This window comes from Arachis hypogaea, chromosome 12 (assembly GCF_003086295.3).
Source record: "Arachis hypogaea cultivar Tifrunner chromosome 12, arahy.Tifrunner.gnm2.J5K5, whole genome shotgun sequence".
NCBI lineage: Eukaryota > Viridiplantae > Streptophyta > Magnoliopsida > Fabales > Fabaceae > Arachis > Arachis hypogaea.
The window spans coordinates 114,657,905-114,793,744 of record NC_092047.1 but is presented as its reverse complement, the minus strand read 5'-3'; the positions used below and the strand labels follow the sequence as shown (position 1 = coordinate 114,793,744).

The 135,840-nt window shown below is 32.2% G+C and overlaps 9 protein-coding genes and 2 long non-coding RNA genes across 18 annotated transcripts; 3 read left to right on the top strand and 8 right to left on the bottom strand.

The window, feature by feature from the left end:
• The first annotated feature begins 2,617 nt into the window (after positions 1–2,617).
• On the top strand, positions 2,618–5,361 carry LOC112728473 (uncharacterized). The gene is made up of 4 exons (XR_003166259.3): positions 2,618–3,170; positions 3,860–4,718; positions 4,795–4,941; positions 5,032–5,361. It is a non-coding gene; the product is annotated as an uncharacterized lncRNA (long non-coding RNA).
• A 16,291-nt stretch (positions 5,362–21,652) lies between these two features.
• Positions 21,653–24,651, top strand: LOC112728472 (gibberellin receptor GID1B). Its single transcript, XM_025778609.3, has 2 exons — positions 21,653–22,333; positions 23,070–24,651. The coding sequence occupies exons 1-2, from the start codon at positions 22,295–22,297 to the stop codon at positions 24,063–24,065; spliced, it is 1,035 nt and encodes a 344-aa protein (XP_025634394.1). The 5' UTR covers positions 21,653–22,294; the 3' UTR covers positions 24,066–24,651.
• Positions 24,652–41,215: 16,564 nt separating this feature from the next.
• On the bottom strand, positions 41,216–43,680 carry LOC112728470 (uncharacterized). The gene is made up of 2 exons (XM_025778608.3): positions 42,531–43,680; positions 41,216–41,937 (listed from the first exon to the last, which is right to left on the bottom strand). Exons 1-2 carry the CDS (start codon positions 43,392–43,394, stop codon positions 41,596–41,598), a joined length of 1,206 nt encoding a protein of 401 aa, XP_025634393.1. The 5' UTR covers positions 43,395–43,680; the 3' UTR covers positions 41,216–41,595.
• Positions 43,681–49,293: 5,613 nt separating this feature from the next.
• LOC112728469 (uncharacterized) lies at positions 49,294–52,577 on the bottom strand. 5 transcript variants are annotated; one of them, XR_003166254.3, is made up of 9 exons: positions 52,111–52,570; positions 51,735–51,974; positions 51,578–51,606; positions 51,337–51,439; positions 51,161–51,247; positions 50,910–50,998; positions 50,130–50,214; positions 49,789–49,875; positions 49,294–49,492 (listed from the first exon to the last, which is right to left on the bottom strand). It is a non-coding gene; the product is annotated as an uncharacterized lncRNA (long non-coding RNA). The 5 variants fall into 5 exon arrangements; XR_003166257.3 differs by having other exon boundaries at positions 51,739–51,974; XR_003166256.3 differs by lacking the exon at positions 51,578–51,606 and having other exon boundaries at positions 51,739–51,974; positions 52,111–52,577.
• Positions 52,578–63,911: 11,334 nt separating this feature from the next.
• LOC112728468 (histidine-containing phosphotransfer protein 1) lies at positions 63,912–67,004 on the bottom strand. 2 transcript variants are annotated; one of them, XM_025778606.3, is made up of 6 exons: positions 66,557–67,004; positions 65,898–66,028; positions 65,632–65,700; positions 65,241–65,312; positions 64,340–64,412; positions 63,912–64,209 (listed from the first exon to the last, which is right to left on the bottom strand). In XM_025778606.3, exons 1-6 carry the CDS (start codon positions 66,614–66,616, stop codon positions 64,159–64,161), a joined length of 456 nt encoding a protein of 151 aa, XP_025634391.1. In that variant the 5' UTR covers positions 66,617–67,004; the 3' UTR covers positions 63,912–64,158. The 2 variants fall into 2 exon arrangements, with proteins under 2 accessions (XP_025634391.1, XP_025634392.1); XM_025778607.2 differs by lacking the exons at positions 63,912–64,209; positions 64,340–64,412 and having other exon boundaries at positions 65,237–65,312; positions 66,557–66,981.
• Positions 67,005–69,550: 2,546 nt separating this feature from the next.
• LOC112728467 (autophagy-related protein 18g) lies at positions 69,551–75,461 on the bottom strand. The gene is made up of 8 exons (XM_025778605.3): positions 74,720–75,461; positions 73,373–73,828; positions 72,822–73,226; positions 72,458–72,703; positions 71,536–72,363; positions 71,308–71,465; positions 70,590–70,726; positions 69,551–70,422 (listed from the first exon to the last, which is right to left on the bottom strand). Exons 1-8 carry the CDS (start codon positions 74,897–74,899, stop codon positions 69,959–69,961), a joined length of 2,874 nt encoding a protein of 957 aa, XP_025634390.1. The 5' UTR covers positions 74,900–75,461; the 3' UTR covers positions 69,551–69,958.
• Positions 75,462–85,781: 10,320 nt separating this feature from the next.
• LOC140176886 (protein FAR-RED IMPAIRED RESPONSE 1-like) lies at positions 85,782–87,281 on the top strand. Its single transcript, XM_072208446.1, has 3 exons — positions 85,782–86,055; positions 86,144–87,078; positions 87,165–87,281. The coding sequence occupies exons 1-3, from the start codon at positions 85,782–85,784 to the stop codon at positions 87,279–87,281; spliced, it is 1,326 nt and encodes a 441-aa protein (XP_072064547.1).
• Positions 87,282–87,643: 362 nt separating this feature from the next.
• Positions 87,644–93,527, bottom strand: LOC112729448 (uncharacterized). Of its 2 annotated transcripts, XM_072209848.1 has the most exons (21): positions 93,217–93,527; positions 92,206–92,481; positions 91,590–92,092; positions 91,294–91,517; positions 91,110–91,187; positions 90,957–91,022; positions 90,810–90,878; positions 90,660–90,734; positions 90,533–90,586; positions 90,290–90,376; positions 90,141–90,209; positions 89,994–90,059; positions 89,816–89,911; positions 89,627–89,692; positions 89,059–89,542; positions 88,885–88,971; positions 88,642–88,770; positions 88,417–88,551; positions 88,169–88,281; positions 88,005–88,098; positions 87,644–87,919 (listed from the first exon to the last, which is right to left on the bottom strand). In XM_072209848.1, exons 1-21 carry the CDS (start codon positions 93,401–93,403, stop codon positions 87,746–87,748), a joined length of 3,132 nt encoding a protein of 1,043 aa, XP_072065949.1. In that variant the 5' UTR covers positions 93,404–93,527; the 3' UTR covers positions 87,644–87,745. The 2 variants fall into 2 exon arrangements, with proteins under 2 accessions (XP_072065949.1, XP_025635425.2); XM_025779640.3 differs by lacking the exon at positions 90,141–90,209.
• A 1,107-nt stretch (positions 93,528–94,634) lies between these two features.
• LOC112728465 (receptor-like cytosolic serine/threonine-protein kinase RBK2) lies at positions 94,635–100,734 on the bottom strand. 2 transcript variants are annotated; one of them, XR_011868950.1, is made up of 8 exons: positions 100,633–100,734; positions 99,523–99,909; positions 98,905–99,156; positions 97,925–98,079; positions 97,522–97,601; positions 96,249–96,380; positions 96,008–96,157; positions 94,635–95,322 (listed from the first exon to the last, which is right to left on the bottom strand). XR_011868950.1 is itself a non-coding variant. In XM_072209847.1 (8 exons), exons 1-8 carry the CDS (start codon positions 100,637–100,639, stop codon positions 95,215–95,217), a joined length of 1,275 nt encoding a protein of 424 aa, XP_072065948.1. In that variant the 5' UTR covers positions 100,640–100,725; the 3' UTR covers positions 94,635–95,214. The 2 variants fall into 2 exon arrangements, 1 of the variants encoding a protein (XP_072065948.1); XM_072209847.1 differs by having other exon boundaries at positions 96,245–96,380; positions 100,633–100,725.
• Positions 100,735–107,501: 6,767 nt separating this feature from the next.
• LOC140177379 (uncharacterized) lies at positions 107,502–109,466 on the bottom strand. The gene is made up of 2 exons (XM_072210474.1): positions 108,505–109,466; positions 107,502–108,220 (listed from the first exon to the last, which is right to left on the bottom strand). Exons 1-2 carry the CDS (start codon positions 108,602–108,604, stop codon positions 107,688–107,690), a joined length of 633 nt encoding a protein of 210 aa, XP_072066575.1. The 5' UTR covers positions 108,605–109,466; the 3' UTR covers positions 107,502–107,687.
• A 5,865-nt stretch (positions 109,467–115,331) lies between these two features.
• LOC112728464 (uncharacterized) lies at positions 115,332–117,226 on the bottom strand. Its single transcript, XM_025778602.3, has 2 exons — positions 116,244–117,226; positions 115,332–116,017 (listed from the first exon to the last, which is right to left on the bottom strand). Exons 1-2 carry the CDS (start codon positions 117,109–117,111, stop codon positions 115,485–115,487), a joined length of 1,401 nt encoding a protein of 466 aa, XP_025634387.1. The 5' UTR covers positions 117,112–117,226; the 3' UTR covers positions 115,332–115,484.
• Positions 117,227–135,840: the final 18,614 nt, after the last annotated feature.

Genomic DNA, 135,840 nt, shown 5'->3' with positions numbered 1-135,840 from the left:
ATTATTTAATAATTCTTAACTATTAATTTTATATAAAAATAACTGTACGTAAATTTTTACTGTTTGACTTTTATTATTATAACACGTCGTTTTGTTGTAATTTACATGGAATTTGACAATCTACATCAATAAAGTTAATTAAAAGATGTGAAAATAAAAGGTGGACTAGAAACTAATTTGATTCAATAAAAATTTTAAAAAATTAATCTGGCTTACAAGTGAACTTTAAAAGACCAATTTAAAGTTTCCTTGTTCTGAAATAAAAAATAGTTAGTGATTGCTAGAAATTTATTATTACATGATAATAAAGCTCTGTATTTACATATTTACTTTTTTTTTCATCACCTTATTTTTAGCATGCACGTAGTATATAAATATGTTGCACGGAGAATTATCGTGTTAAATTTATACGCTCGCAAATATGATAAAATTTGAATTAAAAACATATAAAATTGTCTAAGTAAGATTTGGTGGAATTTAAATCTTATCAAACTTTATTCATTGTCAGTCCTAAATGACAATGTCAATCTGGTCGAAATTTAGACTAGTACAATTTGTATAAATTTTTTATTTAATATAAAAATTTAATTAAATTTTTTAAAATTATAAAAATATAGTAAAATTATAGCACTGGTATTTTTAAAGCAACGTAAAAAAAAGTTACTAATTATTTTTTATATAATGAATAAAATTATGTAATATGTTGATATGAATTTAAATTAGTGTATTTCATAAGTGTAATGTATAACACAAATCAGTATTCACTATTTATATAACAAAAAAATTGTTCTTTGCGATTTTATAAATTATAATTTTTTTTCATAACTCACGATTTTTTTTTGTCCAATTTAAAACCGTGATTCACGATTTCTTAGTTTTTATTTTTTGTGTTATTTAAAATCGTTACTCACGATTTTTTTTTTTTTATCCTACAATCTCCTATATCACTGTATTATACTAAAAACATCATAATATTAATGAAAATCACGGATAATAATCCAATATAAAAAAATATTAGCAGGGAAAAGTCACTAATAATCTCGTCACTTACATGCTTAGCATGACTTCTTCCTTATGCATGGCCTAATTAGCCTTCTCTATATTATGCTACTAATAGGGTAATTAATTAAACTAATTTTCCATACATTATTGCATGTGTCATCATCAATATTTGAAGGGTTAAATTGTCACCCTATATTAATTTTTAAAAGACTATATCGATGATTTACTCTTTAATTTGACATCGCTAATTTCATTTCTTGTACTTTAATTTAGCATATTGCATTGCATTGGTATGCTATGTTATTTTTATTTATCATCTATGTTTGCCTAATTACCTACCATAATCTCCAATGAACCATGGTTGCTTAGTTTATAGGTAATAGTTATCATCATCATGAACCATATTCACTCTCTTAATTAGTATGCCAATTGCATCTATTAAACAAAGTGATGAAGTGATGTTCATTATGGTATAAAACCCGAAAGTTTTTAATATTAATAATAAAGGTTAGTTTTAATATAACAGCAGTTTAAAATAGGAATAAATACTTAAATTAGATTTTAAAAAATTTTATTTTGGTTATTGGATACTTTAGGGTTTTTTGTCGTTTTAAAAGGAATAGTTTTCTTATAATGTTTTTTTTTAATCTAATTCTTTAATAAAAAAATTGTTAGAAATTTATTTATCCAAAATGTATATTAATTGTCTGACAAAATAATTTTTGAATATTTTAAATAATAAAGATTTGTTAGACACTAAAATATTGAGAAAATTTCGCCGCTCTCCTCCTTTCAGAGATGCTAAAATAACACTCATCTCATTTCTATTTGTAAAATGCACATTTCCATTCTTTATCATTTTTAAAAAACCTCATCTTTAATTTATTTTAAATTTTTTATGTTAACTAATGTTAACTTTATCTATTTTTCAAGAAAAAATAAATTATTTTTTACAAAAATATCCCTTAACAAAAATTTTATTTTTTGTCATTAAATTTTGCTTAACAAAATATCCTTTAATAAATTATTTTTTATTAATTAAATTGTATTTTACCAAAATATTTTTTTAAAAATTTAATAATGAAAATATTTTTTAAGATATTCTTTAATAATTTTTTAATTATTAAATTATAATTTTATCAAAATTTTCGTTAATAATTATTTCTATATTTTACTATTAATTTTTCGATATCAATATATATTATTTTGACATTAAATAAAAAAATCTTGGTAAAATTATTTTTCGATATCAATATATATTAATTGTTATACATATTAACAGTGGTAAGATTTTTTTTATTTAATGTTAAAATAATATATATTGTTATCGAAAAATTAATAGTAAAATATAAAAATAATTATTAACAAAAATTTTAATAAAATCAAAATTTAATAATTAAAAAATTATTGAAGAGTATCTTAGAAAAAAATAATTTAATTATTAGATTTTGTTTAAAAAAATTTGGTAAAATATAATTTAATCAATAAAAAATAATTTATTAAAGGGTATTTTGGTAAGCAAAATTTAATGACAAAAAATAAATTTTTGCTAAAGGGTATTTTTGTAAAAAATAATTTATTTTTTCTTGAAAAATGGATAAAGTTGACATTAGTTAACACAAAAAATATAAAATGGATTAAACACTACAAGAGACGTTGAGCATAGCGGCCAAAAATTGCCAGCCGCTCAGCTTATCGCCGCAAAACATGTCTCCAGAAAAATCAACCCTTCATGTGCCACACCATCGACGGCGACTGCATCAAGAAATCCCGCTAATTCGGACTTTATTATAATTCAATTTTTATTTTGCCTTTTTTTTATCTTTTAACCAATAATTTATTCCAATATTGCAGAAACCTGCAAAGTGAGATTGGTAGCGCACGAAACCCTGGCACTGCTGCTCCACCGTGCGTCGCTGATCCATCCTCCTCTCTTCGGCGTTGAGTTTTCGACTCTCCTGCATAGTGCTTGAAATCCATACTCCCTCATCCACGCGTGAAATTCCTAATCTCTGATCCATCCTGCGCCTCTGTGTGGTTGTGAAGTCGCTGGCTGCCCTCCATCCTTCTCTCACCGATGTCAAAGTTTTCCATCTCCTCGATCGTGCGTGAAACCCTTACATCTTCCTCCCCCGTGCTGAGCTATCGCAGTCTCTCCCCTGTCACTGGTTCGTTCTTCCACATTGATCTTTCTTTCTTGTTTTCATTCTCTGTTTAGAATTTTGATTCAAGTTATTTTGATTCAAAATTTGTCTATATCTTCTATTAATTGGGGTTAATTGTTGCTATGTAGAGTTAGGGATTTGAAGGTACTACTTTTTTTTATTGTGTGCTTTGTATTGAAATTAAGTTAGAGTAAATAAATGAAAAAAGTTATTTGATTGATTCAGTTTCAATAATGTTTGATTCCGTTTTTGACATAATATTAACATAATAATCCAAAGAAGGAAATCGCAGATGTACTTCAACTTAGTTTTGATGGATTGGAACCCTCGAAAAGGAAATATTTTTGGATATTGCTTGTTTCTTTAACCACAAAAAGAATTCGCTTGTGCAAGGCATGTTGTACTACCGTGGTCTTCATCCAAAGATTGGAATAAGTGTACTCATCGATAAATCATTAATAACAATTGATAAATGCTATGTTAGAATGCATGACCTGTTGCAAGAGTTAGGCATGAGAATAATTCCGTAAAGTAATCCAAATGAACCATGGAAGTGGAGTAGGATATGGTGCAAAGAGGTTTTTCAATGTATTATGTTTGAAAATACAGTATGCAGTTTTAAAATTTTCAATTTTATAGAGTTAATAGGTAATTGAAGTAATCTAATATTTTTGTGGCTTTCTTGTATTAAGGTCATTGATGATGTTAAGGCCGTGCAATTGATTGAATCATATGAAGAAAGAAATATGACATTACATCTTTTATGGAATCGATCCCCCTTTGACTGTACAAGAATATGTGGAGCTCAACATGTCTGGAAGCACCGGAGAACGTTCTTTTGCTGATATTCTTGGTTCAGTTCTCTACCTTAATGACAGAAAAAAGGATTGATCAAATTCTATTGAGTTCGGTTATCTACCTTACTGAGAATTGGTGGATTTGGATGTTTCGCCTCTTCCTCGGAGAAAGACGATCAAAAAATTTCCAATCATGGTCCTTGCGGATCGGATCATCCATATAATATACAAAAAGAAACTCCAGATATTTGATATCTTTCTCATTACATTATCAAGAATGAGACTAGTTGAATTTCTCAATAAAAAGTGATAGTTTTTCTGGAAGTTTTAATAGTATTTCTAGCGAATTGCTATATCTTGAGTGGGAAGATTATCCATTTACGTATTTTTCATCATGTTGTAAGCTATTCAAGCTTTTGAAATTAGTCGTGCAAAGGAGCAACATCAAGCAACTATGGGATGGCACAATAGTACTACTAATAAATAAAACAAACTTCAATTATTTTGAAGTTATCAAACAAATAAGTCAAAGTGTAATTGATGGTGTTTGTTTTTTCTAATTGTGCAACAGTGTCTGCACAATTTGAAGGAATTGAATCTCTCTGACTCCAAAAATCTTGTGAAGATTCCAAACCTTAGCCAGGCTCCAAATCTTGAGATGCTATTCCTTAGAAGATGTAGAAAGCTTAAGCACATACATCCATCAACTGGAAACCTAAGAAAACTTGTTCAAAACTTGTTCAGTTAGATTTGAGTGAGTGCACAAGTTTAATGAGTTTTTCCATCACTGTATTCGGTATATCTTAACTAAAGTATGTTGTTCTGAGCAGGTGCTTAAGATTATTTGGTGGGAAAGAGTTGGAAAATGGAAGCGAGAGTGGTATCTGATGTCAATCGACAGTATCGTCCACTTTTAAAAGACTTAATAAGCTTAGGTTACCAACTCTCACTTGGAAAATGGAAGTGAGAGTTAATAGGTGCGTGTGTATTGTTGTTCCTATTATTCTTGCTCTTGTTTACAGGGTGTGCATCTAATAATTAAGGTTGTTTGTGTTTTGTGGTTACAGGTACACAATGAATCCACTAATAGACTTGCTATTGTAATTCCAGGGAGTGGAGTTCCAATTTCAAGGTGGTTTAAGCATCAGAATAAGGGGGTAGATAATTCAATGTGGATAGAATCATTTCCAAATTGTATTTTTCAGTTAATTTTGTTGTTTTTGCCACAAGTTTATATTCAATAGATGAAAAATATTAAGATGAGTAAAGTATCATTTTTGTCCCCAACGTTTGGAGTAAGTCCTATTTGTGTCCCTAACATTTAAATCGTCCTATTTGTATCCTTAACGTTTATAAAAGTGATTCAATGTTATCCTACTATCAATTATACTAACAAATTAGATTATATTTTTCAATTATTCTCACTTGGATATATTCATTCTCAATTAGGTCTCACTTGGATGTGTTCGATTTTAATATTATACCCACTATTTGTGTTTAGATTCAATTATGTCCCAAGAAAAGTGAATTATGTAAATGTTGTAGGAATTAGCTTCAACATTTGATTAGCTATTTTTTGGAGTAGATCATCGATTCTATCCCAGACATTTGTATTCTAACTTCAAGAAGAGATTTTTAAAACTCAAACTAAAGCGCTCATGATGTGTAATTGACGGCAAGATAACATTGAATCACTTTTACAAACGTTAGGGATACAAATAGGACGATTTAACCGTTAGAGATACAAATAGGATTTACCTCAAACGTTGGGGACAAAAACGATACTTTACTCTATTAAGATTTATAGCATTAAAAAAATTCAAAAAAGGCCAAAAATTTTATCTTTAAAATTAAACAAAAAAAATCAGCATTTTTTGAAAGGATCTTTTTTTTTTTTAAATTTCTATTGAAAATAGCAGCAGTTTTATAACTGCCGCAAACAGTCATAATAAAAAACATAATAACATTGCGGCGGTTCTTAACCGCTGGTAAAAGATGGTCTAAATCCTAATAATTGTATATCACGGCGGTTTAAAACCGCTGCTAAATTAGTTGTCGCAAAATACTAATTTAGCGGTGGTTATACCAGCGGTTGTTGGAAACCGCCACAAAACCTAATCCCCGCGCCCATAACCAGGGTGGTCCACTGAACCGTCGGCCTTTGATTTTGCTTAAACCGCCGCTAATTGGAAAAAAAATCGCTGCTAAGCGGCGCCTCTGTTGCAGTGAAAGAGGAGGTTTTTTAAAAATTATAAGGGAAAAAAATATATATTTTAAAAATAAAGGAGAGAGGAGTGTCATTTTAGCATCTTTTAGAAAAGGAAAATGGAATTTTTTCTAAAATATTTTATTTAGAACTTTTTAAGGATTAATTTGGATATTTACTCTTAAAATATTTATATAATAAATATAAAAATATATATAGGTTTTTTTATTATGTATAAAGCATCTTTACACCTACTTTAGAATAAAAAAATTAAATCCTTAATAATGTAGTTGTGGTACAAAGATTTTCCTTTAAGAAATGCATGGCTTTGAAGTCTAACAGGCTTCACCTTTGCATCAATCAAGTACATATCAAAGACAAAGGAAGCAGCATATGCAATAATGAATATGTCATGGTTGTTGTTTGGTAGAGTAATTAGTTCCCTACTTATGAAATTGATTATAAAATAATCAAACCCACCGAACTTGGTACAATGCATTTGTGTCAACATCTGCTGATTAATCTCAAAGATTCTTCCTTGACCAAACAAATGTTGAAAAATAAGTTATTTTCGTTGTTGAAAAGGATGAAAAATCTCCTTAAAAAATATTTGTTGAGTTATTATACTTTATATACTCTTACTAAAAAAATAATTACAATAGTAAGTCTATGATTGATAAAGAAATAATCTAAGTAATATATAGAACATAGAATTCAGAGAGGGAGAGAAATAAGTTTTCTCATTATTGAAAAGGATAAAAAATTCCCTTAAAAAATATTTGTTGAGTTATTACACCTTATATACTATGTACTCTTTATGTACTCTCATTAAAAAAATAATTATAATAATAAATCTATTATTGATAAAGAAATAATCTAAGTAACATATAGAACATAAAATTATGGAGTTAAAATAAACGAACTAATATGTAGTTAGCAATTTCATCAATAATGAAATTATTCCTTGAAATTTTAAAATTTGAGAGTCATGGTTAAATGGGAAAATAAGAACGGCAAAGCAAACGACACACTCATTCCATCTCTCTCTTCCTTTTTTATTGACTAAAGAAAATTAATTTGCTATAACTGTAGCGTTAATTTACGGATGAGGTTGGATAGATTAATAAGTAATTTTTTTTAATTTTTAATTTATAAAAAGTTATAATATTAATATTTATATAATTTTTAAAATTAAAGTATAACTTTTTTAAAAATTATTTAAGTGTTTATAAAAAAATTAAAAAAATAACTTCTTTTATAATAAAAAATTTTTTATTATAAAAGAAGTTATAATGTACTTATTAGATAATTTTTGTTTAACATTTTGATTGGAAAATTTCTTTATCTTGACATAATGTACTCCAAGAAAACATAATGTACTCCAAGTATAAAGTTTTTTTATACAATAAAAATATATATATTTTAAAAAAAAGTTTTTTTTATCATTTTTTTAAATAAATTTTTTTAAAATTAAAAAATTAAATATAAAATAATTTATATTTTATAAATTATTTTTAATATAAATATTTATTATTTAATTTTTTTAAAAAATTTAATTAAATTATTTACTCAAACTAAACCTTAATACTTCATAATAAAAGATATTATGAAAATTAGTCTTACAAAAATAAAAATAAAAAACTCTCATCAATTTAAATTAAAAAAATCTCATTAATGCAACAAAGCGTACTTTACTTAAAAGGATAACAATCTTTGAATCAATCAAATATTAATGAAAAGATATTTATATCACATGTGAATAAAATTCATTGAGAACTAACTTTATTGCAATTTACCTAATATAAAATGAACATGATGCATGCATCTTGCATGGTATATACATCAATACAATATATAGCACCATCATTGTCGAGTTGAATATAGGATTGTATACAACTACATTTGCCTAATTTCCGTAAGATATTTTATGTGTTGTAATTTGGGTTGGTTGAGTGAATAATTTATTCGTCTGGTTAAATAAGTATTAAGAATTTAATTATATTAAATCTATTAATTAGTAATAATTTTTTTAAATGAGATTTTAATCTATGAAAATTAGTCTTTAACATAGTTATTAAAAATCAGTTAAACGAATTGATTTGACTAAATAACCCATAAACTAAATTTTAAACCAATTCAATTCATCATTCTGACCATTTAAAAAAGAAACGATTAAAACTAATCAAAATCGATACAAATTGATTAGGAGTGCAAATCAACAATTAACAAAAAAAACTGCTCTTTAGATCTTTTTGCATTAGGCCAAGCTGTTTTTTGTTATATTTATTTTTTGTATATAATATATAAAAAAATTATATTTTTAAAGTTTATATTTATTAATTATAATTTAAACCGTTTAACTAATAATTTATTGACTAAATCAATAATTTAATTAGTTTGATTATTAATTTAGTTATGATAACTATGATCTTTAGTCTATCAAACTAAACAATATCACAAAAAAAAAAAAAAACTATTCATCAAGAAATAGTAAAATACAATTCAGACCCAATCATGTTTCAGAGATTGAATCATTACAATTAAAAGAAGGTCTGACTTTTTCCTCTTAGGGAAGTTTGTTTTGCTATTAAGGTTGCTTGGGGAAAATCTTGTTCGGAGGACTATCCAAATCTCTGATCTTCAGAGTGAATATGTTTCACTCTTATGGGAAGAAATAATTAGACTTAACTTGATATAAATTATGCTTAATTTGGTATTAAATACGTTTTACTTTCATTATATGTAATGACTAATCTATTTATTTGCGTGTTGCATTGGAGAAAAAGTTTATATACATCAAATTATTAATATTTAAAAGTTTTTAAGATTAGTTTTGTTCATACCCTAACCCAACGCTAAGACTCAGGTTCAAACGAAAGGCCCAATCCAAAGGATTGAGCCTCACCCTAACGCCGACCTTTGTCATGCAAAGTCGGTTCTTGCCACGACTTGTTCTAAAGAAGTCGAGAACGGAGATTAGCTGGCAGATAAGCACTCACTCAAATGAGTAACTGACCCTAAAATCTCTCTACCCACTTCCAGGAGCCATATCCCAACTTCCCTAAGATAAATGGGCGGTTATTCCTCCTTAAATGGTGGAACTACTCCAACGGTGGTTATGGGTTCACCACTATAAATATACTGACACTCCTCAGGTATCACTAAGCCCAATACTCTCTAGACCTGTTTTACTCCTTTGCTGACTTAGGCATCAGAGTGTTCTTGTAGGTACCACCCCCCATTCTCTCACACACAAGTCGGACGGAGGCCTTGGATCGCAAACCTGCTCAAAGGCTTCCTTCTTCAGACGATTGGGCCAACCCAACTAATCCAATCCAATAATCTCCGGTTACCCATCGTAACATTGGCGCCGTTGCCGGGGACCCGAGAGATCAGCCAGTAATGGCGGATATGTCACATGAAGACGATCATGTAGCGTCAGATTACGAACAAGAGAATCTAGATACCGGAAACAATGACGCAGATCTAACTCATCACCAGGGAACCAATGACCAACATAGGAAAGGCACCTCCGGATTAAAAAATCCGAAGATGAACTCCTCGGAGGGGCGTGAATCGGGAAAGGATAGACCACCCCATGCGACTGAACTAATGGGACTAGTCCATGGCCACCAAGGTCGTTTGGAACAGCTGGAACAGGAGCTGGAACGACAAAGGGAGGCAGAGAAGAACCTAAGGGAGGAGATGGCGTGACGAAAAGAGTTAGAGGAAAAACTCTTAAGATTAAAATCTTCCCTCCGAGGTCGGAACTCCCGTAGCGATCGAGAAGAGTCGCCCCTGGGAGGAGAGGACCCATTCAGTGAGAACATAATGAGGGCAAAAGTTCCAAGAAACTTCAAAAGCCCTGATATGAACCTCTATGATGGAACCACGAACCCGAAGCATCATTTAAGCAATTTCAAAAGTCGGATGTATCTGGCTGACGCTTCTGATGCAACGCGCTGCAAGGCTTTCTCGACCACCCTATCAAAAGCGGCAATGAAGTGGTTCGATAGCCTCCCTCCAAGGTCGGTCACCAACTTTGAGGACCTCTCAAGAAAGTTCTTAATGAGGTTCTCCATCCAGAAGGATAAAGTAAAGCATGCACCGAGCCTCCTGGGAATAAAGCAGGAGGTCGGAGAACCTCTACGGGACTATATGGAAAGGTTCAACAAAGCATGCTTGGAGATTCAAGACCTACCCACTGAGGCAGTCATTATGGGGCTAGTAAATGGGCTTAGAGAAGGTCCCTTCTCGCAATCCATATCAAAAAGGCACCCCACCTCCTTAAGTGATGTACAAGAGAGAGCTGAAAAGTACATCAACATGGAGGAGAATGCCAGACTACGAGAGCCGAGTTGGCGACCCGGGCACCCCCACTTGATAAAAGAGAAAGAAAGAGAGCCCAAGAAAAAAGAAGAGCTCGGTCTCGACAGACCGAGAAAATATCACTCTTATACTCCTCTAAAGGTTTCTATAGTGGATGTATACAGAGAAATCTGCAATACTGAAAGACTGCCACCTCCCAGGCCCATTAAAAATAAAAGGGGAGGAAGTCGCAGCGATTACTGTGAGTACCATAAGATTTATGGTCACTCAACAAATGATTGCTACGACCTAAAATATGTCATAGAAAAGCTGGCCAGAGAAGGCCGACTTGACAGATATCTCATGGAAAGGTCGGACAATCATGGGAAGAGAAAGCGAGATGACGGGGACAGAATAGACCCACCACCACAAACCCCCGAGAGACACATACATATGATCTCGGGAGAATTTGCGGGAGGAGGACTCACCAAGTCATCTCGCAAGAGACACCTCAAAAGCGAGTCTACCAGGTCGGGAGCGAATCACCCGACCTCCCTACTATCTCATTTACAAAGGAGGATGGGCAAGGAGTAATCCCTGGACACGATGATCCAGTAGTGATAACCATGATCCTAGTCAATGCCGATCTCCACAGAACTCTAGTAGATCAAGGAAGTTCAGCAGACATCCTTTTCAAGCCCGTGTTCAACAAACTAGGGTTGAATGAAAGGGTGTTAAGAGCCTACCCCGATACCCTGTACGGGCTAGGCGACACGCCGATAAAACCACTAGAATTCCTACCCCTCCACACTACCTTTGGAAAAGGGGGAAAAATCCAAAACTCTGAGCATAGACTTTATAGTCATCGACATGGGGTCAGCATATAATGCCCTAATCGGCAGAGCTACCCTAAATCGACTCGGAGCGGTGGTGTCTACCCCTCATCTTTGCATGAAATTTTCGACATCTGCGGGATAACAACGGTACAGGGAGATCAGAAATTGGCAAGAAAATGCTACAATGAAAGCCTGAACTTGAGGGAAAAAGGCAAAGAAGTCCACACCATATAGCTCGGTGGTGCAAGAGCCAAAGAAGAGCTGCGACCACAGCCAGGAGGAAAAACTGAGAAAATACAGGTCGGCAAAGAGGAAGGGAAAAATACCAACATAAGGGCCAACCTAGAGGAAGTCTTAAAGCAAAGGTTGACCAAGCTCTTAAGAGACAATTCTGACCTCTTTGCCTGGAAAGCCTTCGACATGCCAGGGATAGACCCCGAGCTTATGTCCCACAGGCTCTCAATATATCCAGGGTCCCGACCTGTACAACAACGAAGGCGTAAGCTCGGCCCGGAATGAACCCAAGCGGTGGAGGAGCAGGTACAAGCATTCCTAGAAGCCGGCTTCATCAGAGAAGTTAAATATTCAACATGGCTAGCGAATGTAGTGCTAGTCAAGAAGCAAAACGGCAAGTGGAGGATGTGCGTTGACTACACCGACCTGAATAATGCATGTCTCAAAGACCTTTTTCCACTCCCAAGCATTGATGCTCTAGTGGACTCTAGCTCGGGATATCAATACTTGTCGTTCATGGATGCCTACTCGGGATACAACCAAATCCCGATGTACAAGCCGGACTAAGAGAAAACATCATTCATCACGCCCAGAGCAAATTACTACAACATGATCATGCCATTCGGATTAAAAAACGCAGGGGCCACATACCAAAGGCTGATGAACAAGGTGTTCGCTCCCCACCTCGGGAACTTAATGGAAGTCTACGTAGACGACATGCTAGTAAAAACCAAGGAAGAAGCCGACCTCTTGACAGACCTCTCGCAAGTCTTCGACACCATAAGGTTACACGGGATGAGGCTAAATCCCGCAAAGTGTGCCTTTGCGGTTGAGGCTGGAAAATTTCTAGGGTTTATGCTGACGCAAAAGGGAATCGAAGCAAACCCAGACAAGTGTAAAGCTATCCTGGAAATGAAAAGCCCAACTTGCTTAAGAGAGGTTCAACAACTGAATGGCCGACTTGCAGCCCTCTCCAGGTTCTTGGCAGGGTCAGCATTAAAATCCATTCCACTGTTCTCTCTACTAAGAAAGGGATGCCAGTTCGAATGGACTCCAGAATGCGAAGAAGCGTTCCAGGAGTTCAAAAGGTTCTTGAGCCAACCTCCAATCCTAACCTGACCTCTAGTTGGGGAAGTCCTCGTCCTATATTTGTCTGTACAGACAAAGCTGTCGCATCAGCCCTGATAAGAGAGGACGAGGTCGGACAGCACCCAGTGTACTTCATCAGCAGAGTTCTACAGGGCACCGAACTAAGGTACCACAAACTAGAGAAGTTTGCTTACTCCTTAGTAATAGCCTCACGGAGGTTACGACCTTACTTCCAAGCCCACACAATAAGAATCCAAACGAACCAACCCATGAAGCAAATCCTCCAAAAAACGGATGTTGCAGGGAGAATGGTTCAGTGGGCGATAGAGCTCTCCGAGTTCGACTTAAAGTACGAAAATCGGACTGCAATCAAAGCCCAATGCCTCACCGACTTCATAGCGGAGTACGCGGGAGACCAAGAGAAAAAGCCAACTATGTGGGAACTATACGTAGATGGATCCTCAAACAAGACAGGAAGCGGTGCAGGCATAATACTGGTTAATGAAAGGGGAACCCAAATAGAGGTCTCCCTTAAATTTGAATTCCCAGCTTCAAATAACCAGGCAAAATATGAAGCCCTGATTGCAGGATTGAAACTGGCAGAAGAAGTTGGCGCAACAAAAGTGATGATATTCAGTGACTTTCAAGTGGTGACCTCCCAGATAAATGGAGAGTATCAGGCTAAAGACCCAAATATGAAGAGATACTTGGAAAAAACTTTGGAACACCTTGGGCACTTTGCAGAAACCGAGGTCAGGCATATAACTCGGGATCTTAATAGCAGAGCAGACGCCCTCTCCAAGTTAGCAAGTACTAAACCAGGGGGGAATAATAGAAGCCTGATCCAGGAAACTCTCCGAGAATCCTCTGTGGTGAAAGCAGAGGACAAACAAGATGTCCTTGAAGTAACCGGGCTAAACCTCGGATGGATGAATCCCTTGGTCGAATACCTAAAATTCGACATCCTCCCCAAAGAGGAAAAAGAGGCCAAGAAAATCCGGAGGGAAGCACAATACTACACTCTGGTGAAAATTATCCTCTATAAAAGAGGAATATCAACGCCATTGCTGAAGTGCGTACCGACCTCAAGGACAACTGAAGTACTAGAAGAGGTTCATAATGGGATCTGTGGAAACCATCTCGGAGCTAGGTCGCTAGCCAGAAAAGTAATCCGAGCTGGGTTCTATTGGCCAACCTTGCAGAAAGATGCCACAAAATTTGTGAAAAAGTGCCAACCATGCCAAATGCATGCAAACTTCCACGTGGCTCCCCCCAAGGAGCTCATCAGTATAACTTCTCCATGGCCCTTCACAAAATGGGGAATGGATCTGTTAGGTCCTTTTTCCCAGGCCCCAGGACAAGTCAAATACTTAATTGTGAGAATAGACTACTTCACAAAGTGGATAGAAGCAGAACCATTAGCCACCATCACAGCCCAGAGAAGTCGGAGGTTCCTCTACAAAAATATCATCACAAGGTATGGGATACCCTATTCCATTACTACGGATAATGGAACCCAGTTCACCGACTCTACCTTTAGAAGCCTAGTGGCCAGTATGAAGATCAAACACCAGTTCACCTCGGTGGAACATCCACAAGCAAATGGACAAGCCAAGGCAGCTAACAAAGTCATACTGGCAGGACTAAAGAAAAGACTACAAGATGCAAAAGGAGCTTAGGCTGAGGAGCTCCCACAAGTGTTATGGGCTTATCGGACGACGCCACAATCTGCCACAGGAGAAACACCCTTCCGACTTGTCAATGGCGTAGAAGCCATGATACCAGTAGAAATCAGCGAACAAAGTCCAAGGGTGATCCTCCATGATGAGATTGGAAACATACAGGGGCACAAAGAGGAGCTTGAATTGCTCCCCGAAGTCCGAGAGCAAGCCCAGATAAGAGAAGCATCATTGAAACAAAGGATGACTACTAGGTACAACAAAAAAGTCATTCAAAGGAGTTTCACCCCAAACAATTTGGTTTTGATCAGAAACGACATTGGAGTCAACAAATCGGGGGAAGAAAAGCTCGCTGCCAATTGGAAGGGACCATACAAAATTAGTGAAGTCTTAGAAAAAGGTTATTATAAGGTGACCGACCTAAACGACACCGAGTTACCAAGGTCGTGACATCCTTGTAACATGAAAATGTACTATAGTTAAAAGCGAACTTTACTCCCTGATGTACTCTTTTCCCAACTTCATGATTTTTTTCCCAAAAGAAAAGGGTTTTTTCTGAAGGAGGGGGGTTTTAACGAGGCATCACAGTAGAGACTAAGGGAAAATAGACTATCGAAAACCCTTAGTAGCAGTAAAGTACATTCCCAAATAAATAAAGATCTTTTACGATATCTCTTATAAATTTCTTCTTGCTTTTTTTTCCTTCTACGAAACGCGCCGACTTAAGCTCGACAAAGCGTGAAAATCCCATGAACCGACCTAGATGGTCGTCAGGATAAAACGACGAGGTACAAGTCGGTGTAAAGAGGTTATAAAAATCGATCATGATAAAGTCGGAAAGTATCTAACTTACAAGTCGGAAAAATCGAGAAACAACGAAATGCATCGCGAAAATAACCTAAGTCATAAAGGCTCAATAAATCTAAAAATTGGGTATAAAGAATACAAAAAATAGACCAGAAAACCTATCGAAAGCACTAAGGCAAAAGCTGTCCCAAAGAAAAACTTAAGAGAAGGGGCAGTCAGCCAAGGAAAAGGGTTTTAAACGCAAAGATCAAAAAAAGTTTTTTTCTCTCGAAGCCTAAGACAGAAAAAGCATGCACACAACAGACAAGAGGTAACTTAAACCCTTATCCAAAAAAGGGTATTTTTTGTTAAACTTAAACACTTATCCAAAGAATGGTATTTTTTGTTAATGGCCATAAAAGGCCGAGGAAATGTCAGCAGAATACCACAAAGCCAGGAAAATAAATAGTTTAAAAAATAGGGGACCCACAGGTCGGGCACCCATATAGCCACAATCAATTTTTTGTTCAAAGAACATCACCACCAGAGCCGATGGGAGTAGTCCGAGCAGCACCAGAGTCAGGAAGAGTAGTCGGAGCGCCATCAGGACCAGGGAAAGAAGTATCCATAGGAGACAGAGAGGAGGTTCCGGGAGCCTTCGAGAAACTCGGAGCATCCTTTGGTCGGGGAGGAGACTCCATTATCCTCTGCCCCCGAGTCTTTAAATCTGACTCGGTGACATATTGGGGAGAAAGAGGAGAGACTATAGCCCCGTCAATGACGACCTTGTCCGGATCCAAGGGAGAGAGATCCAGGTCGAGAGCAAGAACTCTGACCTGTTCCTTAAAGATCCTCCATGCTTCCTCGGCCACGTCAGCAATGGAGTCCTCCAACTCGGTATAGGCATTACGAGCCGCCAACAAATCCTTCTTCACCGACACGAGGTCCTCAAACAAGCTCGAATAACTCTCCTGCGCCTTCAACCTCAGGCCCTCCTCCATGTTGCACTGGGCCTGCAACTTACTTTTCCTCTCCCGGAGACCATCCCTCTCCTCCTTCAATTTGGCGACCTCCTCCCTCAACCCCCTCTCCTGCTCCTGATATAAGAGAAGCCTCCCCTCCAACTCTTCAACTCTAGAGGATAAACCCAGAGAGCTAAGAGGAGTCTTCTCAAAAATATCAAGGAGCTTCGTGCACACCCCTACCGCCCTGATACTCTCCTGAGCCAGAATAATAAGGTGGTTCCGAACGGAAACATCGTCCATACCTATACGGGTATGAGGATAGATGTATTTCCAAATGAATTGAGGCGCATCCACCTTGGCATCACCCTCAAAAGAAGAGCTAGACTCTAAAGTCTTGCGCTTCTTCTTTTCTGGCTCAGGGGAGGATCGGGGAGGAGGAGACGGCAGAGAAGAGGCTGAGGAAGAAATGACAATGGGTTGGGTAGGGGTCCCCAAATTGCGAGAAGAGAGGGGAGGGGAAGGAAGGGAAGAACCAGCCGCCCTAGCGCCGCCGACCCTGGCGCGGGACCTCGCCTTGGTCTCCTGAACTCGCTGGTAAGACTCTCTGGAATTCTTCTTCGCCATCTCTGTAAAAAACAAATGAGGTAGTTAAAATCGGAAAAACAAGTCAGTAAAAATAAGTCGGAAATAAGGCTAAATAAAAGGCTACCTAGTTGTGTCTGGACAAAGGTCGGCGACCTCTGGAGAAATTTTTTGGTATCCGGATAGGGGGCCCTCCCCCATACTTCTCGGAGGAACCCCACAGCGGCCGCCTCCACCTCATCCAAATATTCCAAACTATATTTCTCACAGGGGGAGGCCTCTAACCAATACAGAGGGAAGCGAGGGGAAAGATTCTCATCCAGGAAAAAGGGGTGGTGACCCTCTACGGCTTGAACTTTGAAAAAATAATTTTTGAAGTCATGAAAGGATTCATCGAAAAGGGTGAAACTCTCTGACCTTGTATAGCTCGGAAAGACACCCACTGCTGCTTGTTATTTTGCCCACTAAAGGGCTTGGTTATGTGGAAAAGGAAAAAGAAAATCCTTAAAGCAGTTGGAAAGTCTAAAGCATGGCTGACAAACTGGTAAATTTTCAGAAAACCCCAGGAATTAGGGTGAAGCTGGGTAGGAGCAACACGACAATGACGTAAAACAGCAATCTCAAAATCAGAAAAAGGGAGAAAAACGCCCAGGCGAGTGATCATACTCTCATACATATAGAAAAAATGAGGGGTTGCCTCAGAAGCCCTCCCGAAACAAACCCGGTCTTCCGGACCCGGGGCAAGCAGTTCATACTTTAGCTCATTCTCATCAGAGGTACAGAGCTTATGATGAGTGCGAAGGTTGATGATAAAATCGGTATCAACAGAAGGTACTGAGTAAGAATTTCTATAGAAGACATTTTTTCCTAAAAAGGATTAGTGAAACCTACAAAGGGAAAAAAGAAAAAGAATAAAAAACAGGGTTTCTAAGGGGCCTGGAGTCAAATAGAAGCCTACAAGCCAACTCCTCTCTCTAAAATAAAAGCATGCAAATAGAAGCACTTTATAAAAAGAGAAGAGAGAAAAACTAACCTTCGCCTGAAAAAAGGTAGGGGCAGAGAAAGATGAATTCCTCCAAGTAAGAATTTCTTCCTAACAGAGGAGAAAAAGTTTGAAAATTTGCAGAAACGAAACAACGAAAGAGAGGAAAAGTATTTATAAACACGTTAGGGGCATAATGGTAAAAGTAGAAGCGGTCATTAATGGGTGCACCGTTACCAAGGTAATTAATCCCTACGTATAGATACACAAACCTCTAACGGACGCGACGTTTGATTAGACGCGACTGTGAAAATTCAAAAGTCACGAAAAGTCACGTCGGTTCCAAACGATCACATCGGTTCCTCTACAGGTCGGCTACGATCTCGAGTAGAATACTCGAACCCAAGTCTTGAAAGAAATTGGGCTCGAGTAGGGGCACTGTTCATACCCTGACCCAACGCTAAGGCCCAGGTTCAAACGAAAGGCCCAATCCAAAGGATTGAGCCTCACCCTAACGCCGACCTTTGTCCTGCAAAGTCGGTTCTTGCCACGACTTGCTCTAAAGAAGTCGGGAACGGAAATTAGCTGGCAGATAAGCACTCACTCAAATGAGTAACTGACCCTAAAATCTCTCCACCCACTTCTAGGAGCCATATCCCAACTTCCCTAAGATAAATGGGCGGTTATTCCTCCTTAAATGGTGGAACTACTCCAACGGTGGTTATAGGTTCATCACTATAAATACACTGACACTCCTTAGGTATCACTAAGCCCAATACTCTCTAGACCTGTTTTACTCCTTTGCTGACTTAGACATCGGAGTGTTCTTGCAGGTACCACCTCCCATTCTCTCACACACAAGTCGGACGGAGGCCCTGGATCGCAAACCTGCTCAAAGCCTTCCTTCTTCAGACGATTGGGCCAACCCAACTAATTCAATCCAATAATCTCCGGTTACCCATGTTACAAGTTTAATTATTTTAAAATACATTAACATTAGTTAAGTACGTAAAAGTCTTTTCATATTATTTAACCTAAAGTTGCATATAATTTATTCTAAAAATATGTTATTTTAGAATTTTGTTACATTCAAAACTCAATTTATTTGCATCTAGATATAATGACTTTTTTATGTATACCACACTTTCATAATCATAATATTTTAGGATAAAAGAAGTATTTTAGCGGCTAGAAATTAAAACTTTGTTACTTTGATTACTTTTGGATTTTACTTAAAAAACCCTACTATTGGTCAACATTCCAAGTTTACTTATAAAATATATTCCAATTCACGCATACTTTCCAATATTTAAAAATATCCGTTCCTTTATTTTCTATTATACATTAGAGTATGACAATTGTGATCAATTCCATTTAAAAAGTTTTTTATTTTTTATTTTTCATCTTTGGTTTGAATAGGTTTGGTTGTGTGATTTGTAGTACCTGATTGTTCCTTAATTAAAGGGACTGGTAACTTCACCTTCAAGAACTGAGCTTAGGATTAAGAAACATGTTATTCTTAATCGATTAATCGATTATGTTAGGTATACACTAATAATTTATTAAAATTAATTATTAATATAAAATATATATTAAAATATAAATATATTTGTAATTATTTTAATACGAATAATATTTTTTATTCTTAATTTGTGTAGAGCGGTTATTGTTGCTTTGCCTTTGTTGAGTTTAATTTTTCTTTATTTGTGTTTGTGTTCTCATCATGAAAGGTTGACCAAATTTTGATTTTTTTTTTATATATTTAGTGTAAAAAAATATGAAAGGTATTTTTTTAATCATTCTTAGTAAAACTTATTTTTCTTTGGAATTCTTAACTAGTATATTTGGAATACATATTAGCAAACACACAAATAAGAAAAAAGTGTTGGTAAATAGATTAAGAGTGCAAAAAAAAAAAATATTATTGATAGTAATAGACTAATTATCTTCATCATAATTTAAACGTACAAACATAATCTAATGATGTAGATCTAATAAGAGTAATGATGAAAATTATATATTAAAATTTTTTATTAATTAAACTTAATTACTAGCTAAAATAATTTGATGATGTAGTATATTTGTTAAATTTTTTTAGTAAGTAAAGTGTTAAATTTATTTTGATTCATCATAATCATAACACAACATCGAGTGAATCTACTAGAGTTTACTATTCATACACCCGTTAATATAAAACTAATCTTATACTAAAATCTAGCTAGATATGGGCACAAAAGTAATTAACTTTTAATTTTATTATAAAATAGCTTTTATATCTTTATAATATTATTACATGTTAGAGCTAGTGTACATAAAAATTAAAATGATTATCTCTATAATATATAATATATAAAAAATTGCAAAAATTACAAAGTGAGAATTTACAAATGTATATTTATAATAAGAATTTATTTTTTAGAATTTTGTGAAATATATTTATCATAAAAGATTTCAATTTTTTGATTTAATAAATAAATTTAATTTTCATCCATTTATAGTATAAAAGAGTTTTATGATAAAGTCATCTAATCATTATCACATCAACAAAAATAAGTTGATAATTTTGTACATGGTAAATATATTTAGATTAACAAAAATATTTGGGAACAAAAAATATTAATAAAAAATGATTAAAATTTATTTATTATTTTTGATTTTATTTAATATATTTTTTAATAATTAAATATTAAATAAGATAAGTGTAATAAATTGTTTAATGTTTTGTCTCTTTAAGTATTATTGTTAATAAATATATATTAAAATGAAATGTTAACAAATAGGAGTAAAATCCAAGAAACAATTAATAAAGAATAAAAGGGCAATTAAGAGTGGTGAAGTTGGGAGAAGGTAGTAGTAATTAATGAGAAATGAATGGGGAGTACTAAAATAAGAAAATTACCTTCCCGTTTGAATGGGAAAGGAGTAATCCCAAAAATGGAATAAAAGAAAGCTGTTTTGGACAACACAGAATGTAAAAGAGAGTGAATTTTCTCAATTTTTTTAAATTATTTTATAAAGTATGAGTTTTTATTATTTAATATTTTTTATATATTATTTTATTTTATTTAAAAAATATAAAATATAAAATTATATTAGGTTATGCTAAGTAACCAATAATTTTCTTGAACAACATGAATAATCACCAATCAAATTAAAACACACTGCACCTCTAAATTATCCACCTAAATCTTAATAGTAGAATAACTATCCGTACACCTAATCAAATGAACATCTAATATATCTATTATTCACATTATTTAATTCATTGTCTACTTATACCTTTTGAATTATATTTTATCAAATAATTTAAAAAATTGAGAAGTTCCATTGTGAAGTAAAACGGAGATTGTGAATTGCCATCAAGAAAGAAAGGCTTCTGCCACACACTAACGCACAAAACGCAACACTCCTACGTCACACATGTCTTTTCAATTCAAAATTTCTCTCCTTCTCTCTCTCTCTCTCCACACACCAACAACCATACAAAACAAAAACTTATCAAACATCCCACCAAAAATTCTAAGTTATTGGATCCGGGTTGCTATACTTTACTCATAGATTTCATCTTAGTTAACTATTAAATAATTATAACTTAATTGAAATACAAATATTAATGTTAATATTTTCTTTTGTTTTGCTTTTTATAGAGAAGGTGCTTTATTATCAATAATAGTGATTTTTTTTTCAAGACAATAAAACTGATTATAATTTTTTTTAACACATTCTTCTCTCAACCAATTAAAATTGTTGATCAATACAACTGTGTATCTTTTAAATATTACTTTTATTTAGTTTTTAAAAGAGAAAAAAAATAAAAAACAAATAATTTTCTTAATTTTTTAAATAATTAATACATAAAAATAAATATTTAAATTAATTAAATAATAATAAATAGCCGTTTTCACATTTAAAAGACGTAGCTAACTATTCCATTTTAGTTAGATTTAAAAGTTAAAGTTAATTAAAATATATTAAAATTATAAACACATATTAAACCAAAAATGTACCCGAATAGATACCTGCGGATACGAGTAGTCCTATGAATTTTATTAAATAAAAAAAAATATAAGAATAAAAATATTAAAACAAAAAAAAAGGGAGGGTGGGACCCATATAAATAGTTTAATTCGGCCGCCAGCTTTGTCGCCTCTGTCGTCTCCGTTCATCTCCGTCGTTTCTCTTTGCGTTTGACTCTCTCTCTCTCTCTCTCTCTCTCTCTCTCTCTCCCTTCTTTATCCTTCTCTTCCTTCTCACTCACCCCTCTAACTCTCATCTCTCTCTCTCTCTCTCCACCTTCTTCCTTCATTCCACACACACTCACAACAAACTCTGTCCCTTCCTTTGTTCCTTTTCCTCTCTCTCTAACACAAACACACACAGACATACATATATATACACACACACCAAGCACTTCTCTGATTCCTCTTTCTACCCCCACCCCCATCACCAAAGGAACCCTTTTTATCATCTCTTGTTACCATTCTCATAAAGGGTCCGTGTTACTTATTACTGTGAGAAGATCATCATTCATCACTGTTGCTTTTTCCTTAGCCCTCTCTCTCTCTCTCTCTCTCTGGATTTGTTTTTTTGAAAGTCTCTTTGGCTATTGAGATAAGACAGAGAGAGAGAAAAAAAAAAAAAGAGAAGAAGGAACAAACAAGACATGACTGGCAGCAATGAAGTCAACCTTAATGAATCTAAGGTAATAACATAAACATAGACTTTTTTTTTTAAAACATTTTTGTTCTTAAATTTCTTTTTTAATGAGGCTGGCATTATGTTGTGGTGCATTTCTTTGGGTTTTTGTGTTCTGATTAAGTGATTGGAGGTGTTTTTGGTGATGGGTTTTGGTGTTTGAGGTGGAAATTTCCAATCTTTAGCTTCAATTGCACATAACATGTCTGAGTTGCAGAGTAAATGTTGTTCTTTTGTTTTTGGGTGCAAAGGGGGATTTTATTTTCTAACTATAGGGGTGTTAATGATGATGAAGTTCCTATTAGGATGATTTTTTGTTTTATTGGGGGATGGGGTGTTTGATTTTCTCTCTCTTTCTCTCTCTCCCTCTCTCTCTCTCTTGTACTTTCCATTTCTTCCATGTAGGCCTCTTGTTTCTTGTTCTGGTAAGTGCAAAAATTGAGATTTTGATTTGTTGCCCCAAGTTGAAAACTTTTGTTTTTTCCTTAAGATTTGTGAGTAATATCATTCTGGTGCACCCTCCTTTTACCCCCCCCCCTCTCCCCTTTTCTTTAGTGCTATGATATTTTGATATTTGCAACCCTCTTTTGATGATAATCCCTTGCTTTTGTTTGGGGGGGAGTGTTAAGAGAGTGATCATTGTGAAGTACTGGAGTTCATCTTAGAATTAGTACTTAGTGAAATGGAATATTAAGTTCATACCTAACACTCTTTCAAATTTTTGTGCTGCCTTGATTTTACAGAGGGTTGTTCCACTCAATACATGGGTGCTTATCTCCAATTTCAAGCTGGCTTATAATCTACTAAGGCGTGCAGATGGAACATTCAATCGAGAATTGGACGATTTTCTCGATCGCAAGGTACCTGCCAATACAATTCCTGTTGATGGGGTGTTCTCTTTTGATCATGTTGATAAGAAAACTGGTCTCTTCAACCGGGTTTATCAGCCGGCACCGGAGAATGATGCTAGGTGGGGCATGATAGAGTTGGAGAAGCCCTTGAGCACCACCGAGGTTGTGCCCGTCATAATCTTCTTCCATGGTGGAAGCTTCTCTCATTCATCAGCTAATAGTGCTATCTATGACACTTTCTGTCGCCGCCTTGTCAGCAATTGTAAGGCTGTTGTGGTGTCTGTGAATTACCGGCGATCACCGGAGCATAGGTATCCGTGTGCATATGAAGATGGCTGGGCTGCACTTAAGTGGGTCAAGTCAAGGGTATGGCTTCAAAGTGGAAAGGATTCCAAGGTTCATGTGTACATGGCCGGGGATAGTTCTGGCGGTAACATTGCTCATCATGTGGCAGTGAGGGCTGCCAAGGAAGATGTCGAGATTCTAGGTAACATTCTTCTCCATCCGTTGTTCGGTGGGGAGAAGAGGACGGAGTCAGAGAAGAAACTTGATGGGAAGTACTTCGTGAAGTTGCAAGACCGCGATTGGTATTGGCGAGCCTTCCTTCCTGAAGGCGAAGACAGAGACCATCCGGCTTGTAACCCATTTGGTCCCCGGGGTAAGAGCATCGCAGGACTAAAGTTCCCTAAGAGCCTAGTTTGTGTCGCGGGTTTGGATCTTCTCCAAGATTGGCAATTGGAATATGTTGAAGGCCTCAAGAACAGTGGCCAGAATGTGAAACTTCTTTACCTAAAAGAGGCCACAATTGGATTCTACTTCTTACCAAACAATGATCACTTCTATTGCCTAATGGAGGAGATGAAGAATTTCGTTAATCCTAACTGTTAATATACTACCACCACTTTTAACCTTGCTCTACAGGAGGCCATACATAACTATAAGCCTGACATTTTCACTTTGAGTTTTTCTATTTTTTATTTCCTACTATTTTTGTATCCTACTTTATAGTAGTGGTGTGTAGTTATATATAATTGTGTAGCATTACTCACTGTTATAACATCTATGGTGGTTGGTTCTGCTAAATTCGGGGCTGTTCTGCGGCTCGTGTAGGGTAGCACCGGTTATACCGGAGTTTGGTCGAAACTGCAGGTATCTTCCTACCGAAGGCAATCGCGAAGTACCATAGTTTCGGGTCGTTTGCGGGGTTTCGCTGAATCACCATATACAAGATTACAAGCTTTGCCCCATTTTAACCTTTTCAACCTCAATAACAGGAGGGGAGATCAGAACATAGAAGAACAGGGCTTGGCTGTGATGATCACTTGATAGAAGTGAATACATATCTTTTGTTTGTAGCACTTATTACTGAATTGATTTGGAGCAGCAGAACCCCAAAATCCTGTTATAGAACTTGTGTATGTTATATATATAATTATATATCTATATACATATGTCTCCACTAGAGTTATATAAATGCTTTTCTTTTTTTGTTTGTTTGCATATTTCAGTTTAGATTTCTACTATTGGGGTTAGAATCTAATGTTTGTACTTGTTTCAATGTTGTTGCAAGCTGCTACATAATTCAGATTAAGCTGTTTCTAGTTTGTGACACAAATGTCATAAATCAAATGGTTTAAGCTTGCATTGTTTGTTTGTCCAAAAAGTTGGATTAAATGTTTTAGGGTGAAGATACAAAGATATTATGATGGATAATGGGACAAGACAAAATAGTTGTTTATGTCTTTGATTTATTGGTCTCTCATTCTAGTGGATGAAAATTAATGTATTTTGTTGTAGGCTTTTGGATGAATGGAAAATTAGACCAATTTTATTATAGCAAAAAATCTTTGTTTCTTTCTTTATTTATTCCTTTTATTTGGTGACAGTTACCAAACCGTGGCTATTTATGGCCAACATGAAAAGTAAAAATATTGGCAAGAGTATGATAAAGGGCAAACAAGGCTCAAAACTAGACTAGTAAAGTAAATAACAAAAGTGAAAAATTCCCTATCCCCTATTATGAAGTTTAACTTTTTTTTTTTTTAATTTTTAAAATACAAAACCTATCCTCCAATTTGTGAAGTGACACAAAATCTACTTTCCAATGTGTTTCAGTATTAATTTTTTTTTTTTAAATATGTAAATCAGACTCTCCGATTTATTATTACCTCCATACTAAATTAAAACACACCACTTTTCCAGAACCGAGAATAACACAACGATAATTTTTATATAAAAAAAACAGCTGGAAATTTTTATTTTTATAAGTTTTGAAAGTAAGTTAGTATTTTTATTCTGATCAATTGAATGCTTTTCACATTAATATTATAAAATTAAACTCTAAATTCTAAAAATTAAATCCTAAAATCCTAAAACAAAAACTAATGTCAAACTGATAAAATAAATGATAGAAAACAAGGATAACCCTATTTATATTTTTATGGCAAATCTTCCAAAGCCTTAAGTTTGTCATCTTTAGCATCCTTATCATCATTCATCATCATCATCATCACCAACAAGTTAACAACAAGAACAGTGTGGTAGTATTACAAGATAAAAAAGCAGTGTTGTACTATTGCACAAGTGGTTAAAAAGATGAAAGAGGGCATTGGAATTATTCTCTTTGGTGTTCCCTTCCCCCACCCTCTTTGCACCTTAGTTATAGGTTGAACATAAGATTCGCCTCAAAAAGTTGATACCAAATGTCCAATATGAAAAAAAGGATAAAAGAAAAAAAAAAAAAAAAGAAGAAGAAAAGGGTTTTTGTTGTGTGTGACTAATAATCTTTTTACAAAGGAATAATCAAAGCATAATATAGAATAAATAGAGTACACACTAAAGTGAGGACCATATTTAGGTCCTTGCATTTTCTATATTGTTAAAAAAAAAGGTTATATCATTTAGTGTTTTCTTTTTAAAATATTGTGAATTGATTTTTTTAATTCTAATTATTTTATAAATACAAATATGCATACTTTTTTTAGCTAATACATTTAATTAAAAAAAATCACTTTAAAAATTCAAACTTTAATCTTATTGTAAATGTAAATAAGTCAATACAAATTATATAAAATGTGTAGAACATAGTTTCACTTAAAAAATAGCATGGGAAACTTTTACTAAAAGAATGATTGGCAAGAGTTTTGAATGATGAAAATTTTTTCTCCATCTTTCAACATCAAATTTAATTAATTCGTGGCAACACCTCATTGCTTAATGTGGATAGGTGTATTTGGCACTTAGGAAAACATACAAAAATGAGAATTTGTCATTGTTTTGATGGGGGGAACTCATTTTTATAGTTGTTGGGAATTTTGGATGTATTCTTAGGGGGGGCTACTTTTGGGAACCCACAAACCCTAAAAAAGTCCAATTAATAAATTAAAACCTGTTGGGATTGCTTTAAAGTGTTCAATGGCTACTAAGTGAGTGGTAGGATTCATGAACAGCTAAGCTTGGACAAAGACATGAACCTTGTCTTTTATTGACTTTCTTCCTATGCTTATCTACTATTTTTTCTTAATTTATTCTTGTTTTTTTTTTTTAATTTGTTTTGAGCACTTGACATAACAGAAAATGTATTCAATTAAGATTAAGATGTTTTTGTTTTTTTGTTTGTTTTGATTTGAGAATTGAAAGAAAAATATAGATTCATATATATGATATAAGCTTATCTTAATTTATGGATATCACAACTCAATATGATTTAAATTATTTTATACACTCAATGTAAAATAATAGACTGATATTCATTTAGATATTAGATAGCAAGTAAATAAAAAGTCTTTTCTTAATTAGAAAAAATATTAGGTGTAAAAATTAATTGATTTTATTTATGTAAACGACTTGTTATGCAGATATTTAGTAATCGAAATTTATGACTGATTTGACGATTGCAAACATTTAGAATGGTTGAAATCTAATATCTAAGAGCGAAATCTACTCTTTTTTATAAATATCAGTCTAGTTTTATGTGCAGATTTTGTTTTTGATATTGGAGTAGAAACCGTATTTTTTTAAAATGTGGGTTGATGTGTGTTATTCTCAAGTGTAGAACCGTTTAATTAGATAAACAAAAATTGGACTGTCTGATTTGTGAGAAGTACATAAATCGGACCAAGAGATTTCTGTTTAAAAAAATTAAAAAATTTGAAATATATAAATCGAACCCTCCGATTTGTGTATCTTTCACACTTTTAAAAAACACCAAAAATTACAATGTTAAGGTATATCACTACTTTTACTTCCATATACGAAAAAAAAACCTCTTATGCGTATCAAAATCTTTATTTTGTCAATAAAAAAAAATAGAAAAAACTAACTTTGGAGAATCAATAACAAGTACGAAAAAAAAAATTTACTTATGTGATCAATGTCGGCATATTCTTACATTAACAATTTGTTTACTATTTTGCAATCTTTGTATTTGTAAGGTTAAAAAAACTTATTTCTCAATAGAATTTGATATGAGGAGTTTTGTTTGGACCTTGAGGCTTGATTTTCAACCCCTTTCTTTATGCATATTATTTTGCTTTGCTTTGTGTCTTATTGTGAAATATGTTTAGTAAATTAGCTGTTTATGTCTTTGAAAATATTCCCTAATACGACACTTTGGGGTGTCATTGTCAACAAATGGGGCTTTTCTTTATTGCAACAAGATTATTATTATGGACAAAACCCTCATTTGTTTGGTCGTCGGCAACCTTTCTTATATATATAAAAAATATATATATTTAATAATATTAATAAAAAATATATATATTTAATATTTGACGGGTCATAACTTGTTTTATGCGCCTTCCCACCATCATGATTCTTCTCTTCAGGAGTGTGTGTCATTAGTGGCCCCCCGTTTTTAATTTATACTATTAATTAATGATTAATAATTTATTAATATATGCATTATACTACATAATATTAATATTAATATACTCCAAAATCTAAATCATAGTCCTTGAACACCTAAGTTGGCTAGTTACTTTCAGCTTTCAACGTTCACCTCAAAACCGTTTGCTATAAATGGTTTCAGAAAAAAGTGTGATTCTCATGTGAGCAATTGACAGTTGCATTGAGACATAGTTGCATGATATATATTAAAAAAATAAAAAATTGTATAATGAAAAAAACTTTTGATCACTTCTTCTTTTTTTTTTTTTAAGTAAATTAAAACTGAAAATCTTACTCTTATGTGGTTGATTTAATTGGTATCTATTATTTAGCACCATGGTTATATCCTTCTATTTATAGAAGTATATATTGAAAGATAAAGAGTGAATACCCACCCGACTCCTGATAATTACTTTAAAAGGATAACGAGGTCCTCAAGAAAAAAAAAATACCTAATTCGACCCCTGATTTTTTTTGAGATTGATTAGTCCCCTGTGCAAAAAAAAAATATTGACTTTTTTTGACACAGGGACCTCATTGTCCTTTCAGGGACTGAGTTGAGTTTTTTTTTTGTCAAAAACCTCGTTGTCTTTCGAGATAATTGTCAGGGCTGTTTTAGGTTTTTCTTAGAGATTAAATTACATAATACTTGTGTTTTTATTTTATAAAATGTGTCATTAAACTTTTTTTTTATATATAAATAAGACATTAATTTATTTGACGGGGATAAATAGTTGTATTTAATTAGTCTTTACTTCCAAGATAAGGTTAGGTCAATTGTGATGCAAGCCATGAGGTCAATAAATTCTCATTAATTTGGTCTCTTGTTTTGGGTTGTATTGTTATTAATTAGTACTATTGTTACATTTTTTCAAAGTAAGACCTAGGAAATGTAAAGTGAATTTCCAAGGGATTATTAATGAGCTTATGGACAAAATTAAGAATGGAAAATCAAAATTTTCCTAACTTATGATATTCCTTTGTATATAGACTTTGAAGTTTGAATGATTATAGGTCAATTGGGGCTATGCCATGCCAAATACCCTAGCAGCAAGCAATCCTACTTAATTATATAATTTATGTTAATATTAATTAATTTTTTATTGTAAATTTATTTTTTTTAACTCTTAGTTTTTAGAGAATTTAGGGTTAGAATTTGTGATTTAGAATTTATAGTTTAAAATTTAGGATTTAGAATTTAGGATAAAAAAAATAATTTCAGAAAATTGATTAATATTGGTTAAAAAATTTGGCTTGTAATTGAACTCATATTAAAATTATCTATTGAAACAAAAAAAAATTTATGAAAAAGATTTAACATTATCTAAAAAATATTATCTTATTTTGATAAAATGTTTTTACGATAAATTTGTTATATGAATATTTTTTTGTTTGGAGGATAGAGTAATTTTTTTTTTTTTGGGTGAAGAGTAGTTTTGTCACCATAATTATTTTATATGGGTAATTTTGCTATTTTCTTTTATTTTTAAGTGAAACTCTAAATTTGGTAATAAACAATGCTGTGAGAAAGTTATGGCATCTCATATGACTTGGGTCCTTATATTAATTAAGGAAATGTAATCTCACTTATGAATAGAGTGATTTTTGGAGAATCAATCAATTATCAATTATTAAACAACAATAGAAGCCAAGGGAGCCAACAAAATTCAAACACATACATATTCCAACTTTTTTTAATTTTCCTTCTTTTCAGTTTTCATTACCATAAAAGCAATCAACTTTCTAGTATAATTAACAAAAGGAAAAGAAAAGAGAAATGAAAAATTAAATATAAAAAAAATCATAATCATATAATTAGTACTCATCACTATACATAAAATAAAACGTGGCTAGGGCTCAGAAAGTGTTCACACATGTAAAGTCATATAAGAAGTTAAGAACACACGCATGGACTGACAAAGGCAAAGAAAAAGACTAGTGGAATTAATGTGTCATATAAAACAAACAATGAAAAATACAAAGCATGGCCACAATTATTATTCACTCTTATTTTGTTGGTCTCTAGATTTTTAAAAAAATGATAATTGCTAATAATGTGGAGACCAAGATTGGTGATCACCAAGTGTGGAAAAGATGTAGAGTGAGAAACATTTGTGTTCATTCATTTACATGAAGAAATTTTATTTCATTTTTACTCTCAACTAAATATATCCTAAAAATATATTTCTTTTAAATGTAACCTAAATATTTGATTGGCATATTTGGATTTATTTTTCTAAAATTGTTTGTTTATTATTTACAAAATCAATCTAATCTTATTGGACATTTTGATTCGGTTGATTTTTTCTCTCTCTCTAAAATTAGATATATAATCAACTCTTCTAAAGGAATTAACATAAAAAAATATTAATTTAATTTTGATATACTGTCAGTATAATAATATATATATTTAATTATGTATTATGTTAAAAAAAATACTTATATTTTTATTATTAATTTGATAAAAAAATTAAAAATTACATTCGAAGCTTAATTCTTTAAAATACCAAATCCAATAAAAACATGACACATACCATTACGTATAAAATAAAAAGAAAAAAAGAACCCGTCATTTGCTAATCACAATTAAAAATTACACACACATACACACAAAAACACATTATTCCTTCATTAGAACTTAGCATAACATTTCTAATTAAGGGATGATTGATTAGTCCTTATCAGATCAAAGATTTACCCCATCTATATTTAACTTTATTTCCTGTGCATGTTGCTTTCCTTTCTTTTCTATACATATGCCCTAATATATATGAATTTAATTTTAATATATTGTAAAATAATTTTACACGTACATCTAATTATATAATATCTATTAATAAAAATAATTATTTTTTATATTAATAGAATAAATAGTCATTTAAAATAATAGATGTGATTGTACGATTGTGTAAAACATTTTATGCTGTCAGTACATTACATTAAACTTTCTCTATATATGGAAAAAAAAAAACACAAAGACAAGTTGGTTATGAAGAACAGAGGTAAAAAGATAAAATGATAACAATAATATCAATTGTGGCAGAAAAGACAGAAATATTTAAACAAAAGATAGGTTGTTAATAATTTTTACCCAATTTAGTGTCAAAATCATGGAACAGGGTTTCTTGTCTTGCAATGGATAAAATGGTATTTGGGACCTACTTATCTTGTTCAGTGTTTGTAGCAAAATATAAACTTCCAAAACTGTGTCCATCATTGTGAATACACACAAAATCCATAAATACAAGGAACTTATTTAACTTTTGGAAAAGAGAGAAAAGGAAATTGAAACCACCACACGGTTTGGGGAAAAGGTTTCTTAATTCTTCCCCACACACAAAACATGCATCAATCTTGTTTTATATCCCCCTTCTGCGTATACTTTAAGTTTATGGATTGCCTTTCCCTCATCAAAATCATAATACACGTTTTGAATAAATAAATAAATAAATAATTTTTTTTTTTTGGGATAGGTACCAATTTTAGTGACTAACCAAATCGATTGTTATGTGACGGATCAGATTTTTTTATCACAAAAAGAAATTGGTTACTAAATCAGTCATTGAATTTAACATAAAATTCGAAAGTTAGATTTTAGGAATTTTTGAAAATTTTTGTCACTAAACCGTCGCTAATTTAATGGTAAAATTATTAATTGATTTAGCAACTAACATGAATACTAAGTTCAAAATTAATGGTTGCTTAGTTAGTTATTAATGAGTTAGTCTCTAAATTAGTCACTAATGATTATATTAGTGACCGATTTAGCAACTAACAAAAAAAATAGGTTATAAAATTATTTGTCGCTAATAATAAAATTAGCAATCGATTTAATGATCAATATGAAAATTAATTATAAAAATTGTTCGTCACTAAATTAGTCACATTCTGTGGAAGGACCAAATTGAATAATTACTTGTTTAAAAAGTTGAAAGATTAAAATTATTTGAACCGTAATTAATTATTTGAAAATCAATTTTAATTCAATACTATTTATCTGAAATTCCTTTAACATAATTTGTTTTGTTTGGATTATATTCATATGGAATGAAAGGGAAAAAAAAACTACTTGGGTATAAAAGATGATTATTTATATTATTTAATATGTGGTGTATATTTTAGAATCATTTTAATAAAATCATAACAATGATTAAATAATCAGTTTATGGCTTAATTTCTGCATATAATTATAATAAATTTCCAAAAGTTTCTTAGGCTTCCAACGGATATATTTTTCTAAAACATTTTTTGAGAAGGAAAAAAAAAGGTTGTTCTGCTTCGCCAAATATGCTCCTAATTACTATTAGATTGTCATGTATAAATAAATCTTCTTGCTCAGCTCCACCATGTATTATTATTATTATTATTATTAGGTGTGTTTTTGGCATACAAATCTGTTTGCCACCTTGGGACTAAGTGGATTAGTTTTATGTAATAAGTTTCATATATATATATAAAATCAGAAGTCAATACATTAAAATGTCATGAAGACACCAAAAAAAAAAGGTATATATTAAAATGTCATGCACTCCACTCAATCTTTCATCGAGTCATTTTCAACTAAAGGAAGTGTATGTGTGTGATTTTCTTCTAAAGAAACAATTATATATGCATTAGAAAATTTCCTTAGACTTTTCAAGAAAAGGGTATAAACAAATAAACAATGGCTTGCTTTCAATTCATGGGAAAAAAAAATATCCCCGTTTTGCAGGAAGAGAGAAAACGGGAAGAGGAAAAAATTTTGAATAATGAATCAATTATATGGTTCATAATAAATTAAAATGTAGTGTATGTGGTTGTCTTTTTGTCCTTGTAGCTATTTTTTGATGCGTTGATAAATAAAATTGAGGTAATTAACACTATTTAAAATATGCTCGGATTCAAGACAAAAAAAAAAAGCTTGGATTTAATTTTTTTTAAGGAAAAAATTTACTCACAAATAATAAGAAAAAATCTATAAAAAATAATTAGAAAAAAAAAACACAGCTAAGAAATTTCGCAAAAAGTTATTGAAAGTTTACATATTTTTAAATCTCAATATATTTTTTTGCTTCATATAACATTAGACCTAATATTTTTATTGGTTTGGATAGATACACATATAAAGGAGAGATGAAGATGTTGAGATAGATGAGTGGTCATATGCGATTGGATAAAATAAGGAACGAAGATATAAGGGAGAGAATTGGAGTAGCATCCATTGTGGAAAAGATGGTAGAATCGCGTCTCAGATAGTTTGGACATGTGAGAAGAAGACCGACAGAACATTCAGTCAGGAGGGTGGATGAAATGGAAGATGGATAAGGGGTGAAAGGCAGAGGAAGGCCTAAAAAGACTATCCATGAAATGGTCAAACGAGATCTACATGTAAACAGTTTTTTTGTAGACATGATATATGACAGAGTTCAATAGCATCGTTTAATTCATGTAGCCGACCCCACCTAATAGGACAAGGCTTTGTTGTTGTTGTTGTTGGATATATATGCATATACTCGTTTTATATATAACGACCGAAATTCGAATAGATTACAAATATGGTTAAGTACTTTTTTCGTCCCTAAGGTTTAGGGTGAAAATCAAATTCGTCTCTGATCTTTTTTTGTTATTAAAATCATCCTCAACGTTATTAAATCGTCATTTTTTATTTTTTTTTACTAAATTACCCTTAACAATTAATAAAAATAATATTAAAAAAATAAAAACAAAACCCCCACCTCGGTGTTTCTTCACTGTCTTCCCTCCCCATCCCATTCTTTCTACCATTCTCTTCAAAACCACCTCCTCCCCAACCCCCAATTCTTCTTCTCTCCCTTTCTATCACCCTACCGTCTTCGTCCCCGCCTCCTTCTCTATCTTCTTCCTCTCTATCACCAACCTCAACCCTTCCTCATCTCCACCACGACCACTCCCTTTCTCTCGATCTGTTCCTATCCTCAACCACAGCTACGACAAAGTTGGTGCGATGGAGAAGGAGTTGGAGCAGTCGCGATCGCCGCAAGGGCGGCGGAGCTTGAGACAAAGTTGGCGAGGCTCCAACATGACTCCATATCGGATATGAGCGCCGCCGAGGAGACGATGACTGAGGCTGCTGAGCTCAAAATGCTGCTATCGGAGATGGAATCCAAGGTGGAATTGTTGGAGCGAGAAGTTGAATTCCTAAAGAAGGACAAATCTGAGAGTGAAGAGAAAATTAGGAATTTGGAAAAGAAAATTAGGGCCCTGGAGAAAAAAGAACTCAGATATGGAGGAGTGGGTTAAGCAGAAACTGAGCTTGCAGGAGGAACTGAAGACGTCTGAGGAGAGAGAAAAGAGCTTGGAATTGTTTGTTGCTCAGTTGAAGGAAAAAGCAGGGGTGGCTAAGAATGTGATCAGAGAACTGAATCAGAAGGTTGATACTGTGAATGGTGGAGTGAATGGAAATGGGGTTATAGCTAGAGATGGGAAAGGGGTGAAGGGTTTGAATATTCAATGGCCTATGGTGGTAGTTGGTTCTACTGTTGTTGTAGCTGCTGCTGTGATCTGTGTCTTCTATAAAAAACGTAGGTGAGAAGAAAAAGGATTAGAATTTGAATGATGCAGGAGGGTTCTAGAGGTTAGGTTTTATGTTACTAGGGTTCATGTTTACAAAAAAAAATGTTTTAATTTTGGTTGATCTATGAAAATAATAACGATGATGGTTTCTTATATAGCTTAATGTTTAACAAACTTGTGAATTTTGATTTCTTGTTAAAAAGTTGGAATACTTGTTGGTTGTTTGCACTTTCTTCTGAGGAATTAAAACAGAATTTTGTGTGTTGAGTTTGCTCACTGCTTGACCTTGATGATAAATTTAATTTGATAACCCTGTTACTGATTCACTACAAAAAAATTTCTTGATGCTAAATTTTGTGCTTTGATTTTTTTTTTTTTTCTGTTGTAAATCATTTTGATAAAGATGATGGTGAGGGTGAGGGTGAGGGGTGAGGGGTATTTTTTTATTTTTGTTTAAGGGTAAAATTGTCCAAAAAATATTATTTATGGACAAAAAGACGATTTTATAACGTTTTGTAACGTTAATGATGATTTTAATAACAAAAAAAAGTCAGAGACGAATTTGATTTTCACCCCAGACCTTAATAGCGAAAAAAAGTACTTAACTTTTACAAATACATATAAACTAAAAATCTAAAATCTATCTTATTGTCACTTATTGAGATATATTTGATGGTTTTTGAAGATCTAAAAATAAAATGTGTATAATATGAACACACTTGATCTAGTTATATCACAATGAGATAAAGAAATTAAAAGAAAATACTTTAAGTGTTAAAGTAAGAATTATAATAAAATTTAAGAGTGATAGAATGTCTATCGATATAAAAATCAAATATTTAGATGTTAAAAATATTATTTTTAATCTTATTTAAACATAATTAAATATAAAACTAATTCACACTAAGAAAAGGCGTAATTTTGCAGTTTTATTTCAAATTTGCTATTATTATAAAAAAATAATATTATTACTCTTATTTTTAATAATACCACTTCACACATAACTTTTTCATCATATGTTTGTTTAAATTAAAAAAATATATTATTAAAGTTAACAAGGACAATATTCATGGTCTATTATTATTATTATTATTATTATTATTATTATTATTATTATCTACGATATTTTTTAATTTAATAAGTAGTTAGTGATTTATTTATCACAAATTTTAATTTTATTTAAAGATTTTCGTCAAAAATATAAATTTTATTTAAGAGGATGTTGATAGTTAATTAATTATTATATATATTAAATAAAATTTAAATACCTAACACTTATTTAAATGAACAAATAGATTGATTATTCAACTAACTCAAGTTGGTTTTATGTATGTAATTATTATTACTATTAATATTACTATTTTGACTGTCATATGATATACTATATGTAGATAGATGGTTGCAATAAAAGGAATTAATTGTAGCTAGATGGAAGTAGTAATAGAGATGTCCCACAAAATATAAGAAGTCTTTATTAGTGCATGGTGATCAAATGTGAATTTACCAGCTATATAAAACAAAATGCATTCATTCCACCGTCACTCCCTATATAGAGTTACAGCCAGTTCATGATTATTATTTCCACAATAGCCTAATTGCCCAACATGACATTATTTATTTATCATGTGTCGCATTTTTTATTATGTTATTTATTTTATGAATTATGTATTATATAAACTCTTATATTAACTTATTAGTTTTTGCATACTCTATTTTTCTTGATTTGATGTAAATAAAATAGTAAAATTTTGGAAATAGAGATATAGTGTCATAAATAATAATAATAATAATAATAATAATAATAATAATAATAAACTTAGGTTGGTTGAGTAATCTATTTATTCATCCGTCACTTAAACAAGTGTCTGAGGTTTGAATATTGTCTTATACATATAGTAATTTATTAGTCAATAACAAACTCTTAAATAGAGCTTAAATTCGTGACAGATTAGTTTTTAACTTGTTGGGTTAAGAGATACCGTGAGTAATTAAAAAAATAATATAGTACATCTCTTGAAAACAGACTAAGACTCATTTTCTTTTAGTGGAAATTGATAAACAATAATATTTTTTTTAATATTTTTTAATTTGATAAGGCTAAGAGTAATATATTAAAAGAAATATATTTTTGGTCAGTTCCAAGTTCTAATGTTTTTTTGGGGAGTTTAAGCTTCCACTTGTACCATAAAGAGGAGTTAATTAGCATATTGGGCCTGTTTGTATAGTGGATATCCTAAACACTGTAATGCCTTAAGCTTTTTATTTTTGTGGCTTAAGTCCAAAATGTATTTCATCCAAAAACCCCAAAATTAATGTAACAGATGGGTAAACATTTGGTTCTTTCGGTTGTCGGGTTCTGTTTATTTGGGCCTAGGCCATGACCTAAAGAATGGGTAAACATTTGGTTGGGTCCTATGTATGAAAAGAATTTGAGATAGGATACTTGTGCCTTCTATTCTTTCTAGTATTGAGATTGAAAATTGAGATTGAGTATTTTTTTAATTAGGATAAAAAAAAGTATCACTTTTATCTGAATTTTAGATGTTTAAATTTTATAAATTTTGATTTTTTTTTCTGGAAATGTATAATAAGAAATAAACAAAAATAAATTATTAAAAAAACATCATTTTGAATGTTAATTATACCTGGATTACAGATATTTAAATTTTAAAAGTTTTGGATATTTTTTTGGAAATGTCCAATTAAAAATAAATAAAAACAGACTATTAAAAATGAATGCATTATTTCAAATGTTTTTTATACTTATGTTTCAGATGTTTAAATTTTAGAAGTTTCAAATATTTTTTTGGAAATATATATTAAAAAGTAAATGAAAACAAATAATATCTTTAGATTTTGAATGTTTAAATTTTAAAAATTTAAGATATTCTTTTTTTTATAATTTTAGATGTCTCGTTCTATTAAGTTTTAGATATTCCTTTCTATAATATTGGATTTTTTTTAATTAAATTTTGGATTTTTTTTATAATTTTAAAATTTTCTTATTCAACATTTTATTATAAAGTTGACGGATTTGTTGAAATGTTGGCTAGAAAAGATGTTGGGTAATTAGACTTTTTCTTCAGGTTTAATTATTCTGTTGGTCTCTATAGTTTCACGAAATTTTCAATTAAATTCCTATACTTTTTTTCTTTTTAATTGAGTCCTTGTACCAATTTTTTTTTAATTGGGTCCCTACACTTTTTTTTCCCTTTTATTTAGGTCCCTATACTAATTCTTTTTTTTAGTTGGGTCCCTATAAAATTAAGCCAATTACTACTAAGAGAGACTTAATTGAAAAAAAAATTAGTGTAGGGACTCAATTAAAAAAAAAATATAGGGACCTAATTGAAAATTTTACGAAATTATAGGGACCAATAGAGTAATTAAACCTTTATTTTAATAGATACTATCGTCTTCTATAGCAAATTCTGTTAATTTATTTTGACAAGATAGCATTACTTATGTTTACTTTACATATTAAAGTAATGATATATTTTGTGGTAGTTGATGTGTTGCTACAAAATATTCTCTGCCTTTGGATAAATGTTTAAGCTTCTATTTTAGAAATCAGTCATTCCAAGATGTGTATGTATATATTATTAACCTTATGGTGGTGGAAGTCTTGAGAATCTATACTATTTAGTTCTCATCATTTTGCATTTGTCTTTATGATTGATAGTATCATATTCTTTGTCATCAAGCATGATTTTGATAAGCCTTATAAAAGGATTAGGTAGTTATCTAACCATAAGAGATAAATATAATTTATTTATTTATTTATTCTTGGCTAAATAAAAAGGGAGAAACTCTCACAATTAATGGCTAGAGAATTGTTTCTTCTAAAGGGATTCCAAAGGTGCTACTTCAACATTTTGGAAAGGAAAAAAACCTACTATTTATATAATTAAAATTTTAGATTCAACCTTTTTTTTGGCTCATCATATATATACATATTAAAGAAATGAAAAATGTTAATTTCATATGATTGTTTTACATTAAATCTCATGTCTTTAATTAATAATTGTGTATTAACAACAACAAAACTGCCCATGATAAAATCATACAAAATTTTCACATAACAAAATAAAATTGATCTCCGTGTAATGTAATCTAGAAATGCACTTTAAGAAAGCAGCAACAACTGGAGATGACAAAGACAAAACAAATGTGTCAGATACATAAGCAATGGTCTTTGGTTTTGTTACCTAATATCTATTTATCTCTCTCTATCCCCACTACTTTCCTTTTCATCTTCCATTCCATGTGCCTCATATGCAAAAGCAATAAATGTCATCCAACCTTATATACCTAATCACATTTCTCTTTTACCACAATTGATTTTTTTTCTATAGATGTTCTATTTTAGCCACACATAGAAGTAGAAAGAAAAAAAGAGACATGTCCTAATGAGTGAAGTGTGTTAGTTGCATCATTTTCCATTGAAATGTGTTGCACCTCGTGCTTATTAAAAGCTACAACAAATGTTAAAAAAGCTGAGAAACGAACGGTAAATTCTAGCTAGCAACCACCAACAAGGAAAGAAAGATGAAAAAATTGCAATCATTTGTTAAACTATTCTTCTATAAAAGTAAGCAAAACTTACACTTTTTTGTTTTTGATATTGGAATGGTAATGTTTTTTTTTTTTAAATGTGATATGTTAGAGTGTTATTCTCAAATGTGAAACCGTTTAATTAAAAAAAAAGTAGAAATTAGACCGTCCGATTTGTTAGAAGTACAGAAATCGGACCCGTCCGATTTGTGAAAAGTACACAAATCAGACGGTCTGATTTGTGTTAAGAAAAATTAAAAAAATTTGAAGTACAGAAATCGGACGGTCCAATTTATGTACTCCAAATTTTTTTAATTTTTTAAATACAAATCGGATGGTCCAACTTGTGTACCTCCTACAATTTTAAAAAATACCAGAAATTATCATGTTAAGATATATCATTCATATAATTTTCATATCTAAATTTTTTAGCCCAAAACTTAATGCTACAAAAATATGCATAATCATTATTTTTTTAGTTTGTAAATTCTATACATTATTATAAATAAAAAGATAAGTGGTTATGCATATTTTTGCATTGATACTAACAAATTATTCCTATTCACTATGGATCACCCTGGGGCTTCTATCATGCATGACCCAACAAGCATTCATGTATGGAAAAGGGCGTCCCCTTTTATCGCATACGATAATACTAGAAAGAAAAAAAAAATTTATTTTATTTAATATTTATTTATTATAAAATACATTAAATAAAGACAAAAATAATAAATTTTAACAATTTTTTACTAATATTTTTTTTATTGCTAAATATTTTCGTACCCAAAATTATTGCTAATAGTTCCTTAGAATTGGAAATAAAAAATGTGTTAAATAAGAAACAAATGTTACTGCCATATTATAGTCAAATAGCCGAGATTAATGTGAGAAAAGAAGATTAAGCATTATAACAATGATACTAGATATCCACATAAATATTGGAGAACAACAAAAAATATTGGATAAAATCTATTTTAATTTCTAATGTTTAAAAAAAATTTTTAAAATATTTTTACCATTTAATTTGTTTTAATTTTTTCTTTCAAAAATACCCCTCATCGTTTTTACCTCCATCTCTGCTTCGTGCTCTGCTCTCGTGTGGTTGAGAAGGGGAGGCAGTGTCGCTGTTTGAGAAGTTTTAAAAGTAATTTTTTTGAGTTTTTAACTTATAAAAAATAGTAGTATTAATATTTGGTACAATTTTTAAAATTAAATTGGAGCTTTTTAAGAAGCTATTAGGAACTTATAAAGAAGTTAAAATAAATGACTTTTCTCATAATACTACTACTTTTTATTACATTTTTATAAAATAAGCACTTTAAACTAAAAACCCAAACGCAAAATAACTTATTTATAAGTTACTTTTAATATAGTCATTTATTGCTTAAGTTATTTTTTTAAAAGTAGTTTAATTAAATTGTTTTCCCAAATTAGATCTAAATTGAAAAGAGAAAAAAGGTTGACTTAACAGTTTTAACTGTTAAAAAGTTAATAATAGGAGTATTTTTAGAATTTATTAAAAATATTAAAGAAAACATCAAAACAAATTAAATATTAAGATATTTTAAAGACTTTTTCAAAATATTATAGACAAAGTTTAATTACTTTGTTGGTCCTATAGTTTCGCAAAATTTTCAATTAGATCCCTATACTTTTTTTTCTTTTAATTGGGTCCTTGCACTAATTTTTTTTTTTCAATTAGGTCCCTCTTAGCAGTAATTTTTATAAGGACCTAACTAAAAAAAAATTTGGTGTAAGGACTCAAATAAAAGGAAAAAAAAGTGTAGCGACCCAATTAAAAAAAAAAATTAGTGCAAGAACGCAGTTGAAAGGAAAAAAAGTACAAAGACCTAATTAAAATTCCACGAAACTATAGAGACCAACGGAGTAATTAAACCTATAATCTAACCATTAATAAGTATTGGCAGGACATATAATCATCAAGCAAACCTTAGACTATTATTACTTGGGTCAACTACCTAGACTAAACAAAATAACAGAAAGGAAATAGTTTTACATAGCATATTAGGTTTCAAACTAACTACATAGATCAAGATAAAAAAAAAGAAGCAAAAAAGGTTAAGCACTAACATAATAATGTTGCTTTGTTCTGCCTAATGCATCATATTACATTAATAGCATCATAAGATATATATATATATATATACTCCAGCAAAATAGCTACACTTTTCTAACTATTCACAGCCATCTTAATCTTATTCATCCTATATATTCCCCATAACTACCACAAAATTAAATAATAATGAATCAAAAAGCAAGAATAATAAGAGAAAAAAAAATGAACATTAGAAACAAAAGATTAAAATTAATAATTATTATGAAACAAAAAAGGAAAACAAAAACCTATATGAGAGATTTTCATTGCAAGATTGCTCCAAATCTTGATGAGGATGGATTTGATTTAATTCATGAACTTCATTCTTGTTCATCCTTTCAGTTGGTTACACTGAGCAATAGGCCTTGTCTTCTCTTTCCCAGCCCTCAAGGGACATGGAGTCTCTACGGGAGGGACCATGCAGTTATACTGAAGACACAGTGAACTCCTTAGAGGAATCACCGCCGTTGGACTAATCTCAATTCCAGTCAGGTAGTTATGCTGCAAATACAGTATCTGAATGCTCGAGTCCAATAACCGGTTCACGAAGCTAGCAGGAACTCGCCCTGTGAACCGGTTATTGTTCAAGTATAGGTTCTGAACCGATGCGAGCATCGGCGATATTTGACCATAAAATCGGTTGTAGCTTAGATCAACCGTTGCAATTGATACCTGAGGCAAATACATTGATTTAAGAATATATTAAATATTCATAACATAACAAATAATTAAGTTCTCAGTGAATATAATGAATGATTAATAATGTAGGAAACATTTCAGGTATTCTAGGATACTCACGTTCTAATTATTTTAGTTGTTTGATCTCAATTATAAAATATATATAATATATATTAATTAAAATCAACAGCAAAAACCAGTAAAACATCGATATCTTTGGAATATTTGAAACAAAATTCACCATCATACATAGTTTATCACATTTTTTTAAACAAATTTTACATTTGAGAATTGAAGTACAAATAATTGTAAGTTTCAGTAAATGTGTTGAATAATTAAATAGTATATATGATGTAAATTCACTACTTCTATAACTGAATTTCAGAGTCATACCTAGTTTTTTACATTTTTTTTACCAATTAAGTTAACTATCATTCCAATTTATTCGTATACATTGCACGATACAAATAATATTACTACTGAATTTAAGGAAATATACAATCTTTTTCTATGCAAATTGTTTCAAAGAACTTAACATTATAATTTATAAGCTATTCTTTAACTACGAGAAGCTATTGCAAACTTACCTGATCCAATGGCCTAACCGGACCAGAGAACTGGTTCCTCTCCAATTGTAGGTTCGTTAAAGGGAATGAGAAGATACTTCCGGGAATTGGCCCCGTGAACCGGTTCAGGCTCAGGTCAAGGTAATTGAGCTGTTCCAACCGGTTCAGAAGCTGGTCCACCGGACCGGTCAACTGGTTCCACGCCAGTGACAAATACAGCATAGAAGGAGGAAAATGGTTTGGTCCAAGCGAACCTGATAGAGCATTGTGCTTCAAATCAACCCGGGATAGGGTTTTTGACTCGAACCGGGGAATCGAACCGGTTAGCTTGTTGTGGCATAGCATGAGATTAGTAAGCTCCGGCAAAGATCCGATCGCCGGAGGAATTACTCCGGCGAGCTGGTTAAAGCTGAGATCAACGGTCCTTAACAGCCGGAGACCACCCAACCCTGACGGAATCTCGCCGGAGATGAAATTCCGGCTGATTCCAAGAAACCTCAAGTTCTTCAAGTCGGAAATTGACTCCGGCAATCTACCGTAGATTCTCCCGGGAACGACAGTAAACTCGGCGAGCGAAGAGAGTTTCCCAATCGCCCGGTCTATCCGACCGGTAAGACCGGGCGAGCCGGCTCTGGGGTCGCCAAGGTTAAGAGAAACAACCCTGTCCGAATCACAGAAGACGCCGGAGAAGTTGCAGGGATCGGAAGTGAAGTCCCAATCGGAGAAAAAGGTTGAACCTGGCATGTCTTGGAGACTCTTCCGAATGGATTGAAGAGCTAAGAAATCAATTGGGTCCAAAATGGCATGCACGTTGAGAATCAGAATAAAGTGAATGTGAAGAGAACAAAGCAGAAAGAGAGGAATAGCGGTCTTTCGCCTCGCCATTGAAGAAACCAAGCTTAAAGTCTTCAACTTTCAATGGCGGAACAAAAATCAGCATGAAATAGATAAAAGGGTTATATATATATAGAGAGAGAGAGAGATTAGGCTTGGAAGAGAAGCAATAGGTGAATGTGAATATTGAGTTATGGTTTTTCTTCTTATGACTACTTTTCGTTTTGGCTTCTGAGAGAAGAGTGGTTCCGGCTATGGCTACGGCTATGTGAGAGAGAGAGTGAGAGTGAAGCAGAAACAGAGGAAGCTACTTTTTACTTTGGGTGTACGAAGTAACACAGTAGTTGTCTTTGGTGGCAAAAAATAATAATAAAATAATATAATATTGCTTTAACTATTTTTCCTTTCTTGGGAAGTGGTATGCGTCAAACGGTTGTCCGAGCCTACTTGGCATCCGAACCTTAGCCTCGGCTGAGACATGTCATCAGGCTTTGCAAGTATTGAAAGCGTTGTAGAAAAAGAATGAAAAATGATTATCATAGCTGTTAATAATAATATATCACTATTATCGGCATTTTCTTTTGGTTTGTTTCTTGGACATTCTCAAACTACTTTCATGCATCTAGTTCACTCCAATACTCCAATGTGTTACTAATTATTATCATTATTTTTAACAATTTAATTTTAATATATTAATAGTATATAATATTATATAATTATATTTATTTTTTTAGATAATTATTAATATTGTCTATAAAAATAATAGTTATTTATAATGTAATATTATGTAATTGAATATACGTATAAAATTATTTTATATTAATAATATATTAAAATTAAATTTATTTTTAAAAACAATAAATATTCTTTAGATCAGATAAACTTAAATATAGACTAGGATAAAATACTTTATGTTATATTCTTGATTATATATATTGTTGTCATATATTTTTATACTTGTTACCTCGAGTTAAATGCTGCTAATACATTATATAGAACATATCAAAATCAACTTCTTCATTTTAAATTTAATCTGAAAATTTAACACTATATGCATGATTATTAATTAAGACTAATAATTCAAGATTAATAATTGATATTTTTCACCTAAAGAAATTAAATACTTTGTTATCAAATGTTGGGGGAAACAAAATAAATGGACATTATCACATGTCTTTATCCATAGGGTAGCAGAAAGAGGACAGGAAAATCTTGTTTTTGTCAACTAATAAAATAACTGTTAATTGTTCACATGTATGTAACCAAATCTTATATATACATATTACATTTATTAACAAACAAATAACTAATTATGATAAACGTTTGAAGAAGACACCAAGTGAGCCAAAAGCATGGTACAAAATAAATATCCAAATCTCTAAACAACAAATAAAGGGTGAGAGAGATAGTGAAGGGAGTGAATGACAGCTAAGATACATTCATGTTGAAGTTCATAATAGAAAAAATTGGCAGCATTAGGACTGAACTAGATGCTCTTTCTCACCTTGGAGTTCAATGCAAGCTTATAATATTGAGAGGGTTACTATTTTTCTATTTCTTTTCTTAAAAAAATAAAATAAAAAATATTTACATATATAATACACTTGAATTATTGGTTTATAAGTCCCACTATTGATATAATTTATAATATGACACAATAACGTCATTTGATACATATAGCTAATAATTTTATCTAATATAATAAAACTTTGTTGTTATTGTTATTTTGTTATTAGTATACTTAAATTATTTATTATTTTTTTAATAGTATAAATTTTAATATAATTTTATATTAATTTATTTAAATTTACAATCTTAAATTATTTATGAAGATATATTATAAATTTATAAGACTAACACTATTTATTTATTTTTTTCATTATTTCGTTATCAATGTATTTTTATCACTTATATTAAGGGAAAAAAAGTTCAAATACACTAGTAGAGTGTGTGTAATGACTAAAATTACTAATAAATATAAATGAAAATTTGCAAATTTCTAAACTTTTCTCTTATTTTAATGAATATTAGAAAGACAAAAAAAAAGTTAAAATTTGCTTTATATAGTATTTATTAACTATTACAATAATAAATAAATATTAAAAAATAAGTTATGGTTGTTTTTAATTAATTCTTTTTGAGAAAAGAACAAATCGATTCCTAACTTTTTAGTCCGCAGACATTTAAATTCCTAAAGATTTAAAAATATATATAAGTATCTGACATCTTCAAAACATGAATACATTGATTTTTGGTTCTAAATTGTCTCATTTTAAAAACTTTTTCACTTATGCATCTTATCAACTAGGTCAGTACAACAAAAATTTCGTTTGATTTTTTTGTTGGGTCTGACAGACTCAAGTGAACATGAGGGATCGATATACCCAAATTTTGAAAATGTCGTAACTTAAATATATTTTTTAATTTTTGAAAATTTAAATGTCCACAGATAAAAAAATTAAGAACCTATTTATTATTTTTTCATTTTTTTGTTATCAAATATTTTTGTATTTTAACCTATCACTCTCAAATTAAATTTGGTCTATTAAAAATTTCTTGTATGTAATTTAATAATTTCTTTTGAAAACAATTATTATGAATGTAAACTCAACCTCACACTCAACTCATACTCACATCATCACATACATGATGCATATTTGTGTGTGTGATACATATGAGTTATGTTATTATTTAATTTTGGTATGTAATCTGTCCTATATCTCTAAATATCACAATAATAAATGATTTTAATTCTATTTTAAGTTATCATGTTTCAATACTTTGCCAATTTTCCATATCAACCAAAGGGTTTGATATAAAACCTGAATGCATAATATTTGTTCCATTAATAGTGTAATAAGTGATTGTGATTCATAACAATATACTTCGCCCATTTCAGTTTCAACATATATAAATGTCTACCTAGTAGTAAGTATAGTAACTCATAAATACATAGCAGCTACTACTACTCTAATCATTGAAGGTTTTTTTGGGTAAAAATTAAATCATTTTTGAGATTTATACATATGCTTGGAGCAAAAGTTACACTGCTGTAAAATCAAGCTATGATTTCAAGATTTATTCTTTATTTACTTTTTCTATATCTAATAAGCCTATTTGTTAGTATGTATAGTTTGTTCTGATTTTTGTGCCAAAATCAAATAGCATTGAAAACTCGAAGGTAAGATATAAAGCAAATTAGCACAAATTGAAGAGAAGTGACAATAAAACAATTAATTTATATCAAAACAAAAAGAATAAAAGTATTGAATAATATACAACCTAGCTATAGATACATACATATACATTTAAGGAGTCACCAAAAAAATACATACATTTAAGGGTAAAATAATAATTAGTTCCACAAAGATTTTGATTTCAAAATAATTAGTTCTTAAAAACAAAAAAAAAAGTAGTAATTTGATCTTTTACAATAGCAAACCGTAGACACATTATGTTTTTCTATCAATTCATTACATAAAATTTAACGATAATGCATGTTTGTACTGTTAACTATTGTGACATATTTATTTATAAAAGATTGTTACGTAAAAAACAAAATTTTGAAACGAAAATTCGCCTATGTTAACAGAATTCATGATAAATTGAGAATAGTTAATTAAAAGATAAATTGGTATATATACATGTGTGAGTGAGTGATAGAATAATGGTTGTGAGTTTGGTCCCAAACCGAAAAGATATAGAAAAGCAAAGAGGCATAGTGCATGCATGCCTTATGACTAGTTGACTACCACTCCAATAAACCACCCACGCACATACCTTTATATAATGGCAATGGGGACGCAATAACTAACAAAAATACTCATTGCTATCCAATCTTACACAATACACATAATGGGGAGACATTAGAATGGTGCAAACACTTGCTAGATACTATAAATAAATTAAAGGTAATAACATAAGGGTTTTGCTAGGTCAAAATTGTGGCTAATTTTTTAAAATAACCTAAATCATGAACTAGGTTAACTAGTAAAGATATATGCAAAAGACTTTATTTATTTATTTATTTATTGCATACATTGGATGTGATATAATACTTTATTTATAGTGTTTGATTGAGAGATCATAGGAAAAAAAGGATAAAACACAGAAAACCAAATATATGTATTTATATCTACAAATATAATTAAGTTGTTTTGGATAAATAAGTCAATAAAAAATGTTACAAAATTAATAAAAATATCTACATAATGAACTAAATTATACATATCTATTTTCAAAAGCAAAAATTCTTTATGTTTAATAAAATCCCCATAATCCTAATTGAAAAAATGACCTTGTCATGAGGGAAGTTGGGGGAGGATTATTATTACACCGAACTATAGCCACCAAAAGGACCAACTTTTTCTGTTTATTACTCAAGCTTCAATTTATGGAGTTTGAGGTGGTAGCTCTAAAAACTTGGTGCATGTGTTATTAGTACTATATCTCTATGTTGTATTCATTCTTTGTGTCTATGAATGCAACTTTCTTGTGTTGTCCTTTTCATCCACCTATACATGTGCAATCAATCAATGATTATAAGGTTCTTTCCCCCTCAAAATTTAACCATTTTATTAGTGATACTTAATAATAAGAGTGTCTAGGCAACCAAGACTTGTTTAGTTAATACTTAATATATTATATATATAGCAAGCAAACTCATTTTTATTTTCTCCATTCAAAGAAAAAGAGAGATAAAACATATGTGCATGACTATGACTATAAAATTATTGGTTGTGTAGCATGATTTATAATCTATTAATTAAAGTAATTTTTTTAGGCTATTTTTTGAAGAAAGACCGAAATTGAACGACAGAGATTGAATTAAGTTTTTATATTATATTTAGTGTAAAATATATTAAACTGACTTATATCTCAATATTAAGTTTAGTATAAGATAAATATGAAAATTGAGAAATAGATTTAAAATTTAAAAAGTTAAATGAGAATATTTAAAAAATATATTATAAAAGTTTTAATTTTCATCCCTAAAAATTTCAATTTCGGTGTCTCCTATTTTTTTAGAAATACTAAATACACTGAAATTTTAATTCTAATCTCTAATCATCAAACACAATATTCAGTCATAGTCCTAAGAAATAAACATAGAACTCGGTCTCTCTTATCTTTTGTATTCCTGATTCACTTTCTTTTAAGAGAAATGTTAGGGGACCATTTTTATGATTTGTAGTAATCAATTAACTATCATTAATATTTTTAATGGTATGAAATTTCATCTAATGACATGAGATTATTCATTTCTCTTTTACTGATTAAGTACTGGCCAAATTTTAATAAAAATATTGGCCCTCACTACAACATTTTTAAGTTGAGGCAACATTTAATAAGTGTTGTCTAAAGGCTGATAAAAGGTTGCTTTTGATCTATGGCAACACTTTTTGACCTAAGACAACGTTTTTGGGTGGCGTTGCATATGCAGCCGTTGCCTTAGATCAAGGCAACACTTTTTTGCTTCAAAAGCAACGCTTTTGAGGACAACACCTGGTAAGTGTTGCCTTTGGTTGAAAAACAACAACACTTCAAAGGTGTGTTTGAGACAACACTTTTGCAGTGTTGTCTTTTCTCTTATATTTTGGCCACTACTAAAAAGTGTTGTCTATTTGCAATAAAATACAACCCTTTTACGAGTTGCTTATAAATTTGAATTTGCAATTCTTTGAAGTGTTGCCTTTTCTTTTGGATATGCAACCTATACAAGTGTTGCTTTTTCTTTTGGATATGCAACCATACAAGTGTTGTCTAATATTCAAAATATGCAACTAATAAGAGAGTTGCCTTTTGAGCAAAAATAAAAGTTATTTTTGTAATAAAAATACAAAAAAAATAAAATTTACAATAAAATTTTTTGTTCATACATATGTAATTATTTTAATTAATAAATAAATTTATGCACAACAGAAAAAATTTATAAAAGAGACAAAATAACTAATAATAAAGTAAAAATTAAAATAGATATTAAAATGTTCAATTAGTATTTCAAATACATATTCATCAATAATTCTCGACAAAATAATAAAATTCTTATCTAACAATAATTGTCATAACAAAATAGTAATATTTGTAAAAAAGATGTCAATCTACTTGCATATTTTATATCCATGCTTGACTTGTCCCATATGCTAAATCTGCAAATAATACACAACAAAAAAATAAGTAACTTATCATTAAAACTAAAAAATTATAATAATAGAAAACAGAGCTGATGTGTGAGGAGAGAATAGAAAACAGAGAAGAAGCTTCAAGATTCTGCTATGTGCAAAGAGAGATCTCAATCTTCTATTCTTGCCACTAACTAAACTAACTTCTATATAAATATGGAGCTAACTAACAAAGAGATATATTACAAATTTAAACTTCATAATAACTCGGTATATTCAAGGTTTTTTTGCAGAAGAAAAAAGAACCAGAAGCTAACCATTACCTCGTCAGTTGCATCTTCCCTTTCAGATGCACCGCTTTCAGCAGCTTCACAGCTCTCATCTTTTCCTTTGTTTTCATGTTCTTCATCCTGGTTATTTAACCAAAGCATGGTGTCACTTTGTACGAATAAAGCAACAATCTTATATCAACATTGAAAAACACAGAAATGAACAACTGAGATGAGCAGGAAAAACACAGGCAAGTTGCTCGACTGTCTCTGTACTAAATATTAGATGTATTCATTATTCAAATTTAATTTCCAAAATATAGTTAGCATACTGAGAAGTTCACACATATCTGCTTTTCACCATCTATTATGTCAAAATTATCTTTTTTATATACCTGAAGAAGGATTGATTCATTCAGGTCTTTCACCGAGTCAACTTCACTATGAGTTTATTTCAGCCTCTGCTCCACCTTCAATGAACTGCACATAAATTTGAAGAGCATTAAGAAACAATCAAAAGCATGACAAATTGACACTCATGCGTATAAATAAATTAAATTGAACTAATCAATAAAATTTCAAATATAATTAAGTACCTCAAAAACATAATTAAATAGAAAAATAATTCTAAACTATTCACAATAATACATAACATATAAAAATATATATATACGGGCTGGATCAAATACTCACTTATCAATAAATGGTTTGCTAAGGTCCTTATTAAGATTCCCTGAGCTGAGGCATAGATTAATGGATTAATGCATTGGACGTAGTATCAACTATTCATATTCATAATCAATAGTATATATTGGCACATAGGACATATCTAGAATGTTTCTTTCTTTTTGGAGATTAGAAAATTGAAAACAAAACCTTCAACTTATCGAAAACAATCAAATGCTCCAAAAAAAAAACATAGTTTAGTGTCTTGGGTAGTTTTAGCATCAACTGCTATAACTCTTGCCTTCTGAGAACTAAAGTGGTGATCACCAGCTGTGAATGAAGGACACAGATGATTGTTTTATAAGAATGAGACTAATGGCAGGACACAAACTCATGATGACAAAAATGAATGTTATATAGATTAAGAGCTAGATCATTTTCCAATAAAAAGAACCAAGAAATGCAGAGTACAAAACCATAGTCTTGTTTCCTTGTATCAAATCAAGTACCTTTACAAAGTTTTTAGTCCATACTTAAGACCCTTGGAACTTTAATATACGGCTCCTCATAGCTTGGAACGGCACCAATCATCGCATCCCTGTAAACCAACACATTTGAATCAACAGTTTTTCAACTATGTCCAATTGAAACATAATGATTAATGGATAACTTCATTTTCACCTGTGCTCAAATGTTAGAATCACTAGACTATTATCAAAATACAAAAATGCAGGTATATAATAATGTATATAACAGATACCGTAGCGTAATCATTGACTATAAGATGAGCCGAAAGCAATCCTCCAAGAACTCTGATTGTCGTCTCAAACAAAGAAACAGTTTTGTTCTGTAACCGACCAAAAAGTAATTAAATTCATCCTTAACTCCAAATTGAGTACAGAAACTTGAAATTCAGCTGCTTAGCCATTCACTCACAATATCAAAGCGAATATTTTTACCAATCCATTCAATGGAAGTGGCAAAGCGGTCACGATCACCGAGTAGAGCCAAAGTGTCCAAAGAATCAATCTAATAGCACCTATCACAATTATCATCAAAATTATCTTATAATTAATGAATGAATTAATTAATTTTGGTGATTTTACTTAAATAATATAATTTAGTAAAGCCACTAGCAGCAATTAAGTAATGGGGCATATTCCTAATAAATCAGTACCTGCAGAAACACAAAGAAAGCATCACGAGCTTTGAGGATGAGACCGAGTTATCATTGCAAATAGCAACAACAACAGTATCACCAGTATTACAATTAGGGATCAAATCACCAAAAACACTAAAACAAAAAAAGCGAAAGGAAAGAGGCAGCATCATACCGACTGTGATGAATGCAAAAAGAGAGGAACACGATTTTTGCCGTCTCCGGACCACTTTTTCAGCCCCTTATTCGACGTCTCCCATTCCAGTTGCCAAGGTTTTCGCAATTCCGTGGTCTTAGCAATGATGCCGATTGTGAAGCTAGTGCTGTTCGATCTATACAACGACGACGGTGACGGAAGCAATCGCTTCTGCTGCCGGCTATTGCAGAGTTTCTGTTAGGTTTGTGATTTGACCGGCTTTTGGAGCAGTGAGAGTAGAGTAGAACAAGTTTAAAATTAATGCACATAGCAACAAGGTTAACCAAAAATTAGGATTCAAAACACAAAAAAGTGATAAAATAGAATAGAGAAGGAACGGTAGAATCATTAGTACCTGTAGAAGAATGCCAAAAACGAGAATCTCACAAAAAACGCGAGCAGTGATAATCGAACAGTAACCGGCAGTGATGAACACGAGCAGAGAGGATCGAAGCTCAATGAGAAGAGGAGTAGAGGATCGAAGCTCAATTAGCAGAGATAGAAGCTCAACGAGCAGAGAATCGAAGCTCAATAAGAAGAGGAGCAGAGGATCGAAGCTCATTCGCAAGCAGAGAAGATCGAAGCTCAACGATCGAAGCTCATTCCTGAGCAGAGATTGAGATCGAAGCTCAATAAAGGAACGCGCGTCATCATCGAATGGATTGAAGAACCAGAGAGGAATGAATCATTTGGAATGGATTGGGGTTAGGGGTTTCGTTAGGGTTGGGGTTTTGCTAGGAACGAGAGACTCTTCTTTTCTCCCTTTTTCTCCGCAAAATAGTAAGCCTTGTCGTTTGGGTTATTTTTGTTATTTTAAGAATTATTAAAAATTTTAGACAACACTTAAGAAGTGAAGTTTAAAATAAAATCAAAGACAACTCTTAAAAAGAGTAATATATTATTTTTATAATAGTTGTTTTTATATCTTTATCTTTATCTTTTCTTTATAGTATACAAATGGGAAGCTCATTTGCTGACGTGGCGCTCATACGTTGAGTCTGGGAGTTTTTTTGCTTACGTGTCGTCACTAGAAATTTTTTGATTTATATTTATAAATTATAAATTATTATTTGCTTAGGTTGTTATTTTCAAATTTTAAGTTTGGGTTGTTTTACTTAGGTTGTTATTTTTTAAATTTTAAATTGTTTTATTTGTTTGGGTTGTTTTACTTAGGTTGTTATTTTTTAAATTTCAAATTATTTTATTTAAGTTGTTATTTTTTAAATTTTATTTAGATTTTACTTAGATAGTTCTTTTTTATATTTTAACACTATTTTTTAAAAATATGTTAATTTTTTTAGAATTATTTTTTAAAATTTTGTTGATTTTTTTTTAAATTGCAGCTACATAAATTCTTTTAAAGAAATTTAGAGTTTTAAAAAAATTTACCTTAATTATTCTTCGGTTGTTACATACTAATATTACTATAAATAAAGATTTACGTTAGTTTAGAATTTTTAAATTATTATTTATTTAGGTTGTTATTTTCAAATTTTAAGTTTGGGTTGTTTTACTTAGTTTGTTATTTTTTAAATTTTAAATTGAAGTCAACCAAATTTAAAAAAATTTAGTTATGATGCAACTATAAAAGGATAAGTTATGAGAGATGTAAAGCACCACAATTTAAAGTACATCAATCCCCTTTTTTTACATATATCCAAAATCTCCCTACTTATTCCAATGGCTGGTATTCACAAAATTGCTGACATCAATCCTATAATCGACAATTTGTGTGTACGTATATGAGTGATACGGTTACGGACACTATCAAGTTACGAAAATTCTCCATTGTCATACTCAATTGAGATGGTTTGGCTCGATGAAGACGCGAATTTTCTACTAATATCCTTTTATCCATGACTCCAAGGTTATTTATTTATTTTTTTAAATTAAAGTCTATGTACATTGGATTAGATATTGAATAAGTCTATATTTAATTTTTTTTATATTATTTTCTTTTTTAAGCAGGTATCGAATAAAGCTTGGTGTCATTGATGATTCTGACTGTGCATGTTATGTAGTCTTTGACAAGGAGGCAAAACAAATTTTGGGAAAGAGCTGTGTAGAGATACTTAATCCACTCCTATTGGTAAGATCTAACCAATATTTATTTCTAAAAGCATCAGTGAAGATATTTTTATTGGTACTTTTTATATTATTTATTATTAATATATTATGTAATACCCTGCAGAAAGAAGATTTATCGGATACACCTACACTTTTGCTCAACCTAATTGATAAGATCTTTCTCTTCATTGTTGAAGTTCAAATATCTGATAATCCACATTTTCACCTTCTTATAAAGTTAAGAAAATGACTGATAATGTGGATCTCATCAATAAATTCAAAGAGGCTCACCCTATTCAAATTGTGAGTATATATAAGTGTACTTTCTATTAAAAATCAATTTATTTTTTGCTTCCTTGATCATTAGTAGTATCTAATTTATAATAATAATTAATTATAATTTTAAGATGTTGACTACACCGGTGGTTTGCTTCAAATTTCAAAGACATCCTCAATCATTGAAGGGGAGAAAGTAGAAGGTGCTAAGGTATTTGTTTAAAAAATAATTTTTTTTTTGTTTGTTCTCTCAAAATTAGATCTTAATTTTATTAAAAAAATATTAGTGAGATAAAATCAGAGGTTAGAAAGAAGTCTTTAATTTAACGTAGTTTTTTTGTACAGAATTTGTTGCTTGAATTCCAATGAAGTTGCGGCCAATGATGAATTCGAATTGTTGGAAAATGCTATTACACCAACTAAGCGACTATCCTCGGAGTCGGAAGATTCGAAGGTGGAAGGAGATACCTCAACTTGCAAGAAGATCAAGATTGAGAAAGAAACTTGAGAATTTGGATGCACATATTTTGAAATCCCTTTTAGAGTCTATCTAATAGAATAATGCCAAGCATATGTTTGTTTTGGTGGAAACATTGTCTTTTCTTGAGTCGTTATTTTTCTTTTTGTTCTTTTCGATTTTTATGTTTGGAATTTAGAATTTTTTTAAATATAAATTGAAGTTATTTGGTTATTACTTGTGGTTTTATTTTTAATTTGATTCTCACCGTTGATATTCTGATAATTTTTAATTTAATATTTAATGTCATAAAGTTATAAATTTCTTCTTTGAATTATTGTCGATTTAGTTATTAATTTTTAATGTGTACTTATTTAAACAAAATCTAATTATAATTTTTAATTAAAGTATTATGTTTAGAATTTTAAATTTAAATTCAAATATACTTTTTTTTTAATTTTTACGTAAGCAATTGGGTTTGAGAATATTTTTTAAAAATTTATATAATTTATAAGCTACTATGCTAATTACAAAGGATTATAATAAAGAAAATAGAATTATCAGTCTTATTAAGATGTAAAGTTATTTATACTATTTAAAAAAATGTAATACTGTTTAAATTTTAAAAAAAGTATAATAAAGTTAATACTGTTTATGTTGAAACTAAAAAAAATCATTTTTAAATTAACATATTTCTATATTCCTAATGGACAACGGACGTTTGATTAGAAAATTTTATTTAAAAATTTAAAATTTATACTATCTAATTAGAAAATTCTATTTAAAAATTTTAAATTTGAATTTCTAATACTAATTTCTAATTAAGTTTTTAACCATTTCGATTTTTAAATTTAAATTTTTTTACTTGCCACATTTATAAATTTTTATTATTATCTTTTAGATTGTAGAAGTACTTTCATCTTTTTCTCTCTTTTTAAGTATTTTTTCTAAATTTACGTAATTTATAAAATTATTAATTTTTAGATTGTATTTAATTTTATTTATTTTTATCGATAAATAATAGGATTGATACTATTTATAACGAAACTAATAAAAATTATTTTTAAATTAACAAATTCCTATATTCTTAATGAATAACAAACGTTTAATTAAAGAAGTTTATTTAAAAATTTTAAATTTACACTAGCTAATTAGAAGACTCTATTTAAAAATTTAAAATTTAAAATTCTTATACTAATTCCTAATTAAGTGGCTTCTTAACCGTTTTGATTTTTAAATTTAAATTTTTTTATTTGTCACATTTATAATTTTTTTTCTATTTACTTCGTTTACATTGTTATTTTTTAGATTATCTCAGCACAACAATAGAAGTACTTTCATCTTTTTCTCTCTTTTTACTTATAAGTTATTCATTTTCAATCTCTTTATTTAAGGAAATAAAAAAAAAGATTTTAACTATAAGTTGAATTTATTGATCTGAGATTAAACTTATATTTATTTGAAAAAAGATACTTTTGTAAAAAAATATATATTATTTTCTGTAAAATATGTTTACGTAACTAAATAAATGAGAATAAAAAAGAAATTAAAGCGGCCATTGAAAATAAAACCTGTGCGATTTTACATATTCTATTTGGTAAGTTAGACATGAGAAAAAATTGTAAAAAAATTAGTGTCTCAAATTAAAAATTAGTGTTTCAACATTTTAGAGAGATACAAAATACATGTTTTTAATGGGTGTTTGTGTATGACTATACCTTCCATCATTTTTATCTCAATAAACAAACACCATACATGTACTCCTGTGTAATCCTGTATCTATATTTTGATGAACATGTATACCAAAAATAAACGCTGTCATATGTGTACTACTTTATTTTTTTAATAATATAAAAAATTTGATAATAAAAATGTATTATGTATAATGTATATATATTTTTAATTGGTTAAAAAATTTATTTATTTAATATTTTTAGGTATATATTGAAAGATGCAAGAAGTCCAAAGGAAAGCAAGATTATATTGAAGAGAAAATTGATATTAAAAGACAAAGAAAATACAAAGCGAAGCACAATTCAAGGTATATTTTATATAAAAAAATAAATTAATTATTTTATCATTTTTGTTTTTAAGTTAGAATAATATATTTTTTTATTTGGCATTTTTAAGTATGTCAGTTCTATATATTTAGTTTTTATTGGGTATACAAAATAACTAACATGTCATGAGTATTTTGGCCGAATGAAAGCCCATAAAATATAATATTTTCTATATATTATTTAGCTATTGACAAGTAATAAATTATTAATTTACATTGTCTTCGTAATATGTTACTAAATTTATTTATGAAAAAATTACAGGAAATTCGAGTGATAGTTCCAATGGTGTGCATTCTCAATCGGTGTTGTCGAACATTTCAAATAGCATTAATACAGATTTTTTTTTGGATGATTTTTTTTTGGAACATGCACTTTGGTATATGCAAAATAATTATTATAGATTCATGGGAGTACACAAATCGAATTAGATTGCAAAGGGATGCAAGACTGAATAGGAAGACTATGCTAATTCAAAAGAGACTTGGTAAGATAAGCATGATAGATTGTAATTATCACAAAACTAAAATTTTACTTCTTTTATCTTTAATACTACCTTCATAATATATATTCATAATTCAGCTGATTCAAACATTTAACATATATTCATTTTTCTTTTTTTATAATATAAAGTACTTGATGTATTATCTCTAATGATTACAGGAGCAAGTACATCTAATTCAAATTTAGATACTAAAAACTTAGAAGAAGTGTGCATAGCTGAAAAAGAAAGACACCTGATACAAAGAAAAATATTCTTGAAGGAATTGACTATAAATCTTTCAAAAATTTTTGAAGAAGTTGAGGATATTACTAAAAACACGATTATATTAGATGATTCTATGCAAATTGAATACCCGGCCATATTCGATGTTGCTGAGAATACAGGTAATTTAAGAAGTAGCAATATCAGTATTTTATTATTTACTATTATTATGCTTTTTATAAACAAAAAATTATCGTTTAGTGTTCAAGTTTTAAAATTCAAACTAAGATATGGTTATATATTATAATTTTTGTATTTGAACATTGATTTATTGTAATTCTTATTATTTAATTAACGTGTATGTAAAACTTAAATCTTGAGGTTGGCACAATGAAATTGTATTATATGATCTCATCTTTTTAATCCATAAATTACATTCTTCGGTAATCTTTTATAAATATTATTTTTATACTTAACATGGTGAAAGAAAGGTATATTTTTATATAAAGTATTTGTTACAGATATAACTGAAACAATTTATTATCTTGGTGATTATTAGATGTGATAGATATTGGTGTCACGGCGACTATGTTACGTGTATATTAAAAATCAGTCATTAAAATTATTCACTAGTATAAAATATATGTTAGAATATAAAATGAACAAAATAATATATGTATTTATACATAAATATATAATGACTGATTTTAATGACTAATTTTAGTGTACAAATAATATTTTTTGATAAAAACGCAGCATGAAAAAGACCATTAGGTTCTTCAAATGTTTTTTTTTTTGGTTAGATAGATTGAATAATACAACATTACATACACACACAACATTTAAGAATTTCTATCCAGTATCTACTGTTATAAAATAACTAAATAAGAAAGATAAAATAAAAAAATATAAATGAAAGACTCTAATATTAATATTCACTAATATTAATATCATCCTACCATAATAACTATGATTTATATATTAATACTATATTTGTAATATGAAGAGGAAGAAAAGCTTCGTAGAGAGAGAAAAGAAATGCTTTTTATTGATGTGTTATCATCAGAGACATAAGCCTCTATTTATAGGTACATATGATAGTAGTTTTTCAAACTATATTAAATAAGATTCTCTTTGGAAACATGAGCCTTGTGGAAAATGGGCATCCACCTCAGGCTATCTTATCACAACACTCCCTCTTGGATGACCATTTAGGATTATTGCCTCGTTAAAACCTTACTAAAGAAAAACCCAGTGGGAAAAAACCTTAGTGAAGGAAAAAGAGTACAACATCCTTTAGTGATAGGGACTGCCTCATTAAAAACCTTGTCAAGAAAAATCCAATGGGAAAAAACCTGACCAAGGAAAAAAGAGTACAGTCTCCCCCTCTTGTCAACATCAGTTGATGTCTCGAAATCGGCGCATCCCAATCTCATGTACCAATCTTTCAAATGAGGATTTTGGGAGTGACTTTGTAAATAAATCTGCCAGATTGTCACTTGAGCAGATCTGTTGGATATCAATTATCCCTTGATTTTGAAGATCATGAGTGAAGAAGAATTTGGGAGAAATATGCTTTATTCTATCACCTTTGATGTATCCGCTTTTAAGTTGAACAATGCATGCTGTATTATCTTCAAACAGGACAGTTGGAGCTATCTTATGGTCAATCAGTTCACATGATGACAGGATATATTGGATCAAACTCCTGAGCCAAAAACACTCGCGACTTGCTTCATGTATCGCTAGTATTTCAGCATGATTAGAGGAGGTTGCTGCTATCGTCTGTTTCGTGGACCTCCATGATATAGCTGTACCACCATATGTAAATAGGTATCCTGTTTGAGATCTCCCTTTATGTGGATCAAACAAGTGTCCGGCATCTACATAGCCAACTAGGTTTGACTTGGATCCATAGGGATAAAACAATCCCATATCAACCGTTCCATGAAGATATCGAAAAATTTGTTTGATTCCACTCCAATGTCTTCTGGTTGGAGAGGAACTATATCTTGCTAGTAAATTCACCGCGAATGATATGTCAGGTCGCGTATTATTAGCAAGATACATTAGCGCTCCAATGGCACTAAGATATGGTACTTCAGGACCAAGGGTATCTTCATTCTCTTCTTTAGAACGGAATTGATCCTTTTCCATATCCAAAGATTTTACGATCATTGGGGTACTTAATGGATGTGACTTATCCATATAAAATCTTTTCAAGATCTTCTCTGTGTATGTTGCTTGATGAATAAAGATCCCATTTTTTGTATGCTCGATCTGCAGGCCGAGACAAAATTTAGTCCTTCTAAGATCTTTCATCTCAAACTCTTCCTTTAGAGTTTTTATAATTGTTGGAATCTCTTCAGGAGTTCCAATGATATTTAAATCATCAACGTACACAGCAATTATAATGAATCCATATGCGGATTTCTTTATGAAAATACATGAACAAATATCATCATTTTTGAATCCATTTTTGGCCAGATACTCAGTAAGACGATTATACCACATTCGTCCAGATTGCTTTAGACCGTATAAAGATCTTTGCAATTTAACTGAGTATAACCCCTGTGAATATTCATTGGATGGTTTAGATATCTTTAGTCCTTTAGGGACTTTCATATAGATATCCTGATCTAATGAGCCGTATAAATAGGCTGTTACCACATCCATTAAATGCATATGCAGTTTATGATATGCACATAAACTGACCAAATAACGCAATGTTATCGCATCCACTACAGGGGAATACGTTTCTTCATAATCTATACCGGGCCTTTGTGAAAAACCTTGTGCCACAAGTCGGGCTTTATAGCGCACAACTTCATTTTTCTCATTTCGTTTTCTCACAAATACCCACCGTATCCAATAGGTTTTACATCTTCTGGTGTACGGACTACAGGTCCAAAGACTTCACGTTTTGCAAGTGAGTCTAACTCAGCCTTCATGGCTTCTTTCCATTTTGGTCAATCATTCCTTTGTCGACATTCTTCGACTGATCTTGGCTCAAGATCCTTACTTTCATGCATAATATTCAATGCCACATTATATGCAAATATTTCATTGACAATTGTCTTATTTCGGTCCCATTTCTCTCCTGTAAAGACATAATTTATCGAGATCTCGTCATTTTCACAAATTTCAGGTACCTGAACGTCTTCTAGCGTTATATCAGAATTTTGGACAACTGCAGGTGTCTTTACAATGTCTTTTTCAACAGGAATATTTACCTCTTTTCTCTTTCGAGGATTTTTATCTTTGGAACCGACAGACCTGCCACGCTTTTGGCGTAAATTTGCTTCAGTGGCTATTTGTCCTACTGGGACACCAATTCGAATTAGGGCATTTTCCACCCTGCCACGCTTCTGGCGTGAATTTGCTTCAGTGGCTACTTGTCCTACTGGGACATCAATTCGAATTGGGGCATTTTCCGCTGGTATATAAGATTTAGTTATCCTCTTTGTATCGAAAAATGCATCAGGCAATTCATTTGCTATTCTTTGCAAATGTATAATCTTTTGAACTTCTAGTTCACATTGCCCTGATCGAGGATCTAAATGCATCAACGATGATGCATTCCAATTAAGTTCCTTTCCAAGAAGCTTATTCTCTCCCCCTAATGTTGGAAATTTTGATTCATCAAAATGACAATCCACAAACCGGGCTTTAAATACATCTCCCGTTTGTATCTCAAGATACCTCACTATAGAGGGAGAATCATATCCAACATATATCCCTAATTTTCTTTGGGGTCCCATTTTGGTACGATTAGGTAGTACAATGGAAACATATATCGCACACCCAAATATTCTTAAATGGGAGACATTTGGCTGCTGGCCAAAAGCTAATTGCATAGGAGAGAACTGATGATAACTTGTTGGCCTCAAACGAATAAGTGCTGCGGCATGTAAAATAGCATGCCCCCAAACCGAGGTTGGGAGATTTGTTCTCATAAGCAAGGGTCTAGCAATCAATTGGAGGCATTTAATAAGTGATTCTGCTAACCCATTTTGTGTGTGAACATAAGCTACTGGATGTTCAACACTTATTCCATTAGCCATACAATAAGCATCAAAAGCTTGGGAAGTAAATTCATCAGCATTATCAAGACAAATTGCTTTGATTGGATTTTTTGGAAATTGTGTTTTTAATCGAATAATTTGAGCCAGTAATCTCGCAAACGCCAGGTTGCGAGAAGATAATAAGCACACATGTGACCATCTCGAAGATGCGTCTATTAGGACCATAAAATATCTAAAAGATTCACATGGTGGATGAATAGGTCCACATATATCACCTTGAATCCTTTCTAGAAATTCAGGGGACTCAAATCCAATCTTTACTGGTGATGGCCTTAAAATTAACTTCCTTTGAGAATATGCAGCACAACAAAATTCACTAGATTTAAGAATCTTCTGGTTCTTTAGTGAATATCCATGAGAGTTTTCAATAATTCTCCTCATCATGGTTGTTCTCGGATAACTCAATTTATCATGCCAAGTTATGAATTCATTTGGGCTAGTAAACTTCTGGTTTACAATGGCATGTGATTCAATTGCACTAATCTTGGTATAATACAATCCAGATGAAAGTGAGGGTAATTTTTCTAATATAACTTTCTTATTTGAATCATGAGTTGTGATACATAAATACTCATGATTTTCCTCATTCATCGTTTCAATATGATATCCATTTCGGCGAATATCTTTGAAACTCAACAAGTTCCTTAGAGACTTGGTAGATAATAGTGCATTATTTATTACAAATTTTGTTCCTCCAGGAAACAAAATTATAGCTCTTCCGGAGCTTTCTATCACATTGCCTGAGCCAATAATAGTATTAACATACTCTTCTTTTGGCACAAGATGGGTAAAATATATCACTTTTAAGAATAGTGTGCGAACTTGCACTATCCACAAGGCAAATATCTTCAGAATATATCCTTGCCATTTTTCTTCAAACACAAATGATAATAATAATAAAATGAGTAGAAGTACATGCAAAGTAAAATTATTCACATGAATACTTAACAAACACATATATTAAACTATTTCATCATTGATCAAATAGCCAACATTTCCTTCAGGATCCTCAAAGAAATTAGATACATCATAATGAGTGGTAGAATTTTTATCATTTGAAACAAAATTTGTTTCCTTTACTTTGTCATCCTTTTTCAAGGATGCTTGATAAAGATCAACTAGGTGCCTTGGGGTACGACAGGTACGTGACCAATGGCCCTTTCCACCACAACGGAAGTATTTATCCTCAATTGATTTACTTTGCCCATTGTTTCTTTCCTTATCCCACTTCTGGTGGAATCTTTTCTTGTGAATATAATTTCTTTTTCTTCCATAATTTTTCCTATTATCAAAATCTTGCCATTTACCTCTTCTGGGGTTATAATTGTCACATTTGCTTTAAGAAATGGGGCGGCGCCATCTGGGCGCGCTTCATGATTTCTTAAGAGCAACTCATTGTTGGCGTTCAACAACAAGAAAGCAAGAAATTAACTCAGAATATTTTTAAATTCTTTTTCTCGATACTACTGCTGCAGGAGCACAATCGAGGTATGGAAGGTCGAGAAAATTTTCTCTAACATATCGGGTTTGAGAAAGTATCACATGATTGTACCTTTCTTCAAGGTCTTTCTACAGATCTGCAGGATCTTTTAATGTGGGATATTCATTTTTCAATCATACTTCAAGATGACGATGAAGGAAAAATATGACTTTGGCTTTATCCTTCTGGGATGTATTATTTTCAGCCTTAATGGTATCTTCAAGATCCATTGAATCAAGATGGATTTTAACATCTAGTATCCATGATAAATAATTATTTCCAGATATATCAAGAGCATTAAATTCAAGATGAGAGAGCTTCAACATAATAAAAATTTGTTACCTGAATCTTCCTAAAAATTTGATCAGAGTTTCGTGCTGATAACGTGTTATAAAATAACTAAATAAGAAAGATAAAATAAAGAAATATAAATGAAAGACTCTAATATTAATATTCACTAATATTAATATCATCCTACCATAATAACTATGATTTATATATTAATACTATATTTGTAATATGAAGAGGAAGAAAAGCTTCGTAGAGAGAGAAAAAAAAATGCTTTTTATTGATGTGTTATCATCAGAGACATAAGCCTCTATTTATAGGCACATATGATAATAGTTTTTCAAATTACATTAAATAAGATTCTCTTTAAAAACATGAGCCTTGTGGAAAATGGGCATCCACCTCCCGCTATCTTATCACAACATCTACTACTTAATTTGCCCTCAGCTGCAGGTTCTTTGAATGTTAACTGTATTCAAATTATAATAGGGTAATCAATAACAATAATTAATGCCATATCTAAATCTATTAAAGGATAAATGGGCCAAGTTTGACCACTCGTTCAAGTTTGACCAATAAGGTTTTTGGGCTGGGCCCTTTCCCGAGCCCGGTAAAGTGGGCCCTGTTATCCAAAAATAAAAAATTTGACCAAAAACACAAAACAGAACAAGCTCTTTGGTCATGACCAAAAAAAAAAAAAAAGCTCTTTGGTAACACATTATAAAACGAACGCATGAAGCTATAAACAACAAGAGTCTATTGGAAAAAAGAATCACATACATATGTAGCAAACTAGGCACAAAATGTTTATTCACATCACCATTATCCCACTGTTTAATTAAACTCTAGATATAATTATGAAAGATTAAATCAGAATTTTTTTTTCTTTCCAAATGAAAAAACAACAAAAATCAGCCGTTATATCCAAAGCTTCACATTGTTCTGATTTTTTCATTTTTCAACAATTGGTAATCATGTCACTTCCCTCTATTCTATTGTTGGAATTGAACCACCAGCAGCTTGGATTTGTTCTTGAAGCTGCAATAATCAATACATGGAACATATTATAAACATTATATATATATATATACTCTCTATTCCCCTTTGTACATGAATCTAAGAATAAAAATACCAAATAGAACAAGATATCATAGTGCTTATAACTTACCCTAAATAAATATTGAAGATTGTTCTTGAGTAGGGAGTATTCATTTTGGAGTTGTTGTAAACATCTCACACACCTGCACCAATTTTAAGGAGGGGTAATATTGGAAATACACTCAAACCTACTACTATTATATTTACACCAAGTAGCAAACTAACACTAATTCATATTTTTAGTTGTCCAAATTTTTTCTTTTACAATTTTACCACTTTAAATAAAAATAAGTCTAAGAATTTAGCTTTTAATGAGACACAATTGGGCAACTAATCATGAGTTAGTATTAATTTTTCATATGGGTTATTATTAGTGGTCCATGTAATAATAGGATTGCAAATAACAAAGTGAAAAGTATTTCAAGCACTCTAATCATGGTGTTCCAATCATGTTTGCTCAATCAAAGTTTACCCGTGGAATCTTTATAATTGAAAAATAAAATAAAATTTCCATATTTTCTTTTTCTTTATCAAAAAGAGAAAAAGATCTAGTATAATAATTGTGCAATCATTCTTTAATAGGAATAATATTTATAACAAAAGATCTTAATTGAAAGTTGTTAATAAATTTATAATTTTCCTATTACATTTAAATCTAGATATTATCTTTATTTTCTCTTTCCGTTTTATTTCAATAATAATAATAATAATAATAATAATAATAATAATAATAATAATAATAATATTTTTTCTGTAAAAAAAAAAAAATTTCTCTTGTGGTGATTCAAGAGTAAACTCTTTATATGAATAACACATCACTTTTGTTTGTCATGCCTATATACATATATATTGAAAAAAAAAATCCCATGAAGCCAATATGTTCAAAGATTCAACAATGCTTTTCTTTTTTTTTTTTTTCTTTTTTTCTGCAGGGAAGTGAAGTGGTGAGAGAAGGAATTAGAAGTTTTTACCCTTCAAGATTCTGAGTCTCACAAAAATTTCTGAATGTGGCACAGACATTCTTAACTCTGGCAGCCCCAACACTACAACAAATAATGGCAAATCATCACAAGTTTTTCCAATCTCCAAATTACATATTTCCAAAGAGATTCAATATATTAGATATTCAAGAAAATAGATAATTAAATATTTTGTGTATTCACTTTTATTATTATTATTATTAGGGTTTTGTTAAAGCATTTGTTAAAAATATTACACAGAAAGTTTTAATAAAAAGCAATTTTTTTTATAAATTTTCAATACATTAAAAGAATAAAAACTTTTTACTTTAACTCTTTTAACCAAAAAATTTTTAAAAAAAAAAATAGCCAAACCCTATTATTATTGATTTATTGTTAATACCTTGCACTGCTTCCCTTGTACTGATGAACATGAGCATCTACTTGCTTGAAATCCACAGGTACTTGTCCTCTGTAAAAGTCAAAACAAAATCACAATTCAACAGTTAAATGAAAATTTATTCAAGAAAACATAAAGAAATTTAAATCCTCTGATATGTTTTTATTATGTTTAATTGATTATAATAAAACTTGTACCTATATCTATTGTATAGATCAGATAAAAGGATTCTGATACAAAGTTAGCTAATCAACAATAATAATACTCACAAAGCTCTTGTCATGTTGTTAAGAAGTTTCTCAGAATCATCAAAGAACATTTTGACAACCTCAATCACAAAATCAGGACTGCTCTCATCTTGAAGTTTCTGAAGCTGACTGAACTGATCATCCAGAAATCCCTATTTTCCCCAAAACCAAGAATCACATCATAATCACAATCACAATATTGAAGGGGAAAAAACATAATCATCATCATCATCATCATCATAACTTTGTGGGACTACATAACTTCCTAATAACAAGAACCAAAGTACACAAATTTTGTTTGTCTTTTGTTTCAACAAATGAACAAAAAAAAAAGGGGGTGTGGGAAAAATTCAATTTTTATCTTGTTTTTCAAAAGAAAGTGACATCACACCAATCATTAGTTCCCCAATAAAAACACACAAAGTTCTCCAACCAAAAATTCAAACAAAGGGACAACACACCAACGTCATATACATATTTATTAATTATTTTAATTTATTATTATTATTATTAAGATATAACTGAATGTAATTATGATAGAGAAGAAAGAAAAAAAAAAAAAAAAACTTGCCGTTGACCTGAAAAAACTGAACCCTGATTTTCTGTGGGAATAAAAGAAAACTAATATAGAAGATAAAAAAAAAAAAGAACAGAAAATTATAATATTATGATTTATGAACCTCTCGAAGCATGGCAGCTTGGTGCTCTCTTAGCTTCCTCTGCAGCTGAAGAACGTCCATGGCAGAAACCAGATCTCAGCAGCCCACAAAAAAAGTTTCTGACTTGAAAGCGAAAATGAAGTCAGGATTGAAATTGAGATTGAGTAGCACTGAATTTGAGACAAGGGGTATGCACTCAAAACTAAAAGCACTTTTTTTTTTCTCTCTTTCTCTCTCTAATTCCAATTCTCTTTCTTTCTCTCACTTAAAAGGTGGCGTGGTGGTTGGTGCGTTTATTATTTGAGTGTTTCTGAAATTCTGAAATGAAATGAAAACGTTGGTGTTTGTGTTGTAAGAGAGAGTTATTAGTAGCAATAATGTTGTTCAATGAATGTGATGGAATTAATGAGGTTACCACAAATGGGGATTCCTCTGTTAATTTCTCCATTTATTTGGTTTTGACTTGCCATTTTATAAAAAGCAATACAATAATATATAAATATAACGACTATATTATTTACACGCTAAAAATTAATTATTAATAAAATACAAATTAAAAATTTATACAAATATATAATAATTAATATAATAATTTTTTTTTACCAAAGATAGAACTCGAACCCACAATCTCTTAATTGAGTAATTCATTGGCATAATTAATATGATAATTGATATTATTTGTTGTGTATAAAATATATATTTTAATAAATAATTGGGTTTCAAAATTATAGGTGATAATTTAATGTATATTGTAGATCATAAATAACAAACTTAAAATAAACATTTCTCTTGGTCTTAGTTACACACACAACTTCTAATCAGTTTAGGTTGGTCAAACGATTAATTTATTAACTATTTAATTAAGTATTAGGAGTTTAAATTTCCCTTAATACATGCAAAAGGATTAATCTTTGGTTTTGATATTCAACAAATTAACAAAAAAAAAAGCTTTAAATGAGTTAGTGAATCTTCTATCTACTTTTAAACCCAATCATCCCACCATGGTCATATACTTTGGCACTGTATTTTAATCCACATAGCGAATTTCAGTATGGATTTCAAACAAGTCTTAAACAAATTGTAAAATTTGACATTTAAATTTCATGTAATTTATCAAAATTAAATCTATATACAATATATATTAAATATAAGCAGTTGAAAAAGAAATAAGAATTTATTTGTTTGAATCCACATGACACAAATAATTGTATGAATTGCCTTGACATATGATTATAGAATGGATTGATAGAGAATCAATATGAGAATGTGTTTGTTCATTGTGGGGAACACCATTTATTTCTTTTTGCTTTCGTTGGAATCATAAACCCCGAAAAGAAAACTATATGCTAAACGCAAACATTGATTGACCAAAAACATTGGTCATAACTCATGAGAGCATCAAAAAGAAAAGGGAAAAACATAAAAATTATTAACTATGAATTGCTCCATAATAATTTATCATCATAGTAGCAAATCTTCATTTTTCTTTTACTCATTAGAAATTCTAATGCAAAATTATACCATTTTTTTTGAAATTTTTGTCTGACTCAACAAAAAATATGTATTTATTTGGACATCATTAAATCGATAAAAAAAAATTTCGATAAAAAAAAATTTCAATAAAAAAAGATCTTTTTTATTTTTTAGCGTATTTAACAAATTTCTAATAACAAAATAAAAGTACTAGAAAAAAAATTATTTTTTGAGAAACTACAATTTACATCTTTTTTTTAAAAGATCTTTTATCTTAAAAAAAATATTTTTCACATAATAAATGAATAAAAAAAGTACTTTTGTCTTATTTTACCCAAACATAATTAATAAATAAAAAAATATTTTTACATTAAATATCCAAATATAAAATTATTTTTACTTTTATAAAGAATCTTTTTCAAAAATGACGTCCAAACAAGCCCTCCATTATAACAATTTTAATGACTTACAAATTTTTTTTTCAAACATTTGATTTGTGACAGAATGTGACATAATGCAAAATTCCAAAGGAAAAGAGAGTAAAAAATGTTTGGTTAGTAAAAGGAAAATTGCAATAATACAATTTGATTTGGGTCCAAAGGTGTCGGTTTAAGTAAACAAATATATATTGACATAAAAACCGACCAATATTAGAAGCTACATGTGCTTTAGGATTCAAATCTATTTGCCTTCCATTAACCACGTTGCCCTTTTTCCAACCCCTATCATTTTCATTTTCCTTTTTGGTTTCTGTTTTATTCCCCCTTGTTTTTATGTGCTTATGTATTCAATTTCATCCCCACACATGGAAATCTTGGCTCTTTTTTTTTTTTTCTGGAAAACATAATCTTGTTCTATTAAGTGTTGTGCTGGCACCACTAGTGGAATAAAAAGGACATAAGAATACCAGGTGAGAGTCTTTATATATATATATATAGTGAATGTTATATGCACTATCTTCTATATATCACTTTTATACACTAAGAGTGATTAATAAGAAGTTAGAGAAAAAATGTTTAATTTTTTATATCTTAAAAAAAAAAGTTGTATGAAAGAGGTGTATAAAAAAGTGATTTAAACATCATTTCTCTTTATATAAATGGTATCATTGAATTTCATATTCAATTCAATATCTTCTACATGTTTTTTATTTTTGGGAAGGGGGTGGGGGGAAGAGGAGAATAGAAAAGGTGGTTGATATCAATAATGAGGTTTTCATGAAGATGAAGTACATATATGTCTTCATCTTCACCAATTCAGCATCAAAATACCTTTAGAAATGAGTACTTATTAAAAGAGCCACCAAGCATGGCCCAAAAAAAAAGGTTATTCACTAATGATATCTCCTATCCTAATATACTCTTAATTATGTTTCTAATTTTTAAACAAAGAAATGATTGAAGAGATATTTTGTCTTAAGTTGCAACAACTTGCCATAGGCACTCTTCCCTGCAAAGTAATGAGTTAAGGAAAGCAAACATGCTTAGAATATATATATATATATATATATATATATATATATATGAATTTTCATAAATTATATTAAAAAATTCAACTTTACTTTCTTCTCCTTGGCAAATTCAAGAATTAAAAAATATATATTATACAACTTCCATAATATTTACATGCTAAGCATAATGAAACAATCCAAACCCAACATTAGTAAACCCATGAATATACGAATTCCCACCTATAGAATGTACAAGGTTAAGAGAGAGAGGAAATGGAGGTTCACACAATTGAACAACAATCATATCCTTAGTTGTTGTTCATGTGTTCGTTTGCTATTCACAACATGCATAGACTTTTATATCTTTTTAATCTGAGAATCTATTGAGTACAGATGATTGAATTGATTCATTAACAAAAGATGATCATCTGATGTAAAATTAAATTTTAACTATGGAAGAACACCCACAATCAATTTCAACTGCAATTTGTATTTTTACCTTATTCCGACAAGACAAAGAAGCCACCAATCATTTCATCCTTATCATCATCCTCCTGTTCTGTTTCATGGTGACTACTGCTACTGTCAACATCATCAGTTCCTACTTCAGTTAACATGTTACTTCCATCGCCCCTAAGTGTATCGCAATGGTCATCCGAAAAAGATTGCCATGAAGATTCATTTTGCATTGTTGATGTGACTTCTCCAAAATTGTTCTTATCTGCAGTATGTTGTTTCATGAGCAATGCTGAGCCCTCAGAGATACTAGCATCTTCTATGGTCTCTTTCCTTTCATCATGCTTGAAATTTTCTGGTCGAGATGAATTTTCCAGCGTAATTTTATTTTGCACAGACGGTTCAATGTTAATCGCCCCCAATCTTTCCAAGTGGATGTCGGCAAGTATTTGACAAGGAGAAGAAACTTGATCCAGGTCAAACAGATTTTCAGTCCTCCTTGATGAACCTGAAGTAAATTACAAACATCAAATCAATAATAGATAGACAACCACCATAAATTCGAATAAATCAGTTAAATGCTTGAAATAATACAGAAAACTTTCATTTAAAGTAAGAGTCAAAATTCCAACTAATAATTTTTCAACTACATATCTTAACAAAATAATATCTTACCTCCATCAGAGCTCTCAGTGGAGCTCAGCGATGCTGGCTTTGAGTGACAAATAACCGTCACATCAGCAGTTTGCTTGTCTTCACTTTGATTACGAATTGGAGATGCGATAAAATATTTTTCTCCGGAAAGTAGGCCTCTGAGTTGCATTCCAATATGCATGAGAAAAAATTAAATAATATCAAGAATATAAAAACAAAACAATACAATAAATGATACAAATGATAACATGTGCATTTTGCGACAAATAATAATAAGTTGTAGGGATCAATCTTATAAAAGCCTCCAATTTGTAAACAAAAACAGCATATGCTCAAAATATGAACCACGTAAAAGAGATCATATGAAAAGAATTGCAACATTTGACAACAGGTGATGTTGAGTTTTTCTCAATGAATTGAACTTGATAATGAATGTGGATAAATAGAAAAGGAATAGATGATTTTTCTCCTTGAGAGGTTGAACAGGCAGTCAAGAAAGCATCAGTTGAAGCCAATGCAGGAAGATAGGTACATTCATGTTTCAGCAAGGCAATCAGGATTCAGGAGTGAATATGCAACCCCAAATTTCAAAGTTAAAAAACTATTAACAATCCCATAAAATCACAATCAATTTTAGCAATCTAAAAGTAGTCTTACTAGATAGCACAAAATGATTAAAACAAAATTAATGGCACACAAAGCTGATAGCTGAATCTGCTGTAGAGAGAGATATCACCACCTCTCGCTCCAGCTTGGTCTGGTGCTGTGAAAATGATCAAAAACAGGCAACAACTCCTTCTGTCTTATTTCAACTTCATTAGCAGAGATCTTTTCGATTTCATACTCTCCACTGTCAATCGAACTAGTTCTCACGGAATTCATTGTGTAGAAGCAAATCTGTAGAAACAAGACAATCAGCAACCAACAGCAAACAATGTATATTGAAGTCAAACAGCACCACAAATACCTTTGACTTTTGCCAAACTGGCATACTTCCAAAATTCATTTGCACCTCTGCATGAGATAGATACCAGTGAAATTTGTCTTCGGGCTTCCCTGTATAAGGTTTCACCATCTTTTCCCCAACATTACTTGTATCCAAAATATTCAATCCATGGACACCACCAGAACATATTTGCTCTTGAACTTTATCAACATCTTGTCGATCAGAGGTATTCCCACAAGGGTCCCCTCTTTCCGGCCATTCTGACCTTCTACATACATCCCACCATTGAATAGGTTCAACTTTTACTCTGAACTCATCCTCTTGCATATGCATAATAGCAGCAGACTGGACTCTTGAACCACTTTCACCAGGTTCTGGACCTAAAGAAGGCACAAGTTCATGCTGGACCACATGACCGGATGGTGTATATACCAACAAATGCTCTAAGGGTTTTCCTTTTGAGTTAACAAGCTGCTGTGAGTGAGATAAAGAATCGTGAAAAATGGCAGCAATGGCACCAGATGGGACAAAAACTTTTCCTGATGCATTTGCAGTAGAACTATTAACAGTATTAAGCCATCCAAAACTGCTATATTTTATACGGCTAACCACCGAAAGGACAACAGGTGCTGGAGGAGGCAACGGTTGCTGATAAGAAAGAGACGATGAAGTAGACCACCAAGGTAGACTCAAAATTGGAAGTAATGAGGGTTCTTTGCTCTGAGAATTGATAACTTGGAAGCCTGTATCACCTCCAAAAGGTGACAAAACAAAAATATGACAAGTTCCCTTGGATGAGACAATTGCAATCCACTGACTATAATGGCTAAAACAGATGTCCTGGATCATCTGTCAAACAAGCGCAAAAAAATATGAAAGAATGAAATGGGAACGGCAATTGAAAACGAATAAAATAAGCATATTAGAACTACGATATACTAACAGCTGGTGTTATTCCACGATGAAGTTTATAGAGATGTGCATGAGATGAACTCCAGTCGTAGCTTGGAAGCCCTGAACCTTTGTGTGTGCACAATGGCATTATCCGAAAGATGTTAATGTTATTCCCGTGTATAGATGCAGTGACCAGAAGGGTCCCACTAGGATCAAAACACAGTGCAGATATAGGACTTGAGTGAGCCTTAAATTGTGAGATAATAGCTCTAGAGACAAAATCCTTAATAGTTACCTGAAATACATAAGAACCATGAACAAGTCTTAGATTAAATAATTTGATCTACAGTGTACAAATTTCTAATTCACCGATATGCAATCAACTAACTCGGCCATGATAAAATAATACCAACCATTCCTGCATTATCCATCTCATGTCCTGTAGCCCTAACGGCTCTCCAGCCTAAATTTGGAGGCACTGGAGAACTAGAACCATCAGGAAGCAGCTCGTGACAATATTTGAGTATTCCAGCAGCAAAATGTTTACTGGACTCCATTGCATAACGAGCAACCAAATTACCACTACCTGGGGATGTCGATGGACTAACTCCTGGAGAAGGACTTCGGTTTTGTGGGCTTAAGCATCCTACATTTACGGGCAGAGGGTTATTGGAAGCATATGCTAGCCACCTTGGACCCACAGCCATTGGACCATAACCCATATTAACACCTATTGGTCCTTGTCCAGATAACTGAGGAACAGGATAGGTGAGGACGCTGAATTTATTCTCAAGTGTTGATGCATCAAAGCAGTATATCTGCCCAAAAAAAAATTATTAATAAAGTAAATCAATCTTGGTTTGCATAACAAAATTGAGCTAAGTCATATAGATACTCTTATGCTTTATCTGACAATAATTATCTTTCGACAATTCTAAAAGACACCAGAGGAACCACTGCATACTTGGCTGGCAAGACCAACAGCTACTATCTTTGAACTGCATCTGATCATGCGCACGGTGGATCGAAATCTCAGTAAATGAACGTAACTGTGAGACTTCAAAGAATAAAACCGAACAGCTGTTGCAGAGTTGATATTATTTCCAGATGGAATCTCCACCTTACCATCTCTTCCCACACCAACATGAGTACCATTTTGGTTAATGCTTTCAGCGTCATCCCCAGCAACAACCAGCAGTAAAGGATGTGATTTTCTGAATCCCTCCTGGTCACCAGAGCCAACAGGTAAAGGTTGCATCTGTAAGAAAGAAACTGGACCATCGCGCTTTGAAACAAGTTCAGTAAAACTAGAGGCATCGTCCACGTCAAGTACTTGAAATCCATTCAGATAACCAAGTAAAAGAACTCGTTTAAACACAGATGAATCAAGCTCTAGTGTATCAAAACCAGCCCAAGTAACCTGCCAACCAACAAGTGGAAACTATAATTACAAAGAGTCAAGCTAGAATGGACAAACACATGAACCAAGCAGAAGCACAAGTGCAAAATGTTGGGAAGACTAATTACCAAGTCAAATCTAATTAAGGAAGCTATGAAGCTAAGAGTGAGTAACAATCTATGCAAGTATACAAAGTTTACAATATCTGCAATATGTAAACTTATGGCCTTTATTTGTGCAGCATCACTCTTAGAATTCAATCAACTTAACATCCTGACACGTCAACTACAATGATCGCACACTTTCCGAAGCGTCAAATAGGATCACACTCAGTCCATCCAGAACATGAAACTTCAACCATGAATCATGGTAACATCCACCATTATCACAAATCACAAATAATTATTACTATACTTTGTTTTTTAACCTTTAGAAACATTAAAAAAAGTACTAACACATATAAGTCAGCGTTGGAGCCTATCATAATTTGTCACTAAGAATATTACTCTAAGGACTGAGAATATGCTTTGCTTGGTTGAATATCCCCATTCCATGCGTAATTTTAAGCATCAAACTCATTGATGAAAATTTCCATTCTAAAACTAAACAATACAAGTGCACTTTGTACCAATACACCCACTTAATCCAACAAAACCAATACAAGTAAGAAACATGTACATACAAAGCGCAACAAAATTCACTACCAAAAAAAACAAATAACAAAGAAAAAACGTAACTTTCTCTAATAGGTCAAAAGTTCCTAATCGAACATAATCATGCCAAATAAAGTTCGCTTCCTACTTTCAATTTTGTTTTTTAAATACTTTGCAGTTTAAGGATAAGGATTAACAAGTCGAACTGAATTTGAATTGGAACTTGAAAAAAAAAAATTGAACAGTAGAGTGATGTAACCTGATCCTTATGATCCTCAGCAGCGGCGGAGATAGAAGCGGCGACGGAGGCGCCGGCGGAACGGACGGTGGAGGCGACGGTGCTGGCATTGGTGGAAACCGTCTTCAAGCACGACGAGATTATCCTCAATGAACTCGGTAACAAGCCGTTGTTCTTCCCCTTCCCTTTCTTCATAATCATTGACTAATCACAATTAATCAATTACTAATTAATTAAACTATTAATTAAAACTAAACACAACAAGTGTTTTGTTAATTCACTTAACCCTCTTTTCCTTTTTTCGCGTTATAGCTTTTGAAGTTCCACCGACACAGACTCACCGGAAAAAAAAAACATTCTATTTTTTTTTTACGATCGGAAAAACGATCAAAGAAGAAACAAATAAAAAAGAGGTTTTGACTTCAAAGTTGAAACTCGTTGTGAGTGAGTGAAAGAGTGAAAGTCTCAAACTGAAGAAGAACAACGAAAGAGTTCGCTTTCTCTTTCGGTTTCTCTTTCGTCCATCATCGCTGTTTGCCTAAGCTTTTGCCTGAAATTTTGTATTTACTGTTTTTTTTTTTTTTTTTTTATCTTTTTCCTTTTTTTTCCCTTTGATTTTTCTTTTTCATTTTCTTTTCTTCTTCACTTCTGCTACTTCTCTTCGTTCTATCTCTTTATTTTAGAATTAATATATTTTGGAAATAGTTAAAATAAAAAAAAAAGTATGTGTGTTAAACTGTTAATCTGATTTTTGAAAGATAAGATACATTAAATTTGTTTCTAATAAAATCCTCCTTATTTATCACGTAAATGAAGATATGTCACTTCACTCACTTGAGACTATTTTACTATTAATCTATGCTTTTTATTTTTTTTTTTAAGATAAGATACATTAAATTTGTTTTTTATTTTTTTATTAAAGATATGATTTTTAATGATTTTCAAAAAAAAAAAAAAAAAAAGTTAAGCCGTTTTCTGAGTTTGGTTCCTTAAATATGGATTGGGCTTGTGATACACACAACGCGGAATGCATATCTTAAGAAGAAACCAAAAAGAATGAAAAATAATAAATTTAGATTTGTCTAATAATTAATTCACTAATTTATTTAAATAAATATTAGAATTTAAATTTTGTTTTATATATATAATAATTTATTATTTCATGATAAACATTTAAGTAAAATTTAAATTTATAATAAATTAATTATTAACTTGCCAAAAATAAAAAAAAATAAAAAAAAGAACATTATTAAAAACAAATTAAAAATACGTTTAGTTTATATTTTTATTTTTAATATTTTTTATTTTTTAAATTTTATAAAAAAAATTATTATTTTTACTATTTTTATTATTTTTTATAAAATCTAAAAACAAAAAATACTAAAAATAAAAAATAAAAACACAAACTAAACTCACCCTAAACTGCCAAAAGAGTTTATTGGTGGTACTTTTGACCAATGACTTTGAAAAAATTTTCAGATGCATTAGGTTGAGTCATAAATGATCATTTTTCATACTTGATCCCCAAGTATGTGAGAAATGAATATTAAATTTTATGGGGAAAGAGGAATTGAATGCTGAATATGGATAGCTTTAATTATTCTAATTATCAAATCATACACGTTGTTTAATTAATTTAAGAATATATGTTAGCATTTATATTGTCGCATAAGTAAATTTTTATTATTTTAAAAATTACTCAAATATATAAATATAATTAAATAAATATATAATTTTTTTCATAGTATATTAAAATAAAATTTTAAAATATATTTAACATGTAGACTAAATAGTTGAGTTAAGTAGAAAATAATCAAAATTAATTCGATCTAAATATATAAATATGGTTAGAGTTAATGATTCATTGATAAATAGTTCAAATTAGATGTGGACAAATCTTATTCCGTAGTTAAAACCTATTAGATTATATATTATTATTTTTTTAATATTTTATTCAATTTAAAAAAAATGGGATCCATATTTAGTTATTAGATATGTTTATGCAATTTTTATCTATTTTAATTTTTATACTTTATAATTATCCTTGTTTCATAAATTCATAATTATCTTAAAAAAATATTTACTATAAAAATTAGTTCGTATAATAGAAGAACCTAAAATTCTATAAGACTTTTTTATAAATATTAGTTTTTTATTGTATAACTTTTGTCAGGTATATTAATCTACTCATAATATCTGTATTTTTTTTTAAGACTTGGTGTTCCAATTGAGAAGGATAACAAAATAAAGATTGTAAATCTTTATTAGAAACAGAGTGTTAATTTGATTAATTAGTGGTTTGTTATTAACTTTTTTTCTTGTGCTAGTATATATTTCAGTAGTTGATCTTTTTGAAAGTAGATAGCATTGTATTCATTTTATACATCTCTAGTATTCATAAATCAAAGAATTTTTTTTTTGCTCCGTTTTACTTTCCTTTCTTTTTTCCATTTTTTGATTTCTTGTTAAACTAGTTAGTGTTTTAAAGCTTCTTTATGGTACCAGAGTTCTATATTCGAAAGGTCAAGAGTTCAAATCTTGATGAACCCCAAAAAGTGAAAAAATAACAAATAAAGCAAAACTAAAAAAGAGAGGCTCTTGCTTAAAGAGAAATGTTAGAGATATAACAATTAGTGTTACCTTCTCCTATCAGCTTAAACTTTTGGGATAAGTGGTTTCATGACTTCTCCGTCAACTGATTCTACTATATCTGCTAATAAAGATTCAAGTGCTGCAAATACAAATTCTTCTCAGATTCCACTTCAATTCTTCAACCAAAGGCCCTTTAATCCAATTCAAAATAAGTTGGGAGAAAATAACCACAGGATATGGGAGCAACAAGCTTTGGCAGCCATTCGAGGACAAGCATTGGAAAATCACCTTTATCAAGAAAAGATCCTTGCACCTTTTAAAAATTTAGAAAATCAATCTGCTGGTATTGAATCTTCTCAATACAAACAATGGATTCAAGATGATCAAAACCTAATTTCATGGTTGCTGGCCTCTATGGATTCTGCTATCAAACCTAAAATGGTTGGATGTACTTATAGCTACCAGATTTGGAATAGGATTGAGGCATATTTTGCTGAGTCTACAAAACTTCGAATCAAGCAAACTTTGAATCAAATAATTAAAGGCACAGCTCAAGCTTATCAAGAAACACAACCACACTGCTTCAGACTATATTTCAAAGATCAAAGTCATTGCAGATTCATTAATAGCCTTGGAAAAGCCTCTTAAACCAGAAAAACAGGTTAAAGCTATTCTTGAAGGTCTAAATGAAGATTATCAAATACTTATGACTACTATCAATTCAAAATCAGATATGTTTACCCTACGTGAAGTTGAAACTATGTTGTTAACTCATGATGAAATGTTGGACAAGTATAGAAAACCAGAGAATCTAGTGATGCAAGCTAACCTCACACAAACCTCCTTTCCATCCATTCCAAACTTCAATCGTGGAACAGGAGGAAGAAGAGGGAGAGGAGGTGGAAGATTCACAATAGGAGGAGGAAGATCTTTCTATAATTCTCCTATATCTCAGTGCCAAGTTTGTGGGCGTTTTGGCCACATTACAGGCACTGCTTCCATCGATTTAATCAAGAAATTCCACCCCCTTCCCAGTCTCAATCCTTTAGACCCAATAATTCTGGATACAACATTGCATTACCAGCTTCCTCTTCACAAAACAATACCTCAACTTCTATTCTTCCACCACCAACTTCATCTTTTCATAATCCACAAGCTTTTCTAGCTGCACTATCTATCATTTCTGATCCAGCATGGTATCCAGATACAGGAGCCTCACATCATGTGACTCCACATCAATCAAACATGCTATCTTGCTCTGAATACTCTGGTCCTGAGCAGGTTCAAGTTGGCAATGGTTCAGGTAGCTCTATCTCTCATATTGGTAGTTCTTTTTTGTATTCTTTGTATTCTAAATGCTGGTTTTCATTACAACAGTTAATTCACACACCTCACATTACTAAGAATCTAATTAGTGTATCTAATTAGGTTCAAGTTGGCAATGGTTCAGGTAGCTCTATTTCTCATATTGGTAGTTCTTTTTTGTATTCTTTGGATTTTAAACGATAGTTTTCATTGCAACAGTTAATTCACACACCTCACATTACTAAGAACCTAATTAGTGTATCTAAGTTTGCTCAAGATAATTTTATTTACTTTGAATTTCATGCAACTTACTATGTTGTTCGTTGTCAGTTCACCCAGAAAGTTCTACTGCAAGGTTTTAGAAGAGGAGGCCTTTATCAGTTTGTGAATATGGCTGTGCCTCACACTACATCAGTTTCTAATCCTCCTCGTGTCTTTACTATTTCTTGTTCTATTTTTTATTTGTGACACAAACGTTTAGGACATTCAGCCACTAAAACAGTTCAATTAGTTCTCAATCAATGTAATATAGCTCACAATATTCTCAATTCTGATTTAGTTTCTAAGACTTGTAATAATTGTGCTGATTGCTGAAGCAAAAATGCATAAACTTCCTTTTTCAGATTCTACTACATCTTATACTTCTCCTTTACAATTAGTTTATAGTGATGTATGGTCCTGCCTCTATTGTGTCTCATCTTGGTTATCGATATTATGTTATTTTTATAGATGCTTTTAGTAGATACACTTGTACTTATTTGCTTGTTAACAAGTCACAAGTTTTACATGCCTTTAAACAATACAAAAATCTAATGAAAAATCTTACTAATTGCAAAATTAAGGAGTTTCAATCTAACAATGGTGGTGAATATAAATCTCTTGCTTTTGCTAATTTTATAACACAAGAAGGCATCTTATATAAATTTTCATGTCCTTATGTTCCTAAACAGAATGGCTGTGCAGAGAGGAAGCATAGACACCTCATTGAAATGAGTTTGTATATGTTATCTACTACTTTTATGCCCTTAACTTATTGGGATGAAGCTGTTATTACATCCACTTATTTAATCAATCGTTTACCTACTGTTATTTTGTCTAACAAATCACCACATGAAGTCTTATTCAATCGTAAACCAGATTATAGTTTTCTAAAAATTTTTGGCTGTTCTTGCTATCCATTATTGAGACTTTACACTAATAACAAACTTGAATCTAGATCTAAGAAATGCTTGTTTTTAGGTTATGCTACAAATTACAAGGGCTATAAATGTCTTGATTCCAATAGTAGAATTTATATATCTCGACATGTATACTTTAATGAGTCTGAATTTTCATATCTTGAATTATTTCATCAATCTTCTTCTACAAATTCTTCACAGGTTCCTCTCAATACTGATCAGGTAATAAGTTCTAATTTTTTTACTTTGGTGTCACATAATAAGCTTTGCACTACTCTTAATACTCCTTTTATCAGTACAGATTCTTTTATGCCAAGTAACACTAGCACTATTACTAATATTAATGATTTTCCTACTCGTACTACTAAAAATGATGATATAGTTACTACTAATAATAATTTAAATCATCCTGACATTCAAACTCACCAAGATACTCTTAATACTAGAAATGATGATATAGTTACTACTAATACTGATTCTATAATACCCATATCAAACATCTACATAGAGCCTTCTTCTGTTGAGAGACAAGATGATTCCCTATCTGAGTCACAACAATCTAAACCTTTTTTAAATGTACACCCTATGGCAACCAGGTCTAAAACTGGTTGTTCTAGACCAAAAATCTTTACTGTTACGATTAATACTATCACCAATAGTCTAGATTATATCCCTAAAATACCAACTATTGCTCTTGGTATTTCACATTGGCATAGAGCTATGATTGAAGAGTATGATACTCTTCTAAGAACTAAAACCTGAGATTTAGTCCCTATACCTCAAAATGTCAAAATTATTGGGTGCAAATGGGTGTACACAATTAAGAAGCTACCTGATGGATCAATTTAAAAATACAAAGCTAAGTTAGTTGCACAAGAATTTCATCAACAAGAGGGTTTTGATTTTGAGCAAGTTTTTAGTCCCGTTATAAGGCCAACTACCATTAGATTAGTTTTAAGTATAGCATTATATAGAAATTGGATCATTAGGCAATTTGATTTTAATAATACTTTTTTGAATGGTGATTTACAACACACTATTTACATGTCTCAACTAATTGGATTTGAACAAAAAAATGATACTCATGTTTGTAAATTGAACAAGTCTCTTTATGACTTAAAACAAGCCCCAAGAGAATAGTTTTTAAAACTCAGTAAGACTTTGAATATATTTAGCTTTAAAAGTGCTAATTGTGACACATCTCACTTTATTAGAAGGACTTCAGATCCATTAATCTACATCTTATGTTATGTTGATGATATAATTATAACAGGGAATAATTATAATCAAATAACTTCTATGATTCAATAATTTGATCAAATATTTTCATGGAAGAATTTGGGACCATTAAGTTATTTTTTGGACATTGAAGTTCAAAACACCAAAGATGATATCTTGCATCTGTCACAAACTACATACATAACAGATTTGTTGTCTAAAGTTGGCATGGGAGAGGCATCTCCAATGCCAACACCAATGATTTCTTCTCTACAACTCTTGTCTTCAGGAGCTGAAGCTTATGAAGATCCTAAGCTATTTCGGACAGTGATGGGTTCCTTGCAATATCTAACCATCACCCGTCCAGATCTCTCTTTTGTAGTCAATAAATTAAGTCAGTTTATGCATGCACCCCCTTCTTCCTCATTGTAACGCAACAAAGAGGATATTAAGATACTTGCAAGAGACAAAGGAGTTTGGATTGGCATTTCATAGATGCAATGATACAAGGCTCTATGCTTTCTCAGATTTAGATTGGGCTGCTGATATTGAGGATCGAAGGTCAGTATCTAAATTTTGTGTGTATTTTGGCACTAATTTAGTGTCTTGGTCTTGTAGGAAGCAATCTACAGTTTGTAGGAGCTCTACTGAGGCAGAATTCAGAAGTTTGGCATCCTGTGAAGCTGAGTTAGTCTGGCTTAAAAACCTTCTTCAAGAGTTAGATGTTTCCCTTTCAACTCTTTTCACTATTTACTGTGATAACCTTAGCACAGTTCTGCTTATGTACAACCCAATCTTGCATGACAAGACCAGGCATTTTCAGCTTGAAGTCCAGTTGATTCGAGGCAAATTGAGGGACAACTCCCTGCATATTGTGCATATTCCAGGGATTGAACAAATTGCAGACATCCTCACCAAACCATTATCAGCTGCTGCCTTTGAGAGATTACGGGTCAAACTGCGAGTAGCTCTTCGACCATACTCCAGTTTGAGGGGTGGTGTGAAGGATAACAAAGATAAAGATTGTAAATCTTTATTAGAAACAGAGTGTTAGTTTAGTTAATTAGTGGTTTGTTATTAACTCTCTCTCTCTCTCTTGTGCTAGTATATATATCAGTAGTTAACCCTTTTGGAAATATATAGCATTGTATTCATTTTATACATCTCTTAGGTATTCATAAATCAAAGAATTTATTTTCTGCTTCATTTTGCTTTCCTTTCTTTTCTTTATTTTTGATTTCTTGCTAAACTAGTTAGTGTTCCAAAGCTTCTTTATCAATAACTCCAATATCTGTGGTACTTAACTGAACTTTTTGTCAATTAGAACTCTCTATTGGTTAATTCTTGGCAGATAATTCGTTTTGGTCAACTAATTTTCAAGAGGCGGCTCGATGACTACTCTATAATATTTTATTTAATGGTATTTTATTTGATTTTTTTGGGTTATATTTGTTTACAGAAATACAAAATTTTGTTTGATAGAAAAGACATAGACAGAAATAATGTGTCCAAAAATACTGAATTAATATATTTTGTATTTATCTTGACAAAAAAGATATGAAGACACTAATAAAAAATACAACTTATTTTTTATTTTTTTTATTATTTTTGTTAATTTTTTATAATTATATTTTTTTATTATTATATTTTTCGTTTCAATTTTTTTGAATAAAAAAATGAGAATAAATTAAATTTTTATAATTTATTATAATTTATCAGCAAACAAAATATAAAAATACAAAATTTTATGTTTTTGTCCTTTATATCTTGTTCTCAACGTCTTATCTTATCCTATTCTCATAAACAAACGCAGTTTTACTGATCAAAATCCCCATTAGTTATTAAAACCCTTTGCAAGTAATTCTTTACGATTGATCGACTCTTAACGAAAGCATCAACTTAATGAACTATAAGACTTTGGGAAAACTATCATCATAAAAGTTAGCTCGGATGGTGAAAGAATCTAAAAGTTTATAAAACTATTTTTTAAATGTTAACTTTCTAAAATAAAACTCTTTTTCAAATATTAATCCCACAAGATTCATATCATTATCTCGCTCTTACTTATTAATATAAATTAAATGGCGAGGTTTAAAGTGGTGTATGTACATTTTTTGGTCATTGTGTATCTTATAATAAAGAAGAAAGTAAATTATATCTTTTATATTTATGTTTTGTTAAAAATTTTTAAAATATTTTTAAATTTTATTTATTTTAATTTTATCCTAAAATTTTTTAATTTATATTAAATATATTTTTAACAACTAAATTTTCAAAAAATTTATGAATAATCTAATAATAGTATATGACAACTATGTCTAACTTATTTATGTTAAAAGTTGTTCTTGTAAAATTATTATTGAATTGACCCTAAATTTTTTAAAAAATTAGCTATTTGACATATATTTAATATAAATAAAATTTTTTTAAGATAAAACTAAAATAAAATAAAATTTAAAAATATTTTAAAAATTTCTGAAAAATATTAAAACAAAAAATATATTTTATTCTAAAATAAATTATATAAATATAAAACAAACTTATAAATATATTACTTTAAAAAACATCCATTAAATTTTGTTTTATTTTGGTGACGTTGCAGATAAACTTAGTTTTGTTTACTTTACCAAATTGTTTAACAGTAAAATAGCTTCAAGATTCAAGAGATTGGATTTGGAAGAATTTTTCATTCTTATTATATATTCCCACTTTAATGTTATAGCCTATAACTATGATTATTATTGGTCCTTCTTTTTGAATACAAAAGTAGAGGCCCCATCATAGTGCTAAAAAATAATAAATGATAAATAATATGATGTTTGAGATGATATTATCTATCCTTTATTTCCTTTAATAGTTTAAATTTGTATAATAAATTATCGGAAAAGCTCTGCATACAAGCCCTAATGGCTTGTATGCCATACAAGTTCATTAAACAATAAGATCAAAATACGCGCTGCTTCAGGTACGTTGATTACACGCGCTATATAATATCGCGCGTATATCTAACTACCAGATTTAAAATATTTCTTTCCCTTTTCGTTTTCGTTATTTTGAGATTTCGTTCTTCTTCTTCTCCCGCGTTTACCCTCCTTCTTCTCCATTGTTCTTTTCTTCTCCTTTTCTCACTAGCATCTTCTTCGTTTAGGTTACCTTTGTCTCTCTCTGCAACTCCATCTTCGTTTTCTATTTTTGATTTGTTGTTTTTCGAAATCAAAGTTTGATCTCGTTTTGAAGATAATGGATCATACAACCTCAGATTGTCATCTGAATGCAGGCGAAGTGGATTATGAGTCAGAATCTAACGAAGTCCCTGAGGTTTGATTTACATAGGATTAGTATGAAATTTCTTTCAGTAATTTGTATAGCATTGTGTAGTTGAAAAATTGCTGAACATTACTGTGAAAGTAACACGTTTACGTGAATCTGTCGATTCAATGTATTAGTTGTGATTAATTACTTGGAATTTGTAGCAGACGCTCGGGTGTAGATCAATTCTTGTTTGGGTGTACTTTAGCTAGAAGTGTGGGTGTATCTACACTTTACTGGTTTTTTGTTATTTTAATTTACTTGTTGTTGTTCAGCTGTATTATAACAGACATGATTAGGTGTGTTTTTAGAACTGTATTATATCTGCATGCTGTGTATTTACAGTTTATTGCTTTAAAAGTCATTCTGTAGTTGAGTTGTTGCGGTTAGGGTGTATCGTATTAGACATGATTGGGTGTATTTGAATCATATCTATGGGTGTATTTACAGTTCTGACACGGTGTCTTTTGCAGCCTGTCTCAGTTGTTGATGACGAGCTTGTTCCAAAGGTTGGAATGACCTTTACTACCCTTGAAGATGCTGGAAAATTTTACAGGAACTACGCCAAGGCTGCAGGTTTCTCTACAAGAGTTCGGTGCACAAATAGGAAGGGAAACGAGATTAAGAACCAACTGATTACATGTAGCAGAGAGGGAAAATGGAAATCTAAAATATCTCCGGCCGAGAAGACCAATCCGACAGCCGGTCTAAACTGTCCTGCAAGAATTTATATACACACATTGAAGGATGTCGGTGCTTGGATCATTTCAAAGGTTGTGCTGGATCATTCACACCCCTGCTGTCCAAGCAAAGCAGAGATGCTCAAACAGCACAGGGAACTAAGCATGTCCATTCGTCGTACGATAGAGAATAACGAGGAGGCCGGTATCAGACCAAGCAAAACCTACCAATCATTTGTTGCGGCTGCCGGGGGTCACCGCGAGTTAAATTTTATCGAAAAGGACGTGAGGAATTACATTACCAGGGAAGTGCGGAATGTTTCCGAACAAGAAGATGCAAAGGAATTCGGGAAATATTTGTTAAGAATGAAAGAGAAGAATCCGAATTTCTTTTTTGAGCTCCAACTCGAAGAGGATCAATCGATTAAGCTGGCTTTTTGGGCCGATGCAAGAAGCAGAGCCGCCTTTGAGTATTTCGGAGACGTCATTTCATTCGACACCACCTACAACACAAACAGGTAACAAACTGTCCCTGTTTATGATGCCAAATTAATTTATTTTTACGAATCCGCAGTAGAGGTGTATATTGGCTGTTTCATTGGGTGTATGCGAAGCATTTGTTAGGGTGTAGCTAATGATTTTGCATTCTGGACCATGGTAATTTGTTTCAGGTATAATTTGGTCTGTGGTTCTTTTGTCGGGGTGAATCACCACGGTCAATCAACACTTCTCGGATGCTCTTTGATGAAGAACGAAGAAATTGAATCATTCAAATGGTTATTTCAAAGCTGGATTCGTTGCATGGGAGGAAACGCTCCGAAAGGGTTTCTCACCGATCAGTGCGCATCCATGAAAAGGGCTTTAGAGGCCTGTATGCCAACAACAGTTCACCGCTGGTGCATTTGGCACATCATGAAGAAGATTCCAAGCAAATTAAACGGGTACAAGGGACATGCCGATATCGAACAAGAAATGAGCCAAGTTGTTTGGAACTCTCAAAGCAAAGACTCATTCGATAGGAATTGGAACGATTTTCTGCTGAATTTTGGTCTTGGGGACAACAAGTGGCTTTCAGGTAATGTCTTTTTAAAATCTGCATCAGAGGTGTAAGTTACATATTTTCTCGGGTGTATTTATAGACTGTCTTTGGGTGTATTATGCAGATCTGTACGAAGACCGTCACATATGGGTTCCTATCTATCTGGATCACCATTTCTGGGCAGGGATGAGAAGCACACAAAGGAGCGAGAGCATGCATTCATTTTTTAACAAGTATATCACCCGGAACAGCTCGCTTATTCAGTTCGTCAAACAATACGATAATTGCCTCGGAAGCAGGGAGCAAGCAGAGAGAGAATCAGATGCTGCAGATTTTCATACGGTCATACCGTGTGCAACGAAATCCTGCATTGAAGCTCAGTTTCAAGATGCATACACTCACGCAAAGTTTAGGGAAGTCCAAGCGCAATTCAGAGGAAAGGCGAATTGCATCACCAGACTGAAGAATTCCGCTCTAGGCTATTCAGTATACGAAGTCGGAGAACAAGTTTCCAGCTCAATATTCAACAAGTTCGTGGTTACTTACGACTCGGTTGCAGCCGAGGTAAAATGCCATTGCTTATTATTCGAGTCGAGAGGGATACTGTGCCGTCACGCACTAAGCGTGTTAAGCTTCGAACAAGTAAGCCAAGTGTCACCGAGATACATACTGGAACGATGGAGCAAGAAGGTAAAGAGGCGACACACACACATCAAGAGCAGCCACGACGAGCCACTAATGGAGCCAAGAAGCAAGAGGTTCGACCAATTGGTTTTTCGTTCGCAAAATATATGCGAATTTGCCTCCGAATCGGAGGAGCTGACTGCAATTCTGCACCGCGCGTACGATAACGTCATGGCCGAGATGGAAGCATTAAAAGCCAAAAGGAAGGGGACATCTTCTTTATCCCACGAAGACGCCAACTTGGAATCCGTTAACGAGCTTCAAAGCCCGCCAAGGATTCGAACAAGAGGACGTCCAAAAAACAGGCTAGGTTCAAAGCTGGAGAAACAGATCGCAAATGCCACAAAGAAGAAGAAGACGAAAGTTTTAAGCGAGGTAAAAGTAATGTTCTTTAAATTTGTGGCGATTGAGTTTATTTTTCTCGTTAATAGTTTAGGTAATGTGTGTGTGTTATATTTCAGATAAACCTGTTTGATGCTGCATCAGCGGCGCATTCAAATTGCAGCCAATATCAAGGACACGTTATGAGTTATCAGTTCAGGGTACCAGCAGCAGGGGATAACTGGTTGGGTGTATAGTTTTTCAGAATATGGGTGTAAAAGCACCGTTATTTTGGGTGTATTTTCGTTAATTCACAATTTAGATATAGACACATATATAGATATATATAAAACAAAAGCTGTAAAAATTCTCAGGTTATGGGTTTATATTTGATTTGATTTTTTTCTTCATATTTTAGTACATGTAATTCATACATTTTGAATACGGTGCAGACAGTTTGGGTGTATATTTTTATACAACCTTGGGTGTATTATTAGACTTGCGTTGGGTGTAGCAGTTTATAGTTTGTGTTTATATATGCCTTGATTTTTTCCTTCATATTTTACCACCTGTAATACAGCTTTTGAATACATCACAGACAGTTTACCAGCACAGATAATTTAACATGGAATAGAAGTTGTTGATAAATGGGAAAAAATATACATGGAATAGAAGTTGTTGATAAATGGCAAATATTTACATCATTTGTTCAATTTACAAACTACCCACTTTCTATATCAGTAGAATTAATCTGACAAAATGGACTTAATAATATAGAGGATGGCTTTGACAGCCTTATAGCACTACTCTCTCTAATTGCCTGATCTCTCTGTGTATTCATCTCACTGAATAGTATACGGGATGCGTATTCCACTCTATAGTGGTCCACCTCCTCCTACAATAAAAAAGTATATTCTGTTTAAACAGCAATATTAATTCAGTAAAGTAATACAGAGTTATATGGTTTTAAAGACAGTTACCTGTGGCCAATTATCCCATTGATACTTCCCCTTTTTGATGTTTTCTGGCTCAATTATCTCCATCCATTTCATAACGTACACAGCGCAGTCATAGCTGAAAACAAAGAATATAAATTACAAATCTCATTTACAAAAGTTTAATGTTCAGACTCACAAATTTATACCTTGTTTTTTGGCCTGATATTTTAACATATGGTGATTTAATTTCCTTCTCCCTCTCCCCTTTCTGAAGAGGTTTCCCGCCGGCATATGTTATCAATCTTGAAAATACGTATCCCTTAAATACGAAAACAAATCAGTAATACACCCGAATGAATGGACAAGATACACCCAACTGAATGGACAATATACACCCATCACAACTAACGAAATAGACCTATCTATTAAAGTAAAGAAGACAGAGGCAACTTACAGTGAATTTATTAATGGTCTTTCTCTCATCAGTGGGAGCTATTTTGTGTAGCGGGTCAAGTATTTGACATTTCCGCTTTCTTGTATTTATCAGCCATAACCACCAATGCCCGGCGTAGCAGACAGGGGCAAAAATCTGAAGGATTCCCACACATGAACAGTGTGTTATTTTATTTTGCAAATAAGTAAATAAGCGTAGTAACAAATTTAGCAAACGAAAACTTACATATGGGTGCGAAGTCAATTTTTTTCTATCTATGAAGGGAATGAAACTCGGGTAGGCTTCCACCCTGAATTCCTTTTTCGTTTTTGGTGATACGAATTCCCCGTTTGGGTGATCCGAAAGCGCCATGCACTGCAAGAATGGGAAACGAGAAATGAAACACTAAACTTACACCCAATGGAACGTGACAAATACACCCAAATCAATACAGAAAATACACCCGAAGATCGTAGAAGTAAGACTTACCACAATATCGGGGGGGAGACAGTATATTTGTTCTTGAAATCTCTTTTCATTTTTGTTGTTGAGGATGAGGCAGACGGCAGATACAATCTAGAAATATATGCCGAAATCAATTTTACATTAATAAGCATTGTAATTGACTTTGGTGTAAAAACAGTAATCTTATTCTAATATTACCTGAGATTCTATATCACTTTTTGCCTGGAGGGAAGCAAGGTGCATTCTCATCAAAATGTATTCTCCTTGGCCAATCAGAGTGCACATCTCCTCATACTCGTTAGTATTGCCATCTGCATCTTCCTTCAGTCTCGTCCCCCAGATGTAGCACTTTTGTTTCATATCATCCGTAATCTGATATAATCCCCGAGGAGTTTCAAACTTTGCAGAACTTTCTCCCCCAGTCTCCCTCTGAATTTGTGGACTTGTGTTTTTTCCCTTCGTCGCGCTGCTTGCTATTCTTTGGACCAAACTGTCCAATTGTTCTATCAAATTCGCAGCTTCTGGAGATTTTTCCATTTCTGTCTCCTGCGTTGACGCCCCCTCCTGGCTTGAATCAGTCAATCCAAGGCTGAATGATGGCACCCCTGGATCTGTTTTCGGAACATAGGAAGCTGTCCGTGCCATCATCAACAGGGCAGCAGCGTCTTCTGCGTCTGGATGACTGCGTCATCATGTATAAGAATAAGAATAAGAATAAGAATATACAGATGATAAGCAAAGATTGATTTTAGTCTGATGAACTTACACTTTAGTTGGAGCTGGGGGAACCGTGGGTGTGGTCTCTTGAAGTTGTTTGGGGGTTTCAGGAGTGCTGCACAGTTACAAAAAATTAATCACGGCGTAAAAGAAACTAATCAGGAACAATATACACCCAAACTGTTAGCTAATATACACCCAAACTCCAAACAAATATACACTCAATACTATTTCTTACGTTTCTGTAGTCCCTTCAATCTGTAGCATAGGGGTTGGTTCAAAATCTGTCTCTGTGGTTGTTTGGGATGCCGGCACAAAAACCTGAATCGGGACTCTAAACAAGAAGAAAAATGAAAGGTTAACAACGCCTTTGAAAATAATAAGGTTATAAGGTTGAATATTATTGTAAAACTCACATTGCAAGCGCTTCGGACGGTGTCTGTTCCCTCACAACCATCATATTCGAATCAGACGGACTCAACCTAAAATACACCCAAAGAAATTCAAGAAATACACCCGAACAATTCAAAAATAAGACAGGCTTTGTTTTTTTGAGAACTTACATACTTGCAGTTTTTGCTTTTTTTTCCTGCCTTTTTTTTCTTGAATAAAATAATAAAGGGCTTTTTTTTCTAAAAAAAAATATATACAGAATTAGAAGTAGAAGGGTAATAGAAGAACAAAAGTAACGGTGATTTGAAAGAGAAATTACATGCTCTGTGACGGCTGGTTTACACTACTCTGTTCTGTGTTTCCTTGAGAGGAAGGAGCATCAGTTCCCAAGTTCACAGCCGGTATTCTAAGACAGATTTGATCCAAGCAACACAACAAAGTTAATATTCCAACTTATTAGACAACATACACCCAACTTGATCCACTCAATACACCCAAATGGTACCACAAGACACACCCAATTCATGATAACAAGATTTTATTAAATAATAAAGCTTCTTACGTTTCAGACGACACATAGCGACCTTCTGTCGATCGCAGGTCAGGTTGGTTCTCCCTGCAAAACAAGAAACAATTATTAGCATGCAAAACACAAAAAAATATGAAATAGACAGCCCATCAAGACATACCCCTCTGCAGCAGATTTATCAACGTTTTGCCCTAGCCATTCATCCAGTTCATCACTTGATATTTCATATGTCTCACTACATTCATAAAGGAAGATGTTAACAAAAATAATTACGACGATAGACGGTAATATAGCTTACGAGGTACTGTACCCGTCAAAGTATTGGTCTTCTTTAGGAGGTGAATCCTCCACGAGAACTTTTTTCTTTTTTGGTTGTGTTCTGGGTGGAAAAAAAAGAGTACCAATCAGAAATAAAAAATTAATTTTATCACAGAATATTATGCAAAGAAGTGCTTACTTTTTTGGTGTTGTTTTTGTTTTTTTCTTTTCCTTCTCCTTCTCTGCAGGTGATGATTCTTCACTCCTATAAGTTAATAACAGACACTTCAGTTAATACACGAAATCTTTATAATGAAGCCAAAAGAAAGGAGTAATAATTTCAGGACATTACTCATCACTTTGTTCAGATTCAGATTCTGAATCAGAATCTGGCTCCTCTTGCCTCTGCTTTCTTTTTCTGGAGTCCATTCTGGAAGGCAAACAGTGATTATTTAGAACATAATAAAATACACCCAACGTGATCAACAAGATACACCCAACTCGAAAAAGAAATTACACCCAAGTATGGTACTTACTTTTTCCCCTTTTTGATGGGGTGTTTTCTTGCTGAATCCTCCGAGTCTTGTTGACTCTCAGACTCAGAGGTAGTAGTGTCACTGTCAGTAGCTGTTTCTGTCTCCGAAGACGATGTTGGACTCGCCTTCCTTTTTTTTGTTTTTTTGATTTCTTGTGTTTTTTCTTTTTTTTCTTTTTCTTTCATTTTTTCTCTTGCTCTTGTCTCCGCCATCTTCACAATCCCCTGAAACATGAGATATTTTAGCTAGCAGCATTCAGGTAAATAAAATACAAGCAACATATTATGTTTACTTACCAAAGTTTCTTCTTTTTCTGCAGTCATTCTTTCCACCAACTTCTCCTTAGTCCAGTTGGCAATCCAAGGCTTTGGTGGTCTTTCGGCCCTCTTCTTGCCTTTGTTTTCAGAAAGATGAAAGTATATTATCATGAGGGCAAAGAGGCAGCCATCAATTGCCTTCTTCTTCTTATCCTGGTAGTCTGTGATGCCTTTGATCAAGAAGGTCAAAACATGCGCCCCCCAGTTTCTCTCCGATATGCCGTCCATCTTAAAAATTGGGGCGAGGTGCACGGGCGATATTTTGTTTATCGTCGTTGGCAAAAGGAACGCCATCTGTATGTAGAGGATGAATATCCTCTTGAACATCAGGCGTTCCTCTTCGCTGCCAACGCCGATTTCCATCATTTCATCGGTAAGACTTTTGAGGGTCTTACCCTGGAATCTTCTATAAATTATTTTGTCATCATCAGAAAGTTGCTTATAAAGTTGCTTATACTCAACTTTCTCAGGAAACAGATTTCCTACAAAAAAGAAAACAACAAAGTATCAAAATCGGTTCAAAAACACCCAAGCATCAACCTTAAATACACCCAAGCATGAACTTAATATACACCTATAATTTTGAGCTAGTTACCTGTTGCATTGATGCCAAGCGCATCACCTATTGTCTTTGGTGTTATTTGGAAAGAACCATATCCTGTCTTCAGTTTGTTCTCCCCAAGTTTGAAGTTGTTTGCCAGTTCCCTTAAGAGTTGGTGATCCACCCTTAGAGGTGGGACGTGCATCAACCCACCAAATCCGAGATCCCTGACAATTGCCTTCTTCTCCTCAGCCATGTTTCTGAACTTATCACTCAGGAGATGTGTGGCACACTTAAGGTCTTTCGTTTGGTTTCTTGCTGCCATTTTGTCTGAAACAAAAAATACACACAAATATACTCCCATTAGTAACAGTAAGATACACCCATATGTAAGAATCAGATACACCCATTGATAACAGTGAGATACACCCATTGAAATTATTCAGATACATTCATATATATCAGTCAGATATCAGTCAAACATGTTTCAATATCAAGCAACATTACAAGGTCTAATAACAGTAAGATACACCCATATGTAAGAATCCGATACACTCATTGTTAACAGGGAGATACACCCATAGATATTATTCATATAAATCCATATATATCAGTCAGTTATCACTCAAACATGCTTCAATATCAAATTAATTCAGATATCAGTAAGATACACGCATATATGAGTCAGATACACCCATTGATAAGAGTAAGATACACCCATATGTAAGAATCAGATACACCCATTGATAACAGTGAGATACACCCATTGAAATTATTCAGATACATTCATATATATCAGTGAGATATCACTCAAACATGCATCAATATCAAGTCACATTACAAGTTCAAACAGTATACAACCCCCAATCTACGGAATAAAGCCCCAAAAATCAACAACAGTAGCAAGAGAACTTAGAACAAGAATGTAGAACGACGTAAAACTTAGAAGAATGACGTAGAACTTAGAACAGTGTGACAAAGAAGCAAGAATAATAGCACAGTAAACCCTAGAGAAGAACGACGTAGAAGAAAACTAAAATTGGGAGGTTTTCTTGATGAACTTACGTTGAGTGTATTTGCTTCGTTTTCTCTTCAGATTCTTCACGTAGAGTTTGATGTTGTTTTGATGGAGGTTTCGAACAACGATTTCTATTTTTTGAACTTTGATTTTTGCTCGAAATTGGGAGCGTTTCCTTGGTTTCGAAGCGTTTTGAGAAGTGGAAGAAGTGGAGGAAGTGGAAGAGTCTGCCATACGAACCGTTTGTGTTGAGCGCGTGATTTTGACGCGCCATGTTATGCTTCCTTATGCGCGTGTCTTCGATTTGGGCTGGGCCAACTTGGAAGCTTGGATACTTGTATGTGTAGCTGGGCCCATAAATTATTTATAACGTGATAACTGATATCAAATTAAAGTCTATATCCCATAATTAATAATTACCAATGAACTACTATAAACCAAGTTAGATTAGTCTAATAGGTAGTTTACTAATTTGTTTAAATAAATGTCAAAAATTTAAATTCTGTTTTGTGCATGTAACAAGTCATTGACTAATAACAAATCTTTAAATGAAGTTCTAATCTACGACGGATTAATCTTTAGCCAACCGGATTAAAGGATACTATTAGAAACCAAAAAAACAAATGAACTACTATAAAATATTTTACTCTTACAGATTTTATAATATTGAATATCCAATTTTGGATGTAGAAAGTTTGTTAAATTTTACATAGTTTTTTTCCTCAAAATTAAACTTTAAATATAATATCTACCTAATTCTTCTATGTTATGGACTATTTTTTTCGATAACAGGAACACAAGTTGAACCCTAATCTCTATAGATTTTGATAACATTGAGTGGGTTTAGATAATTCTAGTTTAGAAATTAGTTCCAAAAGAAAAAATTTATAAAAACTTATTAGCTGGAGTTATTATCTATAGACAACATAAGATATTAAGAGTAAATTTAAATAAATAACTAAATCAAATTCTTAAAAAAAACTTAAAATATAAAAATTTATATTAAAAATAATTTATAAATAAATTATTTTATATTTCAATTTTCAATTATAAAAATACTTAATTTAAAAAAATAATAATAAAAAATTATTATAAGAGAAGTTTTTTAATTTTTTGTAAATAATTCAAATAATTTTATATAAATTAAAAATTTAAAAAAAATCACTTATAAATCCATCCAAATTTACTGGAAGATCTGCTATAAACTAATAATAGAGTCAATTTTCTTGGAAAGGGGGTAATTTTTCTTCGTTATTAATTGGTTATTTTTTTAATATGTTTTTTAATTGATTATTGATTGATCAATGAATAGTCAAATATCCAATCGATACCTATAATGATCAAAAGCGTATGTCATTAAATAATTATTAATTAAAAATAAAAAAATGAAAAACAATATACAATAAAGATTATCTAAATTACTAAACAACATGTTTTTCCATATATATACCAAATTATGCGAAACTTGCACATGAAAAGATTCTAATATATATATATTTTTTTTTTGGTGTCTTAACTAAGACTCAATATACAATGAAGTAATAACTATCTATTACCAATAAAATAAAATAAAATAAAATTCTATTATGTACACAGGTTTAGGGGCAATAGAATGCTTCTTTAATTCTTTTGGGCTTCACAAAGGGCAAAACTTTTTTGGGTTTGATGAGTCAATTCCTATATATAGAAGCCCATCAATACCTTGTTTGGATTGAGAAAAAAAACAAGAAAAGAAATTTTTTGTGGCAAAATGAATAAAAGGAGTTCATCACATGCATCAATTACCATTAACTCATCAGTGATCACAATCTCCTTTTTGTGTGTGCATGCTGAAGAAGATCATGTGATTTTCATGTTGCACCAAAAGGTAAGTCTTGAATAGTGAATACAACGGATTGAATTTGGCACATCATACACTAAAATAATCAAAATGTATATATATTTGAATATTTAAAGAGTAATATATTCAAATTTATACTAGTAATTTATCTTAATATATAATGTTCCAAATTCAACCTGATATATTTGTAGCATTTCCCTTCAAATTATTCAGAATCAAGGAGTTCTTCTTGGAAGACTTTTCTGAAGAATGGAAATCTAGTTTTCTTCATGCCCTTAAAGCAGCTGAGATTTCCATTTAAAAGTTGAACAACCTACCACCACAAAAAGAAGAGGAAAAAAAATTACAATTTGAAATGTGTATATAAATGAGAAGAAAGATAATCAATAAATCGCAAATTATTTTTTATATTGGAGTGAATGGTAAGAAAATTAATCTTAGATTTGGATTTAGAGTGTAGAAATCGAACAATTCAATTTTTGAGGAAAAAAACGGACTTTTGATTTTTAGAAATAAAATTCGGACTATCCAATTTGTGAATTAAAAAAAACAAACACTAAAAAAACGAACCCTTTAATTTGATATTAAAATATTTTTAAAAATTTCTATTGCAAAATAATTGGACGAACCAATTACACATTGTCAACATAATTGGATTGCACACGATCCTCGTTCATTATAAACAAATTTAGCCTCAAGAAACAACATTCTTTTCAACTTCTTAAAAGACCCAGCATGTGTTTTTTAATATTCTTATTATTTTTAGTAATTATGTATATATATGAAAAATAAAATTTCAATTAAATGATAACTTCCAACCGAAGAAAAAAATTAAAACAAATAATAAAAGCGGTGTTTGAAAATACTAATGGCACATAAATTTATACAGTTATAAAAATAAAAAGATAAGAGTGTATTTCATCTGTATTTTTTTATAAAATTTTAATAAATAAAAAATATTAAAAATAAAAATAAAAACGCAAAGAAGACGTGCATGCCTGTCTGATAGAGGGGCGACGAATTGAAGATTGTTGAATGCACAAAGAAGCTGCCAATAACATGAGATTCAACTCCCTTGTGTCAAATTCTTCATCTAGTGATGGATCAATCAGCTCCTTAATTTCATTCTTTCTCAGCAATGGTTTTGCCTGATGAGAACATAAATTAACTTGAATTTTTATGAAGATCATGTGAAATAAAAGTTGTTTGGAAATGAATGAAATTGGATACTATACCCACAAAACAAGGCTTTGTTGTGAATAATCAAGTGCACGCCTTCCACTGACCAATTCTAATAGAAGCACACCAAAAGCAAATACATCTGTTTTCTCATCAACAATTCCATGAAGCAAGTACTCAGGTGCAAGGTACCTGTGGCAATCATAAATCAAAACCCTAGTTAATAGAAACACACTAGAAGTTGTAACACCGGATTAGTATTTGGTCAGGTAAAGACTCCGCGAAATTATTTTCATGTGAAATTGATAGTCAAAAGTCATTAGATAATAATTTAGTCAAATATACTAAATTATATAATGATTCTTAACTAATAACTTCGTATAAAGACAACTGCATTTGAGTTTTTATTATTTGATTGTTATTCTGAGATAGAAATACACAGATCAGATAGAAACTACGATTACACACGGATCAAATATAACTTATAATTCTATTTGATCCGCATTGCACTTATCGGATCGGCTACGATATCCGCATTTTTTCATGTCGGATCCGATCCGATCTGATCGGCATAATTAAAAAAAAAACCGTTTTAAGAATGAAATTTGGCTGTTTTAAAAAAAATTTCCAAAAAATTTATTTTTTTACCTCTTTAAGCCTATTTATTCTTAAAATATTATCCATAAAAGTTCTTTTGAATAACAAAAAAAAAAAACACAAGATCTAAATTTAATTATTCTAAGTTGAAGTACAACATGAAAAATTAAAAATAAGATATCATAAAATTCATAAAATAACACACTAAAATTCATATCACATTAAAGTTTATTTTTTTAAACTATACTATTTATATAAGACGTGCGGATATGCAAATCTGCGAATCGCATCCGCAGATATCACTGCCAAATCCGCAATCCAATCCTATTATCCTATCATAGTGCGGACGGGATCTGATCCGATCCGATGGCTCTGCGGATCAGATAATCCACAAAATTCAAATCGGATACAATAATTACTATGGATATACGGATATTATCCGATCCATATACAGTCTCAATAAAAACATGTTTAAAAATAAAAGATAAATATATTTTTGAATTTAAAAAGACGGAAAAAATGTTTGAGATATTTGTTAAGTTAATGTATATGCATCCGAAAAAATAAAGAATTTGGTTAATAAATAAAAATTGGGTGACAAAATTTATTTATGAAAGTATTTGGTGTGTAAAATTAACAAAGAACTTGTATATGAAAATATTTTCACTCTATTCTCTTACTCCAATCAAAACATAATAAAATTGAAATGAAAAAAAATCATTTAAAGGTCACATACCCAAAAGTTCCTTCAAATTTCGAAACAGTGTGGTGAGTCCAATTCTGCGGTAGCCATTTTGCTAGCCCAAAATCACATATCTGCACAGAAATTTAATTAAAGTTTATATAGTACTTATTTAATTACTAAAACATTAATATAGAAATAAATAATTAAACTTGAGTGCTTTTAATATTAAGAAGTACGGATGAGCTAATTAATTGAAACAAAAAAACAAAGAGGCTTCACTTTCAGTTTCAGTTTCATTTTTCATTTTCATCCATAAATAAACAAAGAATCTTCCAACAAAATTGTCCTTTTGTCTTTTGGGGTGAATACAAAATGCAATAAAAACATTAATAAAAAGGTGTTTGTGGTGATCAATTGCAAGAATCAAAATTGTGTAAATAGTAAAAAATGATACCTGAGGCTCATAGTCCTCAGTGAGCAATATATTTGCAGCTTTTATATCTCTATGAATTATTCTTCTTTGACAACCCTCATGAAGATATAATATACCCTTTGCTGTTCCTACTGCAATTTTTTGCCTCATGCACCATGCTAATTTCTCCTTCGAACCTGATGAAGGAGCAAATAATTCAATCTTATATATTATATTGATTTCTTTGAATTTATAAAATATATTAACTTTCCTCCTATTTATAAGGGTTAGTGATAGAGGAAAGCTGATAGTGAGAGAAAAAATATTTATATTATCTTAATTTATATTTTTATATTTATATCCTATTTTTTTTAAAATCAAATACTATATAATGTAATATCACGTAACCTTTAAAAGAAGGGCTATGCTATGTGTACATCAAAATCAGCCACTAAGTCAGCCACCAGGATAAAATACATGCTAGAATATAAATACACATTGAAAATAAATTAAACTACATATGTATTTATACACAAATATATTGGTGGTTGATTTTAGTGGCTGATTTTAGTGTACAAATAGCAATTCTCTTAAAAGAAATAGTGAATAATTTCACTCAACAAATGGTGTATATAATATTTACCCGAACACTACTATATGACCAACAAAAGTTATTGTTTTTGGCCTAAACTTTCAACTCTAAATCTAAATATTAAATTCTAAATTTTAATAGTATAAAAATAAATTGATGATCCAAAATATTAGCTAATATTGATAAAAAAATATTAATCTTCTAATATTTTTCAATATCATCCCCTCGACTGCATAATTTTCCCTAACAACTATTGTATCAAAATGAATTATTAGACTCCTAACTAATTTTCTTAATTATTCTTCTAAGTTCTAAATAAATAAAAAAATTGAATTTTTTAAGAGTATGAATGAGGATTTCAATTGTTACTCTTGAGTCAATAATAAGATAAAGCAAGAAAACAAAATGATAGCATAACATCAATGATTACCATAAAGCAGTGAAGCTAAGCTCCCTTTCTCAGACAATTCAAGAACAAGGTGCATTCCACCATCCACACCATAACCAACAAGCTTAGCAGTGTTGGGGTGATTGACATGTGCCATAACTCCAAGTTCTGATAAAAAGTCACCTATGATCTCATCAGCAGTTCCTCTTGTTAGCCTCTTAATTGCTACAACCTGATTATTTGGTAAACACCCTTTGTAAACCTCAGCATAACCACCTTTTCCAATCAAGTTTTCTGCACCAAAAACAATGCAGAAAACTCAAATTAAACCATTGTCATAATACATGGAAACTGAGATAACCTAGTAACATATAATATAATATGATACTTTTATATAAAAAAGTAAGATATACATAATAATATACTAAAAATAACTACTAAGAACAACTTCAACGATTGAGTTGTATCCGTGTGATTTCAAAGTCAAAGATTCAAGCAACAGAATTAGTCTGATGTAATTATCAGGTTAGGTTGTCTACGACACTATGTTAACGCAAAATGCTTGTACATTCGACTACCCATTTTAATATACTTTAAACTAAGAAAACTTCCTTGAGTGAAAGATCAAAATGCTTGAAGGAACAACAATTTAGGGATTACCTTGGCTGAAATGATTGGTTGCTAGTTGAATATCATGGTGAGAGAAGATCTTCCAAGGTGACCTACAAGGTGAAGGGCTTGCAACATCTAAGAGGCAACTTGGCCATAGAGACTCTCTCATGCTACTACTCATTCTTCTTGATATGTTCAAAGGGTGCAACAATGTGTTGTTCTTGGATGATGATTTTCCCTTCAAAATTTGAACAAACGAATGCCACCTTGAACAACTTGGCCTTGAAATTTCTTGAGACTCAGAATCCAAACCACTATGATCATGATCTTTTGAACAACTTGTTTCTGATGAATCTGAGGACCTGAAATAGTCCTCAAGAACTGTAACTGGTGAATCCACTTTTTCCTTCATTTTTTTTCCTTTTTTGGGAGACCCTCCAAAACACAGAAAAATTTAGAAAATGAAATATATTTATATATTAAAAGCCAACCAAGAAAATGACCATTTTCATGGTGAAGATTAAAATATATATAAAATAGATATTTTTGTGGTACCAAATTCTTTTTCCCTCTTAGGTACAAGGTATAGAGAAATCTGATAAATTAAGAGCCACCCATAAACAAAAGATTAAGATTTTATATGAAAAAATATGTAATAATAAGAGCTGAGGGGACTACTAATAAAAGTGGATGCAAATAATTAAATTGAAGACATTGAAAGAAGGAACCTTTTGGTATCTTAGAAAGAAAAGATTGGAATATCTAAGGATTTTTTCATAAGAAACAAAATTTTCAAAGAGAAGAAATGTTCCTCTGAGTGATGAAGGAATCAAAGAATCCCAAATGGATAAGCCAAAGCAACAGGAAAAAGAAGATTTAATCTAATGACACACCAAAGAAGAAGAAGAAGAAGAGAGTCCCCTGCATCTCAGAAACATATAAGAAAAACACAACATCATCTCTCAATAAATGCAAGGAAACTTAGAAGACAGAAAACGTTAGTGAAAGTTTTAAATAAAACTATTAATATGATTTTATTAAATTGTATGATGAAAACATGGAACAGAGGAAAGAAGAAAAAAAAAACAGAACAGAAACAGAGGAAACAGAGGAGGAGGCAGAGGAAAGAGACATATCAGAAAGGTTTTTTTAATTTACTTAGCATCTCCGCTTCAGCAAACTACTATCATCATTGCACCTTTTTCTTTCGTTTACTTTATCACAAAATGTTTTTTTTTCCCTCTTTTTTTATCCCAAGATTTTGCGGATTATAGAAGGAACAATTTAGTAGTAATTATATTCAAATATTAAATAAAAATATTATATTGTATATTTTAGAGAGTGTTATATTGGTTACGTTGGTGGGTTTCTATTATTATTATTATTATTATTATTATTATTATTATTATTATTATTATTATTAATGCTAGAGATCATGCTACATATCTTTAAAGTACATAGAATTATTTTTTATTTTATTTAAAAAATTTTATATTATAGTTATTATTTTATATTTTTGCAACAAATTTATTTTATTTGACCAAATATTGAATTACGTTAAAAGAATTGATTAATTTTATAATAAACACAAATTATTAAAAATTGATTAATTATTATTTATATCGAAAAAACTAAAATTTTTTATTTAGAAAAAAAGTGTAAAGTAAGAATATTAATTAATTAATTATGTAATTTGGAGTTTTGCATATTGTTAAATTAAATGTCAATTTATGGTTGGCATGGAAGCATGGTAGCTTCTATGGTCAGAGAGCCACAGACGCCAACCTGTGGCTGTGGTCACTTTTTCAATACGCCACGTGGAAAATGGGGTTTAGAAAAAGTTTATTATTTTAATTTAAATTTATTAATTTTTTATATTCATTCTATTTCGTACGTAATATAAATTATTTGATAATAAAAAATAAAGAGAGACATATATTTTATTTGACAAAAATAGTAATGTAAAAATGTTAGGTATATATAAAAAAATTAAATTATTATATATATTATTTAATATATATTATATGGATAATTAATTTAGTTATTATTTTTTATGTGCATAGTTGATAATAATTTCTGGTTATTTTATTTATGCTTAACAATATTATCAAAAGAGAGAATATATTTTATTATATATATTATGTGCATAGATAATAATGTCTGGTTATTTTATATATGATTTCATTGGTCAATTTGTGACATGGAGTCTTGAAATAAAGTCCATTACAATCTTATCTGATTAGATAAGCAAACAAGAAAGTAGTAATTATAAATTGCAACTATGTTGACCTTTTTAATATTGATAAGCTTAAGATTAAGATTATGTATGCAAACATATCAATTTTTAACCTAACTTTATTTGAATGGTATTTCCATGGCGCCCTTTTTCAATTATTGCCATGCATAGATTAGTGTGAAGTAGCTATCACCTGAATTTGCAATGCAAGTTGCAACTAACCAACCATATAGGCCAAGGTAACTGTCTCCAACATCTTAGTACACTAGTCCTAGGTAGCGTTTGGTAGATAGATAGAGACAAAAAGACTGAGATTGAGAGACAGAGACTAAGAGACAGAGATTGAAATAAATTTTAATATTCTGTTTGGTGTAAAGTGAGAGACAGAAATTGAAATAAGAATGAAATTCTAATTTAATTTGTATAAAGGCTAAAATTGAAATTAATTAATTGGAATGAGGATATTTTAGATATAAAATGTTATTAAAGTTTCAGTCTCCATCTCTAAAAATTTTAGTCCCCTATGTCCCTATTTTTTGGAGGTACTGAAATACTGAAATTTTAGAGACAAAGACAAAAATTTTAGTACTAATCTCTGAACCAACAAACATAATACTAAGTCTCAGTCTCTCAGTCTCTGTCTCAGTTCTTCAAAACAAACGCCTACAATGACACAAGGTTTTTTAAATTTTGGAAACTAAAATAATTTTGAATTGTTTTTTTAACAACCATAATTAATTAGAAGTTTAATTATTTTACGGTTTTTATAGTTGTATCAATTTTTTAATTAGATATTTATAGTTAAAAATTACTAAATAAAATTTTGTAATCTTATTAGTTGTTATTTTTTTAAAAAAGTAATAATTTTAAAATATATATTTTTAGAATATTTAATAATTTATTCTACATTACACAAAAATAAATATTCTAAATAAATTGTATTTTTTAATAGACTAGCTAAAAAATACTACATTAATATTTTATCTAATATAAAAATTTAATTAATAATTTTAAATTATAAAGACTTGATTAAAATCTTGATATAAAAGGTTACAGAATAACGAAGTCTAATAAGTAGCTCTAAATTAAAGGAACACAAGGAAAATATATAAGAAGTGGAGTTAGATATTAAAGAAAAATAGGTTACCTAAAAGAATATATATATAATATTTAAGATGATATTTTTGTCGGTTCATTCTTTGTTATATTATTATTGGTACCATAAACTAATAATCAATGCATCAGCGTGGCTGCGAAGTAGTGATAACCTAACATGACGTTTAAGAATTTTTATACGTAATTAACGTACATTCTCTCACAATTTTATATTATTCCATCTCATTCAAATGAACTCTTCTATTTTTTCTTTTTGGGTATATGTAGAGTTGAATATTAATTAATTCAGAAAAGGGCAAAAAAAAAAGTAGGATCCAGAAGGTCGTTATAATATGTATGTGTGGCCACACCATAATTGTATTCATTATTATTATTTATACATATGTGGATGATATATAATTAATAAACACGTCTTGCTGCTATTGCTACGTGTTTTTATTATCCCTTTCTCATTTATTAATATGCCAACACACGAATTTCCCTTTTGCTTTCTTTTCCCTTTTAAGTTACAAGTATATATATCAATGAGTTATAATTTAAATGGCATAATTTTTTCATACTCAATTAAGAGGTCGTAGATTCGAGTCTCTTATCTTTAGTAAAAAAAAAAATTACAAGCATATATATGGCCGTGCATTATTTTTTTTCTCTTTAATTATTTTTTTATAAATAAATAAAGTTTACATAAATTCAAACCACCACGCACTATGAGTGAGTCACATGGTAGCAGTAGTAAATTTTCTCTTTTTCTAAAAAAAAAAAGTTTCAGACTCGAATCATAATTTTTCAAATTTTTAATAATACAGATTAAATAATTATCATATCAACAGCAAAGATTAGACTATACTCGCATCTATACAAACGGAAATGTTAGAGAAAAAACTTTCTAAATTTTTTTAAAAATTTAATTATTATTCTGTACATTTTTATAATTTATTAAATTTTTAATTAAGTATTTATATTTTTTTAGATTAAATTCTTATACCATATTAAATTTTGTAATTAAATCCTTGTTACGACAAAAATATTATAATTAATAGAATATTTTATTAAATAAAATGAATATGTCTAACACTTGATTGAATATTCTGTATAATTAAATAAAATATTTCATCAATTCTAACTTTTTTGTCTCGGTAAGAATTTAGTTACAAAATTTGATATAGTATATAGACCCAATTAAAAAAAAATATAGGAATCTAATTAAAAATTTAATAAAATTAATAAAACTGATAGAATAATTACATTTTTTATTTAATATTTATTAATTTTAATAATAAATAATAAATATTAAATAAAGCAAGTTCTAATAGTTTTTTATTAAATTTTTTTGTTATTAAATATTTTCGCAACACAAAATCATTTCTTAATTCTTACTGATCACCGTCTCTTAACTCTTTTAAGATTGCCAGATTGTCACTAGTTAGTAATTAATTAGTACTAGTTAATTATTAATTAATTTACTTATATATATAAATGTATAACGTACCCACACTAACTAAGATGCTAATTAATTAATTGAATATACACGAATGGACCTTTCCCAATCAATTGTCACTTAGCTCAAATTAAACGACGTAACGTGCATAGCATATGTATCAATTTCAGTAATATATGTATATATATATAATCACTACACACACAAAAACAAAGAAACCAAACCCCTCATCCAAGGAACTGAACTGCAACACTCAATACGTTATTATTGTTCCTCACCAGCAAAATCAAAATGAAGGGTCCACGTACGTTTCAATAATAATAATAATAATAATAATAAAATTATTTTTTTTTTTTTACTAAAGATAGGAGACTCGAATCCGCAACCTCTTAATTGAGTATGGGAAGACTATGTCATTTGAACTATAACTCATTGACATAATAATAAAATTAATTATTATTACATATGTTGCAATTTCCATTAAAAGTATCTTTATTACTATTATCTTATTATATGTAAATTCAATGTATGTTTTGATGAATGATGATTGAGTGGTATTAATTAGTATATATCAATTTTATGATCTTTTTTGTGATTGATTAAGGTTTAAGTAGTGTCAACATTGATTAGTTGGTGGCTCTTCATCACCCATCTTACCACAAAAGTTTATTTTAATTTGTAGGAGGATTTAGCTATTTCACCTATTCTATATATTTCTCACACTAATAATACTAAGCTTAGTGTATACATGTCACAACATGTTTGATATTTTTTCTACCATGAAGCTCCTCTTTCTACCGACATAAAACTAGGCTAGCTCAACGGTTGTTTTGGACTTGCAAATTGATTGAATACCTTCCTACCCTAGAAAGAGAATAAAAAATATAAATTAACATTTGATTTAAAACCTAGATTCAATATTAATTGTGACAATAATAATTGAAGAAGGTTGTGCAATTTCTAGTTGAAGAAGCCAACACTAGAGAGGAAGAACTAACAGTAATGGTATCACAAAAAAATGTGGTAGATTAGATTAAAGGATGTAATTGAATCAATTGGGAAAAAAGATTTTTGAGAAATAGAATTATGAGGAAGAAAGATATGTTTTAGAATTTAGCAATTGTGTATAAAGAGAAAAAAGAATTAAACGAGAGAAAAAATGAGAGTAATAGACGACGGAAGAATCACGTCAATAGGTGTTTTGAGACTTTGAAGATACATAAAATACAATGTGTGATGTGCGAATTTTGCGGATTAGGATATATTAATTATGTGTTTGATTATATGTATAAGTTGTCCTATTTTTTTTTATATATTTAGATACTTTTACTGATTTTGCTGATTGATGTAAAGTATATAGGTGTTGTTTATAGGAGATATAATACTTAAAATTTTTAGTGAGTGATCAAGTTTTTTTTCGAGTGTCACCTATAAAAGGTGTGATTAAGTTTGGCAAAAAAGGTAAATTTAGTCTTCACTATATTGGTCCTTTTGAGATTTTAGAATGAATAGGCGTAGTAACGTATACTACTTAATTTGTCTATGATTCATCTAATATTTCACATGTCTGTGTTACGTAAATATCATTATGATCTATTTTATGTACTTACTTTTCAATCAGTGGAATTAAAAGAGGATTTATTATTTGAATAAAAACCTATTACTATAATTGATCGACAAATAAGGAAGTTACATTTTAAAGAAGTAGCCTCTAATAAAATTATCTGAGAAAATTATTCGAAAAAAAATAAAAAAATAAAAAAACCTGATAATATAATGCGCCACAAATTAAATATTCGTATTTATTTGAAACTTAAAATATTTTCGTGTTTGAAGTTTGGGAACCGAATATTTTAAAGGTGAAGAGACTATAAAATCTTAAAAAAAAAAAAAAAAAAACCTGAGCCAAGCCTATAACATTTCCTTCTTTTCTTTTCTTTCCAATGGCACACACACCCTCTAAAATTATCATACACACATAGACACTATGCTTATATGCTACCATTCCATCCTTTCTCACCGTCAGAATATGTCTTCCTCCCCTCCCTTGTGCTATTTTCTTCAACAATAAATTTTTATATACTTTTGTTTTAATTATTTTCATTACTCTTCTTCTATTCCAACTCTATTATATTCTATCAATTGTGTTTTTTTTATGTTGGTTCTTATTCCAAAATTTCATTAAATTAGCCTAAATTTGAGAAAAAAAAAATCACCTTTTAATTCAAATATTACTAATTACTAAGACATCAAAGTGACTGTTTAATTTTTGTCATAATTATAGTTATGGGTATTAATAAATTCAAAAAATTTAGGATTAAGGTAAGATAGAATTTAAAAATTTTGGGTATATATATTCTATTATATCAATTGATCTTAAAATTAATTTATTAGAGTTATTATTGTTATGTTTGTGATATTTGATACTCAACGAAATCATTCTTCTTGTTTGTTGGAATCTGTAGAGTAAAAATTTCTCTCTTAAATTTTAATTTGTGATAAATAAATTTTGTATTTATAATTAAATTTTAGTATTGTATCATTTTTATAATTATAGAGAATAATTTTAAAACTAATTATTTAATTATTTACTAACTTAATTGTTAATATGATGTTTATATTAAATATTTTATAAAAAAATTCACCTGAGACATAATATTTTTGCTAAAATTAATTAAGTTTGTTATTTGAAAAATTAAATTACAAATTTAAATATTATCTTGCATTTACATTTTGAATATAAACTTAGTATTGAATTTGGATAAAGTTATCATATAGATTATTAGTAGATTGAATAATTGAGACAAAACTTGCTCATACCTATAGTAGTATTATGTATCTTTTTCTAATTCCTCTATCTCTCACTAATGAGACTTTCTTTGCATGCAAAATTTAAAATTTCATATGGCAAACTACACTTTGTTTTGCTGCCACAATCTCAAGCAATTACTATATTCGTAGCTTGAATAATTGAATTTATGCAATAACCATAGCCAAGTGCTGATCAAGCCAAAACATTCACAATCTCAATGCTTGAAAGTAATCAAGATTGCTCAGCTTTGCTATCACTTCACCAAAAGCCATGGCCCATATACATCCAATAAAATCAGTGTTTCTTCGAACTTTTTCGCAACCAAGCAGTCGGAGGTAGTACTCAAGCAAGCCTCAGTACAGCCAGAGCTAGCAACGCCACGGCTCGAAAGTAAACGAAATCATAAATACTATTAATAACATCACATTCATCCCAAATTAAATAATTACAAAGGAATTCTTTAAAAAATTCAACCCAATTCTTTCAGTGTGAAGTTTCCAAATCCATAAAATACAGTTGGAAGTATCATGTCATCTTAATTCTTAAACCAAAAATACATTCAAGAAAACCTAAGCAAAATATGAATAAAAGATGTTAAAATGGAAATAACTCTAGATGAGCTTTGGCTTCTTTGACACAGGAAAGAGAGGATCCTTTGACTCTGTCCAAAGAAATTCCTTAATTTCATCTATAAATGGGTACACGTCTCTCAGTATTAAATGTGTTTCCAAATAATCTACCATGGAATAGACATTTCTCCTCATTACATTAACAGTTAAGAAATTATGAACCTTTTTAAGATCAGGACTGTTAATGTAATCCATATCAATAGCATTCTCCATGATAGATAAATTAAATACAGAAACACAAATTAATGGACATCTACGTTTATGATGCTCCTCTAGAAAGCCAATTAACATGGCACAAACCATGTTGTCACCAAGGTAGACGAGAGTTGGACATGCATAATAAAATGCAGGTTGGATGCCCTCAAAGCAACCCTCGATTGGCTGAACAAATCGAACACCTCTTTTGTTCACAAGCAAGGCATGTAAGGTTGCTTTATACCCATTTTCCCATTCACCAAAATGATTGGATCTTTCAATGTCAGAAGTAGAGAGATGAAGACTATAATCCCCGCTGACTGCAACAAAAAACATAAGGACTAGATTTCAATTCAGTTATAAGTTTCACTGCTGAAAATATCCTTAATGATCTAACAAAACTCAATTCAATTAAATTGTGTACTTTAACGAACTATCCCAGGCCAAGCAGATAAAAATTTCAATTCAATTCAATTCCATATCGATTGTAGTATGTTTATGGTGAGAAAAATAACTTTTGATCCACCATATAAAAAAGATAAATAAATTAGAGAAACAAACAAACGAATTAAGTCATTATGATTGAAATTGCTGACAATGATACCTGGAAGAGGCAGTGTAATGGGACGGTGGAAGCGCTGTCTGCCCTGAACAGTAAAACCGAAAGATTCTATGAATGCATCAGCTCCCCCTGTATAGTCCATGTCCCACCTCCCAAGGATGGATCAAAGGAATAGAAGAGCACGCTTTCAAACTGTCTAACATTGGGCGAAGGAGTTTTGCTCTTTAATTCCATATATTTCGTAAATGCATCATCTGTCATATAAATGGTTTGAAAATATATTTTTTCACCATACACAAAATGATTTGTTTCAAATACATCATAAACATTGAGGCCCAAGTCGGGAGGAGACGGTAGAGGTTGCCAGTCATGTGCTTGTGAGCGCAGAATCCAGAAGGAATCCTTTGATATTTTAGGCATCATGGGATCGAACTGGATGAAATAATAATCCTCCTTAATTTTTTCGTAGTCGAACACCCTCTTGGCGTAGCAAATTGGTGGTTCAGGGATTAAGTCCACCTCCTTGAACGTTAACTGCTTCTGCTTCTGTTTCTCATTATCTTCGTCCAGACGAAGTTCGAATGTTTTGACCGAAGGAGGACCGATACGAGCATCGCCGGTAGGACGATTTTGAAGACCTCCGATGAGATAGAAGTTGGAGTCGAACTCCACAAGCTGCACGCAGAAAGCCGGAAGATCAGCCTTGAAAGCAGCTGGAATCGGAGGAAGAGAAGCCCAAGTCACCACCGCCTGGTCCTCCAATTCCTTGGGCGGAGAAAGCAAATCGGAGACGTCGATTCCATAAAACTTGTCTAGCGTCTTGAAACACACGTATGGCATCTCTTTCTGTTCCTCCGTCGTTCCTTTTCTCTTATCTTCTTTCTATGATTAATACTAAACAGCGGTATGCGACTCAGCAGAACGAAACTGAACCCCAGCTGCTCTCGACTCGACTATGGTTGATAAAATGTTAAAAAAACACGGACAAGACCAAAGAGTAAAAAATCAAAATAATCTTAATTTTTTATTTTTGATTTAAATCTTTGGGTCAGTCTAAAATCAGCTCAAATCTTTTAGACGTTTTTGATGCACCATAGTATCAGAAGCATTGATTTTAAATTGGTAGAAGATCCAATGGTTTACATTCACTCCATAAACAATTTGCTAGAAATTAGAGAAATAGATGACAAGTATTTGAATATTTCAAAACCACTCTTAAATTAATTGTAAGCCAAATCAAGCATTGAAAGCCGCAGTAAAACCCTATCCTACCTCCATGATCAGTCCGATAATGTTATGGAAGACTTCCGACGACATGCTTGAAAACAAAGTCTTAGATGATGGTTGCCGGCTTTACCAATGGCAACATTGAAGAGAAGAGACCATGACAACGAGAATGAAAAAGAGGAAGATTACAGATTTAAGCAATGATGAGGTGGCAGACGACGGGGACAACCAGTGATACTGTAGTCATTGACGTTGCTGCCACTGCTCTAACTGCTTACTCCCGTTATTGATGAGGCCATTAATATTGTTCTAATTAATTTTTTTTTAAGATTGCTTTTGGTTGTAAATAAAGTTTTCTATTCTTTGATTTTATTTTGTAAAATTCTACAACTTTTTCATGTAATTAGATCTTCACTAATTGTACTTTTGAGACTTGAATCTGCACAAATTCTTTTTTTTCTTATTTATTCAATTTCAGAACAATAACATATGCAATTTCATTAGCAAATATTCATGAGCTATCAAAAATGGACAGAAGAATATTGTACTATAAATTTTTATAATAATTCTAACATCTTTTAAGTTATTTTTAAAATTATTTTGTATAGAATAAAATATTTTTTTGTGGTATAATTAAAATAAATTGATTAAAAAATATTCATGAGTTATTAAGAATGGACAGAAGAGTATTGTATAGAATTCGAATTACTCACCATATAATTCGAAAAAAAGTGATTCGAACTTTTCATGCGTAATTCGAATCATGTAATATCTCACCATATAATGTAAAACAATTTATCAAGAAATATTCATGAGCTATTAAAAATGGACAAAAGAGTATTGTATGGAATTCGAATTGATAGCTCATTAATATTTTAAAGAAGTCTCATAATTAAATATTTTGTTAGCTTTTTTAATGCATGAAATAAAATATATATATTTTTTAATTTTAAATTATTAATTTTTTAATAAATTATTAATTTTTTAAATAAATCAGGATGTAATTCGAATCACCCTGATTCGAATTATTGCATGAGTGTAATTCGAATCAGGTTGATTCGAATTAGTGGGTATGTGCGTGTGTGTAATTCGAATCAAGGCATGTAAATCAAATTCGAAACAACCTAATTCGAACTATATAGAAATGTGCATTGGTTGATTCGTGAAATAATTTTTGGTTTGGCGAATTTGTGTAATTTTTTGCTCCCCTTAGCTTATTTAAGTAATTTGCCCTAAATATAAAATGCATTAGATAAATTACTCCACCTAGAAGTATGTGCTTAATAAATCAAGGCCTTTAAATTAAAAATGTTTTGATGTCTATATAAATTTCACGTTAAGTCCACGTTGGCTTAAAATAATGAAAAAGATTGTTCGAAGAACTCAATATTACATATTTCTAAATTCAGAGTGTAACATATAAATAAATTGATAGGTCCTATTTTTCTCCTATATGAAAGATTCTCAAAACTTGTTAAAACAAAGAGATAAACTCCACATAATTAAACTCCATAATCAAATAAGCAAAATTAATGAGACAATTTTATTTTAGTTGTCATTGTTCATGAACCACTAATTTAAAAAAATGTATTTATCTTATATCTACAAAATCTCCAAATAAGCAACGGAAGAAAATAACATTTTCCAATTTCTACATATTTTCCAGTTCATAATCTTAAATTATTCATTGTTCTAGGTTACAGATTTTATCGTAATCATAATTTAACAAAAAAAAAATGAAAAATCGTGGATTTGGAGAGAGAAAATGGAAGGAACAGAACGAGAGAGGAAGGATCGAAGAAGACTAATAGGTATTCACTGTGTTATTGGAAAACAATTTGGCATGCTTCATGAATATACACAAGCATTCTTAATTTGTATTGGAACAAAAAAAAAATGAAATCAATTAAGAAAATTTATACCTGAGGTTCCATTGGAACTCTGGAAGTGGAGGATGAAGGGGAAGATCGAGCACCACGGTGCTGACGACGACTCGAAGAGAGAAGAGAAAAGAGAGAAGAGGGAAGAGAGAAGAGAAAAGAGGAGACGGAGAGAGCAAGCCTAGGAACTGACGCCAGGAGATGAAATGAGACCGGCAGTGAGTGTTGGCTGGACGGCGACGGCAAGGACATAAACAAGAGAAGGGTGGAGTGGGTGTGATAGTTCTGGACGGATTGGAGGGAAAAGGAATTAGGATTTCACTTTATGAATTTAAAAAATGTTTGGGGTAAAATGTAAAAAAAATATTATTATTATTAACCTTCATATGAGGTATATTTATAAATTATGTTTTGTGCACATTAAAAAAAGCTCAAAAGACTTGAGCTTATTATAGACAGACTCTAAATGTTTTTGTGCTTTTGCAGTTTTGCTACAAAAACTTTTATTTAATTTAGAGCCGTTATTTGTCCCACTGCTCTTGCGCGTACAGAGCCATTTACATTTGACATTGAGAATTATTTGAGGGTTTTTAGTTTTTTTCCAACCCTGAAAAGTAAATGGGTCGTTCTTCAAATAGAAAAAAAAAACATGACCACGCCTGGATTAAGAAAATGGGCCGGATCCCCGATTTTGATGAAAATTGGACAAGTCGAACTGGTTTTTACTCGGTCAAATGCTTAAACAGTCCAGAGGGTGGCAAACCCAACCAGATGACTGAGTGACTGGATTTCTAATCGAACCGAACCGAATTTTAATTTAACGTCGTTATTTATCTGGTTGTCCTCGTACGTCGACAACCACTACATTTGACTTTGAGTAACATTTGAATATTGATACCAACATTTGGATATTTTCATTTTCAATAAATTTTAATTCTAAATCAGTATTTGTTTTTTTATTTTGTTAGAGAAATTAATTATTTTGTCAAATTTTGGTGAAATATAAGATAAATCAATATTTATTCATATTTAATAGAAACATATATTTCAAGACTTATTTGAAATTAGTGTGCTTTGAGACTGAACGTGAGATTTAGATGTTTTTGTGGTAAAAATTCAGACGTCTTCTCATATAAAGTTGAAGTCATCCAAATTTCTTGTGAACAGGTAAAGAATGGTGGTACCTGCAAAAGACTCCGATACTTAAGTTAACAAAGATTTATGTAAATTTTTTTTGTAGATCGTTTGAAATATTAATAAAGATGTCAATGTATTTATAAGATTCAAATTAAATTAATTAATATTTTAATGACAGATTTGAATAGAAAATAAAAATTCATGAATTATTCAGAACTTTTACTCAACTTAAAAATATTCTAAGAACTAATGTATATACTGTATTATTAATATTTTATAAATTAATGTCCTTATTTTAAAATGACAAAAAAATTTATTTTACATAAAAAGAACAATATCTCAAATCAGTGCTTAAGAAAATTTTAATCAGACACTTATACCTTCAATAAATTTTAATCATCAAATTAGTTTTTAAATTTTTATTGTGCTAGATAAATCAATTTTAACATTAAATTATTTATCTATATAAAGAGACTAATTTGAGAAATTTAAAAAAAAAAATCTAAAAATTGTCATGTCTTTTATTAAATAATAACAGTGACTAATTTGTCTAGTCACCAAAAAAAAAAAAAGTGACTAATTTGTCTAATCTTTTTACTAGAATTCAACGTAGAGATTGATATGTTTGATAAAATAAAGAGTTAGAGACCAATTTATTAATAAAAATTTGTTGAAGATTAAATTATTTGACTAAAAATTATTCGGGAACTATTTTGGAATATTACTTGAAAAAAAAAACACGTTCCATGAATGCTCAAATTTATACTGACTACCAAATGAGCACAAGCCTGCATTGGTTGAAGCATAAGGGAAAAAAAATGAAAAAAGACGATGAGCTCCCTCCCAAATAAAAAAAATCAGCTCCAGTGTAATAGAAATGTACACAAGTTTCAGTTAATCTGTATTCATCTATTCTCGTCTATATATATTTCTATGATAGAGATCATAGACATTATATTAATGGCTATAACAGATCTTATTGACACTTAATATAATACGGAAATATTTGGTAATCAAAGAAAATTAGTCAAAAACAGCTATAATTTGTCTTATTTAGCATTTATTAATTATTGCGATAATTAATGAATACTAAATAAGGCAAATTCTGACTATATTTTTAGCATATAATATTGCAGTGTGTAGAGACTAGAGAATGAATCGCATCCACTCAATTGCATTTATGGCTATAATATAGTTATTTAGTTGCTTGATTTGAGCAATGTAAGATATTTGCAGTATCTAGCGGCATAAATTTGACAGAAAATGTGTAATTTTTAAGAGGATTTCTTCTCTCAGCTTTTAACGATTGGTAATTCCCAGCATTATCTTACCAGTAAATCTACCAACCATTCAGTTATTCAATCAATAGCAACATTCCCTTGAACCTGGTCACAAACACAATGCCTATTTTTCGCTCCTTGTGAAGCAATCTTCAAAACTTCTTGTTAGCATTCATATATAGGCATCATTAATTTCTAGAATCTACATAAGAACAAGACTTCTTGCCGATCAAGAAAATAGGATATCTACGAAAAATCTCAACTAATGTTTAAGAAACATTAAATGTAACAATATGAACATTCACCAAAACTCCAATTAAACGCACACACATGACACTTATATCATTACACTATATTCATGCTTATAAAGTAATGCTTGCTTCTATATTCTATTGAAAAGGTTAAAACATTTGGGGAAAAATTTTGCTTGCATCAGCAAAACACGAATCCCACACTTGAAAATTGTAGACGTTCATTTGGTTTATACAACAATAACTAACTAAGGTCAGAGTTTGATAACCTAAAACATGTTCATCTCACTTTAATTCACTGTCACACTATAAATATTCAGGTCATCAATCTATGTCAAAAAGGCATACTTATTAAATGATTGTTCCGGGGAATAGCAGATGAAGTTACTCTTGTTATAATTTGTGACAATACAAGTAACAAAAACTATTTGTACCGAATTAAGCTATCTAATTTAGTAGCTAGCATTATCACTGTAAAAACACAGATCATTAACCTGATTAGTAAATTTCAGTGACAATCTCTCTGGTGTAAAGCAATATAAGACAACAAATAAATCTGAAACAATGCCATTGATATAACACAAAACTTCATTTATTAAGTATGATTATATTTATATGCAATTTATTTTATGAAATAATCAAAGAGCTATAGTATTATGTAGGTTTTTCTAATTCCTCTATCTCTCACTAATGAGACTTTCTTTGCATGCAAAATTTAAAATTTCATATGGCAAACTACACTTTGTTTTGCTGCCACAATCTCAAGCAATTACTATATTCGTAGCTTGAATAATTGAATTTATGCAATAACCATAGCCAAGTGCTGATCAAGCCAAAACATTCACAATCTCAATGCTTGAAAGTAATCAAGATTGCTCAGCTTTGCTATCACTTCACCAAAAGCCATGGCCCATATACATCCAATAAAATCAGTGTTTCTTCGAACTTTTTCGCAACCAAGCAGTCGGAGGTAGTACTCAAGCAAGCCTCAGTACAGCCAGAGCTAGCAACGCCACGGCTCGAAAGTAAACGAAATCATAAATACTATTAATAACATCACATTCATCCCAAATTAAACAATTACAAAGGAATTCTTTAAAAAATTCAACCCAATTCTTTCAGTATAAAGTTTCCAATTCCACAAAATACAGTTGGAAGTATCATGTCTTCTTAATTCTTAAACCAAAAATACATCCAAAGAAAATTTAAGCAAAACATGAATAAAAGATGTTAAAATGGAAATAACTCTAGATGAGCTTTGGCTTCTTTGACACAGGAGAGAGAAGATCTTTTGACTCTATCCAAAGAAATTCCTTAATTTCATCTATAAATGGGTATATGTCTCTCCGTATAAAAGGTCTTTCCAAATAATCTACCATGGAATAGACATTTCTCCTGATTACATTAACAGTTAAGAAATTATGAACCTTTTTATGAGCAGGACTGTTAATGTAATCCATATCAATAGCATCCTCCATGATAGATAACTGAAATATAGAAACACAAAATAATGGACATCTACGTTTATGATGCTCCTCTAGAAAGCCAATTAACATGGCACAAACCATGTTGTTATCAAGGTAGACGAGAGTCGGACATGCAGCATAAAATGCAGGTTGGATGCCCTCAAAACAACCCTCGATTGGCTGAACAAATCGAACACCTCTTTTGTTCACAAGCAAGGCATGTAAGGTTGCTTTATATCCATTTTTCCATTCACCAAAATGATCGGATCTTTCAATGTCAGAAGTAGAGAGATGAAGACTATAATCCCCGCGAACTGCAACAAAAAACATAAGGAATAGATTTCAATTCAATTATACGTTTCACTGCTGAAAATATCCTTAATGATCTAACAAAACTCAATTCAATTCAATTCCATATCGATTGTAGTATGTTTATGCTGAGAAAAATAACTTTTGATCCACCATATAAAAAAGATAAATAAATTAGAGAAACAAACAAACGAATTAAGTCATTATGATTGAAATTGCTGACAATGATACCTGGAAGAGGCAGTGTAATGGGACGGTGGTAGCGCTGTCTGCCCTGAACAGTAAAACTGAAAGATTCTATGAATGCATCAGCTCCCCCCTGTATAGTCCATGTCCCACCTCCCAAGGATGGATCAAAGGAATAGAAGAGCACGCTTTCCAACTCTCCAACATTGGGTGAAGAAGTTTTGCTCTTTAATTCCATAAATGCATCATCTGTCATATCTCCAACACTGGGTGAAGAAGTTTTGCTCTTTAATTCCATAGATCCATCATTTGTCATATAAATGGTTTGAAAATATATTTTTTCATCATACACAAAATGATTTGTTTCAAGTACATCAAAAATACTGAGGCCCAAGTCAGGAGGAGACGGTAGAGGTTGCCAGTCACGTGTTTGTGAGGGCAGAACCCAGAAGGAATCCGATGATACTCGAGGCATCATGGGATCGAACTGGATGAAATAATAATCCTTCTTAATTTTTTCGTAGTCGAACACCATCTTGGCGTAGCACATTGGTGGTTTAGAGATTGAGTCCACCTCCTTGAACGTTAACTGCTTCTGCTTCTGTTTCTCATTATCTTCTTCCAGATGAAGTTGGAATGTTTTGAACGAAGGAGGACCGAAACGAGATTTGGCGAAAGGACGATTTTGAAGACCGCCGAGGAGATAGAAGTTGGAGTCGAACTCCACAAGCTGCATGCAGAAAGCCGGAAGATCAGCCTTGAAAGCAGCTGGAATCGGAGGAAGAGAAGCCCAAGTCAGCACCGCCTGGTCCTCCAACTCCTTGGGCGGAGAAAGCAAATCGGAGACGTCGATTCCATAAAACATATCTAGCGTCTTGAAACACACGTATTGCATCTCTTTTTGTTCGTTCATCTTCCTTTTCTCTTATCTTCTTTCTATGATTAATACTAAACACTAAACAGCGGTATGCGACTCAGCAGAACGAAACTGAACCCTAGCTGCTCTCGACTATGGTTCATAAAAAGTTAAAAAAACACGGACAAGACCAAAGAGTAAAAAATCAAAATAATCTTAATTTTTCATTTTCAATCAATTTTAATTCTAAATTAGTATTTGTTTTTTTTATTTTGTTAGAGAAATTAGTTATTTTGTCAAATTTTGGTGAAATATTAGATAAATTAATATTTATTCATATTTAATAAAAACATATATTTCAAGACTTATTTAAAATTAGTGTGCTTTGAGACACCCTGAGATTTAGATGTTTTTATGGTGAAAATTCATACATCTTCTCATGTAAAAATGAAGTCATCCAAATTTCTTGTGAACAGGTGAAGAATGATACCTGTAAAAAATTTTGATACTTAAATTAACAAAAATTTATGTAAATTTTTCCTGTAGATCGAGTTTGAAATATTAATAAAGATGTCAATGTATTTATAAGATTCAAATTAAATTAATTAATATTTTAATGACCAATTTGAATAGAAAATAAAAGTTCATGAATTATTCTGAGCTTTTACTCACCTAAAATATTCTAAGAACTAATGTATGTACTGTATCATTAATATTTTATAAATTAATGTCTCTATTTTGAAATAACAAAAAAATTTATTTTACATAAAAAGAACAATATCTCAAATCAGTGCTTAAGAAAATTTTAATCAGACACTTATGCCCTCAAAAAATTTTAATCATCAAATTAGTTTTCAAATTTTTATTATGCTAGATAATCAATTTTAACATTAAATTATTTATCTATGTAGAGAGACTAATTTGAAAAATTTTTAAAAAAAGCTAAAAACTGTCATGCCTTTTATTAAATAATAACATAGACTAATTTGTCTAATTTTTTTACTAAAATTCAACATAGAGATTGATATGTTTGATAAAACAAAAAGTTAGAGATCAATTTAGTAATAAAAATTTGTTGAAAATTAAATTATTTGACTAAAAATTATTCGGGAACTATTTTAGAATATTACTTGAAAAAAAAAAAAGTCCTATTAATGCTCAAATTTATACTAACTACCAAATGAGCACAAGCCTGCATCGGTTGAAGCATAAGGAAAAAAAATGAAAAAAGACATGAGCTCCCTCCCAAATAAAAAAGATAAGCTCTAGTGCAATAGAAATTGATACGTCACCCTTATCCTCGGACAACCGCAAAGTTCGACACGCAAATATCTGAGGCTGGCATCACATCAAACAAGCTCGAAACAAGAGCAGGTAAGCTCAGCCTCACCTGTTCGAATAAAAAGACACGTGCATCATAAAGTTCGGTCCCGTACCAGCCGCCCAGAATACTCGGCACGTGAGCAGATAAGCTCGGCTTCGCCCATCCGAAGAAATAGGAAACGTGCTCAACAAAACAGAAGATCATAACCAACCTACAAACTAGGACTTATCCACTAACGGGCAGATGACAACTCCTATAAAACCTAGCTAATATGCTCGGCTAGGTCTCAGGTTCTATCACTCTTATTCTCTCACTCTTTTTTTTTAACTCACTCACCGTGAATCACTACTGACTTGAGCGTCGGAGTATCTTGTGCAGGTATTCCCGCCGCGGTGTTTGACTTCGGCCGACGTAAAGCTCTTCCTCCTTGGTGACGACCCACTCGGAAGCGCTTAAGCTCGGCCTCCCTAGTGTTCGGACGAACCACTTGGTGCCCACCGTGGGGCCCGGAGTACATCTAACCCCATTTTTTCCTTCGTTTAGTCTTCTACTTTGTTTTGCAGGATTCCCGATCCTCGGATATGGCTGACAAGGAAAATCCACAACTCTCGCAAGACGACCTCCTGGCTCAAATCGCTGAGCTTCAGGCGGAGGTACGAAGAATAGCCGAGCTCTCAACACAGAACAATGGAGAGAACTCCAAGGGCTCGGCTCAAAGTGCGGCGGACCCTTTAAACATCGTCCCGCCAAAGGAGAAGCTCACCCTTGACAACCCTTTCTCCGAGGAGATCACAAACTACCAGATGCCGAAAAACTTTACGCTGCCCAACGCGCTAGAACCGTACAAGGGGTTCGGCGACCCCCGAGCCCATGTGAAGAAGTTCCAATCGATGATGTTCTTCAACGGCCCGAACAATGAGCCCGTCCTCTGTCGAGCATTTCCCACTTACCTAGATGGTGCGGCGTTACTCTGGTTTTCTAAACTTTCTGCAGGTTCGATCTCTTCCTTTGAAGACCTCGCCAGATCATTTATTGATTACTTCGCTGCATCAAGAATATATGTACATGGCTCGGACTTTCTCGGCACCATCAAACAAGGTCAGCACGAGAGTCTGAAAGACTACATGACCAGATTCGCTGACGCCACTATGGAGATCTAAGACTTGGACCCGGTCGTTCACCTGCATGCTCTCAAAGCCGGCCTCAGACCTGGCAAATTTCGGGAGACTATTGCCATAACAAAACCAAAGACGCTAGAGGAATTCCGAGAAAGGGCGGCTGGGCAAATGGAGATCGAAGAACTCCGAGAAGCCCAGAAATCAGAGAAACAGCCACATCGGAGAGATGAGGAAAGGACTTTCAGGTCGCCAGGCAACAGGGACACAAAGAAACCTCCTAAGCCCGCGTCAAAGTACAACACATACACCAGATTTAACACCAGAAGAGAGAACATCATCAGAGAGATCCTCAACGCCAGAATCATAAAACCACCAGCCCGAGCAGGAAACTACCAGGATCAGCGATTCGTAGACAAGACAAAACATTGTGCCTTCCACCGGAAGTTCGGTCATACCACAGATGACTGCATCGTTGCGAAGGACCTCCTGGAAAGACTAGCACGCCAAGGTCTCCTGGACAAATACATTGAGACCCGGAAGGGCAGAGGAGGAAACTCGGACAGGGCAGAGCATAAGCATGCAACGGCTGACGACAAAAAAGAGAGAACGACTCCTGATCCGCCAAGAGGAGTCATCAACCACATATCAGGAGGATTCGCAGGCGGAGGAGAAACAAGCTCGGCCAGGAAGCGGAGCTATAGAGCAATGCTGGCAATCGAAGGAACCATACAACCAAAGAAGGGCAAAGAACCAGACGTTACAATATCCTTCAACCAAACAGACTTCAAATCGGCAAGCCCTAACCTCGACGACCCGTGGTAATTTCCATCCAGCTCGGAGAACTGTTGGTAAGAAAAACATTGTTAGATCCAGGTAGTAGTGCTGACGTTTTATTTTACTCTACTTTTACAAAAATGAAATTATCAGAAAAATTGATACAACCCTCCTCTGGAGAGCTAATTGGGTTCTCCGGAGAGAGAGTCCCCATCATGGGACACATATGGCTAAAGACCACGATGGGAGAGATCCCAATGTCAAAATCAATTGATATCCAATATCTAATAGTAAACTGTTACAGCCCTTATAATATTATACTTGGGAGACCCGCACTGAACATATTCAGGGCAGTGGTGTCCACATTACATCTGTGTGTCAAGTTTCCAGTGCAGGAAAACAAGATCGCTACGGTGTATGCTGACCATCAAGAAGCTCGGCAATGCTATAACGCTGGTCTAAAACCAGACCAAACAAAACAGGAAGCTCGGCCCCAGGTCCAAGCCATCCAAACGTCTCCCAACACAGCAACACTAGCCGATCTTGACCCAAGGGAAGACCTCGGTGAAAGACCTCGGCCGGTGGACAATCTTCAACAAGTAACACTAACAGCAGACGACAACCAATGCACATATGTTGGAGAAGCCTTAGAAGGGGCAGACCGAGCAAGACTCATTCACATACTGCGTCAGAACGCCGACCTTTTCGCATGGACGCCAGACGATATGCCCGGAATAAATCCAGAGGTCATCTGCCACAAGCTAGCAATTGACAAAACAGTCCGACCAGTTGCACAGAAGAAAAGGAACCTCGGAGAAGAGAAAAAACAAGCAGCACTCGAAGAAACCCAGAAGCTCCTCAATGCAGGCTTCATCAGAGAGATTCGCTTCACCACATGGCTGTCTAACGTGGTAATGGTAAGGAAGAACTCAGGTAAATGGCGCATGTGCGTCGACTTTACAAACTTAAATAAAGCTTGCCCCAAAGATGCATATCCACTGCCTTGCATTGATAAATTAGTTAATAACGCCTCTGGTTTCAAAGCTTTGAGCTTTATGGATGCATACTCTAGCTATAACCAGATCCTAATGCACCCAGAAGACCAAAGCAAAACAGCTTTTATAACAGAACATGGGAATTTTTGTTACAAGGTAATGCCATTTGGCCTAAAGAATGCAGGTGCGACATATCAAAGGCTAATGGACAAGGTGTTCCAACAGCAGATAGGCCGCAATATAGAGGTCTATGTAGATGACATGGTCGCAAAAACACCTATGCAAAGGTCCCACTGTGACGACTTAGTAGAAATCTTCAGACAACTCCGAGCATATAACATGAGACTCAATCCAGACAAATGCGCGTTCGGAGTACAAGGAGGGAAGTTCTTAGGATTCATGTTAACATCTCGAGGCATCGAGGCCAACCCTGAAAAGTGCAAAGCCGTGCTGAACATGACAAGCCCAAAAACGGTAAAGGAGGTTCAGCAACTTGCAGGACGAATAGCTGCCCTGTCACGTTTCCTACCTGCAGTGGCAAACCGATCTTATCACTTTTTCCAAACATTCTCTAAAGGCAGGAAGTTCAACTGGACAGACGAATGCGAAAATGCTTTTACCGAACTTAAACAACACTTAACATCACCACCAATCCTCCAAAGACCAGAAACAGGTAACCCACTGTATTTATACCTATCAGTATCTAACCAAGCTATAAGCTCGGTTTTAGTAACAGAAACAGGAAGAAAGCAAAGCCCAGTATACTTCATTAGTAGGGTGCTACAACCAACAGAAACGAGGTACCCAAAGATAGAACAACTGGCGCTAGCACTAATCACCACAGCAAGAAGACTGCGACACTATTTTCAGAGCCACACAATCATAGTACGAACAGACCAACCGCTGAGGCAGATATTAACCAGACCCGAGCTCGCCGGCAGATTGATAAAGTGGTCGGTCGAGCTCTCCGAGTTCGACATCCAATACGAATCAAGGAAAACACTAAAGTCACAGGTGCTAGCCGACTTTATATCGGAGATGACTAAAGACACACATAATACAGAGGTCAGTTGGAGCATACATGTGGATGGAGCATCAAACAAAGAGGGCAGTGGCGCAGGGATACTACTAAAAGAAAGAGACAAGGTAGTGGCCGAGCAGTCACTACAGTTCCACTTCAACGCAAGCAACAATCATGCAGAATATGAGGCCCTACTTGCCGGACTGAAGCTCGCCCTACAACTACAAATACCTCGAATAACAGCCTATTGCGACTCTTCCTTAGTGGTACATCAAATAAAGGGCGAATTTCAGGTAAAAGATCCTTTGTTAGAGAAATATTGGCTCATAACAAAGGATCTAATTTCAAAATTTAAAGAATTTAATATTATCCATGTAAACCGAGAACAAAATACCAGGGCCGATGTGTTATCTAAGTTAGCCACAACACGGCAGGCCGAAAACACATCGGCACTGTCCCAGCTAACACTGGACAAACCAAGTTTTGAGCAAGAAACAATTTTGAGTATTACACAGGTCCCAGATTGGCGAACACCTTTTATCAATTACATTAATACAGGCACCATTCCAAATGATGAGCCGAACTTGCCGCTCTTCCGAAGAAAAGCAAGCTTCTATACAGTGCTCGGAAACACCCTATACAGGCGAGGACACTCACAACCACTGCTCAAGTGCATCAGCAACGAGGAAGTCGAGGAGGTTATGGCCGAAACGCACGAAGGAGTCTGCGGCAACCATATCGGCAGCCGAGCATTAGCAGCAAAGATATTGCGAACAGGATACTATTGGCCGACGATAAAACGAGACTGCATCACAAAAGTCAAAGCATGTGATAATTGTCAAAAGCATGCCACTCTTTCAGAAACCCCAGCCGAGGAGCTCCATACCATAGAGGTAAGCTGGCCTTTCGATAGGTGGGGATTGGATATCCTCGGACCCTTTCCGAAAGCGCCAGGCCAGGTAAAGTTCCTCTTAGTGTCAATAGATTATTTCTCTAAGTGGATAGAAGCACAACCACTAGCACACATAACATCAGAAAAAGTGCGATCTTTTCTATGGAAAAATATCATATGCAGATTCGGTATCCCAAGAGAAATAATCTCAGATAACGGGAGACAATTTACGGACCATAAGCTCGCCACCTTTCTGACAAACTTTAACATCAAACATCACTTCAGCTCAGTAGAGCACCCACAGACTAACGGACAAGTTGAATCAGCTAATAGAATTATCTTGCAGGGATTAAAGAAAAAGCTCGGCGAAGCTAAAGGGGAGTGGGCTGACCTCATTCCAGAAATTCTATGGAGTTACAACACCAGCATTCAATCTGCCACAGGGAAAACTCCCTTCAAATTGGTATATGGCGCAGAAGCACTCATTCCAGTAGAGATCAGCGTCCCAATGTTAAGGACCGACCTCTATAATCAACCAAACAATCAACAAACTCGGTCAGCCGAACTGGACCTCGTAGAAGAAGATAGAGACATCTCCGCCATAAAGTAGCGAGCCAGAAAACAATACCTAGAGCAAAGACACCACAAAAGAGTAGTTCACAGGTCCTTTAACAATGGAGACCTCGTACTCAGACGAACAGAAGATGCACGGAAACCACCAGCACATGGCAAATTAGCGGCAAATTGGGAAGGTCCTTTCCGAGTTCTTCAAAACCTCGGAAAGGGGGCTTACAAATTAGAGACCCTTAGAGGAGAGCAACTTCCAGGAACATGGAACATCTCCTCTCTAAGGGAATATCAATCATGACATAGCCTGTGTAATAGCGAATGATGGTACTCTTTTTTCCCTCCGACGGTTTTTTTCCCAAAGCGCAAGGGTTTTACTCGGAAAGGGTTTTAATGAGGCCGGACGCAACAAATCATTGTACCCATACAACCTAATGTACAATCAAAACAGTTCTCATTTTGACAGTTAGCATACATTTTAGTTAGTAAACGCACCGAATCATCCGAGCATTATCCTCGGAACACTAACATCATAAGCCGAGCATATTCCTCGGAAAACTCTCATCATAAGAAAAAGTCAAAGTGTTTCCAGTTAACAGACTAATCCGAGCTTCATACTCGGAAAACAACACGCGCTTACCGAGGATACTGCTCGGGAGATGTACAAACAAACATTATCATCAAACAAAAACCGCTTCCATTCAAAAAAGACAAATACTACATTAAAACATCTATTCACATTTCTGACAAGTTCAAAGAACGGCTTAGGCCACATTCAATGCATATATATGATTGCTTCCAACAGATAATCATAAATTTCTCCAAAATATCAACTTCTACAAAATAAAGTCATGCTTAAGACGAGCCATATGCTCGGAAGCCAAAGTATCACAAAGAACGGAGTTATCCAAAAAGGACATAACTAAGAAAGTTCTAAAAAGCTACAAAAACTACATATGATGCCTATCCAACTAAGAGCCTACTCGATCTTGTCACCAATGCTGGATCCTTCGCCATCATTGACAGCGACAGCTTCATCATCAACAAGCTGCCCACTCACAACCACCTTGGTCGCATCAAGCTTCTCCACATCCGATTCCGGAAACAGAACCTGCACTTGAGAAACGGCACGCTCAAACCCTTATGCAAAAGCTTCATAGACTTCGGTCTGCAACTCCTTGACCCTTGACCCCAAGGAAACATTTTCAGCCTTAGTAGTCTTCACCTCCTCTGTAGACGAAAGCCGAAGGCGTTTCTCCTCGACCAACTCAGAAGACAGCTCTGTAATGGTCTTCTCCTTCTCCTCCAGAGCCATGGATAACTTGACAGCATCTACAGCAGCTTTACTCTCCCTCTCCAGAGCAAGTTCCTGTGCTCGGCCTACAGCAACAATACGAGCCCCAATTACCTGGAACACAAGCAGAAGGGTCAAAACAGCGTAAAACACAGACAAAAATCATAAATACAAGCAAACTCCCACCTGAAGAAAACGGCTAATACCAACATGACCAACACTGTCAATCATCTTCAAATCATCAGGAAAACAACAGAGCTCGTCAGCCATAACAGAAAAAGGATATAATTTAGCCCAGAGAGAACGGGCGTGAATATCTTCCACATAACCATGTAGCTTTTTTTGGGATTCATAGGCTGACTCCACTCTCTGCAATTCTTGAGACGACTCCCCTTTTTCCAAAAAGTTTCAGTAACCTTTTCCTTTACATAACCTCTCTTCCGCTTCGGTTTGGAGGTCCCCTCAGGCTGATATGCAGGATCCTTCTCAGCATTGGTTGCCGAACTTTCCTTCTCCACCCTTTTTCGTTGACTAAAAAATAACTTCAGCCCAGCAGTAGTAATGGTAGGAGCCTTGTCACCTACACATAACAGAGGAAATATGAAAATAAACCAAATACCATACAATACCAAAACAGCTAAAATTCGCATTACCTAGATAGCTCAGAACAGCTGGCCTATCGACATCCCACTTCAACAACTCGGACACAGACAACAAACCTTTCGGACCCAATTTCTCAAACAAAAATTCCATTAAAATTTGATCATCAACCGACCTATCATCCACATCCAAGACTTGCATAGGCTCCGAACACCATGACAAAGGAAATTTCTCAACAAGATGCTCATTCAAATAGAAGGGGAACTCCTCCGGAACGCTCCTAACCTTAACGAACATGGTTTTGAAATCTTTAAAGGAAGATTTATAAAGACCGAAGATGGCACGACGAGGATAACTACTTAAGTTAATCCACAACCCACGACCAACCCCCTTAGCTTGAAACAATGAGAAGAATAACCTAAGAGACGGAGGACATTCCAGAAACTCCATCAAAATCTCGAACGCCCTAACGAACCCCCATGAATTAGGATGAAGCTGACTCGGAGCGCAATTTAACCAGTATAAAACGCCACATTCAAACTCAGTGAAAGGAAGTCTAACTTCTAGTTCAGTAAACAAGCAACTATACATATAGAAAAAGGCCCAGTCACTACGACAATGGAAGACACGGTCATCAGAATCACAAGGCAGTATCTCTATCTTAATTTTACTACCACTCCTAACCCAAACGTTAGACCCCAAAATTTCAACAGACTCCCTATCACTAAACTGAGAAGCATAACCCCTAACCTTAGTGTCAACCCAACCATAGAGATCATCCCCAACAACATCAGCCATTTTTTCTTCCATGCAAAAATGAGAAAGGAAGAAGGAACGAAAATGCAAATCAGCACTCACCTTTTTTGCTCATTCTCTCCGAATCGCAGAATCCCCAAAACAGAAAAAGAAACAATGAGAAATCAAAAGGCAAACAGGCTTTTTACAAAAAGAGGGAGTTACATATGAAGCGTTACCTTCCAATCTGAGCCACTCAAATACCCACGATCAAAAACCACACCAATCACACGGCCAGGGGCGCCTTGGAAAACACAGCACTAATCACATCAGTCACTCATTAAAAGCGCGAAAGACGAAGCAAGCATTTAATGCTGAAAACGTTTTCAAATTCACCTGATGAACTAAGACGAGCTTGGGGGCTGAGGGGCATGGACGTACAACCAAAATCCTTGACCGAGGAATAAGACACTACCGAGAAAAAAGCTCGCCTCTGTTCTGTCCAAACCAAGGCAAGCTTGGGGGCTGTGATACGTCACCCTTATCCTCGGACAACCGCAAAGCTCGGCACGCAAATATCTGAGGCTGGCATCACATCAAACAAGCTCGAAACAAGAGCAGGTAAGCTCAGCCTCACCTGTTCGAATAAAAAGACACGTGCATCATAAAGCTCGGCCCCGTACCAGCCGCCCAGAATACTCGGCACGTGAGCAGATAAGCTCGGCTTCGCCCATCCGAAGAAATAGAAAACGTGCTCAACAAAACAGAAGATCATAACCAACCTACAAACTAGGACTTATCCACTAACGGGCAGATGACAACTCCTATAAAACCTAGCTAATATGCTCGGCTAGGTCTCAGGTTCTATCACTCTTATTCTCTCACTCTTTTCTTTTAACTCATTCACCGTGAATCACTACTGACTTGAGCGTCGGAGTATCTTGTGCAGGTATTCCTGCCGCGGTGTTTGACTTCGGCCGACGTAAAGCTCTTCCTCCTTGGTGACGACCCACTCGGAAGCGCTTAAGCTCGGCCTCCCTAGTGTTCGGACGAACCAGAAATGTACACAAGTTTCAGTTAATCTGTATTCATCTAGTTCTAGTCTATATATATTTCTATGATAGAGATCATAGACATTATATTAATGGCTATAACAGATCTTATTAACACTCAATATAATATTGCAGTGTGTAAAGACTAGAGAATGAATCGCGTCCACTCAATTGTATTTATGGCTATAATATAGCTATTTAGTTGCTTGATTTGAGCAATGTAAGATATCTGCAATATCTAGCGGCATAAATTTGACAGAGAATGTGTAGTTTCTAAGAGAATTTCTTCTCTCAGCTTTTAACCATTGGTAATTTTCAGCATTATCTTACCAGTAAATCCACCAACCATCCAGTTATTCAATCAATACCAACATTCCCTTGAACCTGGTCACAAACACAATACCTATTTTTCGCTCCTTGTGACAATCTTCAAAACTTCTTGTTAGCATTCATATATAGGCATCATTAATTTCTAGAATCTACATAAGAACAAGACTTACTGCCAGTCAAGAAAATAGGATATCCACGGAAAATCTCAACTAATGTTTAAGAAACATTAAATGTAACAATATGAACATTCACCAAAATTCTAATTAAACGCACACACATGACACACATATCATTGCACTATATTCATGCTTATAAAGTAATGCTTGCTTCTATATTCTATTGAAAAGGTTAAAACATTTGGGGAAAATTTTGCTTGCATCAGGTCAAAATTTGATAACCTAAAACATGTTCATCTCACTTTAATTCACTGTCACACTATAAATATTCAGGTAATCAATCTATGTCAAAAAGGCATGCTTATTAAATGATTGCTCCGGCGAATAGCAGATGAAGTTACTCTTGCTATAATTTGTGACAATACAAGTAACAAAAACTATTTGTACCGAATTAAGCTATCTAATTTAGTAGCCAGCATTATCACTGTGGAAACACAGATCATTAACCTGATTAGTAAATTTCAGTGACAATCTCTCTAGTGCAAAGCAATATAAGACAACAAATAAATCTGAAACAATGCCACTGATATAACACAAAACTTCATTTATTAAGTATGATTATATTTATACGCCATTTATTTTATGAAATAAACAAAGAAACAAACAATCTCTGCATGCACAACAATTTGAATATTACTTATATCATGTCTGAAGCTTACAACAAAATGTCAATAAAATTTTGCAATGTTCCAACAAAAAAACTCAGCAACAATGGGGAACACAACAAGACAATTGATGATTAACAAAAAACACCATACAAGTTGATAGAATTTGTGTATGAAGAGTAAAATTGCATGTGAAAATAAATTCTGCAGAATTATATTATTGCCTTTCACTAGTTCCTCATATAAGAGTAGTATTTAACTATTTATACAAAAGATATTTTTCATTTCTTCAAGAAGATAACACACACTCTTCTTGATAACTAACCAAACTAATCTTGCCACTATTCTTGTATTATACTAGTATTATTATCAAAGATCAATATCAATCTAGTAAGCAACAAATGCTTTTCAGCCATATGCAAACCAAAATTCCTTAAAGGTAATATTCGAAGTTAAGAAAGACAATACAAATAACAAAAACTATCTGTACCAAATTAAGCTATCCAATTCAGTAGCAAGCATTTGGAGAAAATTTTAAAAGATTAAGGCAGTAGTACTAATTATGATGATTTTATGGAAGAGTTGCCATAACATAAATCCAGTGATGTCTACTTTAAACAAGAAAAAGCTAGCTTTACCATGATTTGCCCAATCGAGTCATGAACCCTAACTCTAGTTTGCACAAGAAAAAAAAACTACAATCAAAGATAACAACTAGAACAACTACTACAATCAAAGATAATATCAAGTGAAAGCACTAACTAGAACAACTACTACAACAAAGAACTAAAGATAACACCACCGTCTTCTTCCAACAAAGCTATGTACGCCCCGCGTTCTTTGTATGCAGTATTTTTCTTTGATCTGCCAGGTGCTATTGTCCATACTTGACTGGGACCAACAACACAGTTCTCTTTGACATGGCCGGTAGCACCGCACGTTTCACATTGTAAGTTTTGTGCTCCATCCTTAGGAACTGCGGCAATTGGCACTCCATTGTGGTCAAGTACCAGAATATTTATGGCACGTGTCCAGCCCCACTTATCTTTGGCAAGGGTGTACTGAACTTCTGTTGCAACCCTAAGAACACCATCATCAAGTTGATCCTTTTAAAAAAAGGGAAGTTCGTCCCTATTGTCATAGGGCATTATTATCCCTTGATTCCAATGATACTCAGACACTCTCCCGTAGAGAGGTTTATCTAAGTAATCTGACATGTTTTAAGAAAATAGAGGAAGGGTATATAGATTTAAGAAAGCAGATGGAGAAAGAAGAAGGGGAAAGTTGGTGAGTTATATTGCGAGAGTAGAATGGAGGAAGAAGAAGGGGGAAGGAGAAAGATGAAAGGGAAAACTGTGAAATTGATGAAGAAGAGAGTTCTCCTCTATCTTACCAATATGACATATTGTTATACAGTAGTAATATTTGGCTGGTAGTTATTAGCTCTTAAAAAAATTGAAATGAAATGACTCGGAAGAAGAAGGGGGAAGGAGAAAGATGAAAGGAGAAACTGTGAAATTGATGAAGAGAGTTCTCCTATATCTTATTACCAATATGACATATTGATGTACAGTTGTAATATTTGCTTGTAGTTATTAGCCTTAAAAAAATTGAAATAAAATGCTCGGAAGAAGAAGGAGAAGGAAAGATGAAGGGAACTATGAATTGATGAGAGAGTTGTCCTCTATCTTATTACCAATATGACATATTGATGTACATACAGTTGTAATATTTGGCTTGTAGTTAGTAGCCTTAAAAAATTGAAATAAAATGGCTCGGAAGAAGAAGGGGGAAGGAGAAAGATGAAAGGGGAAATTGTGAAATTGATGTAGAGAGTTCTCCTCTATCTTATTAACAATATGACATATTGATGTATAGTTGTAATATTTGGCTTGTAGTTATTAGCCCTTAAAAAAATTGAAATAAAATGGCTCGGAAGAAGAAGGGGAAGGAGAAAGATGAAAGGGGAAATTGTGAAATTGATGTAGAGAGTTCTCCTCTATCTTATTAACAATATGACATATTGATGTATAGTTGTAATATTTGGCTTGTAGTTATTAGCCCTTAAAAAAATTGAAATGAAATGGCTCGGAAGAAGAAGGGGGAAGTAGAAAGATGAAAGGGAAACTGTGAAATTGATGAAGAGGGTTCTCCTCTATCTTATTACCAATATGACATATTGATGTACAGTTGTAATATTTGGCTTGTAGCTATTATTCTTAAAAAAATTGAAATGAAATGGCTCGGAAGAAGAAGGGGGAAGGAGAAAGATGAAAGGGGAAACTGTGAAATTGATGAAGAGAGTTCTCCTTTATCTTATTACCAATATGACATATTGATGTACAGTTGTAATATTTGGCTTGTAGTTATTAGCCCTTAAAAAAATTGAAATGAAATAGCTCGAAGAAGAAGGGGAAGGAGAAAGATGAAAGGGGAAATTGTGAAATTGATGAAGAGAGTTCTCCTCTATCTTATTACCAATATGACATATTGATGTACAGTTGTAATATTTGGCTTGTAGTTATTAGCCCTTAAAAAATTGAAATGAAATAGCTCCGAAGAAGAAGGGGGAAGGAGAAAGATGAAAGGGGAAACTGTGAAATTGATGAAGAGAGTTCCCCTCTATCTTATTACCAATATGACAGATTGATGTGCAGTTATAATATTTGGCTTGTAGTTATTAGCCTTAAAAAATTGAAATGAAATGGCTCGAAAGAAGAAGGGGGAAGGAGAAAGATGAAAGGGGAAACTGTGAAATTGATAAAGAGAGTTCTCCTATATCTTATTACCAATATGACATATAGATGTACAGTTGTAATATTTGGCTTATAGTTATTAGCCCTTAAAAAATTGAAATGAAATGGCTCGGAAGAAGAAGGGGGAAGGAGAAAGATGAAAGGGGAAACTGTGAAATTGATGAAGAGAGTTCTCCTCTATCTTATTACCAATATGACAGATTGATGTGCAGTTGTAATATTTGGCTTGTAGTTATTAGCCCTTAAAAAAATTGAAATGAAATGGCTCGGAAGAAGAAGGAAGGAGAAAGATGAAAGGGGAAACTGTGAAATTGATGAAGAGAGTTCTCCTATATCTTATTACAATATGACATATGATGTACAGTTGTAATATTGGCTTGTAGTTATTAGCCTTAAAAAAAAAAAAAAAAAAAAAAAAAAAAAAATGAAATGATGAAATTCTAATGAATTGATAGGATATGTGAGTATTACCTTAAAAAATTGAAATAAATGGCTCGAAGAAGAAGGGAAGGAGAAAGATGAAAGGGGAAACTGTGAAATTGATGAAGGAGTTCCTCTATCTTATTACCAATATGACATATTGATGTACAGTTGTAATATTTGGCTTGTAGTTATTAGCCCTTAAAAAAATTGAAATGAAATGGCTCGAAGAAGAAGGGGGAAGGAGAAAGATGAAAGGGAAACTGTGAAATTGATGAAGAGAGTTCTCCTTATTTATTACCAATATGACATATTGATGTCAGTTGTAATATTTGGCTTGTAGTTATTAGCCCTTAAAAAAATTGAAATGAAATGGCTCGGAGAAGAAGGGGGAAGGAGAAAGATGAAAGGGAAACTGTGAAATTGATGAAGAGAGTTCTCCTTATCTTATTACCATATGACATATTGATGTACAGTTGTAATATTTGGCTTGTAGTTATTAGCCCTTAAAAAAATTGAAATGAAATGGCTCGGAAGAAGAAGGGGGAAGGAGAAAGATGAAAGGGAAAACTGTGAAATTGATGAGAGTTTCCTTATTTATTACAATATGACATATTGATGTACAGTTGTAATATTTGGCTTGTAGTTATTAGCCCTTAAAAAAATTGAAATGAAATGGCTCGGAAGAAGAAGGGGGAAGAGAAAGATGAAAGGGGAAACTGTGAAATTGATGAAGAGAGTTCTCCTTATCTTATTACCAATATGACATATTGATGTACAGTTGTAATATTTGGCTTGTAGTTATTAGCCTTAAAAAAATTGAAATGAAATGGCTCGGAAGAAGAAGGGGGAAGGAGAAAGATGAAAGGGGAAACTGTGAAATTGATGAAGAGAGTTCTCCTTATCTTATTACCAATATGACATATTGATGTACAGTTGTAATATTTGGCTTGTAGTTATTAGCCCTTAAAAAAATTGAAATGAAATAGCTCGGAAGAAGAAGGGGGAAGGAGAAAGATGAAAGGGGAAACTGTGAAATTGATGAAGAGAGTTCTCCTTATCTTATTACCAATATGACATATTGATGTACAGTTGTAATATTTGGCTTGTAGTTATTAGCCTTAAAAAAATTGAAATGAAATGGCTCGGAAGAAGAAGGGGGAAGGAGAAAGATGAAAGGGGAAACTGTGAAATTGATGAAGAGAGTTCTCCTTATCTTATTACCAATATGACATATTGATGTACAGTTGTAATATTTGGCTTGTAGTTATTAGCCCTTAAAAAAATTGAAATGAAATGGCTCGAAGAAGAAGGGGGAAGGAGAAAGATGAAAGGGGAAACTGTGAAATTGATGAAGAGAGTTCTCCTTATCTTATTACCAATATGACATATTGATGTACAGTTGTAATATTTGGCTTGTAGTTATTAGCCTTAAAAAAATTGAAATGAAATGGCTCGGAAGAAGAAGGGGGAAGGAGAAAGATGAAAGGGGAAACTGTGAAATTGATGAAGAGAGTTCTCCTTATCTTATTACCAATATGACATATTGATGTACAGTTGTAATATTTGGCTTGTAGTTATTAGCCTTAAAAAAATTGAAATGAAATGGCTCGGAAGAAGAAGGGGGAAGGAGAAAGATGAAAGGGGAAACTGTGAAATTGATGAAGAGAGTTCTCCTTATCTTATTACCAATATGACATATTGATGTACAGTTGTAATATTTGGCTTGTAGTTATTAGCCCTTAAAAAAATTGAAATGAAATGGCTCGGAAGAAGAAGGGGGAAGGAGAAAGATGAAAGGGGAAACTGTGAAATTGATGAAGAGAGTTCTCCTTATCTTATTACCAATATGACATATTGATGTACAGTTGTAATATTTGGCTTGTAGTTATTAGCCTTAAAAAAATTGAAATGAAATGGCTCGGAAGAAGAAGGGGGAAGGAGAAAGATGAAAGGGGAAACTGTGAAATTGATGAAGAGAGTTCTCCTTATCTTATTACCAATATGACATATTGATGTACAGTTGTAATATTTGGCTTGTAGTTATTAGCCCTTAAAAAAATTGAAATGAAATGGCTCGGAAGAAGAAGGGGGAAGGAGAAAGATGAAAGGGGAAACTGTGAAATTGATGAAGAGAGTTCTCCTTATCTTATTACCAATATGACATATTGATGTACAGTTGTAATATTTGGCTTGTAGTTATTAGCCCTTAAAAAAATTGAAATGAAATGGCTCGGAAGAAGAAGGGGAAGGAGAAAGATGAAAGGGGAAACTGTGAAATTGATGAAGAGAGTTCTCCTCTATCTTATTACCAATATGACATATTGATGTACAGTTGTAATATTTGGCTTGTAGTTATTAGCCCTTAAAAAAATTGAAATGAAATGGCTCGGAAGAAGAAGGGGGAAGGAGAAAGATGAAAGGGGAAACTGTGAAATTGATGAAGAGAGTTCTCCTCTATCTTATTACCAATATGACATATTGATGTACAGTTGTAATATTTGGCTTGTAGTTATTAGCCTTAAAAAAATTGAAATGAAATGGCTCGGAAGAAGAAGGGGGAAGGAGAAAGATGAAAGGGGAAACTGTGAAATTGATGAAGAGAGTTCTCCTTATCTTATTACCAATATGACATATTGATGTACAGTTGTAATATTTGGCTTGTAGTTATTAGCCCTTAAAAAAATTGAAATGAAATGGCTCGGAAGAAGAAGGGGAAGGAGAAAGATGAAAGGGGAAACTGTGAAATTGATGAAGAGAGTTCTCCTCTATCTTATTACCAATATGACATATTGATGTACAGTTGTAATATTTGGCTTGTAGTTATTAGCCCTTAAAAAAATTGAAATGAAATGGCTCGGAAGAAGAAGGGGGAAGGAGAAAGATGAAAGGGGAAACTGTGAAATTGATGAAGAGAGTTCTCCTCTATCTTATTACCAATATGACATATTGATGTACAGTTGTAATATTTGGCTTGTAGTTATTAGCCCTTAAAAAAATTGAAATGAAATGGCTCGGAAGAAGAAGGGGGAAGGAGAAAGATGAAAGGGGAAACTGTGAAATTGATGAAGAGAGTTCTCCTTATCTTATTACCAATATGACATATTGATGTACAGTTGTAATATTTGGCTTGTAGTTATTAGCCCTTAAAAAAATTGAAATGAAATGGCTCGGAAGAAGAAGGGGAAGGAGAAAGATGAAAGGGAAACTGTGAAATTGATGAAGAGAGTTCTCCTCTATCTTATTACCAATATGACATATTGATGTACAGTTGTAATATTTGGCTTGTAGTTATTAGCCCTTAAAAAAATTGAAATGAAATGGCTCGGAAGAAGAAGGGGAAGGAGAAAGATGAAAGGGAAACTGTGAAATTGATAAGATTTCTTTTATTAATATAATATTGATGTACAGTTGTAATATTTGCTTGTAGTTATTAGCCTTAAAAAAATTGAAATGAAATGGCTCGGAAGAAGAAGGGGAAGGAGAAAGATGAAAGGGGAAACTGTGAAATTGATGAAGAGAGTTCTCCTTATCTTATTACCAATATGACATATTGATGTACAGTTGTAATATTTGGCTTGTAGTTATTAGCCCTTAAAAAAATTGAAATGAAATGGCTCGGAAGAAGAAGGGGGAAGGAGAAAGATGAAAGGGAAACTGTGAAATTGATGAAGAGAGTTCTCCTTATCTTATTACCAATATGACATATTGATGTACAGTTGTAATATTTGGCTTGTAGTTATTAGCCCTTAAAAAAATTGAAATGAAATGGCTCGGAAGAAGAAGGGGAAGGAGAAAGATGAAAGGGGAAACTGTGAAATTGATGAAGAGAGTTCTCCTCTATCTTATTACCAATATGACATATTGATGTACAGTTGTAATATTTGGCTTGTAGTTATTAGCCCTTAAAAAAATTGAAATGAAATGGCTCGGAAGAAGAAGGGGGAAGGAGAAAGATGAAAGGGAAACTGTGAAATTGATGAAGAGAGTTCTCCTCTATCTTATTACCAATATGACATATTGATGTACAGTTGTAATATTTGGCTTGTAGTTATTAGCCCTTAAAAAAATTGAAATGAAATGGCTCGGAAGAAGAAGGGGAAGGAGAAAGATGAAAGGGAAACTGT

Excerpts from the sequence above, each read along its gene's own strand:
- LOC112728472 (XM_025778609.3), top strand. The coding sequence starts at position 22,295 with ATGACTGGCAGCAATGAAGTCAACCTTAATGAATCTAAG. Across the intron at positions 22,334-23,069 it reads TCAACCTTAATGAATCTAAG|AGGGTTGTTCCACTCAATAC; the intron begins GTAATAACATAA and ends TTGATTTTACAG.
- LOC112728470 (XM_025778608.3), bottom strand. The coding sequence starts at position 43,394 with ATGGCGAGGCGAAAGACCGCTATTCCTCTCTTTCTGCTTTGTTCTCTT. Across the intron at positions 41,938-42,530 it reads CGGTTAGGCCATTGGATCAG|GTATCAATTGCAACGGTTGA; the intron begins GTAAGTTTGCAA and ends TATTTGCCTCAG.
- LOC112728468 (XM_025778606.3), bottom strand. The coding sequence starts at position 66,616 with ATGGACGTTCTTCAGCTGCAGAGGAAGCTAAGAGAGCACCAAGCTGCC. Across the intron at positions 65,313-65,631 it reads TACAAGGGAAGCAGTGCAAG|TGTTGGGGCTGCCAGAGTTA; the intron begins GTATTAACAATA and ends TATTTGTTGTAG. Across the intron at positions 64,413-65,240 it reads GAGACTCAGAATCTTGAAGG|GTGTGTGAGATGTTTACAAC; the intron begins GTAAAAACTTCT and ends AAATTGGTGCAG.
- LOC112728467 (XM_025778605.3), bottom strand. The coding sequence starts at position 74,899 with ATGATTATGAAGAAAGGGAAGGGGAAGAACAACGGCTTGTTACCGAGT. Across the intron at positions 72,704-72,821 it reads AGATGGATAATGCAGGAATG|GTAACTATTAAGGATTTTGT; the intron begins GTTGGTATTATT and ends TATGTATTTCAG. Across the intron at positions 70,423-70,589 it reads CACTGAGAGCTCTGATGGAG|GTTCATCAAGGAGGACTGAA; the intron begins GTAAGATATTAT and ends AATTTACTTCAG.
- LOC140176886 (XM_072208446.1), top strand. The coding sequence starts at position 85,782 with ATGGGAGGAAACGCTCCGAAAGGGTTTCTCACCGATCAGTGCGCATCC. Across the intron at positions 86,056-86,143 it reads GGACAACAAGTGGCTTTCAG|ATCTGTACGAAGACCGTCAC; the intron begins GTAATGTCTTTT and ends TGTATTATGCAG. Across the intron at positions 87,079-87,164 it reads AGACGAAAGTTTTAAGCGAG|ATAAACCTGTTTGATGCTGC; the intron begins GTAAAAGTAATG and ends GTTATATTTCAG.
- LOC112729448 (XM_072209848.1), bottom strand. The coding sequence starts at position 93,403 with ATGGCAGACTCTTCCACTTCCTCCACTTCTTCCACTTCTCAAAACGCT. Across the intron at positions 90,210-90,289 it reads AACCAGCCGTCACAGAGCAT|AAAAAAAAGCCCTTTATTAT; the intron begins GTAATTTCTCTT and ends ATTTTTTTTTAG. Across the intron at positions 87,920-88,004 it reads AATGGGATAATTGGCCACAG|GAGGAGGTGGACCACTATAG; the intron begins GTAACTGTCTTT and ends TTTTTATTGTAG.
- LOC112728465 (XM_072209847.1), bottom strand. Across the intron at positions 98,080-98,904 it reads CTTAGCTTCACTGCTTTATG|GTTCGAAGGAGAAATTAGCA; the intron begins GTAATCATTGAT and ends CTCCTTCATCAG. Across the intron at positions 96,158-96,244 it reads AACAAAGCCTTGTTTTGTGG|GCAAAACCATTGCTGAGAAA; the intron begins GTATAGTATCCA and ends TGTTCTCATCAG.
- LOC140177379 (XM_072210474.1), bottom strand. The coding sequence starts at position 108,604 with ATGGACTATACAGGGGGAGCTGATGCATTCATAGAATCTTTCGGTTTT. Across the intron at positions 108,221-108,504 it reads CATTACACTGCCTCTTCCAG|TCAGCGGGGATTATAGTCTT; the intron begins GTATCATTGTCA and ends TTTTTGTTGCAG.
- LOC112728464 (XM_025778602.3), bottom strand. The coding sequence starts at position 117,111 with ATGAACGAACAAAAAGAGATGCAATACGTGTGTTTCAAGACGCTAGAT. Across the intron at positions 116,018-116,243 it reads CATTACACTGCCTCTTCCAG|TTCGCGGGGATTATAGTCTT; the intron begins GTATCATTGTCA and ends TTTTTGTTGCAG.